At 40.3% G+C, this 144,179-nt stretch overlaps 3 protein-coding genes across 6 annotated transcripts in view; all 3 read right to left on the bottom strand.

The window, feature by feature from the left end:
- TMEM171 (transmembrane protein 171) overlaps nucleotides 1–1,337 on the bottom strand; it is a 3,955-nt gene extending 2,618 nt beyond the window's left edge. Inside the window, exon 1 of one of the 2 annotated variants that reach the window (XM_033164332.1) lies at nucleotides 501–1,337. In XM_033164332.1, the coding sequence (XP_033020223.1) occupies nucleotides 501–1,125 (625 nt within the window). In that variant the 5' untranslated portion in view covers nucleotides 1,126–1,337. The remainder of the gene's footprint in view (nucleotides 1–500) is intronic. The other variant, XM_033164330.1, reaches the window with a different exon arrangement.
- A 21,020-nt stretch (nucleotides 1,338–22,357) lies between these two features.
- On the bottom strand, nucleotides 22,358–92,354 carry FCHO2 (FCH and mu domain containing endocytic adaptor 2). Of its 2 annotated transcripts, XM_033164786.1 has the most exons (26): nucleotides 92,188–92,353; nucleotides 70,759–70,850; nucleotides 66,687–66,761; nucleotides 65,211–65,352; nucleotides 64,970–65,122; nucleotides 60,891–60,995; nucleotides 59,536–59,634; nucleotides 57,474–57,570; nucleotides 49,032–49,076; nucleotides 47,843–47,912; nucleotides 46,977–47,001; nucleotides 42,147–42,201; nucleotides 41,298–41,476; nucleotides 39,550–39,561; nucleotides 38,670–38,694; nucleotides 36,652–36,694; nucleotides 35,005–35,090; nucleotides 33,693–33,796; nucleotides 33,462–33,591; nucleotides 31,796–31,907; nucleotides 30,698–30,853; nucleotides 27,858–27,990; nucleotides 27,154–27,353; nucleotides 26,490–26,554; nucleotides 25,482–25,646; nucleotides 22,358–23,899 (listed from the first exon to the last, which is right to left on the bottom strand). In XM_033164786.1, exons 1-26 carry the CDS (start codon nucleotides 92,218–92,220, stop codon nucleotides 23,877–23,879), a joined length of 2,424 nt encoding a protein of 807 aa, XP_033020677.1. In that variant the 5' UTR covers nucleotides 92,221–92,353; the 3' UTR covers nucleotides 22,358–23,876. The 2 variants fall into 2 exon arrangements, with proteins under 2 accessions (XP_033020677.1, XP_033020678.1); XM_033164787.1 differs by lacking the exons at nucleotides 22,358–23,899; nucleotides 25,482–25,646; nucleotides 26,490–26,554; nucleotides 27,154–27,353 and having other exon boundaries at nucleotides 27,859–27,990; nucleotides 30,754–30,853; nucleotides 92,188–92,354.
- Nucleotides 92,355–100,888: 8,534 nt separating this feature from the next.
- TNPO1 (transportin 1) lies at nucleotides 100,889–141,134 on the bottom strand. 2 transcript variants are annotated; one of them, XM_033164400.1, is made up of 25 exons: nucleotides 141,027–141,133; nucleotides 140,718–140,831; nucleotides 136,476–136,551; nucleotides 134,034–134,183; nucleotides 131,253–131,359; nucleotides 127,848–127,981; nucleotides 126,870–126,951; nucleotides 125,976–126,098; nucleotides 123,978–124,096; nucleotides 123,284–123,344; nucleotides 122,592–122,760; nucleotides 120,589–120,741; nucleotides 120,004–120,229; nucleotides 119,012–119,183; nucleotides 118,012–118,098; nucleotides 116,967–117,074; nucleotides 116,614–116,772; nucleotides 116,438–116,525; nucleotides 115,798–115,896; nucleotides 115,538–115,633; nucleotides 112,805–112,880; nucleotides 111,907–112,006; nucleotides 109,064–109,138; nucleotides 108,384–108,526; nucleotides 100,889–106,094 (listed from the first exon to the last, which is right to left on the bottom strand). In XM_033164400.1, exons 2-24 carry the CDS (start codon nucleotides 140,820–140,822, stop codon nucleotides 108,419–108,421), a joined length of 2,673 nt encoding a protein of 890 aa, XP_033020291.1. In that variant the 5' UTR covers nucleotides 140,823–140,831; nucleotides 141,027–141,133; the 3' UTR covers nucleotides 100,889–106,094; nucleotides 108,384–108,418. The 2 variants fall into 2 exon arrangements, with proteins under 2 accessions (XP_033020291.1, XP_033020292.1); XM_033164401.1 differs by lacking the exons at nucleotides 100,889–106,094; nucleotides 108,384–108,526; nucleotides 109,064–109,138 and adding an exon at nucleotides 111,463–111,517 and having other exon boundaries at nucleotides 111,876–112,006; nucleotides 141,027–141,134.
- Nucleotides 141,135–144,179: the final 3,045 nt, after the last annotated feature.

A 144,179-nucleotide genomic window follows, 5' to 3' on the forward strand; every position in this document is an offset into this window, starting at 1 on the left:
ACACTGCCTTTCATCAAAGGATCACAGGGCAACTTAAAATATTTTGAAAATGCTTGGAGATTAAAGCTTTAAGATCTGCATTCGTCTAGACACACAAATGGTGTAACACCATAAACTGGAAGGTCTAAAATGCTGTTGTAGGGGCTACTGAGACACAATGTAAAGTAGTATCAACACAATGTAAAGTAGTATTGCTATTATACTTTGTAAAATAGAATCCAGTTCTCTCATTAATTTCACCACTGTTTTGAGGAGTGTACTGTACTTCAAAAGCAGTCCTTGCAACTATACTTTCTATGTCAGATTCTGGAGTTTATCTTCTTACCCACCCTGACTGCTTCTTCCACCATTCCCACATTCCAATTCCAAAATTCTTCCCTCCCCTCCTAATCCACCCCTCGAGTGCTGGGGAGAGATGGGGCATCTTTGAAAGTGTCTCCTGTTGCTGACATCTAGGGACTGCCCACTTGGAAGACTTCTTGGCTGTGTCATTCACTTACCCACTGTAACTTGAAATGATTCAGGATCCAGCTGCTCTTCTTCATTGACAGAAGACTCCTGGACGAAATTTATGTTTTGTTTCTTTTTAATGTGAGCTATCACAAAGAAACACAATCCAATGAGCACAATCAAAGGTCCCATGGTCTGAACAGAATGAAATCCACAATCCTGGAGTTCAACATTAGAAGCATTGCTATGGTTAAACTGCTGGTAGCGCCAGCCTGGGCTACATCCTGGAATCCAAATGCCAAGGACGCTGATTAGCATCCCACTAGTTAAAAATAAAAAACCAAAGACAAGGAACTGAGCAAACTGGCAGTTTCCTCGACAAAAAACAAACCCATACACCTGGTCATCTTGCAATTGCACCTCTCTGAGGTAGCCTTTAGCTCTTGATTGCGCCAGAATTATACAAACTAGTCCAGTAACAGCAAGCAGAGGCCCAATGATTTTGAGGGCTCCTTTACAGTCACCAAAGGCACCACTTGGGCACGTCTGCAACACAAACATCGAAAGCAGAAATCCAGCACATAACAACGTAATGCCAAAAACGAAAAGGAAAGAGATAAGTTTCCTAGGATGTCCATTATCTCCTTCATGCATGGAACCAGGAACTGGATACATTATTATTATTATTATTATTAAATCCCTCTTCAAACCAAGGAATAACAAGTTTTCTTCTATGGAGATCAGAATGACAGTACCACCTTCAGCAGGCCTGAGAACGAAAACGAAAAGAGGACTATGATTATTAAGCCACAGGGCAACAACAGATAATTCACGTATTGAGTCTGTCCCTCATTTACACCTGCTGGGTGGGAAAAGGACTGCTCCCGGGCAGAGTTGGGGATATGACATGGGAGAAGAGGAAGTCTGCTTGCTCAGGGGGTGGTCCTGCCTATGAGAATGGCATGTTACATCAGAATAAGAGGCAGCTCAATTTGAAAATACTTTCACTGAAGCCAGGGTAAAGCTCAACATGCAAGCTCCACCTTTCCCCTCTCTGTTACCACCTCCCCACCAGGTACAACGGATGGCAGGAGAGTCTGACCAACTCTGCAACCAGTTGTGGCATTAACCCCAGGAGTACATAAACTGGAATATAGTTCACATACATCAACATGTGTGGCATAGGGCCATAGCCTTCTGCCTCCATGGTCGGAGAGTTTGGAACACAACAAGTGGGAATTCCCTATTAGGAACTGTGGTGAAGGAGCACACTTTGCACAAACAACAAATGATGAATAAGACTAGTCTTCTCAGATCTTTTACAGATGCAAGTACGGTAATTACCAGGAACCTCAAGCAAGGCAAGGCACCTCACACAGATAAGCAAGGGGGCGGTGACTCACCAGAGAAAGAGAGCTCATGTCCAAAGTTTGAACCTCTTCCATTCCTAAGGCCCCGAAGGAAGTAAAAAAATAATGTGTGTGTGTTTAGCAACACAGTGTCTCTCAACCCTCTATGTGTACTTCCTCAGCATCTCTCACTTGGAGGTCCCTGGGTCAGTATGCAATTTGCAGTGAAGGGCTCTCAGTTGTTTACAATAGTACAAGTAAGCTCCTACCATGTCTTCACAGCCTTCCCCAGCCCCAAAGGTAGGTTCTCAGGGGATCAGATTGAAAAAAAGTGTTGGCTGCAAGCAATGGTGGATATGTATCAGTGTTTATCGCTAGTACTGAGGCAGGGCTGCTCACTTTTGCAGGTAACCCTTTCTCAGATATCCACATGGCTCTCTCTGGCTGCATCAGGGACTTGATGTTTGTTGCAATGAAGCTAGTAAATGTTGTAAACTTAATTCAGTAGAATTGAATAAACTCTCAGGGTAGCCGAAATGTAGAGAGATCGACAGGCTGTGGTGCATGGCTAGAGCAGCAGCCTACCTCAAATCTGGTGCCCTCCAGATGTTTTAGACTGCAACTCCCATCAACTGATCATTGGCCATGCTGGAGTTGGAGTCCTAAACATCTGGAAGGCAGCAGCTTGGTGGAAGGTTGGGCTGGAGTGCTGAACTGAGGGAAACCTGAGTTCAGATATCAATAGCTAGCAAGCTCTGGGAGGCTTTACACAACCCTTCGTAGGGGTGCTGTGGGGGGATAAAATGGGCCAACTCCATGTAAGATGCATTGAGCATCTTGGGATATAAATGTGATAGACAAATAAAGACCATGGCAGGCAGGCAGGCAGGCAGGGGCAAGGATTTGAGCACACTTAGAAGGACAGAAGTCCAAAGTCCATTTGCAACTATTAAAACAAAGCAAAAACTCATTTGTATGGCTAGTTACAACACTGGTAAGTTAAACTGCAAACGTTCACATCTGTAAAAATGTAATTATGGTTGCAAGGATTCCTTGTAAGGAAATAAAGGACTGCAGAGAGACCGTGAAGAAAAAAGAAGTTTGCTTCCTGGCCCCAAACCCCCAATGTGCACAAAACAGGCCAGGATTTTGCTCCTCAATGTGATATACATGATTCAGAGGGGATAAAATAGCAGGTCCCCATCTTCCCCAGCACTTTATCCTAGCTGGATTGCATAAGAGGGTTTATTCCATGTGATCAGCTTCAGCTCACTTCAACCCTGCTCTTACCTCTAAGCACCTGCCCTCAATAATGGAGGGAAATGACAGCACTCTGGCATAATGCAAGACATGTTGAATTATAAACCAAATGGTTCTACCTGTCTGAGATGTCTTGGGGAACAGCACAGACTAGCCAAAATATCCCAGTCCTTCCAGGAACACCAACACATGAGGCGGAGCTTAACAAGTCACATGGTGCCTTTTTTAAGGATGCTGGGACACAGGTGGCGCTGTGGGTTAAACCACAGAGCCTAGGGCTTGCCGATCGGAAGGTCGGCAGTTCGAATCCCCGCAACAGGGTAAGCTCCCGTTGCTTGGTCCCTGCTCCTGCCAACCCAGCAGTTTGAAAGCACGCAGTGCAAGTAGATAAATAGGTACAGCTCTGGTGGGAAGGTAAAACGGTGTTTCCATGTGCTGCTCTGGTTTGGCAGAACGGCTTAGTCATGCTGGCCACATGACCCTTGGCCAGTAAAGTGAGATGAGTGCCGCAACCCCAGAGTCGTCGGCGAGTCGGCGACTGGACCTAACCGTCAGTAGTCCCTTTACCTTTACCTTTAAGGGGTAACCTACAGTTCCCAGGATTCCCTGCGGAAACTAATGTTTTTTACATGTATGGTGTGTCTGAAGCCTTTGCTACAGCTCAACAGGTCTGGATCTGTCCAGTGCTCATATGAGAAACTGCCCAATAAGCCCCTTGTTGGCTAATATATGCTTCTTGAAATGATGAATCGGGCAATGAACATTGCTGTAGGGTAAGGTAATTAATGCTGTGTACACATTCCTGTTTACTCTGTATCCAGTTCATCCCCACTGCAGCCTAGGAAGCAATGTACACACAATGTTAACTCACAGCTTTCCTGTATCTATCCTGTAATTTCTTAGGAAATGCTGTGCTTTGATCATGTGTATTTTCTCCAAACCAGCTTAGATCCAAATGGGAAAAAGAACAACTTAGTTGTGTTTTAAACCCATAATGCATAAAATGCCTAAAAGCTATACACTGTGAAGAATTTACATCTTGCCCCTTGCAAGGGGCTCTGTAAGATTTTCATAACGCAACGCAACTCTTTTACTCCATCACAAGGGAAGAGCACCCCTGTTCTCTATTGTGGGGATATTTAAAAGAATGGAACACTTAGAGGTGTATGAGCTTTTATGTATTTAAGAGAATTTGTATGCCACTTAATTGTAAACAGAACCTCTAAGCGGTTTGCAGAGGTTTTACACATGTAGAATAATTGTGCTCAGGATGGGAAACAAGAATGGGAAACAATACCCTTGTGCCTGGACTCTCTCTGATTATCCGTGTGCAGAACAGGGGGTGGGTGGAGAGAGAAAAAGCAACAATACACACCCTGTGCAGTTTAGTTTGGCATTGCAGATCCTCAGGTGTGCCAAAGGGCAGCATGGCCTTTAAGTCCCTAAACACTGCAACAAAAAGTGCCCCACTCACAGATAGGATGCTTGTGCATGGAGGTTTTTCCAGAAGTGAATTCTTTCTACGTTTGGTAAATTTATAGTATCAAACTGGAAGCAGAGCAAAGCCTTCCATAAACAAAGCTTCATACTTTCCTTCTAAAACATGATAGAAAGTCGTAAGACTAGGACAAATGGAAATAATCTGAAATGATATAAAGTCTACATAAAAGAAAAATATGGACGTCTTTATTGCTGTTTTAGAGGAAGTGTCCTTTCCTCACCAATCTTGTAGCAATGTAATTTAGCACACAGAAATATGTAATAAAGGGAAGTTGGGCATATGTTTTTTAATTCTTTCAATACCATGAAAGAATGAACACAAAGAACTCTCTGTTGTGGGTTTCACATTGGGAAATCTAGCACCTATGCTAGAAAATTTATATAGTTTCATTTTCAATGAACTTTAATTTGTAAAATTAAGGAAGTTCTACCATAATACATTAAGAGCGCCTATTTGGTTTTTGATGAAGTCATCAGAGCTTGCCATCCCCACAACTCCCACATTATCTCAATGTAGAATGTGCCAACTGTACAATTTGAAAATCTGGCATTTATGTGCTACCCAAAGTTACCCATAGTGAACTGCAACAAAGGAGAGAGGAAACTAGGAATCGAAATATTAGTGAACCTAGGGTCATATGCCATGGGAATTATGAAGTAAAAGCAGTAGAAAAGATCATGATGTAAACTGTGGCTCCAACCCAATGTGTATTTACTCAAGAATAACTCCGTGAGACTTTGGAGTAAATATGAACAGGATTCAGTAGAAACCTCTGAATTAATCTCTCTGAATTAATTTCCTGACACTTAACAGACACTAACACAGAATCAGCTAAAATGAGTTGTGATTAAATCCTGTTTAAAGCCAACTCAACAGCTGTAATGACTGACCAGAACTCCAAGGGACTTCACCATGATTGGGTTAGAATATGAGATGCCTGCCACCTGCAGACTCCCACTGAAAACTAAGGAAACTAAAACTTTGTTGAATAAGGAACTTTAACTGGATAACTAATAATAATCTTGCAAATAAGTGTGTGTGTGTGCGCGCGCGCTTATAAAGAAGAATTTTTAGTTTGTTAAAACTTGCTGAAGCTTTTGGGTTGCTGCCCCTTTGTAAACCAAAACCAAAACACAAAACCCTTTTGAGAAAGAATCATAGTATCATAGTTTAGTGGAAGAGCAATGTGCATGCAGAAGGTCTCAGGTTCACCCCATGGCATCTCCAAATACAGTGGAGGAAAGACTCCTGCCTAAAACCCTTGAGAGCCTCTTGAGAGTAAACAATACTGAGCTAGAGGGACAGGTAGTCTGGCTCAGTACACAGCAACTTCCTATGTTCCTAACAATACACTGAGATGTGAGGTCCTCATTCCATCAAAAAATAAGGACAAAGAAATGAATAATGGGCTTCCACCTACAACGCAAGCAGGAGATTGCGTATGACATGTACCTGCGTACCTTCCAATATATGCAATTATCTATGCTAAAGACTGATAGCATTAAACGCTAGACATTATTCAAAATCAAGAGTAGCTCTGGATGTTAATAGATTCCTGCCAGACAGATGCACAAGTGACTTTTTAAATTCAGTATAGATGTTTATTGATAATGTCTGAAGAAAAGATAAACACATGAGGAACATGTAGCTCATAGACAAGGGGTGAAGAGTCTTCAGCCTTCCAGGTGTTGTTGGACTTTGACGCCCATCAGCCCCAGCGAGCACAGCGAAGGGCAAAGGATGATGGGAGTTGCTGTCCAATAACATCAGGAGAGTCACTGGTTGCCTGCCAGAGAGGCAGATAAAAGTATGCCTTAGCAAGTAGCCATGCACAAGTGCACCTTTGAAACTTATAAGAAAAGATTAGGGTAGGTACATATGGCTGGAAGCACTTCTGCAGTTAAATCTGAAGCTATTTTTTTGTAATAAAATAGGCACATTTGTTAAAGTATTGAATTGCATTTGGGAGACCTGGTTCAAATATCCGCTCAGCTGTGACCTTGGGGCAGTCACTGAGTCTCAGCCTAACCAACTTGCAAGGTTGTTGTGCAAATAAAATACAGAAGTGGGCGCTCCTTAGAGGAAAGGCAGGAAATAAATGAAATATTATTCTTTTTTTAAATGCTGAGTCCACAGGAACAAAACACCCCTAAAGGATTTCTTGGCATGCCCCTACTGAAGAATGAGTTCAACAATGACTCTGAAACATTTTTTTCTGTAAGTATGCATATTTCCCCATTTAGATTGCTAACTTTTTTTTGCACACAGTTTGCATGCATCCCCTTTCCCCACAACAAAACATTAAGAATGTCAAAATTCATTGTGTGCAGTGTTTGTGAAAGGAGGGAAATCAGTTTGCTAGTAAAACAATAAATATTGTGTCATCCAACTACAGTTAGCAGGTAAGGAAGGGAATATACAAATCCGATCTGGGGCTAGCAACCTGTACACTGTACACACAGTCATGGTAGCTCCTGGGTGTTGTTGGTTCAGCATTAAAGGTAAGGGCACAGAGAGCATGACCTATAAAAAGGAGACAGCGCATAGGAGCATAGGAAGTTGCCTGTTACAGAGGCAGAGCAGTGGTCCATCGGTACTGACTGACCGGCAGCTGCTCTGTACGGTTTGAGACAGGGAATGACTCTCCCAGCCCAGCAGATGCTCTACTACTAAGCTGCGGCCACACTGCATGGGGCAAGAGCGCCCATTCCTCCGCGTGTAGATCGGCAACCCCTTGCACACAACGAGGACACCCAGTCGTGAGAAATTAAACGAGTCAAAAGCGCGGCCTTTTCCAAGGACACACCTGGCGGGCAAGCGCCCAGTCCGAGACACAAACAGGCGCTTTTACGCGCGCCATGTCCACCCCCGTGATGGTCGGCACGTACCAACCCCCCCCCCCCCCCACCAGAGGAGTGCGTTAGCATGACAGGGAGCTGTGAGGGGGGAGAGAGAAAAGCTGCAATATCCAAGCTGTTACCCTGAGGATGGGGAAAGCGTCGGCCCTCGCCTAATGCACCCGGAGGAAGGCGGGTGGATTGTTGTTTTTCTCCCCAGAGGCGGGAAAGCCCCAACCTCTCATTGGCGCTCTGGGGGAAAGGGAGCCTCTGTTTCGCCTCCTCCACCTCGGCCCCAGCCGCCATTCCTGCCATGGCACCCATAGATAGGCTCCCCCACCTTCGCCTCTTCCCCCCACCCCCGCCTCTTGACCCGAGAGAGGTTGCTGGCAGCACAAGAAGCGCGGCGAATACCTCCAAGCGGAGCGGCTCGAGGAGCGCCGCCTTCTCTTCGCTGGGACGCGCGGAGTGAGGCGCTGCGCCGCTGGCCGCCTCCCTTCGGCGTCGGAGGTTGACGTCGGCGGGTTGGGGCCGCCCGGAGTGACCTTGAGCGGGAGCCGCGCGGTGGTTGTTTTCCCTCTTTCCCTTCGGTCTCCGCTTCTGATGGGAAAGAGAGGATTCTTTACCCGGCCAGCGCGCCGTCCTGTGCGAGGCAAGCGCGCCCTCTGGGGTGGAGAAGAAGCCCCCTCAGCACCGGGCGGGGAGGCGCGTCTGCGTCCGCCAAGCGGAGGGCGGCGACTGGGCAGGGAAGTGCCTGAGGGCTGGGAGAGCAGAAATGGGGGGACTCTGTGGCTGCCCGGAGGGGTCCGTCATGCTAGGCGCCCCCTTCCTTGGAGGGCAAGGAAAGAAAGTGGACTTTTAAATTATCAGGACGCTCAAGAAACAGAAACCCCTCTTAGTCCGCAGGTGCAAGCCGACTATTTCATAGCCAGGGAGAATAAAGCTGCCACCTAAATAAATAAAAAATACACCCCAAGTCTTTTAGATAATTTTTGATATATTCAATGCAGTAAGAAAGGGCCATTCAGGAAGAAGCCAGGCTTCAACTTCCCATTTTCCGTCTTGGGCTGTCTGTGGCAAACAGGCACATTTTATACTGTCACATTTTAAATTGCTGCAGGTTCACCAGAAAATGTGCAGTGAAAAAGACAGTGGCACTGGAGCTCTAGAAAATTAATTACCGTATATGAGTTTATTGTGGAATCGGTATTGCTCCCACCTCCTCAAGTCAAGCACATCCTGGTCAAAATTCCAGCTCCTACTTTTTTAACAGCAGGAAGTTTGTTATTTACAACCACTTCTTAGTGCCTTCTCTGTCTTTTGTCATGTGTGATTATGTTTTGGTGGGTGATAGGTATCTTTGCACCCCTTTTCATTTGCTCTGCACCAGAGTACAACTCAGCCATTTGGTTCTACAGACCCCAACACTAACGGAAACCTCCAGTATAACCGTAATGAAACATTAGCTGGGTGTTTAAGGCAGATAGTATTTCCTTTTGCACACTTCTTGGTAATTAATTTTAAAAAGTATGCATACTCTGGTTCAGAACTACATGCATGCCCAGCACGGGAAAAGGTAGCAAAAGTCAAGGAAGGAGTGTGAGAGAGGAAGGACAGAAAAACACAGGGCAGGTACATTCCATCAAGCTCTGCTTGCTGGTATGGATGGCACAACAGCAATGAACTTCGAATGAAAAATGAATGCATGGAAACTAATGTGTCAGATGTATACAGAGAAAAATAAGGTCAGAACCACACATTTGCAATATGAAGTTTTCTGTGGAAGCATCCTAAATAATGATGATGATGATGATGATTTTTAGTCTAATACCACCTCTGAATCTTTTCAGGATTGAGTTTTGGTTTGTTGACCAACATCCAGCTTCTAAACACTGGCCTAGCACCTCAGCTGCCTTTCCTGATTCAGATGGAACAGAGTTAGTTGTCCTTTACATACTGATGACACTTCACTTCAAATGACAGTTCCCATGGGCTTCATATAGTTGTTAAATAGTATGGGAAACAAGATGGAACCCTGCAGGAAACCACAGGAAAAGTGCCATGGCATTGAACAGTGCCCCCCTACTTTCTGGAAATAACTGTGGAGATAGGAGTTGTCGGAATACGTTTCACGGATCCGCCATGGATTCATATTTATTTGGTTATTTTATGGGTTTTTCAAGGTCTACTTTTGGTATAATTGCGCGCAAAAGTGAAAGTGAAAGCATGAATGAATAGTGTGATTCACTTACAAGATTAATCCGCCTTTATTTTGTAGATCCGGTCATGTTCAAAGTTGTTAATGAGCGTTAAACTTGCTTCCCGCCTTTTTGGAGGGCAGCAACAGTGATTTTATTGGTTAAAGTACTAATGATGATGTCACGTTTGTTCCCTAATAAAAGGCAGAGGCACCCCGCTTAGGCACGAGACCGCACGTTCTTTAGAAGAAGTTCGTTTATGTTCTTTTAGTTGGGTTTTAGTTGAAGTCAAGTTTAGTTTAAGGGACTAGGAGCGGGCTGGACGGGTTGGATGGGTTTTTCTTTTAGTTAGAGTTAGATCGCGGAAGATCATTCGGTTTAGCCTTAGTTAGGTTTTCTTTAGGTTTAGCCTAGGGCTAGAATTGCGGAAGATATTTCGGTTTTAGTTTATTTAGTTAGCCTCGCGGAAGATTGGGCGCGCAGGGTCTTTAAGCTTAGGAGAACTTAGCTTAGGGGACGAGCCTACGCGGGTTCTGCCGAAGCCACTAAAGATACAACCGGTGTCTGTCTTCCTTTGGGGTTAAAAGGGGGAGTAAAGTAAAAAAATTTATTTCTTTAAACTGGTCCGTCTATTCAGAGTCAGGGTATATATTTTATTTCACGAGGCAACTGTTCATTAAAGAAGGCAATTAGGAACTCACACTTCATCGGAGTCGTCAATTGGCTTACTCATCATCCTTCAGACTGTGAGGCTTGGCCGGCGACCGTGCTCAAAAGCACGCGGAACGCTGGCCACTTTCCCCGCAACTGGTACCTCGTGCATAACCAACCCAAGGCCGTGCACGAGGAGCTCCAGCACCCAAACCCCGACAAGTGGTGCCCCGTGTGAGGCAAAGCGTAGTCAAAAATCGCTTCCACGAAGACTCCGGTTGAAGGCAACATATCGGAAGTGGCTCGGAAACAGACATTGAGAGGTGAGGTATAACGGCCCGGTTTATCCAGGATTTCGCTGCAGTAGCGCGAATCCACCGCTTGCCCAAAAATAGTGTAAATAGAAATTGCGCGCGTGTATTTTGCCCCAAGGGGTCCCCGGGTAGAGCGGCAAGGAGTTTAGTGTAAGCCTACGGGCAGGATAAGGTCTTCCCTAAAGCCTACAGGTGGGAAGGGTTCTGGCAAAAGCCTACGGGTGCCAGGGTCTGGCAAAAGCCTACGGGTGCCAGGGTTTTCGGTCAAAGCCTACGGGTAGGACCGGTGTCTCCCGAAAAAGCCTACGGGTGGGAGGGAAAGGTTTTCTGGCTAAAGCCTACGGGTGCCAGGTTTTTCGGTCAAAGCCTACGGGTAGGGCCGGTAGCCCCTAGTAGAAGCCCACGGGTGGGGGCGGAGGTTTTCTGGCTAAAGCCTACGGGTGCCAGGTTTTTCGGTTAAAGCCTACGGGTAGAACCGGTGTCCCCTAGTAGAAGCCTACGGGTGGGGGAGGAAAAGTTTTTGAAAAGTGTTTAAAAAAAAAAAAATGGGCTCCTCACTCTCAACTGCTCAAGTAAAATTTTGTGAAGATTTATTGTACCTTTTGAAAAGAAATGGTCACCCTGTCTCTGAATCAGAAGTAGAGCTTTTAGTTAAAACCATTGGGGAAATTTGTCCCTGGGTCCCTAAGGAAGGAACGAAAGATTTAGCCTCATGGGAAAGGATCGGGTTAGAATTTATGGCCAACCCGAAAATCGGAATTCCTGTACAATTAGTATGGAGCAAAGTAAGAAACTGCTTTCAACAAATCGCTCCAAGAAATGTTTTGCTTAATGGAACAGTGAATTTAGGAAATACTGCTTTTAATAGTGCCCCTGTGCTGCCGCTTGCGGTTGTGCCATTTTTGGCCCCCTCGCAGCAGCCAGTTCAGGCCCCGTTGTCGTACACGCACTCGCCCTTGTCCAATTTGTCATTGCCAGATTCATTGCCGCCTGTGCCGGTGCAGCAGACGCCGTCGGCCTTTCAAGCCCCGCCGCGGACTGCCCCACCGCCAGTCGCTCAGCAGTCATCGCAGGCCTTTTACCAGCCAGCGATTTCAAGTCAGCAGCAGCCGCGGACCTCGCTCCAAGCAACGGTCCCGCTTCCTCCACCGCAAGCCGCGCTTTTGCCAGCGATCCAGCAGCAGCAGCAGCAAGCAGCCTTTTTGCCAGCAAACCCTGCTGCCCTGCAGGCCGCGCTCAAGCCAGCAGCTCCAGTTTTGCAGCAAGCTGATTTCCAATCAACAGCAATCCAAGCTTCAATGCAAGCAGCACAACAGCAATTTACCAACCCTTCAGCACCTCCAATGCCAATGCAGATTCCAAGACAAGAGCAAAGCCAAACAATGATGATCCAGATGCCAGGACTTGCAGTACAGAGCCAACAACCTTATGCTCCAACTCCAAGTCAGCCATCTTGTCTTCATCCAACTCCAAGTCAGCCATCTTGTCTTCATCCAACTTCAAGTCAGCCATCTTGTCTTCATAGTCAGCCATCTTCAAGGCATCCAGATGTCAAAGACTCTTTAGCACCATCTAGTGGCTCATCATTTGGAAAGCATCAAGAAGATTTAAACTCACTGATGCCACCTACAGATCCAACAGCAATGCAGCCCATTTGCAGAACCCAAGCTTTGGAAGCAGCTTTGGGACAAATAGACTTTAGTGCTGATCCAATGCACATCTTTCCAGTGATTCGTGCTAATGGAGGACAACCTGCAAGATATCAAGCCATTCCTTTTGAAACACTACGTGAACTGCGAAAAGCCATACGCGAAAATGGACTTCAAGCTCCTTATACTAGAAGTTTACTTGAAGGACTGTCCACTAGTAGACTTCTGCCATCTGATTGGAAGTTGATTCTTCGCACCTTCCTGTCGCCTACAGATGCTCTTCTGTGCCTGCAAGAGTGGAAAGAAGTAGCAGCCAGACGTGCAACGCCACTTGCCACAGAAGATATGCTCACAGGATCAGGACATTACTCCAATCTCAATCAACAGCTAGCCATACCTGATGCTGCACTTGTCACCATAGCAGACATTGTAGTCAAAGCTTGGCGCAGACTACCCAATCGCACAGATGCTAGCTCAGTATCAGGATTCGCTGCAGTTAGGCAAGGTCCAAAAGAACCTTATGGGGACTTCGTGGATCGCCTGATTGTTGCAGTGGAACGCCAGATAGAAGATCGTCATGCCAGAAACATGCTGACAAAACAACTTGCCTTTGAAAATGCCAATGATGACTGCAAGAATGCCCTAACAGCAGTTGCAGCTCGTCCAGATGCCACATTGACTGAGATGCTACGCGTCTGCCAGAATGTCGGTACCCACTCCTACAAAGCACAGCTCTTGGCAGCTGCGGTACAGATGCCACGTCAAGACAGCTCTACGCCAGTCAAGAAGTGCTATGGGTGTGGAGGCGATGGGCATTTCCGGTCGCAGTGCACAACAACGCCAAGGCCTTCTGCCAAGCCGCCAGAGAGATGTCCCATCTGTCAGAAAGGATTTCATTGGGCGAACGATTGTCGTTTGAATCCACAAAATACATCACCTACCTCATCTCCAGTTCAGGGAAACGGTTCTGCGGGCCGCGCCCCGGCCCCGGTAAAACAATAGGGTGCAAGTTCAAGAACATCATGAAGGTCAATCGTCCCAGAAAGGTGAACAACGCTACTCCTTATCCAGGTCATCAGGAAAAAAGAGTGATCCAAAGAGATATCTACTCTCCAGATGTCCAGAGAAAAGATGTGACCTCATCAAGCATTCAGGTTCCAGAGGTTTCATCATCTGCCTTACCTATTCAAAGGGTTCCAGTAGAGAACACAGCATTCAGTTCACCTTCTGCTGACCGCCCTTCAGTTCCTGCTGATGTTGATCCTGCTTCACAGCAAGCAATCACAGTCAAGTCTCTGATCGCAGAATTGCCTTCAACGTTGAGAAGACATCCTACTGAAGTTAACCTTGTAGCACCTGAGCTTTATTCACCTTCGAGTCAAGGTCAGCCTGTCATTGAAGGACATTTGCCCTTGATGAAACAGCAGTGTTCAAGTTGCAACCCAGCTGATGATCACTTTCCATGTGGCCAAAGAATGCAAGTGAGTGAGCCAGCTCCCTCTTGTGGAAGCTTCAACATCACTCCAGTTAACAATGTCCACACCTTTGTGTCACCTTCAGCTTTTAAGCTCAGCCCGCCACAACCAAACAACTATCAGGAACAACAACTTCTACTGCCTCGTGTCAAAGAAGAAGCTCCATCCTGTCAGTTTGATGCACAACTGACTGAATGCCAGCAGGTTCAACAGCATCAGCAACTCTTACCAACGGAAGAACCTCAAGTTTGCCAACTCAACGCCAAGCAGCTTCAGAGTTGCCAACTTCAGCAGTGCAAAAAACCCGAAGCCAAAAAGATATCTTCAAACACTGCCAACGAAGAACAAGAAGAATCTTCTGTCCCAGGTATACCACTCTTCTTAACAGAGGACTGTTACTTTTCAAATCCATGGTTTGCTCAGCAATTGCCAACATCCATTCGTGGTCCATTCCCAGACACCTCAATTTGCCTTATCCTGCCTAGGATGGATCGCCTCCCTGCCACAGTCACATTGACTGCAGGCCTAGTTCGAATCACAGATTCATCGCAGTTGCTGATTCCAGGATTTTCAACTGTTCCTTGTGTCCTAACAAAAGGTTTGGAAATTGCCAGACTCTATTTGCTTACTTCCACACCTACAGCTCCTGTAGACTCTTTGCCTCCTCAGACAGCAATGGCGCTAATCAAGATTACAGAAGAACGCCCTCATCTCGTCTTAGAAATGGGTGGACGAAAGATCAAGGGTCTTCTTGATACAGGCGCAGATGTCACAGTGATCGCCAGAAAAGATTGGCCTGACCAGTGGGCAACGACTGTCACCCAGGAAGTCTTCGGAGTCGGAGGTTTCGAACCCGCCCACCAGAGCGTGCATCCGATTACCTTCCAGTCAGACTCAGGCTCCATGGTGCAGCTCCGTCCACTTGTTATGGATGTGCCTATCACCCTTTGGGGTAGAGACTTATTGTCTAAAGCAAGAACTGTTGTCCATACACATTTTTGATGTGGGCCTTTGCATCAGCGCCAGTACATGCTCTTCCACTCACATGGAAGGAAGGACCCCCTGTATGGGTCGACCAATGGGCGCTGACGTCAGAAAAGCTCGCTGCAGCAGAGGCCTTAATCAAAGAGCTGCTACACCAGGATCGCATGCAACCCTTTACTCTCCGTCAGTACCTCATGGATAAAGCTCCACAGTCATTGATCTTGGAGCGTTCCCTTGATAGTCTTAAAACTGTCCTTTGCAGAAAGCCTATTGCAAAGTCCCCCTGGAAAGTTTCACTGCTTGGTAAGGTGAATTCTCCTGTCTACAAGTTCTGTTCAGCAGCATCTTCAAGCGCTCTCACGCCGTTGAAACTTTCCTTTGTCTCAGTGATCCAATCGTCAACCGTGGGACGCTCCTTGCTATGTTCCGTGCTGTCTTTTGCATGGGCATTCTGTTGGCTGGTTTTGAATGGTACTCACCGTGCCTACAGATTGCTGCCATCACTTCTTGCAGCATACCTGTTTCCAACCAAAACCGCAAACCCTTTTCACCTGCTTTCTGTTGCTCTCTACCTGATTGCAAATATGCTCCGCATCTCCCCAGGTATTCTTCTGGAGTATCTTTTTCTGCATCAACCAAGAACTCTACTACAGGCTCTTCAGGCGGTTCCTCCTTGTGCTCAGAAGTACTGTCTTCTGCAGGGAACTCTTCACCTGAAGGTCAAGTCATGTAACCCTGCGTGGTACTTGCCAGCCTGCATCTTCAACGACAACCCCTTGTTGCTTAATCCTCTCAGCGAAGGACTGTCCCTACTTCTGCGGAAAGAACCCCTATTTCCCACACCTGTTTGTGTGCTCAACTCCATTCTTCACTCAAGAAACACGCTGGACAAACTTTGCGTGAAATTCGATACTCCCTTTTCATCACAAGCCGTGATGTCTAACTCTGGTTGTTAGCTATTCGCTAACTTCTCAACTTCCTGTCAAATGCAGCAACTCTTCAACTATCCTCAACCTATGCCTTTTGTTTGCCTCTGGGCAGCCCCTTGGTTCCTGGCTGCCTAGATTTGTTCCAGTTACTCTCATACCTGCATTCACTAGCAGATCACCTTGATTTGCTTGCTTAACCTCCTTTCTTCTACAGGTATCGTTGTTTCTTCAGAACTCGATGTTTCAGTACTTTCCTGAGCTCCATGAACTTTTCCTGAGTTCCAGGACTATTTCTTCTACATGGTCGTGTGTAATCGGAGAAGAGGACGACCGGCAACTCATTCATCGTCTTCATCCTCCTCTCCAACTCCATTTTGCAGTTCTAAACCTGTCTTGTACTTTATATTGTACTTGTAAAAATTGCATATTTACCTTTGTATGCTTCTTGAAATATCCGCCTCGCATATTACATGTGTTTTCCATATAGCTTGGTAATTAATGATATGGATGTTTATATATGCAAAGCTTTTCTGAAATGGTTTCCATTTAGAGCGTCACAATTTTGATGATATGGAAATGTTTATGTAAGGTCAAAGCATCGCCTTTGTGCAGTTCTAGTCATAGACATATTCATGCATATATGTTTTATAATCCTAAATCTCCACGTTGTGCTTGCAAAAGTTGTAGTTCAAAATGTGGTAACTCTTATATGCCTTATTTGAGATATTTCCTTTGGTCAAAGAATTGGTCATTCTCGGATTTGTTCAAGATATATATGTCAAGTCTGGTGGCGTCCTACCCTTTTGGTACCCCTATTTTCTTTGAAGAATACCCCTCTATATGCTACCTTTTGGCAGTAAACCAGGTTCCCAGCTTTTCCCTTCACTCTGTTTCCTGCTGTTGATGGGAGACCCTTATGTAGCTGGTTTAAATCCCATCTCGTTTCGCTGGAAACCCTTGCGTAGATGGTTTAAATCCTCATCCTGGCTGGGACACCTTTATGTAGGTAGCTTAAATCCCCTCTTGTGGCGAAAAACCACTTGTACATAGGTGGCTTAAATCCCCTCTCTGGAATCGGACCCTAGTTCCCCGTTACCTGTGGTCGCTGTGGTAAGTCCAGAATCTAAAGTTCCCTCGATTCTGTAGCCTCAGAGCCACACACCTTTTATGTTTCCTTATCCATTTTCCTTGGTTTTACAAATAAAAATTAAAAAAAATGGGGGAGGGGTCTGGGTAGGCCATGTAGCCCCAGCTCTAGTTATACCTTGATTTTGGGTCCCGGATCGGGACCTCTCTTATGTTTGGGCAGTCGTTATCCGTTATTTTTAATTTTGGACCTGTATCAGGTCCTCTCTTGTGTTTGGGGAGTAATTTGTTGTTTTACGCTGCACGCGAAAGTATACATGCTTATAAGGTAATTTGTTGTGTTACACTACATATTGAAGTATTTATATATGCCTTAAAGGTTTACAGTGTATCGGATCGATCATTTTTTATGTTCGGCTAGTGGTTTGTTATTTTCATGACTTTATTGCTACATTATTGTACAAGTATTTCCTCTTATGAAGGGGGTAGATGTTGATAGTGTTGCTGGTGTTTATATCACAGTTTTGATGTGGACACTGTTGGCACTGTTGATGCTCTGCCCTTTCATGTCGAGTTCTATATCAAAACAAATGGTAATGTTTATGTCAGATAAATGCTTATGATATCTCTATTTTTTTTTATATAACTAAAACAAAATTAATTTAATTTAAAACAAAAAAAGAAAGATGATATGTCGGAATACGTTTCACGGATCCGCCATGGATTCATATTTATTTGGTTATTTTATGGGTTTTTCAAGGTCTACTTTTGGTATAATTGCGCGCAAAAGTGAAAGTGAAAGCATGAATGAATAGTGTGATTCACTTACAAGATTAATCCGCCTTTATTTTGTAGATCCGGTCATGTTCAAAGTTGTTAATGAGCGTTAAACTTGCTTCCCGCCTTTTTGGAGGGCAGCAACAGTGATTTTATTGGTTAAAGTACTAATGATGATGTCACGTTTGTTCCCTAATAAAAGGCAGAGGCACCCCGCTTAGGCACGAGACCGCACGTTCTTTAGAAGAAGTTCGTTTATGTTCTTTTAGTTGGGTTTTAGTTGAAGTCAAGTTTAGTTTAAGGGACTAGGAGCGGGCTGGACGGGTTGGATGGGTTTTTCTTTTAGTTAGAGTTAGATCGCGGAAGATCATTCGGTTTAGCCTTAGTTAGGTTTTCTTTAGGTTTAGCCTAGGGCTAGAATTGCGGAAGATATTTCGGTTTTAGTTTATTTAGTTAGCCTCGCGGAAGATTGGGCGCGCAGGGTCTTTAAGCTTAGGAGAACTTAGCTTAGGGGACGAGCCTACGCGGGTTCTGCCGAAGCCACTAAAGATACAACCGGTGTCTGTCTTCCTTTGGGGTTAAAAGGGGGAGTAAAGTAAAAAATTTTATTTCTTTAAACTGGTCCGTCTATTCAGAGTCAGGGTATATATTTTATTTCACGAGGCAACTGTTCATTAAAGAAGGCAATTAGGAACTCACACTTCATCGGAGTCGTCAATTGGCTTACTCATCATCCTTCAGACTGTGAGGCTTGGCCGGCGACCGTGCTCAAAAGCACGCGGAACGCTGGCCACTTTCCCCGCAACTGGTACCTCGTGCATAACCAACCCAAGGCCGTGCACGAGGAGCTCCAGCACCCAAACCCCGACAAGGAGTAGAACAATTTAAGTACAGTACCCCTAGTTCTCATGTTGAGCCCCTCCAGAAGGATATCATAGTATTTAATGATATCAAAAGCCTCTGCAATATCAAGAATGAGCAATGCTACATGCCCTCCTTCCATCTCTATCCCGACAAATTTAATTAACCAGGGTGACAGAGATAGCTGTGACCTGTCCTGAAGCCCGACAGAGATAGATCCAGACATTACAACTCCTCCATGCATCCCTGAAGCTGGACTGCCATCACCCTTCTTAACACCGTTCACTTAATGGGTATATTTGTCATTGGGTGGTAATTCTTTAACAGTTTGTGGTCCAAGAATGTCCTAAGAACGCAGTCCACTCTCCAGTAATTGTACATTTAGATGGTCTACATTTGCCAGCTTGCAACTAAGGGTTCGTTTTTACATTGTAGTGATAGTATAGCTGCCACTGAGATCACAAAGGGCTCCTAACCAAATGGGCAACTATTTTAAGAAGCGGTACATCAACCCAGTCTGCTGTGGTAGGATCGAGCCAAGTGTAGGATTTTTACTACAGTAATCTGTGATGGGTTCAATGAAATGGTTATCCTGTTTTTCAGGCGATTTTAACCAAGCCAGGAAGATCTGAATTCAGCACACTTTGCTGGTATGGTTGAACTCATTCTAGCAAATAAAAAAAATGTTTCACACAAAAAGTGTTTTAGATTAGAAACTTGCACACTCATGTGCACTTGCACACCAGAATAGTTGGCATAGCTAACCTGTGGCACTCCAAATGCTGCTAGACTACAACTCCCGTAATTTCTGGCCTTTTGCTATGCTGCCTGGAGTTGATGGGAGCTAGAGTCCAACAGGTTTGGAGGACCTTAGGTTAGCAACTGCTGTCATGTAAAACTGGCTCCTCATTGTATAAAAAACAAATATACAGGCGATGTAGACAACAAAGTTTATAAGCTCCCAGTTTAACCAGCTCAGGTCTTCTACTTCTAAGCCGCTTTGGAAACTCTGTTTTATACATTGTTTAAACAGGCTCTGCCACATATTCTTTTGATGAAAGTTTAGCTAGAGACACAAAAGAAAGGACTTGATACTTTAACATAGCAGGAATACAAACTGCAGAAACAGTGTATTTGGCACTGGAATAGATGTAGACAAGAAAATATAGACTTTGAAATTATTGAGTGAAGCCTGTTGGCTCTTGCTCTCAAATAATGTATACTGTATACACTATCACAGCTAAAAGACAAGGTGGAACACTTAACAGAGTACTTCAACTCTAGTGTCACAAACTTTGAACCAAAATAATTTATAATAAAGCTAGTAATGCAGAAAAGCAAAACAAAGTCAATTTGTGACGGCAGTTGTTACGGTGCCTATATGGTAGTTGTTGCAGCTGATATTGATGTTTAAGAGGATATATTATCTAATAGTTATTTGTGTTGCCCTAAAATGTGGATTTTTTTAACTGTATTTTTGCATTAGATTTTTATTGGTGATATTCTTAGGTTGTTGTAAAAGGTTCAGATATTTTCTTTGAAATGTGAAGTGGTATATAAACTACATAGCCCAAGGATTCTGAAGGGGGGGAAAACTTGCTTTCTAGATCCAGTCAATCATAAGTCTTGCTGGTTCAATGGGACTTCCTCCTAAAGAAAACTGCAGAATGCCAGTCTTACTTCCACTTTGGGAATTACTCTGTATGATGGCTTGTCATAGCAGTGGAGCAGATAAATCATCCTTCTTCCTTAGCAGCCTCACTTGTCCAAGTGGTAAGCACCAGTAATGGAGCTGGCCTGTGAAAGCATACAAAGTTTCCCTCTAATTCCTCCCCTAACAGGAAGGGGGAGGAAACAACAGGCTCCCATTTAGGAGAAGGAAGAGGAATGCTTTCTTTAAAATCAGGGCACATTTAAAACTGATGATGGGATCTTTGATTAATTACTGTAGCTCCACTTGTTATCTTTCCAAACACCCCCTCTTTTTTTGGTTCTAGCAAAGCACCTGGCTTCCTGAAAATTGCGGCATCAGTGCAAGAGTGTGTGTGGTGCATGTTTGTGTGTCTAAGAATGCACACCCATATCCTCCTATTGTGCCTGAATTTTCCGATACAGGATAAACTGTGCAATGTTATGTCATAAACCTCACCCTCCACTCCCACAACTTTCTTGTATGGGAGGGAAGGAAGTAGAAAACCAAACCATTTTCTGTTAAGTGGAAAGACAGACTGCTTTTGGCATAGGATCTACTCTAAACCCATTGCTTCCGTCTGTCAAATCCCTTGAGTTTTTAAAAACAAAAATGGTACCAAATCCCATGAAGTTTTTCTGTCCAATGAGCCCCTACAGAAATATAGAACCATCTGCCCATAGGAGGCTGCTAGGTAGCATTTAGGTAAGGTAACATTTAAAAGAAAAGGGGGAAAAACCTACTGTACCACATGCTTTAATAAAATACAAACATGTTAAATTAAAAGTATTTCCTTTGTTTGAAAAACCAACACATTTTATGTGAGAAGACTGTCCTTGATCCTTTTTTATGCTTGAAAATACCCGAGATAGCATATAAACAGCAGAGTCAATTTATAAGTTATATATTATATGTTTATTATGGGGTGCAATATTTTTACATTTTGTGAAAGATCAGATGTATTTACAATTTTTCTATGAGATTTATATTGCTCTAATTTACAGTTCATACAAACCTAAAACCCTTTAGAGTTGTGTTTACAAATTCTTTCAAGAGGCAGCTATAAAACGGATCACTTTTATAAAGATGCAAGATCCAGCTTGCTACATGCAGTTTTTCAGATATCTGTGGTTTTATACAATTTCTAGAGTTCTTTACAAATATTCTAATAAACTTGTATGGCTTCAAAATTGTAACCTGCACTCTTTGCGAACGTATGTTTGAGAACACTTGGTATTAAGGCTAGATTAAAAGTGCTGAAACTTAGCTTTTGCACTAATTTAGAAATAATACATGATTAATAATGAAAAACAAAATAAACTGAATTTCAATAGTAAGGATTAAACTGTTCAAGCAGTTTTGATTGCATTAGCAGATTACAATTAAGATTCTGGTAAAAGACTGTACCTTTTGAAATGCCAATTTATGCCAATTTTAGTTTTAAAATTCTAGTAATAATTCAGTAAAGACTAACATTTTTAAATATGAAAATCCATGCAATGAAATCCCAGTTAAGATGTGATAATCAAAACATTTAAAAAGCAAACTAATTCACTATAAATCTTTTGACTGCAACCCTACCCTTAGTTATGAATGTATAAAATATGACTAGGCCAAAATATTCAGCCCAGAGTTTTTTTTTTTAGCATTTTGGAGGCAGGGGCGGCGGAGGGACGACTCCCATCTAAGATTAATCTGGTCTTCAGAGAATGGGTGAAATCAAAGAATCTTGGGCATGTGGTGTGGGATTACCTCTAAAGGGAAGGTGGCATTTTTATTTTTATTTTAAAGGGGGGAAGCTTTGCTGTCAGTTCAAGAGGCAACTTGGCTGCCTTCAGCATCTTGGCAGCCTTCAGCATCTTGGCAGCCTTCCCTTTGAAATTAGGGATAGAACACCCCATGGAAACTCTACTATATCATTGACCAATGGTGACAGACACCTCTTTTCCTTCCAAGAGTGCTGCAGGGAACAACACTATGTCACGACAGTGTGTCATTCTTACAGGACATTCTGTTTCTAATTTCAAAAGGAACACTGCTCAGGGCAACACCACTTGAAATGGTAGTAAAGAGTTTGCTTTTCTGTTTGTTAAAAATGAAAAAAACCTTCAGCCACTTTGTAACACAAGCCCATCCTCCAGCCAGAAATTCCTAATTTTGTTCCTGTCTCCCCCAAATCTCTGATATTCTGTCTCCTTTTGCAGGAGACTAAAGTGGGGGAGAGGGAAGGACAGGATACTTGGCTCAGCTTGAATATAAATTCCTTTGAAATCTATGTAACATGTGCATTAACATATGCTCTTGCCACTAGTTGCAGCCCCTATATTGTATTTCCATTCTCCAAAATTTGTGGCTAAGAGCATTATATATTTACATTTTATATATAAAGCTGACTGGTCAATCCAATACTGATTCCATAAGCATTTTTATATTTAATTATTTCCCCCCTAGACACTGCAATTCAGAAGTGCACAGAATTTCACACCCCCTTAAATTTTTATTTCAGGATTTAACAAGTTCTTAACAACACAATACATAACAAGCTTTAAAAGTATTAATTTGTGCTAAAAATGATCCCACTAGATCACTTCTGTTGATGTTTAGAGCCACTGTGTTTAAAAAGTGATAAATCCAAACATTCAAATGCTAAGTGTATCAATTTTGTTGAAATTAGCATGAATGACAATTTTTGTTCTGCTCAAAATAAACATTGACAAATATTACTTCTCTAAAGCTACTACATTTACATTCATGTCACCTTTGAAAGCACTTGAAACTTCAAAACTTTATAGTTCGCAAAAGGGAATGCTATAATTATTCTTGTATAAATTGTTTTAAACTTATTTAACACACCTTCAGGATTTTACACATCTTTGGTGATACTGAAGTTGAATTTTGATATCAAGTTGTTTTTCTGTGAATATATAAAAGTCAAGCAGTTCCCTTTACAGTGGCTGCATTTATTGCATTCAACCCACAAGGAAGCAATGTAATATTTTAGTGGCTGTTTTAGAGTTATTTGAAGTTTCCCTTCCAAATCCCTGCTTTAGGGAATTATGTAGTTGTACATATTACACAGAAAAACATCAGCTTTTCTGTATGGAAGATCTAGAAATTGAAAAAAAGAAATAAGAGGCACATAGACATTTTGATAGGCACAGTTTTAAAAAGGCACAAATGTTACACATTCCATATAAAAATAAATTAATCTACAGCATTAATTAAAAATTACAACTCCCATAAAGTTAACTAATGGCAGAAGTAAATATCTGTTGTCTGTTGCAATTTTTTAAAAAAACCATTGCACTTTACATTTTTAAAACCATCTTTTATAAAATAATATACACTTAATTATATATGGTATATGAAAATCAAGTTACTTTGTATACATATCTCTAACCAGATATGGCACATGAATATACAAGAATGAAACAAAAATTACTTTGCCACTTTTTAAATGAAATGGCAATATTGAAACTGAAAAAGTATACTTCAGTAATATTTATAGAAAGCTAAAATAATGTGGTTGCTTTTGGTATCACAAAGCACCACACCTTTTAAATACCAGAAATGACTGCTATTTTGGCTTTGAGGCTACATAAGTATTAAGCATTTGCGTAATCTTGTTTCCCAGTATTTCAGCTGACCACCTACAGATAGTGTTGGGAGTTCACTTCAGTGCTAATAAAATAGAGTTTGTTTTAAATGACTTATTTTGGAAAGTGCATTTTTGTTGGATATAAGACTCAAAAACTAAGCAAAACATTTTTTAAAAAATAAATGCATGTTAAAATAGTGTTGGAAAGGTAGTAAAATAGTGAATTTCTGTTCATTGAGAGAACTCATTTCCCCCCACACTGGCTCATCAGCAATCTGCCATATATCGACCTGAAAGACAGAAAAAGCTTCTGTAGTTAATACCTTTTCAATAAAGTGAAAAACAGTTATACTAATTACTTACAATTTTCTTCTATTTAAAGATAACAACTAAGATCCACTTGCCACATACAAAACAGCCCTATTTGCTAAAGCTGCTAAAAGTATTCATGCTAAAAGACAATGCTGTAGACTGTGCAGGTGATTCATTAATTTGACTTATTGTAAATTGATGTATAACTCTGTATTTCTTTTAACAGATTTTAATTGACTTGCGGATCTATAATTGAATTTGTAATGGCTTTCAGTCAAACACAATAAATGATTTATTGATTCTTGAACTAAGGGTATATTTTTAAATTACCGTATTTTGCTGCGTAATTGACACATTTTTTGTGCCATTTTTTCCCTTCCAAAAAAGGGGAGGCATCTATTATGAGGTGAATTATGGTAAGAAGCAACAACATGCTATGGACTCCAGTTCTCTTAACAGGGCACTGTTGCAATACAAAGCAAAAGGCACAGACGTCACCCATTTCGCTGGATTTTGCCTTCTCCCAGCACGAAGCTCTGTTGGGAGAGGCGGCATCTTCAGTCATTGTTAAGAGTTCTTTCTTCCTAGGTCTCTCAAGGCTATTCGCTTGTGCAGAGGCGGAGAAAAGTGGTGGATGAGCGGTGGAGACGTTTGCCCACCCGCTGCTTCCTCTTCTTGGCAAGCCCAAGATGGCAGCAGTAGTAGCCCGGCCCTGGCTTCACCTTGCCTTTTCTCCTCCAGCTGGCAAGCCAATGAGGGCCTGGACTCCAGCCCTCACTGCCTCAGGGGCCCCCTGTGCCTACCCCCAGCTTGCCTCAGAATTACCTCTGTGACTATTATGCAGGGAATGCTCTGGGACCAATTTGGGGGTCCGAAAAAGGTGTGTGTGACTATTACACAGTGGCGACTAGTATGCCGTGAAATACGGTATGCTTTCACATTTCCACTGGCCATAGCAAATAGGTTCCTGTGCTCTGGTGACATAAGCTCCACTCTTCTCCCCAAACCTGGAACTTCAACCAAAGCAGCAAGTCTTTTACCAGCCTTACTTACAGGAAAGGCAGGGAGGGAGCAAGCCAACAAGGGGAGAGACAGGGACAGGCAATCATAATTTTTGGTTGGCTAACGCAGCCAGCCAAAAATTGTGGCACTGTTTTCAATGTTTGAATTGTATATGTTAGAGCACTCAGTTGCTTATATTCCAAGATGTCAAGTCAGTACAGAACTTAGAAGGTTTTTCCCCACACACTTTTCTCAACAGATATGTTTGTAGAACATACACTGGTATTTGCCATTGTAAATGTTGTAAAATGTGAAGGGGAGATTCGTGTCAAAGCACTGTGATTGGCAGGGGAAACTCTCCTGAGTCTACTACATTATAGAAAAACATATTCCCTTTGCACTCATGGTTCTGAGTGTAGCAGAACCCCAGTGAGTCACAGTGTACTTTCAGGGGGTATGTTTGACTTCCATGCAAGGGCAAAGTGGTACTGCATTAACCACATCCCACTGATTTAAAAAAGTAAGAAATGTATGCCATATTATGATTATGCTTCTTACCAGTGGCAAATCTCTTCTTAAGTAGGGAAAGCCGATAGCCAGTGCCTACTAGTTCAACATCTACTCCTGAAAGTGTGCTTCCTTCACTGATAAATTGCACTGCAAGTGTTGCTGGCTTACTGGGTCCTTCTGAAAGGTCAAATTTGGCTCTGAGGGAGCCAGAGCCTGTTAAGGGAGAAAAACACACAAAGTGAATAATAATTAAGGATTTGATTTGTAATGCAACATCTAGCTGGATGGAAAATAATTTGGAGGATACCTTGATAAGTCAATAATACAGGCATGTACATTTCAGTTCATAAAAAGTCAACATCTGCAGTGGGGAACCTCCAGTCCACGGATCTATTTAGGCCCAGTAAGACTTCTAATGTGGCTTGCAATGCCATTTCCCTCAAACCACATCCACTTGCTCTACACCTGATGTAATGTGATGTCAAATGTGGGGTGGTTAAGACACAGCTGCAAAGGAACAACTGGGAATTTAAGCTTCCAATTAAGCTCACTGACTGCACTGATCAGCTGACTTGGGTCCAGGTAGTGTGTTACAAGGACTAGAGGAGGAAGTGACCACATTTTCACAACCTGCGCTTGCACACTCACTCATTCAAACTTATCCATGGTTTCCTTTTATTGAGTTTAGGATAAATAGGCAAAACCGCTATTTCTCATTGCTATTTTGATGACCAAAGCGACAGCCTATAATATCCATGGCCAACTTTGAAACTGCAAATATATAGTTTATTTTTGAAGGTAAGGTAAATCATAAAAGTGCCTTTTGAACAAAAGAGACCTTCCACCTGAAAGGCCCCCCAAGACATGTAAATACACTGATATAAATATATAATACATACAAAAATGTGGAAAATGTATAAAATTATCTATATACTAGACACACCATTAAGTGTGCATCAGTTTTCCACTGCTTTCTTGTTAAATTTGAAATAGAAGATAAACAAGAAATAATTATACACTGGTTAACTTTAATTTTTTTAAAAAATACTTTCTTACCTCCATTTTCTGATTTTTCTGAAATACTAGACAATTTCCATAAGGCTTTCATCTGCTCTGAATTCCTGTTAAGAAGTAAAGTCTGGTTATTGGACTTCAGCCTAATGGCAAATTTTTATAAAACTCCCTTCCAAGTAAAGGTCATACAGGCGGCATCCTTTTGAAAGTTCAGTGCCTATTGACGACTTCTCTTTTTAATTCCAGCAGACACTTTAATTGAAGTTTGATTTTATAGTTTAAATTGATTTGTACTTTTTTTGGTATTGTATACCTATAAGCTGATAAGAGACAATCGTAGTAGGATATATATATTGCTTAAATAAATAAATAAATATTTTAATATTTTCAATAACTTTAATTTTTTCTTTTTACTTAACAGGAATATGCTAGATGCCGGGCACTACAAGGAAATTAACTTTGTTGTCTAAAATATATTGAAAAAGTCATTCTTTTGTTGAAGGTTTGTACTAAAGCATAAAACATAGTTTTCTATGTATTATCTTTCAGGAGATATACAGCATCCCTAATATCAGTACCATAGAGTGAAAAAATTAAAAATAAAAAGATTTCTTTTCACAATGTTTCAGATGTAAAACAGCAGCAGCACAGCAGAATGAATTCTATGTAGTATCAGCAGTAAAATAATAATTTTTTTTTAAATTACCATTTTGCTGGAGGAAGTGATTGCATATTCATTACGCCTCCATCAACTGGAACCATGACCTGTATATTAGAAAGCATAGTTGGCACTGCCATAGAGGCCGGGTTGTATTTGTAATCGACTCTTACATCAGTAGTGTTACTATTGCACTTCCAGTACGTAGCAAGATTCAGAGGTGTAGATTGGATGCCATATGAAGATACCTTTGAAAATAATCAAATAATGACTTTTAGGTCCAATACTGAAAACTATAAAGTTTCAATTTTGTGCTGTGCTCTGCAAAATATACTTAATCAGAAACTTTACACTTAATACTGAATGTATAAATTAACCACATTACTATAAAAGTCCTGAAATGGCTACGTTGCCAGGAAATACTTTTATATGATAAAGGCACAGGCTGAAGTTATGAACACTTGGCTCCAAGTTGTGTCTTTCAGTACTGCAAAATATTCATCTTTGAACCCATCTGGGCAAAAAAGGCAACAAACAGCATGTTGCAGCTAGGACTACAGCCAAGATCAGAAGTATTAGGTTATCATATATGAGCCTTAAAAAGAAAATACCAGAATGTTTCAATAAACATTGTGAGGAAAAACAGTCTGAACAAATTAATCAAGGGAAGAGTCAATTGCTTTTTTGCAGTTAGATGCAAGGCCAAGCTAGTGTGGTGTAAGTAAAGTAAAAAAATAAAAATAAAAAGTTACCTGATATTTTAGAACATCTACATTATAGTAAGAAGCCGAAGGATTTTGTTCCGATAGCTTCTTGAGGTAGACTGTAACAGCTTGCATGTCCATCCAAAAATCACTCACATTGGAATCGCTTTGTGATGGATCACTGTGCGAAAAAAGTTGGTGAAAACACAGGTTTTAGATTTCTTACATATTGGAAATGTTTTGCAAAACAAGGAATACAAAGTTTTTAACCATCTTTTTAAACTACTTCTATGGATGGGGGTTGGATCCAAAGGGTTTGCAGCACACACAGAAGAACTGTTTTATACCTTTGCAGAAGATCACACAGACAAATGGGAGCTGCTATGGAACCCATCGATTAAAACTAAATGAACTCTTGCATATTTGCAGAACAGTGACTTTGTCTCTGCTCATGATGTTTTGCTGTAGCAGAGAGGCTAATACTAGAAGGACTTGGCATTTCACACATTCTCTGCCTCAGCACCCTATATGTAAATTCTTTGGCTTCTGTAGTTGCTGAAATAATATGACTATCTGGAAAGTTCAACTGTTATTTATTTATTTTAATGGTTTTATGCATATTGTGAACTGCTTTATGATGTATAAATAAAAAGCAGTATGTAAGTAAATGAATAAAGTATGATGGTAAAAATGTTGCAATACACTACCTCTACAATTTTATACTCAATTTTGCATTTTTACACAGTGGGTACTATATGAAGTAGCTGGAAGTCTGCTTCCACTGTAACACACAGACTGGAGCAGCCCAGGATGAATTTAATTTACTTCATAATATATGTTGCACAAATTATACTTATGTAAAACCCTGTAGAATAAATCATGCTCGTTTTAAACACACGAACAGCATATCCTGGGAGAAATTCATGTTGTCCAGTAAGAGAGACAGCTGGTCTACGACAGTAGCCTTAATCACTCTCATATGTGTCTATTACACAGCAGTTTCTGTCGAGCTTGAGCAGCTGCCCACAATGAACATGTTCTGTACTGAGTGAAGAAATCAACTTTTTATTCAGTGGCTCAGAACATAATTAGGTGACTGTGATTAAGAGACCAGTGCAATCCATAAGTAAACCCAAAATGAAGACTGTAGTTTCTCAGAAATGAGGTACTCTGTGTGTTGTGAACGGTCAATTGTTTAAAAAACAATCCTGAAGATATATGGCACATCCTGAGCCTGCAGAAAGCTAGTAAATTGCAGAGCAACCCTCAAATTTCCATAATGCCTAGGAATCATAGAATCATAGAGTTGGAAGAGACCACAAGGGCCATCCAGTCCAACCCCCTGCCAAGCAGGAAACACCATCAAAGCATTCCTGACAGATGGCTGTCAAGCCTCCACTTAAAGACCTCCAAAGAAGGAGACTCCACCACACTCCTTGGCAGCAAATTCCACTGTCGGACAGCTCTTACTGTCAGGAAGTTCTTCCTAATGTTTAGGTGGAATCTTCTTTCTTGTAGTTTGAATCCATTGCCCCGTGTCCGCTTCTCTGGAGCAGCAGAAAACAACCTTTCACCCTCCTCTATATGACATCCTTTGATATATTTGAACATGGCTATCATATCCCCCCTTAACCTTCTCTTCTCCAGGCTAAACATACCCAGCTCCCTAAGCCGTTCCTCATAAGGCATCGTTTCCAGGCCTTTGACCATTTTGGTTGCCCTCCTCTGGACACGTTCCAGCTTGTCAGTATCCTTCTTGAACTGTGGTGCCCAGAACTGGACACAGTATTCCAGGTGAGGTCTGACCAGAGCGGAATACAGTGGTACTATTACTTCCCTTGATCTAGATGCTATACTCCTATTGATGCAGCCCAGAATTGCATTGGCTTTTTTAGCTGCTGCATCACACTGTTGACTCATGTCAAGTTTATGGTCTAATTCAGATAGAATGTATTGCCATACTTTCAACCTGCAAGCCAAACACCTCTGGGGACTCATGACACATATCCTTATGATGGCACACAGGCACAAATCAACAACAAGTTAAGATTGTACCTACGCGTTTACAAGTGATACAATTTTAGTTTTCCAGTTTGATGTGATGAGTGATGTCTGAACTATTCTCTAACATGTTTCAAACCTGGATTAAATCCCTCCTCAAATGAAGGGGTTTAATATGTTTTGAAAAATAATGTGAATAAAATAAAACAAATCACAAAAAGCATTAGATGTTTGCCTTGAGGAAATGAAGCTATGTAATCTGTTTGTAATATCAAACCATATGAGGAAATGCAACTAGCTTCACGGGGTAATGAATACCAGCATAGTTAGGAGGTGAAATAGCACCCTACTATCCATGAAATAGCGCACTACTACTGTGGTCATTATGGTCAATTGACACTGCAGCTATGCATTTATTTAGCACTACCATTTATTTAGCATTCATCTAGTTCTCAGACACCATGGACCCACTATTGCTTTATGAATTACCACTCTGGGAATTGTTTCTACATCATATGTGTGCATGCAATGTGCACTCTGCGTGGTGAACCTGGCAGGGGGTGGGGGAGCTTTTTAAGGAGCTGTGAATTTTGGTACTATGAAAAATGTTTATGGTTTAAAATTAGGTTTTTTCAGTAATTTGTTCTAGGTGAGCTCTAATGCAAACTTGCAAGTTTATTAAATCTCTAAAAGTAACACTAGAATTGGAATGAAGATGTTGAAAAAGACGACAAGCATAAAATATACAATGCAATTTACCAAAGCATATTTGCAGGGTGAACAGGGCTTCAGCATCAGAGAATGTATAAATAAAAAGGTAATACAGTAATGCAACAAAGCACATTTATAGATTAGATAGTTTGCTATTAGATAAAAAAATACAAAACCTGTATACAAGTTGTGCATTTGGAAGAACCTGCTCTAGTTTGCTTGTGTTTTTTACCCTGAAGCAGAGCACAGCTGGAGATGGATTGCTGGTGAAAACTTTAATAATTCCACTTGGGAATGAGACTGTCATATCACCAGTGATTTTCACAATACATCTAAAAAAAAGATGTAAAATAACAAGCATTACTTTTACAACAAACTATAGGATGCATGCTACATTTAGTAAAAAAATATGTCTGTTGTTTTAACAATCTAACTGCAAAAAAGTATTAGTGAACATACAAATTTACTAAGGTTGCTCATTTATAATGCAATTTTAAAACTAGGAGAGATTGCAACAGAAAGTTCTAAACATTCAGCACAAGTTCTGAGTACCTTTGGAATGCCTCATGACTCCCATTATGGTCAAACAGTGAAATATTGCTTGAGGTCTTTTTTGGATGCTAGATCATCTCCAGTTGGGAGCTGGGCTTTTTCTGTGATAGCTTCCGAACTGTAAAATTCCCTCCCTCAAGAGGACAACTTGCCCAACTTGTTTCCTTTCAGAAACAGGTAATAAATGCTATATATACCGTAGGCTCTGAAATGGCTTCTTATGTGCTCTTATACATTTACAGGTGGGTAGCCGTGTTGGTCTGCCATAGTCGAAACAAAATAGAAAATTCTTTTCAGTAGCACCTTAGAGACCAACTGTGTTTGTTCTTGGTATGAACTTTCGTGTGCATGCACACGAAAGCTCTTATACATTGTTAGCTTTTATGCCTTTTAATGTAGAAAAGTGGTATATAAATATAAATACAGAAGTCTGCTGTACAAGTTGGAAGTCACAACTTAATATTACCCTAAGAATCATTCACAAATAAAGCTGAAAAGCTTAGAGGTAAGTGTAGCAAGTCTGATGCAGGTATAGGCACAATGACATTCAATAGTTATCTAACAACACAATCCATACTTTCATCAGCAATGTATTTATCCAAATAGACATTAGACAATATACATTAGAATTTCACTTCTGAAGTTCCATTATTTTTTCCAAAGTAAAAAACAAAACAAAAACCCTAATCCGTTTTAAAATTCAAAACAAATGTTTCACTAACTTTGTGGGATCTGCTCCTTTGAAGTAGGCATTAACAGACTCGGTAAGGGCCACTGCAACAGGCAAAGTGTCCTGGTTTCCAAGGCTGACAGGGCTAGGGCCACGTGAAATACCTAGAATGCATAGTTTATTGATGTCATTTCCTATCATGTTAGCAACTTCAAAGATGGATTACTTCAGCTATGAATTTCAAAAGACATTAATTATTAATGTAAGACTTAATACTAAAGTACAAATATTAGATTATGCAGATTTTAAATCCTAGTGCAATACCTGTGCATGTATGGATGGATGGATGTATAACATCGTATCAACCATTTAATATAGATAACAAGTCTATATTTAACAAAGGACTCCACCAGTTAATGTCAATTATTTCCATTTCGTCTATAATGACTGCAGAAAAATAACTTTTCCTTGCCCACTTGAAAGTAAGATAATCACATCATTTTTTCCATTTTGAAAAGAACAAGAAACCATGTAGTTCTACAGCCACAAAATGTTTCAGAGTAATGCAGGTGACATAATACCTATGTGTGGTGGAAGACTGAAACAACACCTACTGGCCCTCTTTGCTCCTTGGAAATAAGGCTTTGTAGACCCAATCTGCAGAACACCCTTCTCTCACACAGACAGCTTTGAGGGGTTGAGATCATGTATACAGGGACCATATGCTGACAGGCCTGGCACAAGCACAGTAGGGGGCAAAGCCAGCTGGGCATTGTAATCCCCACACTGAATACGGCTTTACTTTTAGACGTTTTTCACAATAACGTATAAAACAGAATAAATGCCAAGTAATTCTGGATGTTCTGTAACTTTAAAAAAGATTACTTAGGAAGATGGTGATGAAAAGGAAGAAGTGATTTCTTTAAATATGTTACTTAAAATTACGTATTACAAAAATAAATTGGTTAAATATTATTATTATTTACTAAATCTTGTCCAAGGCAACCCAAAGCAACTTATAACCAACCAACGGAAGGAAGGAAGGAAGCAAGCTGCATAAGTTTATTTCTCTTGGCCTGAAGCAAGAGGCAGAACTGGAAGTTATGAGACAGCTAACATGAACCCCAGACAACAGCTTAACATTCTACATACTGCTGGTGAACACATTAAAAATGTTTGACCATTCAGCTGATACAATGATTTTTAGGAGAGCAAGGCCAGATTTGTCAAATGCTGCATCTTAATACCTTTGAAAATCAATCCAGAAAAAGTTGTTTGGATAATTGCTTGTTATCATGAACAGCACCAGACAACCAATTTAATAATTAGCTATTTAAAAAAAGCTTTTTCGCAGAGGGAGAAGAACTTCACCTATGAAAACAAGTATTCTCTCCAAAAAGAAACTTATCAGTACCTTATAGGCTTTATCATGCAGATATCCCACTTGTAGAAAAATATAGATCACCTAAAAAATCTAAAATCCTGCTAAAATGAATCCTGGCATAGAATGCTTGCAATGTGTGTGTGTGGTGTGTGCATGCATGCATGCATGCATCCCTGGTGAAGAGACCCTTTTTGAAGTAGCTCCTTTATTCCTAAACAAATTCTTTCACATCTCATATAAATGATTTATAAACAGCTTTTATATCCATTTTTCAAAGGCTAGAAAAGTTTTAGAATTAGATACTACACAGGGAACCATTGATGGACTTCCTTACCAACTGTAGGTGTATTTGCTGCACTTAATGAAGCAGAAGATGATATTGAGGAGGAGCTCTCTGCACGTGCCAAAGGAGCTGAAGGAGGTGGGCTGGAGTTGGAGGTCAAAGGAGGGCTGAATGGCCTTGGCTTGAAAACAAAATGCAAAAGCATAAATACATACAAAAGTTAAGTGGGAAAAGCTACACTGAGAGATAACTATAACTTTAGGCAAGTTGCAGTGCTCTTACAATTTCATTAATTCCACTGAGTTTCCCAGCAGTCAACTTTGGTCTAGAAGGTGGTCTTGGAGGAGGCACTAAGGTACCTATAGAAAGAGGGGTAGTGGGTCTTGCTGGAAGGCAATAGTAAACATTAATATATTTCTATAACATTTACGAACAGTAATAAAATATTCTAGTACACTAATTATTGGAATAGAAAACTAATTTAAACATAGAAACTACTGGACTAAACAGTTCAATAGTACTGACCATAACATTGGTGGTCAAGTAGTAACAATAGTATGAATACTACTCTAAAAAGCAGCACTGGAAAGTATATTGTTCCAAGATTATGAATTAACAGCAATTGTAAGGAGTAACATTACTTAGCTATACTCATAACATAAAAAATAGACTGCATGGAACCAAATTACTTGATTCAGATAAACTTGTAATAATGGTCAGATCTAAGTTGTTCATTGTGCAACTCAGGGGCAAAGCACACATGAAATGGAAAGTCTTACTTTGAACTTTCAATGTGATTATCTTTTCCTAGAAGCAGGAAATGCTATTTGTTACTGGAAGAAAGATAATAAACAACTCCTGTCTATAAATATATGGAAGTGCCTTCCACAAGTACACATGAAACAGGGTGCTGGATCTAGGACAGGATATTAGCAAACTTGCTAAAGTAGTTTCTTCTTTTATTTGCAAATATGGTAGTTTTTCTTCAGATTCCTTGGATTGTTCATTGTATTTGAGAACCCTTATAAGAGTGCCAAGTATATAATAAAAAGCAAAGCTTCATTCAATCAAGAAGCAGCATCTTCATTACTGTCTGTAATAAAACCAGGCTGATCCATGATCTGATCATGAATGAATGGGGTGACCTGGTGTGTATCACTGATACTTGTGGGGTGGGGAGCTGGAGCCATTTTCAGGCAGAAACCATGCAGAGAGGGAGATTGGACAAATCAAAGGAGGAAAGATTGGACAAATCAATTTTTCTCTTTGTCTGTTTGGCTACAGTCATTTCAAAAAGAAACCATTGAAAAAGTGATGAGAGAAATCAGAAAAAATCCCAGATTAGAAATATACCCATAGGAATCAATGGAAATCATGGACTCGTTATGCAAATACTTTCTAGGGAACACATTGTGTTCAGTAAGTGGGACCTGAATGTTCTTTATCAGCATGTTCTTTTTTAGAAATCATATGTAAGTTGACATTACTGTGACTACGTTTGAAAACCCTATTTACATTGCACACTTGTCATTAAAGTTTTCCAATGGAAAAAGAGGCATTTCCACAGGCTTTTCTCTGTTAATAATAAACCTACCTGATGAAGATGAAGACATTGCTGAGGATGAATCACCAGAATTCCTAAAGAGTGGATCCCATGCCAGGAGGTCATTGTTCCCCTTCCTATAAGTCATCATAAAATGAATATAAATTGTACCAGGTATGTTTTTGGAACTGAACTAACAGTTGAAGCTGCATATGCATATTAAAATAATAATAATGCATACTTAAATGTTTTATACCAGAAACTTTTCCCTTACAAATGTTGAAAGGGAGAATACTAGTGGTTTTTTAAATCAATATAAAGTATTATCATTCTTATAGCTTTTAATTCACTGTTACCATTTTTGAGGCTAATTAATAACGCAATCCTAACTATTTCTACTCATAAATAAGCCCTACTGAATTCAATGGGGTTTACTGCCAGCTTAGTTGGGTGAATACTGTAGCCTTAATCTAATTTTACATCTGTGCACTGCTTTGAACTGCTGGGCTACTGTTTAATGGTCTATTGAATTATCATAGACATAGTCCCTGAAATTGTCAATTGTTTGACATGCCAATGTTACTATTGATGTTTCTATTTTATGTGCCCTAAACCACTTTGGGAACTTGTGTGTTTGTAAAATAAGATTAAACAACTGTTGACCAAACAATGATTAAATTATTTTTTAAAAGTAAAGCATGTTGCGTGATAAGGACATATGGAAATTTGCTATACTATTTTTTTTTTCATTTGGAAAAAGTGGATGGAATGAAACCCCTTCTGTAAGCATCTGAATCAAATTCTGTCATAAATCTGTTTTATTTGACTTTTAAAAAACCTTCTGATTCAAGGTAGAAAATACATTTCACACACAAGAAGTATGGGCCAGATTCAACTAACTGCCCCCCCCCCCCGTTCCATTAGTACAATTGGGCTTTCCCCTGGTTCCACTACGTGTCCCCTGCACTCCCAAATTTACTCAGGAAGAGCAGGAGAACTCCCAAAACAATGCATGAGGGGAGGAGTGGGCAGTTCATTCCCTCAGACAAGCATAAATGCTTGCACTGACAAAGCAATCTGTTTAGCACTCCACTGAAGAACTTCCTATATAATGGCAGCTTCTTAAGGTTTCTGATTCAGCTTTAAGACTGCATAAGAGCAGGACTTCAGGTTGGGGATGGAATCATGTATGGCTAGCAAGTTAATTGATTCTTTTTGGCCTTGGTCTGCAACCATGCTATTATTTTTCCCAATATGGTCTTGTAGAATTTAGGTTGACTTTAAGGCAATTTTTAAAAAACTTATGGATAATAAAAATATTTTGGCTTATGACAGCAAGAAAGTGATTTATATTCTTCTGGCAGATCATATATAAAATTTCAGATGAAAAGCTATGTACATCGTATTTATGCTACAGGTAATTATCAAATTTTCATCTTGATTGTTTTATTCTGGAAATATTATGTATCATATGATATGAGCACAAATTAAAAGGGGAGTCAGGTAAGCAGCCAAAGTGAAGGATGAAAAAATAAATAAATGCAGAAATTCATCTTTTGGAGTCCCAAGCAGCCTACACCTAAACCATCACATCATAACTGAACACTGGACACAGGAATCTGGGGAAGGGGGGGAGCCCTTCAAACATAATAGTCAGTGACTCTTCAAATAAAAATAAATGCCTAATGTGAAACTTACTCATTAGATGAAGCAGAAAGCTTTGATTTTGTTAATTCTTCACCTAAAAGATATTATGACAATTGAAAGCCATGACATTTAATTAACAAAATCAGCCAGCTTTATAAAGTAATGCTTTAAATGGTAAAGATGAAATACAAAACAACTCAAACACTGACATGAAGTGGAAATGCATCACAGTATCAATCATCTGCTTTTGCCAAAAGTGTTTATAACAAAAATTGCTGTGTGAGAAGAAATCCAGGAAGGACATGGGTGTGGAAGGACATCAAATGTTTGCTTAAACGGAATCAGTTTGTTGGTTTTTAAGATGTATAGTTTTTAATGTTTCCAATGCATTTTATAAATGTTGAGAGCCTCTTTGAAGACTCCAAATTTTAAAAAACAGGATATGAATAGAAAAATAAATAGGAAGCGAGTTTTGCAAGATGCTGATCTCAAAATAGTTTTACGGTAGGACACAGGCATTACAATATTCTTCTCAAACTATGGCTTGGATTCTATTTTGCTCTTCTGCTCATGTAAGAAGACGGCTGATTTTTGCAACAACTTCTCTCCTTCTATAGCCCCCTGCACCATTCTCAAGAGACTTCCAGCTCTCAAAAACAGATTTTCAGAGGTGCATTGAGAACAGGCCTGTGGGAAAATCCTGATTTGTGAACATGCTCAGAAGGAAAATTGAGGTACAAGCCTGTCTTTACAGTTAAAGGTTAATAACTTGTATTAAATCAGTAAGTATTTAATAGGTAACTAATACCTGACAAATTTCCATATGGAAGTCACTTCTATATGGGAACATGTAAATCACTCTGTCATGTGGCAACCTGCCAATTGCAAAGGTTCCCTAGCTCCTACTTACCCCATTAAGGAACTAGTGTACTTGTATGATTGCCCTAATGGGGAAATAGCAGCTGAAAATAGCATGGGGGATTAACCTGTAGTTCCTTAGGCCTCAGTCCTGATTCTGAATGCCCAGCTCCAAAATTAAAAAGCTGGGAGATCACAACTCTCTAATGTTTTTCCTTTTAGGGCCAAGCTAGATACTGCTAAGTCTTCTTTGAGCACCACCAGCACACAGGAGAGGAGCTTTGCCACATATTTTATACACATTGCTCTAATGAAGGCTAGTTCTTTTAACAGCAAGTACAAACTGTCACCATATCCTATAAGGTTTTAGAAAAGTTTAACAGGACAAATATATTATTCCTTTTTTAAAGTTGAAAGTGCTATTAGAAATAGCTTACAGGACAATCCGAATCCTGGTTGAGCAGCAGCAGGGCATGGTGGAGTAACAGAGCCATCACCACAGCTCCATCACTTGGTGCTGCCTGGGAGAGAAGGCAGAGGAACAGCAATTGGGCCCATATTGGGCCAGATGTGATCAAGTGACATCAATGAAGCTAAGGATCAAATAGATCCCAGCATGGGCTAGCCCCACCCTAGAACACCCTTGTTTTGGAGCTGTGAGCTACTGCCCCAGGGGATCCCATAGTACTTCTGCCCGTCCAGCAAATGGAATGAAGAGCTCCATGCTAGCAGGGGTGCCTGAAGGGATATCTCCACCAAATCCATCCTCTCCGCAAGCCTGGCACCAAAGGAAGTTGGACTGCAACCTAAAGCCTGACCCTAAAGTCAGGATGCAAACACTAAGCTTTAATGTGTAGTACAGTTTCTACTGTCAGATTCTTTAAGAGTTCCATTAAAACCATCTAATATCACACAGTCATTTTATTAATCAATTTTATTATGGACATATATATCTATGTTTCGGACAATTACCAAAAGTAGGCAGACTTTTGCACTCTGTGGGTGAGGGCAGGGAAGTGAATTGTCATTAAAGTCATTAATATGGTAGCGGGGGGGGGGGGGGACAACTTGATTTAGGACTCCCTGATATCCCACCATATACAACTTTCCATTTGCAAGAAACAATTTATAAAGGAATGATTTCATGAACAAGAAGTTAAAGTCCAATATAAGACAGACCAGATGATGGTCAGCAGTTCACACACACTTACTGGATGAATTCCGGTTCATTTGTGCCTAGATGGAAAATAACAAAAATGAACAACGCTTAGTGAACAAATATTTTCTTCCTAAAGAGTTGGCAGATAAATTCCAAAGCCACCACTAGCTATTAGGCTTAGTACCTCTAACAGGCAAAGTAACTGGTAGAGACAGGTAGTGAAATATTGGGTAGATCTTCTGGAGATTAAGTTTGCAATCTGTGGTAAAATTAACCAATGGTGGCTTTTCACGATATGGACATCCCATTCCATGCAGACTGCCTAAAACTGCTGCAACGTGATGACTGCTCTCTATTGCAAGCCAATACTTTATGGCACTTAAGTTGGTCCTCTTCCTTTTTCCCCTTCATGACCAAGGCTGAATACTGTTGACAGATGTTTTTAAAGCCAAGCAGCTGCCACTCTGTATTTACTTGAAATAACCTGCGGGCACATTAGTAGCCATGTGGGAGCAGCTTCTGCTTAGGCGTCAAATTGTGAAGCCACCCTGAGAAATCTGTGCTGGGCTGATATGAAAGTAAATTACTGATCAAGAGCAGCTAGGGAAACAAAATGCAGTTTTTTGTTTTTGTTTTTTAAAAAAGCTGCTCATATGAAATTCACATAGTGCCCCAATTCAGATGATTGTCATGGGGACCACACTGCTCCACAAGAGGCAGCCACCTGTCCCCTTGTCCCTGACCTCACACAATATAAGGTCAGGGGCCAATTGCCTCTAACGCTTCAAAGTGTCTTGGAAGTGTAGCAAAAAAGCAAGCTTGAAGTTCACCACCATGAAACACATGTATGCACACACTCAAAACAATCACCACCCCACACGGCTAAGACTTTAATTAGAAGTAAACTATGGTAAATATAATTTAATACTTACAGGACTATGTCTCTGATGTCAGCATACAAAATAAAATAGGGAAAACATAATTACATATGATTTAGTGCAAGTTAAATGTACTACTGTATTCCCCTCCCTACAACTTTGAATCCTGAAGCATCAAGCCATAACGTTAATGTAATAAAAAAAGCCTAAGTGTAAAAGATAATTTTAACATTTTAAAGAAAAAGGCAAGAATCCCAATGGTGTAGTCTGAATGGTACCAACTGTTTATTGGAGATCTCAAATACCAAAATACTGAGTCACTAGTTGTATATTTGTATCCATCTTTATCTAGAGCTCGGTGTGTGTGCTAACTTATGGCCCTCTAGATTAAGGTCACCAGATTTTTCCCCCCAATGAATTTGAGGAAACTTTTCAACTTCAGTAGGAATGATAGGATTTTGTCAGGGGATGATTTGTAAATCCGGGGACTGTCCCCAGGAAACGGGGACGTCTGGTAACCTTACTGTAGATGATGTTGGACTACAAGTCCCATCACCCAACTAGTAGCCATGCTGATGGGTATTAAGAGCCAACAGGGGGAGTCAACCTTTTTATACCTACCGCCCACTAATGCATCTTTCTTGATGGTAAAATTTCCTTACTGCCCACCATTGCTCGATGGAAGGAGGATTCAGCTTATGCCGTAGAACCCCCTACCGCCCACCTAGAATCCTGAAACGCCCACTAGTGGGCAGTAGGGACCAGGTTGACAACCCCTGATCTAGAATGACCTTTTCACAAAGGAAACAACACAAAAAAGTAGAAAAAGCTCAGATTTGACAAACAAATACCGGGTAGTTATAATAGATGTGTACTGGATTATACAAAAATGTTCTTAAATGAGATATTTTAAATCAGTGTTTCTCAAATTTGGTTCCCTACTGTTGTGGGACTACAACTTCTATCATCCCTGATCATTGGTCCCGCTAGCTAGGGATGATGGGAATTGCAGGCCAACAACAGTTGGGGAACCAAGTTAGAGAAACACTATTTTAAACCCTTCTCCCTAGTCTTTTGAGAAACAGACTCCATCTCATAATAGCAGCAGACACTCCAAGACAGAAAAAGCCAAAGCAAAGATAGAATAGTTTGTTGGATTCATACACCTGAGGCAGATATAGTCTGGGGAAGATAAATTTGTAGAGTTAGCCAGGGACATATTTATCCATGTAAAATGCAAACTGTGGTTATGAATAATGTTATGTGACAGGTTGCACCTGATCAGGATGGAACCTGATCTTTTCTCACTTTTCTAAAGACAGTTAAGATGGAATATAGGAATCCAACAAAATGTATTTGTCTGCATTGACTGGCATGGGGGTAGGACCATGCCAAAAATATTGTAATTCTAACATACACAAAGAACTCTCTCTAAACTAAAAATCTGACTTCAGCGTATATGATTACAATCAGAATATAACACAATCTGTTCAGAATATAGCTTCAAAAACTGGACTGGGGTGTTTGTTTCTGAATAATGAGGCTCATGCTAATAAAAAAGTGGCTCTATGTTAACCTCATATGTACTCCCTTAACTCCATATATACACAGGCAGCATCTCTGCTCTTGCTCCAAAGCCCTGGTATACCACATTCCAAAATTCATCCTTTTATCATTTGAAATATGTAACTTATTAAAAATAGGCAATTGAGATATTCTACATTTGTGCTACAATGGTTAGTTTTAAAGTACTATTTACCGATTGTGCCTGATATACTAAATATTGTGCTCAGGTTACTTACAGATATAGCTGGTGAAAGTGTGATGTTCCCTATTGATTCTTTTAATTCATCCAGTGAAGGCATTGTATAATGAGAACTACTATTTGCCTGTACAGGCTTAATTTCCACATGGAACTTCCTTGGTTCATCATCTTCAGAGTCAGAATCACTTGAAGAATAGAAGTGGTTCTCTTTGGTATGTTATTTGCAGTTAAGGTGAACGTCATGAAGTTAATCACGTAATGACTAATAGCACTGCTCTATGCATACACACAAACACAGAACAACTGCAAATTAATAAGTTGCTAAATAAGATTTTTAAGACCCACAAAAATCACTGATATTAGTCCTTTACATATTTATAAAGCTTTGTGAAGAGATTGTACACAACCAGGGCAACCAAAATTATACAGAGGCTGGAGCAACTTCCCTATGAGGAAAGGTCACAACATTTGTGGCTTTCTAGTTTAGAAAATAATATAACATGCAGATTGTGGAAAAAGCAAATAGTTTTCTCTTCCTCTGTCATATTAGAATCCAGGGTTATCCAATGAACCATAATGGTGGGATATACAAAAAACTGGGATGGATTTAACAGGAGATTAGATAAATTTATGGAAGATAAGGTTATCAGTGGCCACTAGTCACAATGGCTCCAGTATCAAGTGGCAGGATGCCTTTGGGTAGCAGCTGCTGCAAATCACAAGCATGAGAATGCTATTAAGCATGCGTGCATATTGCTTGTCAGAATCTCTTAGGCATCTGGTTAGCTACTACATGAACAAAATGCTGGACTAGATTGGCCTTTGACATGGATCCAGCAGGGCTCATGCTCTATGTTCATAATTAAGCATTACAATAAAAGGATATTCTGACTAGCTTCTGGTTTAATGCTATAACCTTCATCATCAACATCCGGAATGTTCTGGAAAGAAAACAGGTAACTTATTAGATGACCATCACTATCAAAATATTTTCCAATAGATGTCAAAGCAAGCATAATGTATTGTTGGTTATCTTTAAACCTGTTTACGAAAGCAGCAGAGCTTATGTCATCAGAACTTCAAGCCACGAGTTCAGAGGAATCAGGTTACTCATAATTTGGTACGGTACTTTACAAGTCTTATAACATTCACAGTTCATTTTGTACAATTGGGGAATCAAAACTGGGGGATGATCCTAGCTAGAGAGTCTGGAGAAAAAAGAAACTCTTGCAAATCTATGTCCAAAACACTGTCCACTGAACTAGGCACAATATACCACATTAGTGAAGCTATTTCCCCAAGCTATCACTTAAAACAAGAGATAGCTGACCAATCAAGCATAGGAATTACATACACCAGAAATAATTTATGACCTATTATTCCTGCTTTCATAACCTTGACAGACTACACTGCAGCCTTTGATTCTTGTTCCAATATTGCACCTGGTATAGACTACTGCCAGCTGCCAGAAACCTACAATACTGTTGCTTTATCAGCACTAGTTTGTTACAAACTACCAGGAACCGTTACGGCATTTTCATATGTTGCTCTTAACAGCAATGCTAAATCAAGGTGTGCACCAGGAACAGATGGCTTCTCTATGGGATTCATTCCCAATTAAGTGCACACAATAGCATCACAAATGGCATTTTCAATTACTTTTATTTCATCTTGACATTCAGGAAGCCCTGAACCCCCTTTTGCTATTTTACACTGCTTTACTATTTTTATGCATGCCATTCAACTTTCTGAAGGAAATTTTACATACATTTTTAAAACCTCATTTAGGGTTTAGAATGGGTGGAATTAAGCTAATATAGAGTAAGATAACTTGTAACCCCCAAAGCCTCTCAATTTAGGTTTGAGTATGTACAGGTATGAGCAGGGGTCAGCAAGGTTTACCTTGTCTGGGTCGGTTCACTCCCATGGAGATCACTCCCGCGGAGATTTCCGACATCTGCGTCTGCGCAGATGCAATTTTCGGTGTCTGCATATGCGCAGACGCAATTTCCAGTGCCACAGAAGTGAGGTCCCACACCGCTGGTTTAGCACAACGTGGGAGTGGGTCTCGCCAAGCGGGTGGCTCGTGGGCCATTTAAACGACCCCCATGGGCCGCAGGTTGCCAACCCCCTGGATGTGAGGCTCTCATAATGAAAATGCCAATGCACCATCACAATGCCCTGAAATTTTACAGATGTAATAAACTCTGGGTGCATTGGCAGGTTCAGAGAAGCAATCAGATTCTGATTCCGATTCAGAGAAGCAACAAATTGTGAATGCAAGTTATACCTATATCACATTATCCCAGCAAAGCAGAAGCAAGAATCACTCTTGCACCTGCTGCTTGTAGTACCGTATTTTTTGCTCCATAACATGCACATTTCCCCTCCTAAACAGTAAGGGGAAATGTCTGTGCATCTTATGGAGCGAATGCGTGGTCCCTGGAGCTGAACTGCCCAGGGGCCAAAAGCAGATTGTGCTTTTTTTTTTTTACACAAAGAGAGAAGGGGGTGTTGAAAGGAAGCCACTGAACAGCTGATCAGCAAGCGAGAGAGATAAGGCTCCCTTTCCACCCCGCCCCCTTGCCCAGGCCTGCATTGGTGAATGTTCTGCAGACAGAGGCTGTTTGTTTCCCCAGCGACATGTGACTGGCTGATTAGATTATCTGTCTGAAAACTGTAGAAACGGCCCCCTTTCCATTCCTAAAGACGCTGCAGAACTGTGAGTTGAACCCCCCCCAAACAAGGCTTTTCCCCCTTTGCAAAAGAATCTGCAAACTATGAGCTGATCCTCAAAAAAATCAGGGCTTTCCCCTTTGGAAAAGAAGCTGCACAACTGTGAGTTGATCCCCCCAAACAAGGCTTTCCCCTCTTTGCAAAAGAAGCCGCAAACTGTGAGCTGATCCTCAAAAAACAACAACAACAGGGCTTTCCCCCTTTCCTCCTCTAAAAACTAGGTGCGTCTTATGTTCAGGTGCATCTTATGGAGCGAAAAATACGGTACCTCAATGTGAAAAGTAGTTCCTTCTACTGCATCGTAATAGTACTTTTTGGTCAAGAACAGACAGAGCTATGCCAAATGACATTAGTTTACACATAATGTTTAATGGGTAAGGCAGGAATAGGCAAACTCAGCCCTCCAGATGTTTTCGGACTACAATTCCCATCATCCATGACCACTGGTCCTGTTAGCTAGGGATCATGGGAGGTGTAGTCCCAAAACATCTGGAGGGCCGAGTTTGCCTATGCCTGGGCTAAGGCAATCACATGACAGCTTTATTATAGACCCATTAGTTATGTTTCTTATGTCCTTTTCCTGAAGATTAGCAATTTTACACTTTTTATACATTGTAAAACAAGTTCTCTCTTAGGATTACAAATTTCTCAACAAATACCAACTTCATAATCGAAACCAGAAAAATGCATCAGAAAATATTCATCCAGATTATTTAGACAGTTTCTCTTTCAAGAATGTGCACAATTTGCTTTTATAAAGCAACATGATTTAAAAACAGAAAGAGTGGCATCACACGGTTCAATACCTTAGCACTAGTTGTTTAGAATCATGAAGCTTTTGTTACGCTTGACCTCAAGCTAACCATGTTAAATGTCCTAACGAGACTTGACAACAAAGTAAACGGAACAAATACAAATAGCTAGAGGCCATGTGTACATTCTCATACAACCAAAGGACTTCTGAAGTTATATTGTTAAAGTTGGAAAACTATTATGTTACCTATAATAGCTAAATGCTACAAAGACCATTAAACAAAGACTCTAGATAGCTTGTGACATAAACTGAAGAACAAGGAAGCAATACCAAAGCAGCAGCAGGTAAGCTGGCTTTTTATGTGAGCGTAAAATGTGGGAAACGTGGTGATCCAAAAGCACAGATATGGAGCAGCTGGTTTACAGTGCTGGCTTGCCAATCAGATGGTTGGCAGTTCGAATCCCCGCGACAGGGTGAGCTCCCGTTGTTTGGCCCCAGCTCCTGCCAACCTAGCAGTTCGAAAGCACGTCAAAGTGCAAGTAGATAAATAGGTACCACTCAGGCGGACAAACACCGGCTCCCTCAGCCTATAGAGTGAGATAAGCACCACAACCCCAGAGTCGTCCGCAACTGTACCTAACGGTCAGGGGTACCTTGACTTTTATCTTTCTACTATTGCTATATTCATACTTATGAAACATCACTATTTAGGTAAAGAATAATAACTACAAAATAATAATTTTTAAATTATATTTCAACTTACAAATATCTGCCTTGGTAAGTCCCCTTCAATGTGACCTAAAACCTTGACTTGCTTATCCAGTGGTAGCCCAGAGGATTCATAACATATTCCCCAGCCTCCTAGGAGCAATACACCCTGCCCACCTGTCAAATTTGGCCTGTAAGACTGATCCTGATAAGGATCTGGTTCCCAGAGTCAAGGAGGTCCTGCACCCCTGATCTATTGCATTGTATCTTGGGACCTATGTTTCAAAGGACCAGGAGAATACCACAGATCACAAATAAAGTAACACAAAAGGCTACACTGGTAGCAACACAATCACTATTATACTATCTCTACTAAGGCATTTAAATTGCCTTGGATAAAGGCATTGGATTCAAGTGCATTAGACCAGCTCTTTGTTTCCTTCTGCTTCTACACAAGAAAGTCACTATAAACTACAAGTTCAATGCTACATTTTTAAAAACACATGGATACATTTTGAAGATATTTAAAATGAGTCATGCCAGCCAGTTCAAACAATACCAAAAACATTTTCAATTTGAGGACATCTATTTGATGACAGAAAATTGATTGTGGGAAATACTCTACTTAGTACTTTTCATGTATTTGTTATATTTGCATAACTTTTGTTATAAAGTGAAATTTGAAGAATGTTGCCACTTCGTAAAACTGGCATTAAAGAGACGGAGTATATGTGTAACACTTTGAAAATGCTACAGAAAGGAAATAAAATTTATGTTTTGAAAACGATGAAGCCGAGTTATTCTTTTGGGGAAGGGGAGAGTGAGTGATCATGCTTGGTGTAGCTTTAAAGGAATATGCCAGACACATTAACATTTGGATTTGTTTCATTAATTATTAAACAATGAGCAACAAAACAAACAAGTCAAAGAGTAAACATTGTAAGTCAACCCCACTTATGCTTCACTCTGTGAATGACCTAATTCCCGGAATAAACATATCAGTTTGAGCAACATAAAATCACACAAAAACCTGCTTGGGCTTCTTGCAACAGTTCAGAAAAAAGCAACTTCAGAATGGGTTTACAAGTGAAAAAGTTTATTTGACAGATATACATATTATATCTGTTTATTTTGTGCTTTTTATTATGAGACATTCTCATTTCACAAAATTGTTTAAACAAAAGAAACCAAACCCATGAATTTTCTAGAACATTGGAGGTCTAATACATGGGTTGATAGCTGCCCTTTCTACAGGAAAATTTTCAGATTATTCTGGAAATCCATTCTTTCATTTCAGCTACAGGGCGTTCCACCTTTCTGTCATCTCAAATTAAACACTGATATGGCCAAGAGGAACTAGAAATACAAATGATGAAAGGAACACACTATACATAACTTGTTTGAAACTAAAGAGACTGTGAACTGCCTTGAGACCCTTGGGTATAGGGCGGTATATAAATTCAATTAACAACAACAACAAATTTCTAGAATAACTTTAATCAATATAATAATACTTACAACTGAATCAGCATCTGGACATTCCCTGTTTAAAAAAATAGTGAATTGTTATAATAGCTATGGCTTTTATTTACTAAAATCTCTTTTGGTTTTCTAGTTAACATCTCAGTAGATACATAGCTGCTTTAGAACACCTTTAAAATCAGCCTATAGACAGTTATTTAATTTTTCAGGATTCATATATCACTTTTCCATTTCCATATATCACTTTTCAGGTAAAAAAAAATAGCAGCAGCAGCAGCAGCAGCAAACATTAATAAAAGCATGCATATATCACTACACATAAAAAGAAGATAAATTCAGATACTGGGATGCTAGAATAACAATGTATTTAGCTGCCTATGGAAAATTAGTGAAGTGGCCAGGAGCATTTCCTGGGGGAAATAGACACAAGGGCAAAGGTCCTGACAGGAGCTGCCATTGATCACACCTCAGAAAATGGTGGGATGCACAGCCTGTGAAACTACCATAACAAAGGAGTCACATCCTCAAAATCCTGGCTCTACTCAGAAGTTTTGCTGATGATGATTCAGGGTGCTGCAGTAATGGATGAGAGTAATCCAACCCAAAGAAATAGCCATGATCCTCCAAAAATTTGATGAAGCTTGTGCCCTAACCTGACCTAGGGAAATGCACTCCTAGCCACAGTTGCTACCTAGAATCCACAAAGATTCCCAAACTGTGACCTCCATACTTAAAAATTGGGAAAGTTTTTTTGGGGGGGGGGGGGCTACACAGGAATTTATTGGTGCATTATCTCTTACAGCATTAATAAAAAAATTAAAAAAGATAGAAATGTTTATGCTTATATTTTTTAAAAAAACCAAACATTAAACTATTTACTAACAAGTTTGAAACATACTTACACAGATTCTGCATCTTTTCCCTTTTTAATAATCGGTAACCCAAAATGCTTTCTTTTTCTAGGCTTTATCCCTGCAAAGCAGACAATGTGTTGTTAGATGGAAATTAAGATTAAATATTAGTTAACAGAACGGGCATATGAATCTCCAGCAAATAGCTTGAGTTTGTAAATATGGAAATGATCTGTATGCAGAGCAGTCCTTGCACCCTTATGTACAGAAAATGATACTTGATTTATGTTGCGCATAAGAGAACTACCACTACCTACATCTTGCCTTGCCTGGATTGAATTTTAGTCTGGTCATCCTCAAGTAGTTTATCACTCAAAGTATCTATCTGTTCAGTGCTTCCAGAACTTAGTACTATCCCTTTACATCAGAACCAGCTTAAATGTTATTGGTACATAATTCCAATATGTCATACGTTTTCTCCCCTTTGTTTTATAGAGGTTTCCAAAGTATGGAGGACAAGAATGAAACCCAGTGCATCCTAGAGGATAAATTCCATTGTGTGAAGCCATCTTTTCAGACTTTTCTCACTAAAAAGAATGAAACTACTTCAAAACATCAACCCCAATCTTTAGCTCTGCCATTAGATCAACAGAAAGCATCCAAGACACCCTGGTCTATCAACAAGGGCTAACTCCTGGTGAAAGTCATCTACCAGGGCTGCAAAATCTCATAAGTGGGTGTGAAACAGGACTGGCAAGTATCTAGACAATGTTTCATTCAGAAACGAGCTGGAGAGACAATAGTAGGGCTTAGTTTCCACTAAGGTGCTAATAATTGGCTTGGAGACCAAGAAGCAACACCGAAGTATTGAACAGAAAATCTATGGAATACTTGGAAATGGCATGCTTTAGATACAGGGACATTCATATATGAGGACATGTTTATGTATGCATGTGAGTGATATTTGCCACTCGCTCACTAATAAGATACTGAAAGTTAGCCAACTTCTCTCTAGCATCTGTGATGGGACCATACTGAGCAAGTTCTGACTCTTGAGACAAAACATAAGGCTGCTGATCATTTCCTGTTATATCAGAAATATATTAACTTCATTTCATCTTAATTAGAGCAAACAACTTCACTTCTTAATTTTAAGTCTTATATTTTTTAACTCTTTCCCCAATGTTCACTAGAAATGATGTAAGAAGTACATTTTGAATGATAAACAAGAAAAACTCACCTTCAACTGCACTGGCTGTATTACACTCTTCAAATTCAATAAGTCCTTTAAACGATGGAAAATCAATGTTATTCTAATGCTGTTTCTTGTTTTAATTTATGGAGAAACATTATGCATCAAGACTAGGGCAGCAGTATTTAATCAATCAATATGTTTGATCAGTGGCTCCCAAACATACATACCCCCAAAAACCTTTAAAATTGCCAAGAAATTGAAATGAACTGTGCTAGATGCTGCATATTTTTAAATTGTATTTCAATTGCCTCTTTTATTTCTCATACATTATTATTTTATTCCATGGAGTTCAGACTGTAATATAATAAAATACATACATTAGAAGAAAACCCCCCAATAAAAATACAATTCTAAAAATCATACAGCACTAATGCGATATCTGCAAAAATACCACCAGTCAGGAAGGGCCTTCAGCCTAAGGTTGGAAAGAACCCCCACCCTTCTCCCAAGGCTGGAGAAGAGCAGAGTCTTGTCCCTAAGACTGCACTAAGCTTTGGCAACAGTGAGAAAACAGTGACATTGATCACTACTTTTCACATGACAGAGGCTTTTTCACCATGATGAATGAAAATCTATTTTCTCCTAAGAATAGGATTAATGAGAAGCACAAATTTTGGCTGCCTACTGAGACCAGTCAAACCCCTAATGTGATTTCATCTTCTTGAATCTGTAGCTGCTGGACTTTAACTCCCCTCAGACCCACCCATCAGACCAAATGGTCAAGGTTTATTATGAAGTGCATTCCAAAAATTGTTTTCTGATAATTTGATTTTAAGTGGCACTCTTTTTTTCATACTAAGAACTAGGACAGTGTTTTAACTACAAAAAGAGGCTACTTGTTACTGCACAAGTAGAGACTATATAGATTTTTTTTTGTAAGACTAACAGAAACGTTTTAGACTATTCTGAAAATTAAAGTGCAGTTGAGCAATTTTACAAACTGTAAATAAGAAAGTTTTGTATCTAAACTCAGGAAGTAACATTCAAAAGATGACAAAATCTACTTCTATGCAATAGGTATCTCAATGAGATTTAAGGGGGGGAAATGCTTTCAGGATATAAAATGCTTGTGCTACACATCATGCCTGGACTGTGCATGCATGTTAGTTTTAACTGCTTCTCTTTCAAATAAATGTGTTGAACAGTGATTATGAAAGAACTGAAATGATGCCTCTTTGTAACATAAAGATGTTAAGATGCATGTAAATATTATTGAATACAATGTGCAGTATATGTATTTTTACTCTGGAATAAAACCCAGTTGTATACACCATTCTCTTGATTTTAGTCTTAACTGCTTTAACCAATGAGCAGCACCTGGACTTCACTAGATTTTGAATTCAGAAAGATCATATAACCTATCAATGTGTATTATGAGACAAAATGTCTCACCATACACATACTGCATTTGGCAGAATTATATAGATATACCACACATGAACCTGTTTGTTTGTTTGTTTGTTTGTTTATGAGACAGGATTGCAGATCGTTTTTAGGTAGAGTTATTGTAGACCACTGTATCCAGTCCTTAATGGGACAGCTTTTAAAGCACAAGTAAAAACGGGTGGCGCTGTGGGTTAAACCACAGAGCCTAGGGCTTGCTGATCAGAAGGTCAGCGGTTCGAATCCCCGCGACGGGGTGAGCTCCCGTTGCTCGGTCCCAGCTCCTGCCCACCTAGCAGTTCGAAAGCATGTCAAAGTGCAAGTAGATAAATAGGTACTGCTCCAGCGGGAAGGTAAATGGCATTTCCGTGCGCTGCTCTAGTTCACCAGAAGCGGCTTAGTCATGCTGGCCACATGACCCAGAAGCTGTACACCAGCTACCTTGGCCAGTAACGCGAGATGAGCTCTGCAACCCCAGAGTCGGACACAACTGGACCTAATGATCCCTTTACCTTTACCTACATACTTACACCCCCACCAAAATGATTTCTAAGTTGAGATCCACACACAAAGTAAACTTAATCAATAAATTATGTATTTATTTACAAATCACCACCCTCGCAAACAACCCACAGTGATGTACAAACATATGAACAGAATAAAACAAAAAAGCACTAATAACAAAAATACACTAAAAAATGTAGGAGATCAATTAAAGTACAAATATATTACAACTAAGGAGACATCATTCCAGAATTACAACCCAACCACAGAGGCAGCCCTTCTATGTGTGCTGCCTCACCCTGAATCCTGGCAGAGACTGGGAAAATAGTATACACACAGACACAGAGCGCACCAGTCTCAAGAAATTAATTAGCTGGTATTAGATGAAGCGCTCCTCCAGATAATTGGGCCCCAAGACACACAGGGCTTTTAAACCATCACTAACACCCTGAATTGATCCTGGTAGCATTCAGGCAGCCAGTGCAGAGCTTTTAGGATAGGTGTTACGTGACCCCATCTGGATATTCCAGTTAACAACCTGGCAGCTGCATTCTGCACTAATTGCAATTTCTGGACCATTTTCCAGGGCAGTTTCATGTACAGCTCATAGCAATAATCCAACTGCAAGGTCACTACAACATAGGTTACTGATAGCAGGCTATCTTGGTCCAGGAAAGGTTGTAGCTGTTGTATGAACTAGAGCTGGATATACTATACTGTATGCAGTCCTTTGCTACAGAGGTAACCGGTGCCTCTAATGATAGCTATGGCTCAAATATACCCAAGCTATGTACCTGCTACACTGGGGGTGGGTGGGTGCTACCCTATCCTAAATACTCTACCTCCTCAATTCCTAGACTTCTTAACTGTTGATCCATAGTACCTCCATCTTATTGGGATTAAATAATAGTTTATTAACCCTCATCAAATTCATCACTGCCTCCAAGCATTAGTCTACCATAACTACAGATGGAATGGACAGTTGGAGCTGGGTGTCTTCCTGCTCACTAAACCCTGTTACCTCTTCAGCTTCTGACACCTCCTCCTCACAGTCTGCTCCCTCTTCTCCTTCTGACCACTCACTGTCATCCCACCACCAATCCCCTGGCTCTAAGCCTTACTTCCTTAGGGGTTCCCCAACTGGTGCCCTCTCACTCCTCTGAATCCAGCCAGTCCATAACAGTGGCCTAAAAGAGGCTTCCTGCCACTGATCTAGTTATACTGATCCACAGGAGGCCAGAAGAAGTTACATGATCTTAAACATATAGTATTATGTTATAAAAAATATACATATAAATGCAAATCATATCTTTCATTACCCTAGAAAGCATATAGTATCAGGAGTCTGATGATTGTGCTGTTAACACATTTAAGAAGGATAAACAAACATAGCTGACACCACTTTGACAAATTCAGCTGAACTGGAAACTACATTGATGAAGTAATAGTAGTAAATATAGTATTACATCCAATTCTATTTTAATCTTTTGCATGCTAGACAAATAGTTACCAGTGATGCACTTCATCTCTCCAGAGAGATTAATGAGACAGTAAAAAACAAAAAACAAAAAAACCAGTCATGTCACAGTGTCACCTGCCACCTAATTAATCTGTGAAGTGGCACTAATGGCCTTGAAAACAGTTAAGTGCTTTGTCAACCAATTAGAGAAAAGTGTCATGATCAGTCAACTAGTGTGTATTCTGCAGAAATGGATAAGCCAAGCTTGATGAAGACAGCAGCTATATACTCATGGGTCTGAAGGAATTTTTTAAAAAGGGGAAAAGGAATGAAGTGGAAAATACTGTATGTTGGCTATTTAAATAGGAAAGGAGAAAAAAAGGATGTGTGTTGAAAATTCTTGCTTTGTAAGAGATAAACAGTACACATGCATTCTCAAAATATTTTAGTAGCTTTACAATGGAAATTAAAATGAAAAAGAGAGTATTTTAGGAACATATTTTGTGGAGCATAAAGGAATGCTAACCAACTTATATTACAACAAATTGCTTTTTACATATTGCTAAAATGTTACATTGAGTAATAAAAAGTAGCCTCTATTTAAAAGAGACATTAGCTTTAAAAGCTACTTGTAGTTACAAATATAACTGCAAACAATATGCTTGGTTTTAGATGAAAACAAAAGGGTTTTCCCCCTCTGGCATTAAATCATGCATGAAAGGAGGACAATTTTTTTTTTTTTAAAAAAAACTGCATATGCCTCACATGCTGCTTCAAAATGGCAAAGCTTTGCGTGTCTGGCTCAGTGCCAGTTGACAGCTCAGCTGGATATCAATGCACATTCTGACCCCCCTTGCAGCGTGTCACTTCTGAATTGTTCCCGCAGTAGAAAGTTTATTCAACCTCTTTCTCAAATGCAGTGGACCGACCATCATTCTGCTATTTAATCATAGCAGAACAGGTTATTTTTCTGACAGCACTAAAGCCAGAGAGCAATTCCTAATGAACAGCTTGATACAAGTGGAATTTCGACTGTTTTAGCCTCAATTAATTCTGCTGTCAAAACAAATGATTGCTCTTAGTACTTAGATGTTAAGCTGGATCACAAAGGTCAATTTTGTATGTACAAACACACAAGCAATCTTTTCCTTGCTAACATTTGATGCCATTTCATATTTAGCACCAACAAATTTTCAAATTGAAAATGAGAGATATATAAACTGTCAGTCAATAATATTCTCTAACAGTAGCTTTTTCTGACTGATAAATAAAAACAAAACCACTTTCTAGATAACTCTGTGGCGACATTTAGACTTGGAAAGACAAGATGCATTTTTATCTCTTCCACATCATTACAACAAAACAAAGTCACTAAACATGTTAATCTAAAAATCTAGCATGTGAAAAGAAATGCAATACATATTGTTTACAAATATTTACTATGATTGGCAACTGGCCTTAACTGCAGAGATAACAATCAAAACAGTCCAATTACTTAGGGGGTTTCCCTTTAGAACAACAATAGGCCAGTAGTACCTGTGTCACTGAAGGTAAATACATGTCAAATTGACAAAATTCCATTTCATATTCTTTACGCCTGAAAGGTTCTATCAAGAAAAGTCCAGTGACAATGAATTTTAATAATTTAACACAATGCCAAGTTATATTCCCTGGGATACAGAGAGTCAGTGATCACAATACAATCAGCACACTCAAACAATATCCATGACATTAATTCATGGTACTAAAATTAAAATTAAGAAACCAAAGACAAAAAAGGAAACACAATAAAGATAAATCTTGAAACATTTTTGTGAGCTACAAAGTATGACAGGTCAGACCTAGACATTGTAGGATTCTAACCTGCTGTGAAAGGTTAGTTTTATGCTTATTAATGTCCTAACAAAAATTCACGAAGATGCTATATTAAATGGGAAGACTATGTATCAGATTATTTGACCATACGCCACTATGATCATACCTAGATTACAATTCAGCTAGTCATGACCCAATCACATTGCAACAGAATAGTTCAATCATGACTAATGTAAATCCAATTACTGACTTTCATCACACAACTAACTTTAACCAGAGTGGATCCAGATCAATTTCCCCAAGAAATAAAGAACTAGTGCTGGAGCTCTCTCTTGTCTGTGATCAGTGAAGAAAACAAGATGCATTAGATCTTGTTATTCTAACAATATATTAACAAGAAAATGAAACAATGAATATTATGGGTTGTATCCAAAGCTGTCCATACGCATATGTAATGTGCATATTACAATGGGAATTCACATTACTCTTTGCAGTCCCTTGCACACCCTCAAAATCTGCTTTAGGTTAGAGGACCCTCTGGAGCAGGTTTTTTAAAATGCAGGGAGGGCAAGAGGAAGTTAAACGCCAGTGGCATGAGTAGAAGTCCACTCACACAATGCAGAATGAAAATAATGGTTCTGTACAACTTGGGCCTTAACAAAAAATAATAATGTTAGGCTGTACTGCATGTCTTTTAAAACCCACAAATGTAATTGATGTTTTAGTATATGGCAATCAATCTAAGGGTTCATCCTGTTAAAGTCCAAGCTGTATTTTAGTAGTCTTGTATACCCATTTTTTATCTCTTCCACACTTCTGATAATTTCCATAGAAGTGTTAACCAGTTGAACTACCAAAACAGTCTAACCTTCCCATAATGTGTTTTACATACATGCATAAGAGCATGTATGCAGACGAGTTCAGAGTTCTTGTACCTTTAAGAGTTGTGTACAGGTGAGGAACCATAACAGGTTTCACCTCCTTGAATATTAGCTTGGGCAGGCCATGGGTTTGTAAATCATTTATGTATACTACTAGATCACAACTTTTAACTACTGTGTCATGCACACTGCCAGTGAATTTAAAAAGATTCATTTTTTCAAATCCCTTCATTTTGGGCAAGTTTCTTGTTTTGAAATCAAATGTGACCGTATTGAATTTTCTTAGCAATTAGTCATTTACATGTATATTTAATAGCACTGTGGTCACTGCTCCCAACTGACTTAACACATATCTGATGCCAGGTCATGGATACTATTAAAGATTAAGTCCAAGGTCACTGCCCCTCTGGTCAGTTCCATGACCAACCACTTTAAGTCACATAACTTGGGGTATCTAAAAAATTTACCTCTTTGGAACATATATGTAGTCAGTCAACATCAGGGAAGTTGAAATCAGCCATTTCTACAACATTTCCTCTTTTGGATTTTATGTGCATTTATGATCCCAGAGAAAATAAAAATAAAAAAGGTTTCTATTTTTAGAATGAGGACAGCTGGAAGCTGATTTACAATCCTATACATGTTTATTCAGAAGTTAGCCTCACTGAGTGCATCATCACTCCCAAGGTACATGGGTACAAAACTGCAGCCCGTGAAGTCTTGTCTCTACCGGGATTTTCCAATACTATATCAAATAAGATGATGCTAAGTAATATATGCATATTAGTCACGAAAATTAATGCCTTGGAAACATGTAACCGATCTGCAGAACATCAGAATGCTAGCCTAGAAACAAATGTGACAAGGTTTAAAAATATTGTGCAACAAGTGCAGAACAATTATGGTAAACTTGGCAGCTGTTTGTAGAGCAAAGCTATTTTTATGGACTATTTTAAGCATAACACAATAAAAAAATAAAAAAATGCAGCTGAAGACAGGAAAGAATATGATTGGAGAATCAATAATTTAATCTGTTTGAATGTCACATGCAGTGGCGTAGCGAGGTCGGGGTGATGGGGGCGGGGCGTACCGGGTTCCACCCTGGAGGGGGTGACACTTGGCGCACCCCCACCCCACCCCACCCCACCCCGCAACGCCTAAGCCCCACCACAAGCCTTGCTCGGTGCGGCGGCGGCTGTGGAGGTGAGGGGCGGGCCCGTGAGTGCACCCGGTATGGAGTGCACATGTGCACTCCGTACGGGGCTGCGAGCAGCAGCCTTACATGGCCTCCGTGCAAACCACAGCCCGTAGGCCGCTGTGCGCGAGCAGCAGCCCATACGGACTTGCATGGCGGCCTACGGGATGCTGCTTACACGGCAGCCCAGTATGGAGTGCGCATGTGTGGCACCCAGTGCATGCGCACTCTGACCCCGTACGGAGTGCACATGTGCAGGATTCTGCACATACGCACTCTGTACCGGGTGCTGTACAGGCGCCGCCCCGGGTCACAGGGGTTGACAAAAAAATTGTCGCCCCCGGTACCCTCAGGGCTTGCTACGCCTCTGGTCACATGGAAGGAATTTAACCTTTGTTTGACTAGAAACAAAAGATTTCAAAACTAATTTTATATTGTAAGAACGTAAGAAGAGCCTGCTGAATGAGACCAATGGCCAACCAGATGCCTAGAGGAAGCCTGCAAGCAGGACTTGAGCAAAACAGAATTCTTTCCTTCTTCCATTTTCAGCGACTGGTATTCAGTGTTATATTAGCCACCATGACTTGTAGCAATTGATAACCTCATCCTGAATGAATTTGTCTAATCCTCTTAGACATCCTTAAAGCCATCCAAGTTGATGACCATTACTACTTATTGTGGGAGCAGGTGCCAGAGTTTAGCTATGTACCAAGTGAAGAAGTACTTTCCTTTGTCAGTCCTGAATGTTCTAACATTCAGTTACTGGATGTCCACAAGTTCTAGGTTTGGGGGGGGGGAATCCCTGAGCACTTTCCCTACACCATATATACATTTATGATGTCTCCTCTTACTCACTTTATCTCTAAACCAAAAAGCACCCAAAATTGTAACCTTGGTCTATCCCCTTGATAATTTTGGTTAACCTTTTCACAGTTGCCCCCCCCCCAGCAGTTGTTTTTTTCTTTGCACTGGCATTATCCAAAGAAAAAAGAATCATGATAGTGAACTAAATATCTGCATTCATTACTGCCGTAAATTACAGTTATATATGCATAGTATCAATTATTCAAGAGGAGCATAGATGGAGATGTGTGTGTGTGCATTCACGCATGCGCATTAAACACTGGGAGATAATATCAAGCAATCTTTTATTTAAAAAAATACCAAATCAATTATTTTGTATCTCTTACCAGGTCGCTCTTTGCCTGTGCCTTTCGACTCAGCAAATTTTTGTATCAAACTTTCAACTGTTGTGTTTGCCATGTTATTTATAAATTCTTCATGTACCTTTGAGAAAAAGAACACTAGTAAATATAACTTTGTGGGCTTCAGCAATTTGCACACTAACGGGTTACTCAATTATTACACTTCCCATCTTGCTCTTCTAAGTAAAAAGTATCAGGCTGGGACTCAAAAAAACTATGAAACTAGTTCTGTAAACCTTAGAGTTGTTTTCCTCAAACATTCCCTGTGGTGTCTGGCAAACTACTTTTAGTTTCAAAAGCAATTTGTAATATGATTGGGGGGGGGGGTCAGTTGTTTGAAGTAAATATTATCACAGAGCTAGCACAGTATTTTTGACTATATCTTGGCCATTCTTTGGATTTTAGACACTGTACTGTTAATATAATAAGCTAGGACTATGCCCCTCTGAGATCCTGAAATGCGTGTCTTATATGAACAATTTAGTTTCTTTAAAAAAAGTTGTTGGGGTCCAAATCTGTCTGGAAATGACATACTGAGGGTCTCTTTCAATACCAAACATACGAGGATTATTCAGAATATCTGTCCTACCAAGTAATGATAGAAATACATTCTGTCTCCCTCAAGGGCACTTTCACTTTTAGTATAAGCATGATATAGCTGTTTATAATTGATATAAACATGCAATGATATAAATAAAACCATACCCATGTCTCCATCTAAGTTAAATCCTAATAAGAATTTGGCCAAAACAAAAAAGTGTAAAGAAACAATTTCAAAATCATAAACACTATCCCTTTGATCTCAAATATCTGTATTTTTAGCTCAAACTAATGATTTGGGGAATAAAAATAAGTTTTGCTTAGCGTTACTTTTTAACCTTATGCAAAAATGCTACATCAACATTGTAATAGTATAATGAATACTGCACAACTACAAAAATACTAGAACACAAGGTACAATAGATATAAACTGTTATGGTAGGTTGTTTTTAGATCTTAGATGGGCAAACTGATCTTTTGAATTACATGAAGAAAAAAAAATCAAGTTTTAGTATTCAAATAGCCAAGATGAGGATAAAAGCATTCAGTATGGAAATTCAGCAGTCAAATTTTACTCCTGGAAATGAGCTATGAGACATGATTCATTTATGCTAAATGCCAACGGAGATATATTTTCCACTTTGTGCCTAGCGAAGAGTTTTCTTCATTTAGATTCAGAGGCATCCTTTTTATAGTAAATAAAAGTCAAGGGGACCAACTTCCAAGTAAATTTGTTTGGTAACAGCCAAATAAGTATGCCCCATGCCAGATACACCAGAATGGAGCTAGCCAATGTGGTGCCCTTCAGATGTTGAACTGTAACTCCCATCGGTGCCAATCAACATCACCAATGCTGAAGAAAGACAGGAGTTGTCCTCCAACAACATGTGGAGGGCACTACATTGACTGAAGTGTCCCTGTCCCATGCAACAAAGGTCAACAAGCGTAGTTACATATATTTGTTTTGTCAGTTATTACCAAACTTACTACTTCTCTTAATACTGTTCTTAGCTCACAGCTTATTATTGGATTAGGTGCAGTTTGTGAATAATCTTGCATTTCAGATCTCTTCCAAAATTTATGACATATTATTAAGCTAAACTATGTGATACACGCAAAGAATATGTGCAGCCTGTGTACAGCAAAGAGATCCAAAGAGCTTTTTAAATCCAATACAAAAAGAAAAAAAAAACCTATCCCAACCAACAAAAGAACCAGGTTTCTGTGGATCTTACTGGTTTATACTCAAAGCACAAGATGCTTTTTATTTCTTCTTATTCTAGAAATACATAATCACCAAAATTATTTTTACATCTAGATACAGGTACTGGAGGAACACTCTATAAAACTTGATTCAAAGTTTATCACACACCCATCTCTTCCTCCACACCTACAGCAGCAGATTAAATACAAGTCCTGCTAAAATTGGATACCTACAAACTTCAGTGAAGATGAAATACATCTTAATTCATAGCCTGAATAATAAGAGCCACTATCAAAAACTCACCTCGCCAATTTGTAAGTGAACTTCTTTTACCGTATTTGAAAAACATTCTATAATCTCTTTCATATGGAAGAGATGCATTTCTTCAATGTCTTGAAATTTCTGCAGAACAAGTAAGTGTTATGTTTAGGGCTTATTTAGAGTTAAAACAGCTTAAGTCAAAACTGGATTTCAAATACTGATATACTGAACTGTCCACTGAGCTCCCATAATTAGCTTGCTTTCACATTTGGGATTATGGAAGACATTAATCAGTTAAGCTGTATCTAGTCTTGGTTCTAACTCATCCTTCAGCTGCTTAATATTGCAGAGTCTACCAATGATGTGACAAAGTAAGGCCCTATCCACAGTAACTGAAATTCACGTCTACATAGTACAGCTTGTTCTGTTTTTCAAAATTCTGCTGGATGCTTATTTCGCTGTTTGAATCCCTGACATGTCCAGGAAATTCCAGACGTATGGCAACCCTACTTAAAGTCTATACATCTCAGCCACATGTAACATTTCAGTAAATGAACATTACTACTGCAGAAAGTTAAAGTCTTAATATGATGAGTGAAAAAAGTCTTTCCCATTTTGTGGGTTTTAAGAGTTTAGACAGCATACTTAAAAACTGAAAAATAAACATGAGACTAAAAAAAGGCCCGTTAAGGTTTAGCCTTCATTAACTACAGCTGCCACTTCTGCTTTATTAACTTATCAAATCCTGGCATATATATTTTATATTCAAAATTTTGATCTTAATTTGATCAAGAAAATAAAGAGATGTGCATTAAGTATCATCCAACAAGTATGCAATGTGAAGCTTCTGTTCTAGTGCAACACAAAGGACTAACTTAAAATACACAAACTCAAACACAGTACAGTTTGTTTGCTTTGCAAATACGACATTCTTTGCCAAGGAAGCTCTCAGCTTGCCTTAAATGGCAGACATACTTCACATATTTTTCATGTTTATGTTATTTCTCTGTTTATTAACAACAGTTTTAGGACCAAAAGTTAAGTGTTTAATATAAAAACTAAAATGGCAATATTCAAACAACACAACAAATTCCACAAGAAATTTGATCCAGGTGAAAGAAGCAAATCATTATGTAAGAAAAAAAAATTAGCCAGGGCAGTATAATGTTGTTTCTCTATTCCATGCACTTAAAACTTATTCAAAAGTATTTCCTGACACAAAAGTTCAAATTGTGAACCCAGAACTTAAAGGCAACTGTACAGATTAGGAACACTTTTATGTAATTTGCTGACTGTATTCTCTTTTTCCAGACTCCTTGGAAAATTGTAAGTGAGAAGAGCAGATGTACTGTGCAAATGATAGTGTTTGCCTTGCAGATACTGAAAAGAAGGTTTACCTGTGCAGTTTCGGTCATTTTTTGTTCAAAATCAGATTTTGCTGCAGCATATTTTTCAACATAGAGTTTATATGTATCGGTAGCCTTCTTGGATTTTACTGCTGCCTAAAATAATAATAATAATAATAATAATAATAATAATAATAATAATAATAATTGTAGGGAAGGAAGAAATAACAAGGCATACTTTTTACAATCAATTTAGCTGACTTACTATTTCATGTTTTGCTCCCTCACAGTAATTTCCAGTTCTTACCACATGAGGGCTCATGCAAACAACATACCACATGAAATTAAGTTGCTATATCACCTTGCAATGTTAAAACACAGTTGTTAGTAATTTCTAACACATTTTAAACTTTATTGAAACTCGAAGGGGAAAACATAGAACAAGATGGCAGGAAGAACGTTCTGACAGTAAGAGCTGTTCAACCATGGAACAGACTCCCACGAGAGGTGGTGGGCTCTCCTACCTTGGGTGTTTTTAAGCAGAGGTTGGATAGCCATCTGTCATATGTGATCTAGCTGACATTATTGCATTGCAGGGGTTGGACTAGATGACCCTTGGGATCCGTTTCCAATTCTACAATTCTATGATCCTATGATTCTATTTTACTATCTTTTCTCTACTAATCCTTTCAAAGAAGAAGAAGAAGAAGAAGAGTTTGGATTTGATATCCCGCTTTTTACTACCCGAAGGAGTCTCAAAGCGGCTAACATTCTCCTTTCCCTTCCTCCCCCACAACAAACACTCTGTGAGGTGAGTGGGGCTGAGAGACTTCAGAGAAGTGTGACTAGCCCAAGGTCACCCAGCAGCTGCATGTGGAGGAGTGCAGACACGAACCCGGTTCCCCAGATTACGAGTCTGCCGCTCCTAACCACTACACCAAACTGGCTCTCTTTAATGATATATAAATAAGTAGTGAAAACTATGGTGTTAATCTTTTCTGAATATCACTTCATATATTAGATTTTTCCATTAAAATCAAGTTTATTGTCTCAGTTACACTGCACAGTATCAGTGTAGCACTATGCCTGTTTTAAAGAAAAATTCCAAATAGACCCAAGGTTGAATTTACCATAATCATTCTCTCCTTTGTACTTCAACAGTGGAAAACTAAATTGTTCAGAGGAGTCAAATACATAATAATAATAATAATAATAATAGTAATAGTAGTAGTAGTAGTAATAATAATAATAATAATAATAATAAATTATTTATACCTCACCCATTTGGCTGGGTTTCCCCAGCCACTCTGGGTGGCTTCCAACAGAACATTAAAATGCAATAATCTATTAAACATTAAAAGCCTCCCTAAACAGGACTGCCTTCAGATGTCTTCTAAAAGTCTGGTGGTTGTTTTTCTCTTTGACATCTGGTGGGAGGGCATTCCACAGGGTGAGTGCCACTACCAAGAAGGCCCTCTGCCTGGTTTCCTGTATCTTGACTTCTCATAATGAGGGCACCGCCAGAAGGCCCTCGGCACTGGACCTCAGTGTCCGGGCAGAACAATGGGGGTGGAGACGCTCCTTCAGGTATACTGGACCGAGGCCGTTTAGGGCTTTAAAGGTCAGCACCAACACTTTGAATTGTGCACAGAAACATACTGGGAGCCAATGTAGGTCTTTCAAGACTGGTGTTATGTGGTCTCGGCGGCGGCTCCCAGTCACCAGTCTAGCTGCCACATTCTGGATTAGTTGTAGTTTCCGGGTCACCTTCAAAGGTAGCCCCACATAGAGCGCCGGTCAGATTCAGAATGAGTTATCTGCCATCGGCGCTCTAGCCGTCTCAGCAATTGTTTTATTGCCCTCAGATCTGGGGAAAACCACGGGACTGTCCAGGCTCCATGCAATCAGAGAGGGCGCTTGGGAGCCAAACAGTCAATTGCCCTGTTACAGGTAGGTAGTCATGTTGGTCTGCCATAGTCAAAACAAACAAACAAACAAAAATCCTTCCAGTAGCACCTTAGAAACCAACTAAGTTTGTTCTTGGTATGAGCTTTCGTGTGCATCCTGTACTGCCCCTATTGCCCAACTTCCAGAACATGCACTCAGAGAACTGGGTCTTCCCAATAGGACGCCTGGTGGAAACTAATGACTTCATAAAAATCATTGCAACCCCCCCTCCCCACCCACAAGGCCTGGGTTGCTGTGCATAAGAGAAACCTGGTGGACAAGCAGCGGCAAGGACAGGCTCATCTGCTTCATCCAACCAAGTCTCTGTTACACATGCCAGGTCAAGTCCTCCATCCACAATCAAGTCGTGGATCGCAGTGGTCTTATTCATCATTGACCTGGCATTGCACAGCAGCACCTTCAGGTCATGTGGGGTATCCCTTGCTGATTCCAGTATCCGTCCAGTCAGGACCAGACCCGGAGGCAGGGATAGTCCTCAAACAACGACTAAACCTGCCTCCTCAGCAATGACATGGTCTGGTCTTAGCGTAACTCCTCCTCCTACCCGTGATCACTGAGATCGGTTGTCCCAGTGCACCCCCCCTGTGGAACCTGCCCCTGCCATTTTGTTGGCTGGGACCCCCTCCCAGGCAGCCCTGACCCCTCCCCTTAAGAACAAAATAAAACTTATATAAAAACAAAAAACAATACACAATAAAACAATACAAACCAAAAACTGTAAAAATAACCAACCAACCAAAATTAAACAAATTCCCAAACCCAACTAAACATCCATCCCACCCACCACAGCAAAAAGAATTTAAAAAGGTAAAAAGAAATTAAAAAAACACATTTAAAAACATTTTAAAGAGAACTCTGCACTGTTCTGGGCAGCACCACCACCAGCAGCAGTGGCAACAGTCCTTATGAGGCCTGGGCCAGGTGGTGAGTGGCAGGAACGGGGCCCTCAGGCACTCACGCAGGGGATTCAAATGCTGTGACACTTTTCAAGCTGAAAGTAATCATGCTTGCTTGTGGCATCAGAGTCTACTGCATGCTGACCATGTTAACGTCTTTAGACTTGCGGTAGGCAACCTAAGGCCTGTGGGCTGGATGCGGCCCAATCACCTTCTAAATCTGGCCCATAGACGGTCTGGGAATCGGTGTGTTTTTACATGAGTAGAATGTGTCCTTTTATTTAAAATGCATCTCCGGGTTATTTGTTGGGCCTGCCTGGTGTTTTTACATGAGTAGAATGTGTACTTTTATTTAAAATGCATCTCTGGGTTATTTGTGGGACATAGGAATTCATTCATTCCCCCCCCCCCCCAAATATAGTCCGGCTCACCACATGGTCTGAGGAATTGTGGACCGGCCCATGGCTGAAAAAGGTTGCTGACCCCTGCTTTAGACATCTAAATGGATGGTAACTTTATTTTAGTATTCTGAGACATATTACATAGCCTAATAGAAGGTGCTTTGGGGAAAATGTGTTTTCCTCACAGTATATTCAGCAGGGGTTACACATAACTGAACAAGTGAACAAAACTGAGCATGGCAATCCTAACAGGGGTCAAAGACTGGGTGCTGTGGTGGTTCCACTGCTCCAAAATGTTGCTGCTCCTGCCAGTCAGGGTGGAAGATGCAGCTTTTTGTATTTTTGCTGGGCCAGTTGCAGGGCTGGCAAGTTAAGGAGCCATAGGATCAAGCTCCTCAGGGATCTACAGTGGCATGGATCCCAGTGGAACCCACCAGAACACCCTGTTTCCCCAGGGCTTGCTTTTGGCTACCACTGGTGGGAGACTTTGCTCACTCAGGCAGTGTTTGGGCATTTGTCACAGCAAAGTTAACTCAGTGACACTACTCTCTGCTGGCAGAGAGGAGCCCATGCTGCATCCTAGCCCACCCTCATCATCTACATCAGGTGGTTAGGATTACAGCCTCAGTGAATCTCATAATTTTGCACCTGTGCAGACACAAGCTAATTCAATAAGCAAACAGAACCTTACTTTATACTATTTTATAACATACTATTGTTTGTTTTATGCAGAAGACATCCTTTGATTATCCTTATTTTTTATGTTGAAAAACACTAAAAGCAGCAATGTCATATGGATGTTTTCTATCTGTGCAGTTAGACTATTAAACTATAAAGAAAGGCAGTTAAACTTTTAAAACATTACCTTGTCTATTTCTCTCTGTGTTGCACCTTCCTTTTTCAAACGTTCCTGTTCCACACACTTTGAATTGTAGTTTTCTTTTGCTTTTTGAAGGGCCTGAGTAATATTCTGAATATTTTGCATTGCTTCCAAAGTTCCTGAAACTTCTTCTTTAGTCTGTTAAATATGACATGTGTGTTAAACACTACCAATTTAATATTTTCATCTGAAGCTATTAAAATGCATTAAAATGACTATACACAACCTTTTTATGAGCTTTTAGTTGTTCATCTCCATACTTCTGCACTTCTTTTATTAGTTCTTGCAACTTCCGAACAAGTTCTAAGTGACAGCTTGCTAATTTTTCTGATGATGATTTAAAAACATCCCAGACTGGTGCAAATGTCCTACAAATAAGAGAGAGAAAATGGGTGTTTTGGTGCTGAAATAGCTTGAAGCAAAAAATAAATTTAAAAACCCCACCATTTTCTTTTAATTGCAACTCCTAAGAATATTTGATTGCGTCTTACTTTTGTTTACTTTTATACTGTTATCATGTTGACCCAACAAAAACATATTCCCTGTGACCCAATGAGAATTTCTAAGTCCTGCATTAACTACATGTTAATTTCAAGGTTTGACAAATGTCATCATGCTCAATGCATATTCATGACTCACTTAAAATTACTTGGTTTAGAAGCAAAAAAAAAGTAATTAGTAGGAGTAAACCATATACTTAATATAACAAGAACAGGGTTAGGAATGCTCTCCTATTCAGAAATTTACTCTAGATGTGGGAGCTCTGACTGAACAGGAATGTTTTAAGTTTTCATCCCTGTTCAAAGGCTTACAAGCACAGCTGAGGCAAGCAGTGCCTCGGTCCCAATTGTGTCATATTCCTGCAGATAATTTTAGGCCTGGTAGTCCTAAATCTCATTCTTGGCAAAATAAGATGCTCCACCAGGGCTTTGGGCACTCTTGCTCTAGTTAGGTAGCTGGGGCCTTGGGCATAGCAGAATGGAATGGCAGGGACATTACAGGGAGGCACTCTGTGAATAACTCAATTGTTTTTACAAATGTTTAGATGAAGAACTCATCAATGTTTTAGGTTTTTTAACATTCAAATAGAGCACTTATGAAAGTATTACTCCTCTAGGAAGTTGAATGTCAAATTTCCACTAAAGAGAGAGTCACATACGGGTTAAATGTGTAAGCTACTAAGGGCTGCCCAAATTCAATTCAGTAAAGGAAGTAGGTTTGCATCCACATATTTCCTTCTACTGAATGTATGTGGCAGCTACCTGGCTAATAGTTAGCAGCCACTTTACATACCTTATCTTATAATAATTGCTATTGCCTTGTAAGGTAGGACAGATTCTTTTCATTCCCATATTCAACACGTAACTACCCAAGTTCTACCAAACATAGAGTATATCATGCTTCAGCAAATTCATGCAAAATACACAAACATTTTCATTTTCTTTAAATGCACATGTTTTTGTTTTCATTCAGAATTCAGAAAACACACACAAGAGAAAGAAAAAATGAGTAAGCTCTCAAAGCCATATACACACATACAGAGCTCAGTTTTAAGTGTTGTATACATCCACACACATTCCAGATAATTCTGTAATATAAGTAAGTATCAGTATTATACTATACAGAGAAAGGCAGAAAAGCTCCCCCAACAGCCTCCAAGAACCTGCACAAAATTATTTTGTTTTTAATCATCCTAACTTACCCAAGCTGTGAATAATTGCTTGCTGATTTGGCTAGCTTTGTCATTGATCTTGAATATGCCTCTTCTATTGTAGCTCTATCAACGGCAGAAGACAATCAGCAACCAGCAGTCCAAAACCAAAATACAAATCTTAGAGCACATGAACAAATGCACTGTTTGTTAACAAACCACTACCTAAGTTAGCCTAAAGCTAGCCTAAAATCACTTGTTTTAACTCAATCTGCTATGGTGTGCTCCCCCCCCCCAGCCACATAAACCAATAGGTAGAAGAATAGCTGAGTGTGGATCATTAGGGGGACAAAGATGGGTGGTGACTCATCAAAAGCTGAGCCATCAGGACATTTTCAATGCCTGCTATCAAGGGGGATGGAGCCCCTCCAGTGTGTGTTAGTGGACAGAGATAAAAGGGGTTTAGGATTTCAGTTTAGATAATGTAGGCTGGGGAAAATCCTTTTCAGTCTGTTAGAGGCAACAAGGAAAAAGAAGGGGATCCAGGGACAGCATGTAGGCTGTTTGTGTGTGTGTGTGTGTGTGTGTGTGTGTGAGAGAGAGAGAGAGAGAGAGAGAGAGAGAGAGAGAGAGAGAGAGACAGACAGACAGACAGACAAGAGAAATAATATGGCTGATTTCTGTGTTTTGGACCCAAATGCTGCTGTACCAATGAGAAAAGCAAGAGATCCTCTTTGAGTATAATGGTTTGAACCTCTCTGTATTGACCAGGGTAGTCCAACACGTGGCCACCAGCAGCATTTGATGCCCCTACCCCTCACAAACCTCATGCTGCCTTCCCAAAGCCAGGTAAGTGAAGTGCTGGGCTTTGGGAAAGAAGTGTGAGGGCTCTGACAGGGTGCTAGAGTCTTCCTACCCCCTTTCCAAAGCCTAGTTAGGGCTTTCCCAGCTTTGGGAAGGAGGTGGGAGGGCATTAGGTCCCTGTCAGAACTTTAAATTTCCTTCACAGAGCCTGGTGCCTTGCTTAGCCAGCTTTGGGAAGGCAGCATGAGGGCTGGGGGTGACAAGGTGGTGTGCAGCCCATGGGTTCCATGTCACAGTACTCTTGAGGCCCACTTGGTATGAAAAGTTGGATGGCCTGATCTAAATTCAGGTGGTATATACAGTTATACCTTGGTTTATGAACATAATCCCTTCCAAAAATCCATTCTTAAACCGAAACCATTCTTAAACCGAGGCGCACTTTCCCTAATGAGGCTTCCTGCCGCCGGTGCCCTTCCAGCATTCAGCTTCCATTCTTAGTCCGAGGTAAAGTTCGCAAACTGGGACACTTTTTTGCAGAGTTTGTAAACTGAATCATTCATAAACAGGGCTGTTCTTAAACCGAGGTACCACTGTACGTGTAAATAAACCGTGTATCATAAAGACACCATAGCCTCCCCTGTGCCGCATTGTCCAAAAGGAAACAGAGACCTTGGGTAAAGTGTGCCTGCAACCCCTGGAATTTCACACTACTCATGAAGATTGGGATGGTGTGTAACAATATTATGTGCTTTCTTCTTAAGCCTTTGTGAACTCCTTTGCAAAATGATATTGACTGCTGCACAAAATTGCCTCTCTATACAATTTAATCCCAGATATACCTAGCAGGTACATTCCTTGAGAAGGTAACTAATTTGGATTTGTTGCATGATTAATTCCTCTAACGTTACATCCCTAGGTCAAGGCAGTTACACTGACGTTTCAATGCAACTTTATTCCAAATATTGGAGAAGTTTGTTTGAAAGATTACTTTTAAAGCACTGGAATCTACTTAATGTATTTGAAGGTCTAAAAAGTGTCCTACAGTGGCAATAAAAGGTTTTTTGTTTTTTTTGGGACAATTTCAGAGCACAGCAGAAAGTGTTTTACATGAGCGGTAAAGGTGAAGGACCACTGGACAGTTAAGTCCACCTGAATTCGACTATGGGGTACAGCGCTCATCTCCGTTTCAGGCTGAGGGAACCGGCATATGTCTGCAGACAGCTTTTCCAGGTCATGTGGCCAGCGTGACTAAACCGCTTCTGATGCAACAGGAAACGGTGATGGAAGCCAGAGTGCACGAAAACGCCACTTACCTTCCTGCTGCAGCAGTACCTATTTATCTACTTGTGCTGGTATGCTTTTGAACTGGTAGGTTGGCAGGAGCCGGGACAGAGCAATGGGAGCTCACCCCATTGCGCAGATTTGAACTGCCAACCTTGTGATCAGCAAGCCCAAGAGGCTTAGTGGTTTTTAGCCCACAGCACCACCACATCTCTTCCACATGAGGGGTAAAGTGATATGGCTGTAATATATCTTTGACTGTACTAATGAGAGCAAAGCTTGTGACTCAAATTACAGTTTACATCAAGTTTTTGTTAGCAGCCGAAGGGCAAACACACAACAAAGATAATATTCTCTGCCTGAGATTTCTTTTTAAATCTAAGTAAGTTTATAAATGATTTTAAATAATAAATAAATAAAAGCATTCTAACACAAGAACAAAGGGCTTGCAAACGTGCAGGTCTTTAAGTAACCATGGAAAGAGATTTCGTACTCTTAAGAGTTACAAATTAGAATATTAAAAAAAGATGACAATGAACTAAATTATGGGACAGAGGATCAAGGGTATGAACGATGCACAGCGAATCCTATTTGAAACTTTGCAGCTTTATTTATTAAAAGTACCCCCCCCCCCCGTTCCATTAAAATACTCAAGTCCCTTAGTACACTTCAAGCTTCTGCTTTTTTAATTCCTCTGTCTGCTTACTGGAAACTGGTTCATACTTCTATAGATATCTTTCTACAACATTTAACTATGACCACAGAAATACATTGTTTCCCTTTTTTATAATATTGCTCTATACCAAATTCTGTTAAATTTTCGAATTGATTGTATCAAATTCACATTTTAAACTACACACAGATTTTTTCCAAATAGCTCATTTTCCCACTTTGCACACTACTCTATAATTACACTTGCTGTAAACCCAACTAGCATGTGAAATATAAGCTATGTAAGGACAATGTATTGCTGCAAAATCAACTTAGGTGGGATCCAAGGTTCTTCCTCTGTTGAAGGGAGGGAACATTTGTATTAACTCACTGATATGAACACTAATTTTCATGACTAGAATGCAGAATTTGCATTTCCTAGTAAATGCCTAATTTCTTGGATCAAAAAATAGACACGCATAATTCTAGAAGAGAAAGTTTTGATTATGTAGTGTTCTCAGAAAGACAAAACTTTCAGTGTTCTTTTTTCTTTAATATTAATAAATTAAATCTGATACAAATATCAAAACATAAACAAATTAAAGCATACACTTTATAATAAAAACATTTCTATAAGATCTTTACAACAGGTAGACTATTATCCACTACATATATGGAGTTTCACCATTCTAAATGGTCATAACCCAGTGACAAAATTATTTATAAAAACTACAGCTCTGTATTTCATTAACAAGTTTGAATGCATTTTAAGATTTACAGAATTCTGTCAATCAGACTAAATAAAGAGTACCAAACCATCTCCCATTCTTTCTTGTTTTGAAGGGCCTCCTTGCATTTCCAACAGCAAGCATAAACCAGTTTAGCAACCAGTAGTGCATGTTTTGGAAACAAGTGACTAGGAGATTGAGTTCTGATGTTCTCAGTATGCTACTACCACCCAGGTCTATTTCTTTGCTAAATCTGAATCAGGAGAGACCATGACTGTTCTGAACCAATGTAGGCTGGATGAGTGTCAGTACACTGAGAATGAATCCTGGCAGAATTAAGACATTGCATGCGAGTAATTCTCAGGCTCAGGAGCTCTCTGGGTGGTGGAGGCAATAACGTGCACACAGATGGGAGGCTCCCAAAGCTACTGGTATATTGATTTATTAGGACCACAGTCCAATGCAACGGACCTGGAAATTAAGCCTCACTAAATTCAGCAGAGCTTATGTCTAAGTAGACATGCACAGAACTATGACGTAAAACCACCAAACTGTAATAAAGTAGTTGCCAAGTAACTAAATGGAGTCATGTATTTAGAAAGATGTCTACAGTGGTTTATATAAGTATGCCAGAATACTGAGCTAATAAACACACATACCTTTCTCTTATGAAATCTGCTAGTTCTTTTGTAGATACATGTCCATGTTTCATATTATGATAGAGGACATCAAAGCCATTGTTCCTTTCCCCCTATGATTAAAAAAAATAAAATGGTTTAGTTGAAGTTATGAATAATAGAATTAACAACAGAAGAAGTTCACTCATTAAGCGCTGCTCCACAACCAGTTGCACAAGCACTAGAAGCAAACTCTGTGAAACAAAGTATCTGGAACTAAATCACAGTACTGTATGACTATTAATATAATGTGGTTTATTTAGAAAGGTAGAGCAACAATAGTAGGTACAGTGGTACCTCTACTTACGGATGCGATCCATTCTAGGGTGCCGTTCGCACCCCGAAAAGTCCATAAGTAGAGCGCTGCTTCTGCGCATGCACATGATGCAATAGATCACTCCTGCACATGTGCGAAGTGTGCAGATCGCTCCTGCACATGTGCTAAGCGGCGAACCCGGAAGTAAACACTTCCGGGGTTGCTGCGTTCGTAACCTGAAATAACACAATGTGAAGCAAAAGCAACTCGAGGTATGACTGTACCACAAACAGCACCCTCATACGGGGATTACATCACCCTTGTGTAGTCCACACCTTCTACTAGCCTTTTCTTACACTAAAAGATGAAGCAGCAAAAATAATTGCTCCAGTTCTAATATTTTGCATACTTATTACTTCCAACAGAGGATTGGCCCATTCTAAAATGCTTCAAGAAGGGCTGTTTTCTTTTTAGCTATATTGAGAAGTATGCAATTACCAAGAGTAAAAAGGGGGCCATGGTGTTGTTCTTCCCTGTTCCAAGTTAGATAAACATTCCTTCTGACAATAGTGACTGATGGCATTAAACTACCACATCAAACCATTGTTAAAAACTAACAATGATATAATGCGAACGTGCAATATGCCTATGTGTGCTGCTGAAAAACTGCTGCTCTGCTCCTCCCTCCCTCCTTCTGTTGATACACAACCAGGAAACAAGCCTGCGTGTGGCTTGTTGTGACATCTGAACTAAGGCTTGTGGTTTGCTTTCCCCCAAATCAACGATGAACAGTAAACAAAACAAACTTTGGTTATCACTTGCAATTTGGAGAGAAACAAATGCTCAGGTTTAGACATCATGACAAGGTTGACTCCAGTTTACTTGCTGGTGCTGCATAAGCATGAGTGGCGGAAGAGCACAGCGAGAACTTTGAGCTGTGTACAGAAACATGCTGCTCATTCATATTAAACCACAGTTTGTTCCCGACTATGGATTTTAACTAACATTTAAAAATGAAAACCTGTTAAGAAAGCTTTTGTAACATATCTAGATTACAATGAATCAGTTAGGATTGCCACATAGTAATTTCATAATGAAAACAGAGAAAAGAATTCATCTTGATATTTTTGTTTGTACTTTCCATTGTAAGCGATCCCCAAATTACTCTGTTAAGGTTCTAAGTGATATGTCACCCAATAATACTTTCTTGTGTTCCTGATTCAACACTTTATCACACAACAAATTCAGAAAATACAATGCAAGGCAGGATGCTGCAAACATAGAGCTATTTGCCTTCTGTGAAGGTGTACAGCCCAATGTTCCCCATATGACCTTTGGGAAGCATGTGTAGTAAGTATATGACCTTATGCTCATAAGGAACCCTGTACAAACTGTTAGTTTTAATGAACAAGAATCCATTAGCAATTCTTTAAGTCCAAGGTAATAAAGTAAAACAAATAAATGTTTGTATTATATTTGACTATCCTCTTTATCAATTAAGTACCGGTAAACAAATTCTAATGCTAACATGGAAATGAAAGTAGCTGTGCAAGCACTATCAAATGACTAGGGCATTTCCAAAAAAACCAGTTCATAACAGGAAACACATTACAGGAACTCCTTGTTTTGTTAACTATCCTAATGCTATATGAAAATTCTGCAGAAAAGATAGAAGGCATCACCCTTGTCTATCCAAGCAGCATATCTGAACTTCAAAACTCCTGTTTAGCAGTGCAGCAACTTTTCAACAGCATTCTTGTTTCTACAATATGTAACTAAGCAAGGAATAGCTTACTTCCATTATTCTATTGATAAATACAGCAACTTAAGCTGCTGTAGTTTCTATATTAACATTAGCAAATCTGATACCACAGTATTTTTACACCTGAAGTATAAACTACAAGAAGGCAGTACTGATTACTTACTTATTTATCTATAAATTACCCTATCTATAAATCCTACTTCCTTGAAAACGTAAAACCATATATACACAAAGAAATTGATAGCAAACCATTAAAATACAAGTACATAAGTTGTTAATGAAGAGTACACATCCTATCTGTCAAACTGCAAATGCATGAGGGAATAAACATGTTTTCAACTGGAGCCTCAAACCCAACAATGTAAGAGACAGCAGCACCTTTAAGGGGTGATCATTCCAGGGTCTGGAGCCTACCACAGAGAACACCCTTCTAGAAACCCCCTCTTACGCCTTTTTAAAAATTGGTGTTTAATAGGCTGCTTTTCAGTTCTCAGGGGTGGAAACATGGGGAAAGTTACCAGTTTTTGATAGCTGCTCAGCAATTTCACATTTGATTTCTTTCAGAACACGTGGGTGGATGCCATTCAGACCTGACAATTTGTCAGTTTTTATTTTGTCTATTAGGCCAAGAACTTAATCTCTTGTTCCTTCCTTCCTGCAAAAGTTCAGGCACTGGGATCTGCCCTACAGATGCAAATAATTCAGCTTCTCTGCAAACTTATCCTCCTTTTAACACATCTTTGACTCTACTGACATCCAAGGGTGCAACTGCTTCCCTAATAGTCTCCAATAGTTATTAATGGATTTAAAGAACTTCTTAGTCTTAAGGCTTTTAGCAAAGTGTTTTCCAATTCTTTTTTTCCCCCGTATCCTTTACTATATGCTTGCACGCTTTTTGGCCGGTTAGTGTTGCATTTTATCCTCTTTATCTGGACAAGACTTCCATTTTTTGAAGAAAGCCTTCTTGCCAGTAATACTTGCTTTTCTTTGATTCTGCTTGTTAAGAGTGCCAGCATTTTCTTAGCCCTCATGCTTCCTTTCCTGATCTGCAGTATACACTCCAGCTGAGTGTCTAACATCGTGTTTTTAAAGAACTCCCAAGCATTTTTGAATGATTTTGCCCACTTGACTTTGCCTTTCAACTTCCTTTTTACAAATGTCCTCATTTTGGGGAAATACCGGTATCCTCTTTTGAAATAAATTGTGACTGTTCTGGGCTTTCTTTAAAATTGGCCATCTACATGTATGTTTAATTTAACTAGAACTATGACCAGTGCTCCCAACTGACTTGACAACACTTACATAGCATACTGGGTCCTGGAAACAACTTAAGATTAAGTTCAGGGTTGCTGCCCCTCTAGTCAGTTCCATGACCAACTGTTGTAGGACACAGCCATTTAGGGTATCCAGAAATTTTACATTTCTGTCATGGAACATACATGATAGTTGTGGGGGAAGTTACCCATTACTACATTTTCTCTTTTTGATGCTTCATTTGGATTTGAATTTCATTCTTCTTCGACTTCCGGCGAGGACGCCATTGCGGGCGGCTGAGGGTCGTTTCGCTGCCGAAACGACCCTGGCCAGCCTTGGGGGTAGGAGCCCCGCTACCGCACAGCGGGCTCCACAAAACCGCGGGTTGAGCGTCCCGCGGCATGGGCTCTCCAGCGAGCCCACTATGGCGCTGAACCCTTCTCCCGTTCCCTTTGTAAAAGGGGCGCGGGAGTGAAGGGACAACGGCGCCGGGCTGTGGAGGTATGCCCCAACCAGGCTGGTGAAGCGGCGGCCGCCGCCTGCACTGAACGAGTTCGTTCTACCTGATTTGGAAGAAAAAAGAAGAAACCCGCAGGCCGTGAGTACGGAAATAATTGGATCTAAATTTTTTGACATTTGGTGCTCCGGGAGGTACGTTAAAAAGGAAGCCCGTTCCTCCCTTTGTTTAAAGAAGAAAATAACTGTTTCTGACTGTGACTGCTGATGCAGTAGTGGATACAAAGTTTCGATGGAGTGTTTCTTTTGACAAGTGAGACTGGCTGAATCCCTTTTAGGGGAATTAAGCTGGTGGAAATATTTCTTCTTGAAGTTGTTGGAATGCAATCTTTTCATCCTGACTCTGGGGAAAATGGTGGCTGAAACTTATGGTTAAAGATGGAAAAATACTGAAACCTGATACCCTATGCCTACTTCTACCATGCTTGGTTTCGTTTTTAAATTGGCTTTAGACTCAGGACTGACCCATGAACAAAGGATTATTCTTTTGAAGTTAGAACTACTAAATCAGAAATTAAATCTGTTGAATCAGGATGTCGAGGAAAAGTTATATCCCACAGGAAAGACTCTTGAGAACTTTGTTAAACTGGAAGAAAACCTTGGTAGGGAACTTGAGGAAATTTTTGAAAAGCAAAGTACAGTGTCTATGCAACTCCGAGAAGATGGAAAATCCTGTTGGGGTGAGAGACCCAGGGTTAGAAGACAATTTATATCCAATTTCTGGGGTGAGAGCCCAGAAATGATGGGAAGAAGATTTGTGAATCTACAATCGGAAGATGATTGGAACTTTGAAACGGAGATGCTGGAAGGAGATGATTCGTGTATCCTGAAGCTCCCTGCAAGGACATTTATGGACTGCGTCTGGACCTGTGGATTTATAGAAAAAGAGGACATTCTGGACAATGGTGTTGGAGGGAGATGGAGAAATGTCTGGGGGGAGACCCCGAGATGGCGAAGGAAAATGGTCAGAAAAGGGATAGGGTGAGAATATTTAAAATATAAATAGGATGGCTTATTATGGTACCCTGAGGTCAGTGTGTTAAGAATTTAAGATTTTGAACTAGTGAAGAGATATGTTAATTTTCTTTATTAGCAGCAGTTTAAGTGAAATAAGATGTATGATTTGAGTTAAGAAGTAATAGGTATTTTGAAGTAAAAATAAATATTAAGAAGTATGTTTAGATTTTTTGGATGATTTAAACTTTAGAGATGAGAAGTTATTAACGTAAATTAGAATTGGAACCAAAGGAGAGAAAACGGGGGAAGTCACCCAGTACAGATTCAAACAAGAATTTTTTGTTGTTGTTGTTCTAAACAAGAAAAATAATTATTGGTGTTTTAGTGGTGGTTTGTATTTGTTTTTCATTATGTTTTGATTGTTGTGTTTGTGTTGTTGTATGTGTTTTGTTGTTCTTTGTTTTGTAAAAAACCAATAAAATTCTTATAAAAAATAATAATGAATTTCATTCTTCATCTCAAGGACCACTCTGAGCATTTGGATCATGGGGACATTAGCATTTCCACCAGACTAAATTACTCTTAGGACCCACAAAATGTCCCAGAATATTCCCTAGTGGCTAACAATAGCTACTTGCCACAATAGCAAATACCTCTGCTGTTGAAGGCAGTATGCCTCTGAATACCAATTACAGTGGTACCTCGGGTTAAGAACTTAATTCGTTCTGGAGGTCCGTTCTTAACATGAAACTGTTCTTAACCTGAAGCACCACTTTAGCTAATGGGACCTCCCGCTGCCGCTGCACCAACAGAGCATGATTTCTGTTCTTATCCTAAAGCAAATTTTTTAACCTGAAGCATTATTTCTGGGTTAGCGGAGTCTGTAACCTGAAGCGTCTGTAACCTGAAGTGTCTGTAACCTGAGGTACCACTGTAGTGGGAATCTTAGGAGAGAAGAATGCTGTTGCACTAAAGTCCTGCTTTCAGGCTTCTCATAGGCATATACCTGGCCAGTGAATGAACAGGATGAAATTGTCAGCAAGGCAAGTGAGGAATGTGTTGGACCTTATATTCTTGGCATATTTTGAGTTCCAACATATATCAGGGAAGTTGAAGTCTCCCATAACTATTATCTCTCTCCTTTTTGAATGATTGGTAATCTGCTCTAGTAAGTCATCATCCAAGTCTTCAGTCTGGCTTGGAAGTCCATATATTTTTACCCATAGACTCTCAATCTGCCTTCCATGTTCCAAGTCACGGATCTTTTCACAAGTATACAAATTATTTACAAATAATGGTACTCCACCTCCCTTCCGGTTTGATATATTCTTTTAGAGCAGGTTGGACATCTCAATTTCGACATTCCAGTCAACAGTTTCATCCCACCAGGTTTCTGTAATGCCTATTAGATCAGTGTTTTTCAACCACTGTTCCGCGGCACACTAGTGTGCCGCGAGATGTTGCCTAGTGTGCCGTGGAGACGGTTGGGATTTCCCCCCCTACTCGGGTGAAGATGTCGCGGTATGGCCATTACGGTGGAGGTGAGTGGCGCGGGTGGAGAAGAGACCGCAGCGACGCCTCTCTTTGGCTCTTTTCGAGGCCCCGCTTAGCTAAATTCGCGGCGCCTAGGAGGGGACTCCCCTCGGGGTAACGGCAGACGGGGCTTGTGGCCGGACCTGGCGGGGTTTGTTTTCCCGCCCTTCGGCGCTACTGACGCTGCGCGGGCAAAATGGAGGCGGCGCCAAAGATGGCGGCGCCCAGGGCTGCTTCGCTCGCCTTCGGCAGCGATGAGATGGGCGGGCTGGTCGAGGGAAGAAGCCGCGAGGGCGGCACCGCGGCGGTGCGTTTGGCGGAGCCGTCGGCGGAGGGAGGGCGGTGCGAGGGTGGAGAAGCGGCGCCGGAGGGCGTGAAGGGCAGTTACCGCTGCTTGCTCTTCCTCTGCCGGCTGCCTGCTCGTTGGCGCGCTTTCCAGGAGCCTCTAATAAAGGGAGCGGCGGCCTCCCCCTTTCTCCTTCTACACGCGCCTGCTTAAACTTTTGTGCCCCGAAGTATGTGAAGTGCGCTTCCTATGCGGGTTTTTTTTAATTAATTGCTTTGAGTATCTCGGCTATAACATCCAATTAGATTGACAGAAAAACTAGGCGAAATCTTTTGCGTTGATACAGGGTGTCGGTATAATAGTATTATTTTCCTCCTTGCCGTCGCTTTGACGTGGGCCCTTCCCCGCCCCCTCCATAAGCTGCCAGCATGGATGCTGGAAACTTGCGTTTATAATGGTTGCAGCCCTCCTTTTGCGGTTCAGTGGGAGTGCAGTTTGGCAAGTGAAGTGAACATAGCCTGAAATTGGCTTAAGACTATTAAGGACGTGTATTTTCTTGGAATTTTCCATAAAAAAATCTTTTTTCTTTTGCGGGCACCGGACTGTGTCCTGGGTATGGGGGGTATGGGGTTTTTTTGACATCATCTTCCGACTTCCTTCCCGCCAAAGCACAGTGTGCGCAGCAGCGGAGAGAAGAATTTCTGTTTACTTACTATTTCATAATAGAGTAATTATAAAATACTTTCTTTGTGTTTATTTGATTCCTATTCAAGAGAATTACTTTATATATAGTCAATATAGGCACAGAGTTAATTTTTTTAACATTTTCTAATGGTGGTGTGCCTCGTGATTTTTTTCATGAAACAAGTGTGCCTTTGCCCAAAAAAGGTTGAAAAACACTGTATTAGATCATATTTGCCATTCTGTATTAAGAGCTCAAATTGGGCTTGCTTGTTTGCCATACTCTGTTCATTGGTATAAAATATTTACAAGCATTTACAAGCTTGAACATATTTAGTATTTAAACCACACTAAGTGCACTTTAATTATTTGCTTGCTTAATCAAATATTATAATTACAGTATACAAATTATAGCCAGGTTTAGAAGCCATGCATCTAGTAACCAGCTGTGAAGTCCAGTCCTGCCATGATACACAATATATGCATTTATCGATACACATATTGTATAATGATGTAACTTGAGTTTTATGTATACGGTACTTAATTCCTCCACCACAACCACTTTCAACATGAAATTTGCTCTACAGGTTTTTTCTTCTCCTTTCATATTTTTAACTGCCCCAGATTTACATATGTGGTATTCAACTAGGTTTTACTCAGAACAGATCCAATGAAATTAATGGACACAACTTAGTTATGTATAATAATTTAAGTGGATCTTCTCCAAGTAAATCTCAGTTGAATACTACCCTATGTTTTATATCAGTTTAGTTACAAAATAGTTACATTGCTGTTTCCTGGTACAATCACAAAATACAGGGAATGAGCAGAATTTGGCTAATAAAATTATTTGAATTTTCTAAGACTATATATTCACAAAAATGAATATATAGCTTTTCATGAAAGTGTTCATGTGGAATCTTAAAAGGCTAAACTCATTTGCAACCTACTCAAAACAAGCCAGGATATGAACCCAGAGAATGCCTTATATCCTAGCTTGCTTTGAAGCTATTAACCAGTGTTTCTGAATTTGCACACAATTGAACGTTATGGATAAGAGTTAAATGCTAGGTGTTTGCATAAAGGAAGGAGAGAAATGGCTGCAAAGAGGCTGCGTGGTAGGCAAGTCATGGCTTAAAAGGTAAAGGGACCCCTGATGGTTAAGTCCAGTTGAGAAATGACTCTGGGGTTGCAGCGCTCATCTCGCTTTACTGGCCGAGGGAGCTGGCATTTGTCCGCAGACAGTTCTGGGTCATGTAGCCAGCATGACTAAGCCGCTTCTGGCGAACCAGAGCAATGCACGGAAACACTGTTTACCTTCCCGCCGGAGCAGTACCTATTTTTCTACTTGCACTTTGACGTGCTTTCGAACTGATAGGTTGGCAGGAGCAGGAACCGAGCAACGGGAGCTCACCCCGTCGCAGGGATTCAAACCGCCGACCTTCTGATCGGCAAGTCATGGCTTAGTAAATTCAAATTATTGGCTTTCTGTTATATGCAAATGCAACAATTTATGTAATGCATTCCAAGACAGCAATGTTATTCATAACTATCTGGGAGTAAGCGCCACTGAACCCCATGATACTTCCTTTGAGTAAAACAGCATTGATTCAAACACACTGAACATTTGTTTAACAAAGTTTGAGTCAGCCAAATACAACCTTTTGATTTTAATCAGAAATGAAAATATTGTGAAAAGGTTTTACTATTTAAAGTGCTAGGCCAAAACAGGAAGCACATAAAAAAGTATCCAGGTTCTACTTGATTATTTTCTTCACTTTCCCCTACCCTATTACCATTTCTTTATTTTTGGTATGTACTAATTTGAATTGCAAGTGACTACTGTGAATGTGACAACTGAGTTACCATTATTTAGCATGACATGCACAAGCAGAAAGAAGCTGCAGCAAGACTTGGGCTCAGGTACTCTCTCTCTTCTTCTCTGGCATAGCCAAGAGGCATCTGAATATTCCACTTTTCATTACCTACAGCTTGCCATGTGGTCCAGACCTAGATTTGTATTTAACCTTAAATTATGGTGAAACTGAACAATGCAATTTCAGAAATAATGATTTGAAGTTGGCTTGTTTTAAACCAGGGTGCAGGGATCTGCTGGATGCAGAACATATGTAGTGTTCAGCAGGAAGCACCCAGAGGGAAAGGGCTTTCATATTGTCTGATGTTGCTGTGCAACTGCAGCACCTTCCTCTGCAAAAAGATTTGGAGCAAGAAAATCAGAGCAGAGAAGAAAGTGTCTTCTCTCTGTGTGTGATAAAGGTGTATGGTTGTATGTGACACATGAACTTTTGAGACTGACCCTGTCCCTTAATAGAATGTAGCCTACTACTTTGCACCAGGATGTTTCCCCCATTTCAAAAACATTCCTCATTCCTGTTTTAAACTAACCACAATGACAAAGCAAACTCTTATTACCAAAAAGCAATCTTCTGTACTCCCAGCTGTGTGGGAAAAGGGAGGCAGCACATGAACCCGAGTCTCTGTTGGACTGGATCCACCACAAAGCAGTGCCGCCCACCCCTAACTCAAGACAGCCACTGCAGGAGGATACCATGGCTGATGTTATCAAAAGCCACCAAGAGGTCAAGGAGAATTAACAAGGACAGATTTTCCCATCTCTCTCCTGACAAAGGTCATCGTACAGGGCAACCAAAGTAGTTTCTGTGCCAAAACAGGGCCTAAACAATGATTGAAATAGATCTAGAAAATCTGTTTCCTTCAAGGGCACCTGGATGTGGTCCACAACCACCTGTTCAAGAACCTTGCCCAATAAGGGTAGATTAGCAACCGGCTGATGGTTACTTTCTGAATCCAAGGAGGGTTTCCTGAGGAGTGGTTTTGGCACTGCGTCCTTCAAGCAAGCGGGGACTACCCCCTCTCCCGTTAATCTCCTTCCTGGCACAGCTGTCCCTTCCCTGCTAGTTATTATCAGCTAAGAGGAGAAAGGGTCCAGAGTGCAATAGGTTGCCGTGACTGATCCAAGCCTTACTAACTGAATCTCATCGAAACAGTGCTCTGGACACCCCTTGAGATTCATCTGCTGTAACAGTAGAGTTAAGATCCAGGTGGATGGAAGAGATTTTATTCTCAAAATGCTTTGCAAGCAAATCACAGCGAGCTACCATTGGTTCTACCACCTCCTTCAAGGCAGACTGCAAGAGGCCCACACACCCCAGAAAAGCTCTGCTGGATGGCAAAAAGAGAATGCAATGGAGGCAGCTAAGTATGCCTGCTTTGCTGCCTTCACTGCCACTAGGTAGACTAGATGATGAACCCTCACAAGTGTTCGAATGCATTCCACTGGAGTTTTCCTCCACTTGCTTGTTTCCCGGCCTGGGAGGGGGCTTGACTGTGACATGGCCAGTGATAGCAAAAAGATTACTAACCTAATGAGAGAATCAAGCTTCACCCTCCATTCCCTCTACTTTGTTTTTAAACTGTAATTCCTGTTTACTGCAATGGATGATTAGCATAAGCAAGTAAACCTCTCCTCCTACAGAGAGATTTGCTCAGTTTCCTGTATTTCCATACCTTTTTGAATTTGATCTAATCATCACAAACAGAAGCAAAACTTAAAAGCCTCCCTGAGCCTAGTCATTATCACCTCAATCACTTTCCAGAGCAAGGAAGACTAGTCACCATAATTACCCTGGAGAGTAGATTTGCTGGCACCTGTTATGTTCAACTACCTTTGAACATATGATACGATACGATATGATAATCTTTATTGTCATCGTCCAATACAGAACAAAATTGAAAAAAATCTACATCAGACATGCAAAAACCGACAAGCCTACTATCCTGAAAATGCCTATCGACTGATTCCCCATCCTGCCTAGGCATAATTAACCTCCTAAACTTTAATACCCTACCTGATTAGCCCCCTAAAAACTCTGGTGCCCCACAACTAAATACAGATACCGGTACTCCCTTAGAGACTGCCTTACACTGCGTTTAAAACCAAAATCGCTTTTGGATAGAAACTGTTTCTCAGGCGGCTAGTCCTGGTCTTTATAACCCTGTACATTCTTCCTTAATTACATACTTTCAGTTTTGTTTTCTTGCAATAATCATATAAACACACAAAATCAGATACAACTAATTTAGGGTAGTGGAAAAGTTTCTGAAAACCCTCATTACAACATATAGGACAGAAGGCATAGAAATGAGAAAATACCAGAGTAACTCATTTTATTGCCTGAATATGGAACTTTCAAGTTCATGCTAGGTGCTGAGACAGTGTGTGGCTCAAACAAGGAGCACTGTAAGATAGGCACCAATTCCCTGCTTTCTGTACCACCAGAACATGTATTCTGTATCTACAGCACTGTACCTATCTTCTCTGGCTACTACAGGAACTATTGTCTTTTCTGATACTTTTCCTTGGAAGGAGCAATTATGCTGAATTCCTCAATTTCTGCATTTTCTGTTAGTAGTTCTCAACACTCACCTGGGGAACTTTGTTAGCTGTGGGAATCTATTGGTTTAATGGTTGAGAGTTTCAATTGCAAAAGAGAAAAGGAAAATGGAAGGCAGAAAGAGGGAGTATTGGCTCATTCAAGTGACTACCAGTTTATATTGAGCATTCTGTAGCAAGAGGGTATTAGGATTATGGAGTGATTGTTACAGGTTTGACAACAGTAATGTACCATGGAAAGTTTTGCAAAGTGGGAAAATTGCAGGAAGTTTTCCAATGCTTAATTTTTCTGTAGAAAATGTCCCATTAATTTCCCCCCCCCCCCCATAAAAGTAGTAATAATTAGTGGATACCAATACGATTACAAGCTGCAAGCTTGGCAGTTTCAGAGTTGTAATTAATGTTTCTCAGGAAGTGTTAAAGAATGTACTTCTATATATTTTCCTGATTTGTCACTGGGGGTAAAATAGAACTGCAAATGTTACCTGATTGCCTGTGCAGGTCAAGTAAAAAAAAATGAAGCTAAGCTTCTTATTTCATCTCAGATGGCATAATGTAAAAGAAGTTCATGCCACAATCTTTACATTTTTGCAGGTACTGTACTTACAAATAATTTACACATAAAGCTTTGAATGTATTTGAATAGAACATTTAACAGTGCAATCCTAAAAATTTCTATTCAGAAGTAAGTCACAAATTCACAGGCAATATTTCATTGCTTAGATTAGCCTTCTCCAACACAATGCCCTTCATGTGTTTGGGACTACAACTCCAATCAGCCCCAACAAGCACCTTAAGCATTCTAGTCCAAAACATCTGGAAGTTGAAGGCTGGTTTCATACTCCATGGCATGAGCCATATTATACTGACTACTAGCACCCAAGGGCTAAACAAGTCAATAATTTCTCTTCAGTAAATGCATATATAGATAAACTTCTCAGAATCTGAATAGGCCTTGAAAACACCAACTTAAGTTATCAAATATTGCAAACACTGAATAACCATAAGGTTTCACATGATAGTCAGTCATACTAAGCCACACCCTCCATTCCATTTTCATAAAATTTGCAATAAGTGCCCTCTAATGTCACCTGGATGAAATCACCCACTTCAGCACCAAAATCCCCAAAATTGCAAACTGGAAACTGGGAGGTAAGTACACTATTTGTTGGGTCCAAATACAGCTTCTTTACCAGAGTGGCTGGGGAAACCCAGCCAGATGGGTGGGGTAGAAATAATAAATTTATTATTATTATTATTATTATTATTATTATTATTATTATTATTATTATTATTATTATTATACCACTGCCCCCTTAAGAACTGTGGGAACTAATCCTTCTGAGTTGTCCATATGACCAATCCAATTCTAGCTGATTTGAACTGTCAAGATAGGAAAGACCCTATAGAACACATATGTCTCAGCCTTCCAAGCAACTTGTCCACATACTCATGCAATACATGCTTAAATGGATCCATAACAACCTGACTAAACAATGTCCAAGCCCCATTCCTCTCAGAAGCCAGTGCGGATACAAGTGATTTTATCTAGAAAATGTCTAGTCATTTTGTCACAGCAAGCTTTTTGAGTGTTCCACTATCTGATCTCTTGATCCTATATGAAGATGGTTATTCCACTTCTACATCTCTTGTACTTAAAAATGCAGTGTACTAATAGGCTGTTACAGGAAAACAGCAGCAACTGTCAAAAGGTCTTAAAGCACCAAACCAGATGTGAGTTTACAGTACCACAAATGATCAATTATAAATAAGTTATCCTGTAATGCAGCAGGGAGCTTAAACAAAAAAGCAAAGTACCTCTCTATATAAACATGAACCCACTTTTAGGAGTCTCAGTGCTTAACAGTGCCTTACTACTTTCAGCCTATAAAACTAGAAGAACTATGAATTAAAATACCTCTTCCAATGGAACAATAATTGCATGTTCATTGTATATGTTCATTATATCTGCATTGAAAATAAGCCCACAAAAGTTATTAGCCTACAAAAATATTTACTAGTCTGCTGGAGCTGGCAGAGTAAGGCTAGAGAGCTTTATCCCTTATCCAGTATGTCCAGAAGAAAGCAACCTAAATAGTGAAGAATCTGGAAACCAAGAGCTATCAGCAATGGTGGAAAGAGAGGGGTGTATTCAGCACTGATAAGAGAAGATTAAAGAGTAACATTATAGCTGCCTTCAATTATATGAAGGGTTGCAATGTGGAAGATGGAGCAGACTTGTTCACTGTTACTCCAGAAGGCAGGAGTAGACACAGTGAGCGGAAATTGCAAGGAAGCAGATTTTGATTAAACATACAGAGAAACCTCCTAACGACAAGAGATGCTCAACATTAGAATAGCCTGTCTTAGCAAACTCTTTTTTGTTCGATGGCTGGATGGTTCTCTCTCTCAGGGATGCTTTTGTGCAGTGGGCTGGACTTAGCAATGAACAAATCAGCCTATTTTCTTTTTGTGCCAGTGCTCAGTTCAGGGCTCTTTGCAGTTTTTTTTAAAGATCCCTTCCAATTTATGAATTTTATTATAAAATTTGGTATTTGGATTTTGCCTTAACTAGTTTATATACACATGCCAGCTATACAGTACAATGTAAGCAAACAGCAAAAAGCAATAAAGTCACACAATCTACATGCATTGGGATTGGCTGCCCATTAAATCCACATCACAGTCTGGCATAATTACTTCATTGTATTAGGAATGATGTATTGGTTGGGCTGATACTAGGTTATCCTGCTTGCACCACATTATTATTTTTTACCGGTAAATACAGTATGCCACATAATGGTTTATCCCATGACAGTGCCAACATAATCTTATTTATATAATTCAAACCCAGTACATCACATTATACTTCACCATAAATGAGGAAATAAATCCTGAATGGAAAGCTATTACACATGCATAAAAGAATCATGGTTGCACAGAAGACTGTATAGCTAGCATAGTATAAGAAGTACATGTTGTCAAAGGATACATTGTTTTTCCATTCGCATACATGCAACAACAGTTCAAGTACAGTGGTACCTCGGTTTTTGAACAGCTTAGTTCACGAACAACTTGGAACCTGAACGCTGCAAAACCAGAATTAGATGTTCTGGTTTGCGAACTTCTTTTTAGAAGCTGAACGTGCTCCATTTTGAGTCCTGAGCTTCTGTTTTTACTGTTGCACTGCTAATTTGTAATTCAAGTCTTCTTTTTCTGATTGCAGCTTTCTGAGGTGATATTTGGAGCTTATATTTAGTGCTTTCGTTTTTGCTATTTATTTTGCATTGTTTTTGAGGCTTTTTTTTTTGGTTAATTTGTTTTAGTGACTGTGTGGAACCCAGTTCAGCTACTGATTGATTGATTGATTGATTGATTGTGTGACTGTGGAAATGGATAAAAGCACCCCATCCAAATAATGTCTATCATCTACAATACTGTTTTATTCATTTTATAGTACAATACATTGATTACTGCTTTCATTTTACAGATCAATGATCTCATTAGATAGTAAAATTCATGTTAAATTGCTGTTTTAGGGATTGTTTTTAAAAGTCTGGAACGGATTAATCCATTTTGCATTACTTTCTATGGTAAAGCACGCCTTGGTTTTGGAACACTTTGATTTTGGAATGGACTTCCAGAATGGATTAAGTTTGAGAACCAAGGTACCACTGTACTCTGTAAATAAATTTGTATGCTTATTTGGAAATCCTTGAACTGAAAAATGTACTGATGCCCTAAAGTGATCTCGATTTGTTTATATTTGGTAAACAAAACTAAAAATATGCTGCACACATAATATCTTCTAGTTACAGGTAGGTAGCCATGTTGGTCTGCCGTAGTCGAAACAAAATTAAAAAATTCCTTCCAGTAGCACCTTAGAGACCAACTAAGTAATATGTTGTTATTATTATAATATATATAGTATACCACATCTTTTTCAGTGAAGGGAGTCAATGAGGCTTACACACAAAATCAAGAATCACTAAAAACAAAACAAAAAAATTAAAAAACAATTAAACATTAATAGAAGTAAAACTATATACACATATAAAGTCTGTTTAAAACATACAAATAATTACAATAAAAACAGCACAGCACCAGCCCTTTCATCAAAAGCAGTCAGTTCCCAAAAACCTGTTGGAACAAGAATGTCTTTACCTGCCAGCAGAAGGACAAGGAGGAAGCCAGTCTAGTTTCTCCAGGGAGGAAGTTCCAGAGTGATGCATAAATATCTCAAAGACATATAATAGCCAAAAGTATCAGACCTGACATTTTTTATTATGAAAAGTAATTAACAGAATAGTTGCAGTCAATTCTGCAAATTTTGTGATTATTGATATTAGCCCTGTTACCTTCTACCCTCATTGACAAATCAAGTGTCAGAATGAGTGAAATACCATATACATTGTATGTGTGTCCCTATATACATATTCAGGCAAAGTCACTGGGATAACAGTTAATTATAACATTGAAACCATTTTTTAGAATAATAGAACTGTAGAGTTGGAAGGGGCCCCAAGGGTCATCTAGTCCAACTCCCTGCAATGCAGGAATGTTCTATCATTGTTCCATCATTAATGAGTTTCAAAAACAAGAGGGACCTGCAGCACAATGTTGCAGTATATTCAGAGAACCCAAATAGGAGCCTTTAAATGCTTTTCAAGCCTTGGGGCAAAGTGAATTTCAGGAGTTTCTTTCCCTGTTGGCCTTCTACAGCTGTGTTACAATAGCACTAGAGAGTTGCCAGTGTCAAACTCAATACTTTCATACCGTAGCTATGAAGAGGGCACTCAGCTGAAGAGCTGGGATGCTGAATAGGTCAATTCCCTCTCTTCCTCTGCCCTCCATTTGCCCTCCTTTCTTTTACAACTGACAGAAATATTGTACTCTAGTGATTAGATCAGCTTTTCTCAATCTTAGCCCCTCATGTTGTTGGACTACAACTCCCATCATCTCTAGCTAGCAGGGTCAGTAGTCAGGGATGCTGGGAGTTGTAGTCCAACAACATCTGCAGACCCAAGGTGGAGAAAGGCTGTGTTGGAGTGTTGGACTAGGACTTGGAAAAGCAGAGCTGAAAACCACACTCAGCCATGAAGCTCACTGAGTGACCTTAGGCCAGCCAATCTCTCTAAGCCTAACTGACTTTACAGTGTTGTTGTGAGGATAAATGGACTGGGGGAGAGCCATGTATTGCAGCTTGAGCTCCTTGGAGGAAAGGTGATCTCTAAATATTATAATAGATTAAGTAAACTGTTCTCAGACATAGACTTAACGGATAGATTCCTTTATTTCCTCAGACTTTTAAAGAAGAACAATCTGAGTGAGAGACTGCTGGTGTCCTTCTATCGAGGCAGCATAGAGAGCATTCTTACATACTGTATCTGTGCCTGGTTTGCCAGTTGCACAGTCACCGATAGGAAAATGCTCCAGAAGGTCATAACCACACCCCAAAATATTATCAGTCATCCTCTCCCATCTTTGGATGAACTATATAGTCCTGTTGTCTCAAAAAAGCAAACAATATTTTACAGGATTCATCTTATCCTGGATATAGTCTGTTTGCACGGTTGCCTTCGGGCAAGAGATATAGAACAATTAAATCAAGAACGAATAGACTAAAAAACAGTTTTTATCCAAGAGCTATAACTATTTTAAATGCTATAACCAAATGATATGATCTTGGGGAGTCTTGATGGATGGTATGTGTATGTGTGGCTGTAAATGTATAAATGCGTATATGTGGCTGTAAATGTGGGATGGCATTCAATATGTGGCTGTAAATGTGGGATGGCAATAAAGTATCTATCTATTTAGATTCACAGTCTACCAATTTATTTATTTAGATCCTCCCCCACCCCTCTCTTTGTAGGCTAAACTCTTACCAATGTTCTGTAAATTCCCAGGTTCTTGTTAGCAGTTTTACTTTTCTTTTCATTAATAGATTTATAAAATTCTGTATATCTAGGGCACTCCTCAAGGAAGCAGAAAAAACTAGCTTATTTTGGGGTGGCTCCATTTTGTTTCGAAACTAATAAGCACTCAAAACACTTGGTGTACAGTAGACTTTAAAGCAGAGTTTGTTTTTAGAAATGTTTCTAGGGCAGTGGTGGCGAACCTTTTAGAGACCGAGTGCCCAAACTGCAACCCAAAACCCAATGATTTATCACAAAGTGCCAATCCGGGGGATAATGGGGGAGAGTTGTTGAGCTTTTTTTGGGAGGAGTACCCCAGAGTTGTTGAACTTATATCTTCACTTTATGTATAATATTTTCAAAATAAATAGTTGCCTTTCTTAAATTACTGATTTACTAAAATTCAAGAAAACACAAATTGCCTCCAGAAAATGTATACATGTTACTTAAGAGGCAATTCAAAGGCTTGAATAACTTTTGCTATGCTCTGACATCAACAGAGGCCACAAAACCATTCCCCAAAGCACAAAACATACATATGAAAAGTACAAAACGCAACATTTATTGGCACAGCTCCTTCCCACTGACCCCTTGACCAGCATTCAGCTGACTAGGACCAAGATCACCTGAAGGGGGAGAATAGCTCTAATTTTATTTTTAGGAAGCCTTATGGGCCATGAATGGACGTTCTTCCACTGAATTGATTTTAGCCTGCTAGAAACTATTTAAGTTATTGCAGTTTTTATGCCGACTTTAAAAAAAAGCGATTTGTGAAATATATTATTATTACCCCACTATGAGGGCAATAATACACTCAGGTCAGGAAAAACCCCTATCCATGTGTATTCAGAAGTAATGTTCTATTGAATTCAATGGGACTTGCCCCCGTGTAATGGTATCTCCCGCCCTCCCCCCTGGGGGGCTCAACCATAGCAAGTAAGAGAAAGGAATATATGAGGGGACATACCAACGGGGACAAAAAGGGGGGGACTCCACAACCACCACCGACCTGAGCTAAGCACCCCATTAATTCCAAATTACCCACCAGTCACACTTCTGGTGTGCCTCGCAGCAGCAGCTGCCCTAGGATGGGGCCCCAGAGACTCGCTTCATCACAGCCCACCACTCGAGGCCTCGGGCAAACAAGCGAGAAAAGAGAAGCCAACGTCTAAGCTGCTCCGACAGCCCTAGAGCCGACCGGACGACACGCTCATTGGTTGCAGAAGGTGCCTGTCCTGTCCTTGCTCCAAGCCCATTGGGTTGTCCGCATCAAATCCCACCTCCTACACCGAGAATCGCCCGGCCCCTCGCAGGCAGCACGCCTTCGCTAAGTGCCCATTGGACAGGCCTGAGGAGGTTTCCCCCCCTCTCCTTATCCATTTCTGTTGAAGCGTGACTTACTATAGGGAGCGTTTCCCGCCCGCTGCGGCATTTGGGGAGGGGAGAGGCTGTCACCTTTGCAAACCACAAAAAACCGAACCTGATGGGGTGATGACGCGCGTGCCCACAGAGAGGGCTCTGCGTGCCCACTTGGGCACGCGTGCCATAGGTTCGCCACCACTGTTCTAGGGAAAATATAGTGAAGGTTGACTTCATCTATAAGAAACAAATATTTTCACTCCACATCATGGCCACAATACCTCATACAGAATGCTTTTCTATGGAGTCAGTTCACACGTTTGGTTACAAAGTAGCATTCATGATCTACTTTTAAACAGGCCTTAGTCTCATCAAAATTAGAAACATTCATTTGCCAGTGTTCTTTCCTTGAAATTGACACCAGTTAAACCTGGATTCGGTTAAACCTTTATTAGTTAAACCTAATAATTAAGTTATTAGCATTATCTGTTCCTGACACCAAGAAGGTACATGTTTTCAGTAATGGCGGTATATTCTTCTCCAGCAGTGACCAACAATTGCCACATATTTCACACTCTTAAAAAAACCAAAACCAGTCACCAACACCATCCAACTGTAAAATACAGGAACAGAAAATACAGGCAATAAGTATGCGGAAACAATAGGGTTATATATTCTGACTTTTATATAATAAAAAGAACTAGATCCTGGACATAATGAATGTACAAATATTTGCAGAACTGCCACCCCAAATATACTACCAATATCTGTAACAGATACTTCCTTCAAAATATGTCATTTGAAATACATTCAGCCATAAATAAACATTTATAAAGTCACAATCAATATTTCTGTTGATTCTGAAACAGTTAACCCTTTTTTGTCTCAAAATGCCCCAAGTTATCTAAGGTTGAAATCCTGTGCACACTTGAATTCAGTTGGACTTTCTCTTGAGTAAGCATGTAAGAATTCTGTCACTTCTGCTGCAAATGCATACATGTCTACTCAGTAGTACGTCCCATAAAGGTAAATGGCAGATAGCAACCTCAATTGGGTACTAATTCACAAAATTCCTAAGCAGCAATTCACTGGGACTCTGAGCTTTCAGAGAAAAGCCAATCCAATTGAAGGAAATCAAAGTTGAATGAGCATTTTTAGAAACTTTATATGGACAAAAATTCTGTGACACTTTTAAGATAGCAGATATTCCAAGGCAACATCTAAATTATTTCATTAGTAACCTATCCATGCTATTTAAATCATTACATGAAACTACTAGCTTGCTGTTCTTCTGAGTCATGAAGTGCAGAAGAGGCAGAGAAAAAGAGGACAAGCTGTATGTCCTTGTATACAGTTTCATTCGTGGAAAGCACAAATACACTAACACAGTGTCTCTGAAAGAAAGCATGTACCTGTATAGAGGATATTTTTAAAAACCCAAACCAGGTTTGCTCTGTAGTTAGGTGATTGCGTTGATTCTACTGTAAACTGTTAAAAACCTCTAACTGTTTAACTCAAAAGTCATGTAAAAATTCAATGTCCAGACAGTGACTTGAGATTCCTATTATTACTTCATCTCTTTGGTTCCTTTGCTAAGAAGTTTTATATATAATGGATTGGTAACATCTCCTTGTTAAAACAAACAAACAAACATAAACAAGACCTAAAAATAAATAAATAAATAAGCAGTACTACAATGGAATAGTTTCGGATTCCACAAGACACTGAAGATTCACCAGCGGCTTTTAGCAGAAGAGTCAAGGGAAAGGGGGGGGGGATCCCGAGTAAACTTCCACTGAGCGAAGAAGCCTCAGTTTCTAGGGTTTTGTCAGCGAGAGTGAAGAGGAAAAGTAAACAACCTCACCCAGCAGCCTGGCCCCGTCCCGCCGCCGCCGCATCGAGAGACGCCCCTCGGGGACAGGAGGGCACATTTTAAGCCGCAACCACCCCCCAGTCACCCTCCTCTCGGGGCAAAGCAACAGGTGCCCTGGACTTCCTTCCCACCCAGGGAAAGAGAGAGCCGGGGAAGGCAGGCACAGGAGCCACACAAGGGCAATGGCCTGGGATAAGCCCCCGCCACACAAGCCCGTCCCCTCATGCCGGCCTCGCTGCCCCCCCCCCAGCAGCAGGCGCTGGCACTGGTCCCGGAGCGGCCCGTGAGGTAAAAGCCGAGGCCGCCGCACTTCGCAGCGAAGGGAAGCGGCTCCCCCCCCCCCCGTATCCCAACCCGTCGCCACGGCAGGCCCGAACCCTGCCCCAAAGGTGGCGCAAGAGCCGGGAAGGAGAAGAGGCAGAGGCGGCGGCGGCGCCGAGCTCCGGGTCGCTGTCCGGGTCGCCTCTTCTCCCTCCCCGCGCTTCTTTTCCATTGTGCGTGACACGGTCCGGCCCCTGAAGAAGGGAGAGCGGGGTGGGGGGGGGGAGAGGGGAGCAAAAAAACCCAAAACAGTTCCTCACCCAGAAACTCTCCACAAAGTACGCCATGACCATCTCGCTGACTCGGCCCGGCCCCGTCCGCCAGAGCCACCGGGATTTGGGGGTGGGGAGAGCGGCTCGGAGAAAGAGGGAACCGCCGCCGCCGCTCGCCGCCCTTCCCTTCGCGGCACAACAAATCCTCCTCCTCCTCGTCCTGCTCTAACTCCTTCGCCCTCTCTTCACAGACGCGAGCCAGCCTGCGAGCTCAAAGGGGCGCATGCGCCAGGTTGCCGGCCAAGGCGCGCGCACCGCGGCTCGGCACAACACGGGCGGCGTAGGAACGGCCGACTTCCCTGGCGAAGGGAGTGAGCAGGCGCGGAGAGGCGGATGTGCAGGATTCGAGGAGAGGCGGCGGCGGGGAGGGGCGGGCCGGAGGAGCGAGCGAGGCCCAGCTTATGGGGCAGCGGCCGGCGCCGAGGCTCGGAGAGTGGGCGGGCGAATGGAGGAACGCCGTGCGTCGGGGTGGGGGTGGGATAGAAGCGGGGTATCCCCTCCCTCCCACTGCACCCAGGGATATCTTAATGTAAGGCGCCCTGGGGAGCCTTCCGGATGGAAAGGCATCAAAAGGAAGGAGATGCAGGTTGTATGTAAGGAGGAGACTTTTTCCAACAGGTGTGGAGGGAAGCCGGGGCGGCGGGAGGGGGATAAAACAACAGAGGAGGCTGAGCCACTGGTCAGAGTTCAAGCAATTCTCGTCCACGCTGAGGCTTTTTGGTTGGCTTCGGCAGTGGTGTGGTGGTAGAACCCTAAGACGACCCCCTGTTGTTGCTCCAGCATCATGTTCTTACAGCGGCCCATCATCAGTGGCCCATGGGAAGGACACAAGCAGGGCATGACATGTTCCCTGCCCACTTGCCATTCCCACCAAGGCTGGGGACATACCATACATTTAAAGCACATCCGCTGCCGGCTGCAAAGAGTTGTGGGAACTGCAGTCTACCCTTTTCAGAGCTACTATTCCCAGCACCCTTAAACAACGGCACCCTCCCAGGATCTGTGTTGTGGGTGGATGTGCTTTAAATGGAATGTGCACCAGCCAAATCTATATAACAACAAATAAAAAATGCTTACTGTGAGGAGGAGGAGGAGGAGGAGTTTGGATTTGATATCCCGCTTTATCACTACCCTAGGGAGTCTCAAAGCGGCTAACATTCTCCTGTCCCTTCCTCCCCCACAACAAACACTCTGTGAGGTGAGTGGGGCTGAGAGACTTCAAAGAAGTGTGACTAGCCCAAGGTCACCCAGCAGCTGCATGTGGAGGAGTGGAGACACGAACCCGGTTCACCAGATTACGAGTCTACCACTCTTAACCACTACACCACACTGGTGTATTATATAGTGTATATATATATATATATATATATATATATATATATATATATATATATATATATATATATATATATATTGGTGTATATAGTGTTAACTAACGGTGGCAGTGCCAAACCAGATTTTTTCTCAGCCCTGCTCCCACTTTGCATACACTGAAGAGGAGTGGAGGACTGAGATGGTTGCTTGCTATTTTTTGTCGTTTTAGTGGGTCATAATAAATAATTGCTTTTGATGGCAGTTGAACCTTTAGCCAAGTATGTTGATCTAATCTACCACTTATGGGCTGTTCCATAAAAACTAGTAGAAAGCATTGTTAAAGACAAAGTTACCATGCATATAGAAGAACAAGTCTTGCTGAAGCATGGCTTCCAAAAGGGTAAATCCTATTACACCATTTGAGTGTCAACAAGCTCCTTGGGGAGTAAAGGCAGGATATTAATAGAATAAATAAAATAGATGTGGGTGATTCAACCAACAATGCTGAGAGTAAGAGAAAACATGATAGAGGTGTATAAGATTATGTGGGGGGGGGAAAGAGAAGGAAAAGTTTTTCTACTGGTCTCATACAATTAGAACCAAGGGCCATCCAATGAAGTGGAATGTTTGAAAATTCAGACAGACAAAAGAAATAACTTATTTGCATAGTCCATAAAGGTACCTCTGACCGTTAGGTTTAGTTGTGGACAACTCTGGGGTTGCACGCTCATCTCGCTCTATAGGCTGAGGGTGCCGGCATTTGTCCGCAGACAGCTTCCGGGTCATGTGGCCAGCATGACTAAGCTGCTTCTGGTAAACCAGAGCAGCGCATGGAAACACCTTTTACCTTCCTGCCGGAACGGTCCCTATTTATCTACTTGCACTTGACGTGCTTTCAAACTGCTAGGTTGGCACAGTACATACCTAACTATAAAATTTGCCTACATAAGATTTAGTGACGACCACCAACTTGGATGGCTTTAAATGAGGTTTAGACAAATTTGAGGACAGGGCTATCAACTGTTACCAACCATAGTGGCAGTGTTTGACCTATGTTGTTGGCGATAATATGCCTCTGAGTTGCTGGGAATCATCACAAGTGTGCAGAGTGCTGTTGCATTCTTGTTCTATTTACAGGCTTCCCATAGGCATCAGGCTGGCCACTGTTGGAATGAAATGTTGAACTGTTTTGGTTTAGGCAAGCCTAGCCAGATGCATAGGTCTTGACGTGTTTTAATATTTTTTGCTGTTAATTTTTATTCTTTGTAAATGTTTGGATTGGCAAATATAGCAACCGTGGAGATGACATAATTGCTCCTGCCATGAAATAAGCACCAGTGCCTTGTTGGCACCACTGTTTTTGTAGGAGCAGACAAATCATGGCAAACCCTCTGATAGTCAAAACAAAACAAAAAATAAAAAAAATCCTTTCAGTAGCACCTTAGAGACCAACTAAGTTTGTTCTTGGTATGAGCTTTCGTGTGCATGCACACTTCTTCAGATAGTGAGTAGGCTAGATCTAGGTCCAACCTAGTGAAGTCAGCATGTGCATTGTCTCAGTACAGTATATCTTGTTCTAACAGAACTGAGTTGTGATACTTGGATTTTATGTTGGTGCTCTGAGGATAAGGACACCAAATGTGTCTGGAAAGCTCTTGATGTCTGGAAGTTGTTATCCAGACTGAACATGAACTGAACAGAGGAGTGAAATAGCCAGTTATGCTAAGCAGGTGAATTTCTATAATGAAAGCTGGAAGTTCCTTATTTTCAATTTTTGCTGCTGGGATAGGCTTCTTGCGGTTTGATCATCAAGGGCTTGCAGCTTAATGATCTTCTACCCATCTTTAACAGTAATGCTTTTTAAACCTTGAAGTTCTTATGTACAGCTATTAAATGTACAGGAAGACTGGTCCTGCATTTCCCTATTTTTCTGTGTCTTTTATACAGTTCCACACAATTCCTCATATATGTGCCTTTGCAGAGCAATTTTGGGTGCAGTTTCTAGAGCTCTCTGGTCACAGAACTGTTCTTTCCATTTTTCTTGACACTTTTGAATTATTATTTTATTATTTTATTTGTATACTGCCCATAAATCTAAGGGCAGTTCACAACAAAAAAACCTGTGTGCATCTCTCATTTTTCTTCTGCCATGGCAGCAGGGAATGTCATCTGAAATTTTCTGTAGAATTTGGAATTTTGTGGCATTTCTATTTCACTATGTATTTCATTCAATTCATACCCTACCCTTCCTCCACAAGGAGCCCAGTGATAGTAGCACTCAAATAATGTTAGTGAGAATGTACTTACCCTTTCAGAAACTGTGAATTTTCTCTAGAGCTTTATCCTATTTTTTCCCCTTAAGAGAGAGCTCTTCCCTTTTCCTCATTTAGTTTAAGCAGGCATTGTCTTCATTTTTAGTTTGTGCAAGTTTTTCTCAGTCTTCAAATTCTGGAGTCCTTTAAAATAGGCTTTTCCAATAGCAAATTCACCACCACTGCTCATAATCAATGCCCACGTTATTAAAACCCGCTAAGTATGTACACCACAATTGTTCCTTGAGGCTTTGGGTGTCATTATGGGAAAGGGTTTGGCTGCCCTGATTTCAGACTGACCTGTGAAACCCCAGGCACTGCCTCCATGGCTGCTTGAGAACAAACTCAACTTCTGCCCTTCTAATATCTGCTGTCAAACGTTCAGTTTTAAGCTTGTCCCCAAGAATGACAGATAACACTGGACTGTTTAACTAACATTATGTTTTACACTGATTTATAATAATTATTAACTGGTACTCACCTTGAAGTTGTTACAGTAAATAATAATAATACTTTTTTCATACCCCACCCATCTGGCTGGGTTTCCCCAGCCACTCTGGGCAGCTTCCAACAAAATACTAAAATACAATAGTCTGTTAAACATTAAAAGCTTCCCTAAACAGGGCTGCCTTCAGATGTCTTCTAAAAGTCTGGTAGTTGGTTTTTTGTTTGTTTGTTAAAAGTGACACACTTTTAACATTTTTGGGACCCTTTAGTATCCCCAGAAAAAGCACTGTTTTAGCTTCAAGATCACCTCAAATGCGTTCTTTATTGACTTCTTGATATGCCCAATATATGTATCATTTTTCAGACATGCATTCTGATTTTAATCAGCCTCTGCCAGAAATTCCTTTTTAATCAGAACTGGGGAGCCTGTGGCCTCCCACAGGTTTAATTCCAACTTCCATAAACCCTGGCCAGCATGGTGAGTAGCCAGGACTTATGGAACTCTAGCATTCTTAGGAGGGCCCCAGCCTCCCCATTCAGGTTCTAAATACTAAAACATGGTTGTTAGCTGTACAAACTGCTCATCTAATGGCATCTCCAGCACTGCGGCTTCAGTGATACAAACATCCTGTAGCCCCAATATCTCATATCTTAGGCCACAACGGTACCTGCAGTCACTCAAATGGCTTTATGATGCGTTCTCTAGCACTAGTCCCTTAACTACTAAACCACCTCACACTGGTTAGCATGTCACTTTAGTAATGTCCTACATATCAACCCTGTGTATGAAGAGGATACATCTTCCAATACATCTGATGATGTGGACTCCAGTTCACTAAAACTTTTGTCATAATACATCTTTAAAGTGCCACAAGCAAGTTTTCGCTTTCAGCTATTACCCAAAAGCCTAAAACTGGGCTCAAGCTTTATAAAAACAAATGAGTTAATGCAATTTCTGCTCCTTCCTATAATGTATAAAAATCCAACAAAATCACCAACTGAAATTGGTGAAAAAACAAACCACACCAAAGAGAAAAAATCAATTGGGTGAGAAGTGCAAGAGTCTCGGGGGGGGGGGGACCTGGTTGCAAAGAGGGGGAGATTCTTTGGCCAGTTTTGCTAATTGAGTTTTTAAAAGAAAGAATACTGGTCTTTTTTACATTCCTGAGATTAAAATCCAATATAAAAGGCATGCTTATTTTGAAAAGTGATTATATGGTTGAGTGGTTTATTCTAGATTTAATAAATTGTTCTCAGCCAGGCTGAAAATCTTGTTCGTTAAGCTGCATTCCTTACATACCATATTAAAAGTGAAATGCATAATGAACTGTACACCTTGAGAACGTTCTCCTCTTTTTGAATCCTTGTTCAAATGACTTATGTTCAGAGATGTGGAAGTGTTTGTCTCGTGTGCTCTCATTTTTACTGCTCGTTTTACAAAATGAACAAGGTCTCCCCTCACAAGATTCTGGATTCATTCACCAGCCCCTTTGCTCACAATGCTAATGCTACAGCAGAATACTGTAACTCTGCCCAGGATCTCATTTGTACAAATTTTCACCTTCCTTCGTCCACTCGACTCCCTTCGTTGTTGTCTTGGTCATCCATGCAATTTTTTTGCCTTTAATCTTACCAGATGGGCACCGGGCTGCAGGTATCTCCAATTTCTATCCATGTTATCTGCTATCATCACCTTCCTGCTCTCATTTCTCTTGTGCCAGATCTCCTGCTCCTTCGCTGAAAAAGCAATTGCTTTTCTTCCTCGTTCCCTTCCTCCTTTAGCATCTTGCTCTCATTGAAATCTGGCATTCGCCTCAGACGACACTGCTATTTGCCAGTCTTTTTCTCCCACACATCCCAGGCCAACACCCGGAGTAGTATACTTGGTCTTCTTGTCAAATCCTGCCAGATCTGAAGGTTCATTCTCAGAATATGTTCCCTTCTATCTCTCCATTTGCTTTGGTGTTTCTCATCCCCACCCCACTCCTTTAAATGCAAAGTCAGATCTTGATATTTTTCTTGCTTTTGGCATTTCCAGTCCTGCTGACTTACTCAAAATTCTCATCTCCAGTTCTGGACCATCTCCTCCCTCTGCCACCCTTTCCTCTTACCCTCTACCAGCTTACCACATTCTGTAGAATTCCTTCTTTCACCACAATGTAATTTCTTTCAACATTTCAGTTATGGATTAATTTTATACCCACTTCTTCAGTGTTGCTACAGCCATGGCAGTGCACACTGACTCGGTCCTTCTTGTAACTTGAGATCTATTTTGCTTCTCAAAAGCATTGTTCCACCCCACCTCATCTTACTTGCCATTACCACCCGAACTCCACTACATTATACCCATTAACAAATAAAAACTTTGAACAACTCAATGCTTCTATCAGCATTAATCCTGCTACCCCAGCTCAGGATTCAGTGTGCATTAGTGAACTGTGGAAACCATTCTCGTATTCTCAATCTACTCATTTTTTTTTTGCCACAGAATGGTTTTAATACCACTCTATCGGCCTATAGCTATCAGGCTGCAATATATGCAGATGCAGTCTCCTCAAAAAACCTTGCACATAATAATTACACACACACACACACAATTTCACTTCCCCAATAACATGTTCATATTACATGGCCTAAGTTCTCTTCAAATTCCATTGCAATCCACCTAGACCCTGAACACCTACTAGTCAATTGCTAGTAAAACACACACTTTTTAAATTGTAACATCTAATATAGTTTAGCTTCCATAAAATATTATCTATGATTGGCTAATACAAAAATTAAAAATTCAGGTCTTAAAATAGGAGTTTATGCTTTTCTGTGTCCATTTTAGACTTGTTTTGGTGGGTTTTACTGACGAAAGCCTGGCAAGTCTACCAGTACTTCATTCTTTCCCAGTGCGCATCCATTTAGTACCTTTCCTTCTGCAGCGATAGCACTGTCATTCCACCCTTCTTCTGCTTCCATCATTTTTCAGCTATCTTCCAATGTTTTATTACATTTTTGTAATAAACATATTTTATTAAAGTATTACATTATAGGTGAAAACCAGTATGCATGTTTTATAAATATAAATGACATTCACCAATTATTTGGTCAGGCTAACCTGCACTGCTTCACTTTAGGATGGAACACGACATAAAGGTATTTCCCCCAGTGCTCTAAGTTCCAAGACTTTGTTGCTATGAAGTTACAATGCTCCCTTGCTTCATGTTACTGCATCCACTTTTCCAAGTGCCACGCTGAATGCAGCTGCTCAAGTATCTCAAGCACAAAGTGACTGGTGTCCTTGATGTTACTTCTGATATGTGAGTCCCCACTTGTATGCAGTTCAAGCCCTGGTGGTTGGAATAGAAGGGCTACTAGCATTTCAGTCTTTTGTGCTGGCACCTTTATTTTACTGTTCTTAGAAAGCTACCAGTTTAAACTTAGGATAGAGAGGCTTGTGGATTTCTTTAAGATGCCCACTATCATTTCTCCATAATAGTTCAAGCATTAATATGCCAGTTTTGTGCCCTTTTAAAAACCATGGGAGCAAATAAACCTTTAAGGAAGAAAAATACTGCAGCAAACACTAAAAAGACAATGGAACACCATTTTGCAAGCTTTTCTAACCCCCGGACACAGATTCCTTCCCCTTTTTTTGTTTGAAAGAAAAAAGGCAAACTGTTCCCAAACATCATGCAATCTTCTCCACAATTCATTTTACATTAGGACAGTTCATGCTGACAGTGCATTTGCCTTCAAGTTCTCTGATGATCTTAGACACTCACTCTACTGAAAACATGTTAAGAAAGTTTAAATACCAGCTTAACGTTCAACTGGCTAAATATGTTCCTGTTCTGAATGCAAAGTCTGATTTCAAATAAATGATAATGTAACATCTTCAAATCTCACTGCTTTCGTCTGTTTGCTGCTGCTACAAAGAAAAAAAACCCACCAAAGCAAATTGAAATAAGAAACAATACTACTAAGTCTACACATTGGCTGTGTTCACAAATCATGCTTTAGTGAAATAAGCAAGGAGCAGGAAGATGCCACAGCAAGCCTTGGGCTCACACACTCCCACATCTCTTTCTTCCTCCTGCATGGCTAGGTCCACAACTTTGGCAAAGCTTACTTTCAGTTTCCTTGAACCCCAGCATGTCATGCCACCTAGACCACAAATGATGGTTTATCCCTATCTATGGTTAGTTTGAACAAGCTACCTTAATAACCCACAGTTCTAAGTTGGCTTGTACAGAAACTGACCATATGCAGCAGTAATAAATAACAATGCATGATCAGCACAACACAATAAGCAGAAGTTTAGGGAAACTGAAAGAAAACACCCCCTTCTCCACATTTGTGGAGCGAGGAGGCAATGATGAAAAGGAGAGCATGCGAGCACAAGGCTCAATGTGACTCTGTCCTGTCCCTTCGCATCTCACAAAAATGTGATGTAGCATTATGTGTGAATGCAAATGTCTTTAGCTATCACACTAAACTTCAAACCCAACTACTTCCTAATTTAGAAACAAACTGAAAGCTACACAAGCATGTAATTCTGTTTAGAGCAAACCAATGATCTTGAATGAAGTCCTCCTCTTTCCATTAAGAATCAAGAGTGCAGCATCTATATTTAAACAAATTTTATTAACATCGTCAAGCAGTGATTAACATTCACATCTATTGTCACATCATACAAATGTAAATACAAAATTACTACATTACAATATATATTCTCTGCATGATCCAAAATATTTGGTGGCCCCAAAAAACTCTTTAGAATTCAGCAGCTTATCAAAAATCAAAACCATATTCTATTTAGAATGAAGTTGTGTTAGCAGAGGCAGACAGGAAAAATCAACTCAATACAGCTTTAGAGGTTGTGGAAGGATATGTTTGAAGGGAATATTCTAACATACAGAAAACACATTCAATTTAAAGCTTTCAAGCATAACTCATACAACCTAAGTTGTCAGCAGAAAGATCTGGCTACTTCAACTATTGTTAGTACATCCAACTCTTAACAATTAATTTTAGGACAGGTAGGAGTTAATTGAGAGAACTTTTGATTGTGTTTTTTTCCAGAGGGGGGCATGGAGAAGAAAGAGTGCTTTTAAGTTTTGGAGAGAGTGCCCTCAAAAATTAGCCAAGGATTTGTAGCTTTGCAGCACATCCAAAAGAGACCTCCATTCTTAAATGAACTGACATGTAAAGGTGTGCCATGCATGGAAGGTAACATACCATGAGTCCTGAAACTGATTTGCAAAGTACCGGGTAACTGTTTTGCATAAGAAGTGCAACTGTCCAGCAAAACTAAACTAAACTAACCATTAGTTTCCCTGTCATGCACACACATATCTAAGTATCTTTTAGTTTATTCTCTTAGGGAATAAAAGTTGCAATGTATGCCCTTATTAAAGTTTTATTCCAGACAGTCCAACCCTCATTTGCTCTGACAAGTAGAAAGAGCAAAACTGGGCTATGGACATAGTTCTGAAATGAAGAGTTATCTGAAAATGAGTGCAGTGTTGAGTAGAACTGTATTAATATGTAAAGATTATTTATATTTTCATTTCAACATTAAAGTATCTCAGACAGCCAAATGCTTACACAGTACATAATAAATTCATATGCAAACAGCAACATTATCTTACAAGATTACTGCTTGGTATTCAGTAGCTCACAACAGCAGTCTGATCTCTGCTGAAGTTAACTGCTTAGTACTGTATTAAGTGTTATTCTTTTTGACTCTACATACTACGCTAAAAAGGTCAATGCATCTATACAAGAAAAATATATCAGAAGGATTTATGCCAAGTTATAATTAATTTTAAAAATCAGGAACTTAACCTTTGCACTGCACAATATGAAGCACTCTTTATGCTGATTTTTAGGTGCTATTCTGCGCAGGTGCATTCTTCTCTTAAGAAGAATGTTACAAATCTCTGTTAATACATTCAATATGAATAAAATAGGTGACTTATATTGAAGCACAGTCATTGCTGTTCCACAGTAAGTTAATTTAGATACGAGAGTTTAAGACATTAGGCAGTTCCTATATGAAAGACAAACTGGAACACTTAAGACACATTAGAAGCCTCTAGTTGAACAAAATGGGTAGAAGAGTATTTTACCTGAGATAAAACTAGTATGAATATTTCTCATCCAAACAGCAACATAAGTTTCAGCTTTGGAAATCCTCTTACAAGTAGTATAAATCTAAATTACACAATATTTATGTAGCTTAAGTAATTCATGCTAATGCTAAATAAAAATTCAGAATTATCACAGTGTGTATCAATAGTGTTTGTTACAAAACTAAAATTACTTTATGTTTCTTTTTAAAAAATCTTATTGGCTATGTATTTGAAAACATTATTCTATGCATGTTGCCATGACTGCACCCTTTTATGGCTGCCATCCTCAGCATACTTACTTGGAAGCAAGTCCCATTTAAAGGAACAGAATTTGCTTCATCGTAAAGATGCCGAAGCATCAGGGTGCAACAGATAGGATCTACATCTTATAACTGATGTCTACACACCAATTTAGAAAACAAATCAAGCTTAAAAAAACTTACAAAATGTATCCATTCCCCTTAGATTTAAAGAAATGAAATGAACATTAAGATACTTCTTTCCCTTAATAGTTAAAGTGTACCACTAGAAAACCCTATAATAGACAAGTTTAACTGCAAAAGAGATGCATTTAAAATGTTTTAAAATACACTTTCTGTTACCAACTTAGGTTGATCAGCAGCTTTATTCACTGTTAGAATCCTTCAAAGCAAGGGGGCCTTAGACATGAAAACAAAGGCATATATAAAAACAGTAAACACCGACCTCCTGAGGTTCCTACAACAAAAATATTCAAGTAGAAAATCTACATCACTTAGCAGCGGCTATTTCTGTAGTTTTGCACACTAAGCACTTTATTCACTGTGTCAGGAGCAGATTTAGTAAGCCGTGCTTGTAGCATGCCAAGAGGCAGAGAACACTGGAATGTAACAAAGACAAACTCACAAGTCTACCAGTATCAACATTCAGTCAACATTCAAATAACTGTCAAGACTACATGAAAAGATGCTTTATATATCCCATGATGCAATATAGTTGAATTACAATTGTTAGTGTTGTATCAGAGCTCTCTTCGTCTCAAATTCTAACCCAAGTGGTTTCTGCAAATATGCTATACTTTACTCAGAATGAATATGTTTTGGTTTGCTATGAACTTAATAACAATAATTATCATTTTAACCACAATATTGCTTTCTTGTTTGTTACTTTTCTGCCTGATCAGCTAAGTCACAGTAGAACAGTCACTTCCTTCTACATTAACCCATGTAATAAAATTATTTATATATATATGTATATATATTTATGTAAGTGGCTACTTAACAGTTCAACTTCACAAGGGTAAAACAAATAAGTTTGTTTTTAGAGAATTCCATATAGAAATTTTGGGCTAATGCTCTGTCTTCAGAAAGATTAATGTAAACCCCTGTCTAAGGCAAGTTTCACCCTAAATTAATTTTCAGATTTCTTTCTCAAGAATTGATGATTGAAAAAGCTACAACTACAGTTTTCAGCCAAAAGAAAAGTTGTAGCTATTGACACAGCAAGTTAATTTTAAAGTAGATCACCACATGCAGTTTTATTCCAGTAGATTTCAAGACCTAGTAGCATTAATTCCATTCTTCATAGGCTTTCATATAGAACATGTATTAAAAAGGTCATTTTCAAGCATGTTTAATCCACTCAAATTTGTAAAGCAAAAAAAGAGGGGAATGTGTAAGATTTATGCATGCTACCATGCATCAAACAAAAATTTGAAGCCAGATTTCTTAAATTAAACTCACACAAGATTGAACGTCAGTGCAATGACTAAATGATCCAACAACCTTTATAAGAACCAAATCATGCAAAGTCAGACCCTGCAAAAACAGTTTTCCAGTAGTTGTTTTTGCAATGCAAAGATGAGAAGCAAAAATGTAAGGCGGCTGTTATGGCTTTTTTTTCTTTTTCTTTTTTGCACAGATTAATTTTTGCAGCACTTAAGGGAAAATGGAAAAGTGTGGCTTTTGCCTCTGACCAGCAGAGTTATTGTCTCTCCATTTTCCTTTATCATCATGGGATATTCTTTATGCAATCTAAATTAATCACAACTTCTATTTTTTTTAATAGTAACACAAGATCAAGTGTACCAGTTAGGTTTTCACATTCACAGTACGTAAGAAAATACACATGGAAAGAAAAGTAAAGGGTTAACTTAACAAGGATTTATTCACAGGAATACAAGTGAGTAGAGGGGGTGGGGAAACAGAAAAGCTAAAAACAAATGAAATGAAAAGGATCCAAACCAACTTTCACTCTGTAGCTTTTAACTTGCACCATTGTGTCCTCTCTAGGATACAAAGGGCCACCAACATGCGCCAATACAGTGTAGATACCCTGCTTTACATCCACCAAATTATGCATCTCTTAAGATCATACTTTGCGGAGGAGAAAATTATAGAAAGGTAATACGTTGGGTGGGAATAAACACTGGAACGTAGCAATCATGTCATCAGTTTTCTACCATTGCCTTTACGTGCCAACTAACATTTATGTAGCCTTTAATCGGGTCTTACCATGTTAAGTCATTTTTAGGTTTGATAAAAATCACTAGTATAACCATGCAGAAAGCACATCACACTGACAGCACAGAGGCAATACTTTGCACAGCTATATCAGCTTTCCACATTGTGCAGGTTACACAATACAATATCAATCTTAATCCTAACAGATCCTAAAAAAGATATTTTGAGGCCTAATTGTCACTACAGTATTTTATACCTATATTCCTAAGAAAAAATAAAATCCACAGAATCATAAAGGAATTTTAAACGCAGGGCTATACTGAATTGGTAAACTGCAACACAAAACTGGCGCAACATAAGTAAATGTATACCACTCTCACCCTTTGATGCAAGCATGCTACTTTCCCACTAAAAATACGCTTGATCACTATGATCCAAAATGCATGCCTGAACCTTAAACGGCACATTAAGAATGATGCCTTACTCTAGAAATTAAATCTAATGAAGTACAACCATCAAATCATATCCACTACCTTTGAAGTTTCAATGTTTTTTTAAAAAGAAGATTCACCTTTCTTCTCTAATGCCCCTCCCCCCACCCCAAAAAATGAAAAGGAGTGACTCATTTGGCATCTTGCAGGTTGCTTCATTTTGTTCAAGTTAACCTTTATTACTTTATTATGGGGTTATTTAAATTTGTACACTGCAAGTGCCTGCTCCTAATACAGGCAGCAAGCTTTATTTTAACTGTACTAACTTCATTTGTTTAGTTCTTCATTAACATGCAACACCTAGGAATCCCATCAAGATGAAACAATGCAGAAACCTCTTATTATGACACACCTTTTACTATCTGCAATCGCTACCCTTCGATTTCCTTTTTGTGTTCACACAGTGTATTTCCTCTTTACATATCTCTATGGTTCAATTTTATAGTTTTCATTTTGGTACAGTTCCCCATAATATTGCAGAATGTGCTGTTGTAAATATATATAGATATATATATATATATTGAGCTTCTTCACATCCAGTGCAGAGTTGTAACAGGAGACAGACTTCCACCCACAAAAGCTCCAGATGTTAAAACATTTCCCAACATCAGCTTAATACAGTGACGGCAACACCTCCCTCCCGCCCCTCCCAGTAGACTTGGGATTGTACTGTATTCCCTACTGGTTTACCCTTCCCCCCAGTAAAGGGTAACATTTTTTTCCCTGGGTGTCGAGGCTCCCTCCCAGTCTTCCAGACTGAAGGACCTGAAAGAAGCAAGCAAGTCACAGATTTAGTGTTTGGAAAGCAAGTGTTTTAAAATAATGTTATTACTAAATACACCACTATGTGAATACATAGTCAAAAATGCAAAGTGATTATGTTACAAACATAAGAAGCTGCCTTATGCAGAGACAAACATTCAGGGTCCATCCAACTCAGTACTGCCTACACCAACTGACAGCAATTCACAAACGTTTCAACCAAGGGCCATTCCCAAACTTATCTGGAGAGGCCGAGGATTGAACTTGGGACCTTCTGCATACACTAAGCCAGGCTTCCTCAACCTTGGCCCTCCAGATGTTTTGAGACTACAATTCCTATCATCCCTGACCATTGGTCCTGCTAGCTAGGGATCATGGGAGTTGTAGGCCAAAAACATCTGGAGGGCCGAGGTTGAGGAAGCCTGCATTAAGCTATGGCCCTTCCCCAATGTGAACCTCCAAGAGAAAGTCACAGCAGTACTAATATATTTAGAGTGATGTTCTATTTCCTTGCCTTTAACTTTCCTTTTATTAGCAAATGACAAGCAGTTTTCGCAGGTGGTACTCTCATCTTTCTACTCTAAAGCCAGCTGAATTAACTTCTGAAGCGAAAGAAATCTCAGCAGAGAAACCATGCCAAGGCTGGATGGACATCCACCATGGATCCTGTAGTTGAGATTCCTGCATGAAGGAGGCTGGACTAGATGGCCCTCAGGGGGGTACCTTCCAAATCTATGATTCTATGCTCCTGAAGTAGATTCTTCTACATACTTTAAATCATTCTGGGTTTAAAACATCACCTATGATATTTTACTGGAAGCTCATACCATTGTGATGTTTGTCCCAGACAAGCAACTGACAAAACTTCCAGCAGGATAGTTATAAAGCTATATGCAGAACTGCTAGAATAAAGGTATCAGATATATTTCCCTCTATTTCAGCCCCTGCCAACAGACGGGGCAAATTCCATGCGATATGGAAAAACGGTCACCCTGCTGTCAATGATTGTATGTGCAGATGCCATAAATTCATTTCCTTGCTTGTGGCAAACAACCCTTCCTCACTTGACAACTGTCCCTGTCCTTCCTGCAAAAGCTTTGATCTTTACCCCAAGTTCTCCAAGGAGTAAATGGGGTGTGGCTTCTCTTCCATGAGGTGGGATTTTGCAGGAAGAACCAGTAACCCTTCAGAAGAGACCATGGAAGAGGACAAGTAATGACCATTAATGGTCGGCAGTTTCACCTCCGCAACTCTTGCACTTCATATATGAAGACTGCTTTGTACCCATGCAAGGGTACGGAAGGTTCCATAAGGTAATTTTTTTAAAAAAAGCTTGCATAAGAGAAGCTAGCTATAGGCTTAGCTCAGCTGAATAAAGAGAATGCTACTGCAGCAGTTTATGGCCTTTGGCATGTTTCCATGAGAAGGAATAAATCCGGGGAACCTCCAACCCACAGGCCAGATTTGGCCTATCAGTCTTCCCCATTTGACTCATGAGGCTATTTTGGTCAAGCCATGCTCACCTACCCGGCACCTGACATCAATGTGGAGCAGGCAAGGGTGGTGCTTGGCCAAAAGGGGCTTTGCAGGCATGGTGATCGGCAGTGCCTGCAAAGCCCCTTGCACACCTTCCAAAGTGCTCACCAACCAGCTGGTTCTTGGGAGCTTCTGAAACTTTGTATAAAAGAAGACTGTACACCTGTGCATCAGCTGATAACTTGGGGTGGCCAATCTTGTTTGCTATAGGGACCTGCACCTGCTCCATTTGGCTGCACTTTGAAATGCTGACATCAGGACTTCAAAGCTCCAAATCATTTGCCATACTAGGTGATGTGTCCAATTTGGCCTGCAAGTAGTAGTGATTGGTGGGGCAGTACAGCGATGCTCACTTGCTTTTACCAGCCATCGCTGCTGATTACAGAGAGAGGCAAGGTGCAGGTGACAGTGCGACAGTAGGGTTGTCAGATTAGCAGCACTGTTGTGCCCACACTATACTGAGCTCCCCACCTCTCCCTCTCAGAAACTGACAACAACACTTGGGTGTTTGGAAGGCAGATGAGCAATGCTATCCTGATCTTGGTAAGTGGGGCCAAAAAGGTTCCCAGCCCTGGAATAAATGAACAAACAAAATCTACTAAATGAGCCTCCCCCATTAGCTGTTGCTAAACAGGTGAAGAGATGTGGTTATTTGAGGGAGGTTAAAACGTCAGCTTATCTACCAGTCAACATAAACAATACAGAACAATTCATGCACTGGAAAAAGGGAGGAGTTTGAAAGTCAACCCAGCTTACCCCTCATTATGGTACTGCAGCTTGAATACTTTAGGTTAAACTCCATAGTAAGCTGCAAGGCGTTCTTTTAAGGGAACAGGAAACTGGTCAGAGAAACGCCTCCAATTTTCATCTCCAACTTGATTTTTAAACCCATGAAGGATCTAAAGGGGAGCAGAAAGTTAAATGTTTTCTTCAAAGACCAACTGAATTAAAAGCCTTAGAAGAGTGACCACCTGACAACAGAAAAACTAGATGCACATTGATAATGGTTACAGTGTTTGCAAAAAGTCACATACTAGATCCAAAACTTGTTTTTTTAAAAAATGAGTTCTATTTGAGCTACAAGTTTATCTGATTTACTATCTCCCTTCCCTAAAAAAAGCCCTAGATTCTAGGCATATATTCATCTCTTCTTGCACACACATTCAATTTTCCAGCTGTTTTACTTAGAAAAAGATCAAGGGGGGTAGTGATGGAACTGTGTGTGTTAACAATTCTTAGTTTCTTGGAGGAGCTATCAGGCTGTTGGAAATCATAATGAATTCACCACTAATTATGAATGCTCAGATAGAAATACTGCAGAGCAATTTTTCAGAACACCAGAATAGGCTACATTCTTTTTATGCCACTTCACATGTTCTTCACATGTTCTAATAATACAGCCCCATGAAGCAAAAAAATGTGAAATAACTCATTACCTTACAGAACATGTCTCGAAGATCATCTTTTGGGCTAATCCATGATGCAACAGCATCACAAAAAAATATAAAGTCCTGCAAAGGTTTTCAAAATGTGCAAATTAGAGATGAGTACTTACAAAGGGACAGATTCTGCACAGAAACATCAATGTAATCAAATTCTAGGGACCTATCAGCACTATACATTTAAAGTGCTATAATAGCACTTAAATCACCATGGCTTCCCTCCCAAATGATTCCTGGGAACTGCAGTTTGTGAAAAGTGCTGATAGCTACAATTCCCAGTTTCCTCAGAAATACCCTGTTCAACCACTCAGAGAATTTTAACTCTGTGAGGGGAACAGGAGCCTCCTTACAACTCTCAGCACCCATAACAAACTACACTTCTGATTATTTCGGGGAAGCCAAGACTTTAAAGTGGTATGATACTGCTTTAAAAGTATAGCACAGATTAGGCCTAGATCTACATTTTATAGTTTCTCCATCAAACATTTTATTATCTACAATAAAAATTCTGAAGTCTTTTGCACCTATGTCAAATTCCTTCTCCTGTATCCTTTTTATAGGGAACTGTAGCAATGATTTCAATAACAAATCTGTGATCTGCATAAGCAGTCAAATGGGTGGCTGGGCTCCAGACAGTAACTCAAGGAGCTTCATGTGAATTTTGAAACACATGCAGGGGCTTGGGTCAGGAGAATGGAGTTAGTTAAGAAGGTTAAAATGATCAACTGTGAGAAATGTGCAGGGTTCCTCTTTGTAACACTTGATCGGGAAGCAAGTCCCATTGATGGTAAAAGAATAGCTAAGCAATCTAGTTTGACCCCAGTGGAGGAGGAATCTCCTCAAGTTCTACCTTCTGCAGCTAAACAGCTGCAGGGGATTTAAATAAGAGAATTAGTGGTGGGTTACTCTCCCCACCCCCCATGGCCCTAATCCAAATATCCCTTGCCAATCGTTGCTTTTTTAAAAAGGATAAAAAGTAGGGAGTACCAAATCACAGACCTCCCATGTAAGATGTAGTTAAAGGTAAAGGGACCCCTGACCATTAGGTCCAGTCGTGTCCGACTCTGGGGTTGCGGCGCTCATCTCACGTTACTGGCCGAGGGAGCCGGCGTACAGCTTCCGGGTCATGTGGCCAGCATGACAAAGCCACTTCTGGCGAACCAGAGCAACGCATGGAAATGCCGTTTACCTCCCCACTGTTTATCTACTTGCACTTTGATGTGCTTTCAAACTGCTAGGTGGGCTGGAGCTGGGACCGAGCAACGGGAGCTCACCCCATTGCAGGGATTCGAACCGCCAACCTTCTGATCGGCAAGCCCTAGGCTCCGTGGTTTAACCCACAGCACCACCTGCGTCCCACAGTTGACAGTAGTTACACCCTGTCTAATTTATTTCAAATTTATTCCTATTAGAAGCTGGTCTGAAGAATGCAAAACGTAAGATTTTAAATACTACAACCCCAGCTTTCTTGAGTTTTACTCATCATTCTAAAGAGAGATCAACACATTATCATATCAATAAATTAACTCACACTAACATTTAGAAAGCATGAAGTGCAAGTAGATAAATAGGACGCCGGCTCCCTCGGCCAGTAAAGCGATATGAGCTCCGGAATCCCAGAGTCGTCCGCTACTGGACCTAATGGTCAGGGGTCCCTTTACCTTTTTTTAACATTTTGAAGTGTCCACTTTCAATTCTGGTATTTGAAATAATATAACAGACCAACACTTGATGTTATTTGAAGCCAACTGGGACAAACACCTTAAGTGTGTGTGTGTGTGTCTCAAATGTGGCAAAAAGTGATAGAAATAAAGGTGCTGACAGTCACACTATCTAGTTCTTGCTTACAGGTATTCAACTGAGTGGAGATCTTATCCACTCTATAAAGGTACTTTGGGCAGTTTCTTATTTTTCCAAAATACAGCAATCTCAAAAGAGGCTATCATGAGTAACAGAATTAAGAGGGGGCAGCTTCCTGAGGCATTTTGGAGAATCATTATTGGTTTGATCCAACACTGTGTGAGTGCAGTTCTGCTCATGTGATAGGACCACCACTTTGCCTCCTTCAAAATTTGTTCTGGATAGTCTCCCAGTCCTTAGAACAGATTTTGGGTGTGTGCAAGTTACTGCAGTGAGGAGGAAAGGAAGGTGAAGTCCAACTGTGCAAGGAGAAGCCCCTTCAGCTTGTGTGTGAACACCATTGGTTTCAACCCATATGCATAGTTTAAATCTGGTATCTAAATAAGATGATGTAACATGGGGCAGAGGATCAAATTTTAGACCATACGTCTGGCTTAAAGGGCCCTACCAATCTCTGACACTCACTTTTTAATGTCTCCCAGCATTGTTGCTACAGTACTTTAGGCAGCATGTGTCTTGATTGTTTCCTTAAAAAAAACACACCACCACCTCAATTCTTATCTGCAGCCAATGGGGCAATGTGTTCATCTAAGCCAGGGGTCCCCAAACCGCAGCCCGCACGAGCCAATTGTGCAGCCCCCACCGACCCCCCGCTCTTACCGGCGTGGCGCGGTGCGGTTGCCCATCTCCAGGTTGGCACGGCGCCAGGAAATAGCTTGTGCTGTGTAGGCCCGCGCACAAGCTATTTCTGGTGCCGTGCCGACCAGGAAGTGCACTGGAAATGACGCTTGCGCATGCACACAAGCTATTTCCGGCACCACACTGTGCCAGAAGTGCACCAGAAAAAGTGAGTGCGTGTGCATGTGAGTGCATGTGTGCCCGCTCCCCCGCCCGATCGGCGCTGGAGGAACCGGCCCAAGGCTGGGTAAGTTTGGGGACCCCTGATCTAAGCCAATCAAGACCAACACAAGACTTACTTGGACTACTCCACTTGGATTGACAGTGATCATGGTACAAATTCCACGGAATGCTGAATCTTTTTCTTCATTATCCCTTATGTTTCTGAGAGAGGTGCACCTATTAAAACAAAGAACAAAGGGTTAGATTAATCTCTGTGTCCAACTTTAGCTGGTATTGTATTTGATGGAATAAGTGTCCCAGTGAAGCTTAAGGACTATGTCAGTTTCCTTACTTTGTACCCCTACTTTGTACACTTTCAACCTGATTTGAAACCCATAGAACTTTATAGATGCCAGATCAGCCAATTTCAAATTCTTTCTTGTAGTGCACAAGTGACCTATATTCCATTAAATACCTGTATCTATTTTCTGCATTTTATCATTATTAGCTTCCATTGCTAAAAGCAGCATATACTGCCACAGTATGAAGTCTATCAAATACCAGGAACAGAACATCTCTCACTTGTTTACAGCAGCAAGCAAGCTATTTTGGTACAAGTTTATAAACATATATTTCAGACAGCAAGTCAAATCGCAAATGAGTTTGAAGTAATGTAATGCGATGTTTTAACGTTTTATGCTATTTGCATGCACATCATCATACTGGTGGATTTTTAAAAATGCTTTTTAATAATCAAGCTTTAACACATCAAGCATGTGACAATCTTATCCCATGCATTAATTAGTTGTTAGCCACAACATGAAATATATACATGACGGTACTGCTAAAAAAACTCACAAACCTGATAGGACAAGATTAGTCACATGGTTGGCAATGATTAAGAATAGTGATTTTTGTAACCAACTGAAAAGTATATCTAGAAGTGAGATAGAGAGAAGAAAGGAAGGAAGGAAGGAAGAAAGAAAGAAGAAAGTGAAGAAAAAATGAATAAAAAAAAGATTGAATAATACACACCAGGGTCTTATAAACTGCTGTAGCATGGGGGCCACCTCTTGAGGACAAACGTAACCAAGACGACCAATTGTTATTGCTAAGGTAACGCAATCACGGTTATACACCACCAAACGCCAACCAAGACATGAGCAAATGAGGGGGGAAGGAGAAAAATAAAGAAAAAACAACAAATAACTCAGAAACAGAAACCAACAGAACCTGTGTATGATAATAACATAAGATTTCACCAGTGCTGTTCATTACCACCCCTAAAAATAAGGGGTAGCAAATGTGGCATACTATTTGGAGGAGGGAAGAAGGAATTAAGCGAATGAGAGAACACCAAAAGCACAAATTAAAATCCAAATGCTCAGTTTAAATAATATGGTTCAAACTGTGACAACGCTATTTAGTCAAAAGGTATTTTGAGTCACCTTTAGTAACAAGTCACTGTTATTCATTACACTGAGTTACTAGCCCATTTCTCAGGGTTAAAAACCCACAGCTACTTAGCTTCCTTGAATGAATACTATTTGCAATTAAATTTTAAATGGCAAGTCTTAATTTTAAAATCAAAGTAACATAACTTTTAAAATTTAAGATTTTCCAGGGGAAAAACAGAATTCTATTCACAACGCTCAAAGAATTCTTTTAAAGATAAAAGCTAAATTCAGCAGGAGTCAGGGGTTGTATCTGTATTAGCTTTTCATTACAACATAAGGCAGCTTTTAATTTTATTATCTAATGATTCAACAATTGCCAGAACTAATCTATGAAGTCAAAGATCTTGCATAAATATGAAGGGATCTGTTCAGTGTGAACTGAACTGTCAGGCACCTGGCTGTTCATACGAAGAGGCTGCTTGGACAGTGACCCTGTGTGGCTTTAATGGTGTTCTCTCAACTTGCAGAGTAATTCTTCAGAAAAGGAAGAGTGTGGGTATGTTTAAGGATTATTTGAAGCAAACTACATGAATACTAAAATCCAGCAGATTCATATGAAGCAGAGAAGCCTATGCTTAAAAGACATTGTGCAACACTCCAGAACAGGCATTTGTGAACAATCTCATGAACACATGCAATAAAGCAGATGATGCTCTTTTCACTATGAGATTTGGTGTAGGATATACCAACACTATAAAATGGAATTACAATTAATACGGCTGAAAGAAAATATTCGGCTTTGTTTTCCAATTATTTATTGTGCTATCCATGAATCAGCCTCTAATATTAACCATTCATATCCTACCATTAACTAGGGATCCATTAAGTAGTGGATTTCCTGCGTCAGCAAGGGACTGACCTAGATGACCTTTGAGATCGCTTCCAATGCTATGGGCTACAAGGTTTTCTGTCTGATTTTGCCGCAACGCTCATTTAATTCCCATTAGAATTCAATTCCCATTACTTAAAGAATAATGGAAATGATGTACTGGTTGAGAATACAGAGTGGAATTTAGACCACAAAGCCTATTATTTTTGGAAAGTACTCTTACGGAGTTCATTTCTTAAGCAGCCATTCAACATAAGAAGCCAATTAGGAAAAGCACTATAATGTTAAAAGGTGCTAGTTTTGGTAGATCGATGCAAGCTGCATTGAGATTTCAAGTATGACAGCATCCTACAGTATACATCAGAATATCCCACAACAAACCTAAAGTACAGCACATTCAACATTTATCTGTAGTATCAGCCTTTTGGGTATTTACAACTAATATTTAGAAGTTATGGTGAGGGATCAAATGTCTCCTAACTTCTGCACTGTGTAAAAAGCAAGCACTACAGGTAATGTACCAATGACCATAAAGAAAATGTATAGGTGTCACTCCCAGTTATTGCCAGGAGGCTTCTTTGATTTAAAAGAATTGTTCCACAAGACACATCATGTGTTTGCAAACGTACTGTGAATAGTGCAATACATAATGTGCCAAATTACCATGTAGCTTATCTTCCAGTTTAACATAAAATATACAGTTACGGTCTTTGCACTCATTGCTAGTTATTTAACAAACATGCACAGAATATAACCTGACTCCCACCCACAGCCGTGAAGGCAATAGCCAAATTATCAATGTCTAGACTGAAATTCTGGTAACCATTCATTTTCACTTCAGACTGTAACTATAAATCTGCATTCATAGGCTTAGTATCACTGGTATCAGATTACAGTGCAGACAGAGATAGTCAGAGATGACAATTAGCATTTTTCAGAAAATAAAAAGCTTTTTTAAAAAAAGAAAAAAGAAACACACACGGAACATGCTTTCTACTAGCACAGAACAAGCCTCAAACTCAATTTTAAAGGGTCTTTTAAACTTCAACCAATCTGCAATTTCTAAGGCCTCCATTTAAGAGCATGCTATATTTAATAAACTATGTCACAAGTTAACAAGACATATATATGATAGTCAGCTACTCTTTTATTTTTAAATAGCATTTTGCTTGCATCCTCTTGCCAGCTATAGTTAGAAGGCTTCTGTAAATTAGCTGTGTGCACAGAACATACAATTTGTACAAAAAAGGATGTCAAATTCTATGCTACGTTTAAGTCCTTAATCAATAGCACCTGCTAACTGAAAATTAAATCTGTTTAATCTGACTCTTAATTGCAAGGCTGAGCTTTGCAACACCATCCAAACTGAGATGCTTTTGCTTTAAAACTAATGCAGTTTACCTACGACTCTCTGAATAGTCTGGTTTACAAACAGACATCTGCATAACTTCATTCACTGCAAAGAGTTCAGTTGTAGGGTACCTGTGTTTTCTAACAAAGTCTTTGGTGTGTTGGGTCTGTTAATGATTTCTACAAGCTGGTGCAAGACCATAGGAATATAAGGCTGCATCTCTATACCTAGAAAGAAAGAAAAAACACATAAAACAGTTCATTAAAAATCTGAATATATGCTTTCATAACAGGTACATAAGCGCAATTTAACACCAGAATTTACAACTGGTAAAAGAATTAATCTATAACATGCAAAATCCAAACTATAACTTTAAGGAAGCAAATCTTACCCATCTGAATAGAAATTTCTCCAATTGCCCACGTGGCATTGTTACAGACAGAAATGAACTCTGGGTTAAGGTTGGTTCCTAAAATTGGCATGAAGTCAGCTGAAAAGAACACAAGCCACACTGTTAAAACTCTGCCACAACTAGAACTTCACACAAATGTTCTGTTTCGTATAACTTCAGCAGAAAACCCATGTGAAGGACAATCACTTTTTCCTAGCCAGAAATTCTTCCTAGGCATAAACTCCTGGTACAGCCCAATAAAGTTAAATTCAATTCCACTGCAAGCAAGGGACTTCAGCTACCAATGAGTGGGATGCAGATATAACCACAAGTGTTCAATGAAACAAAAAAAAAAGCAGCTTCAGACATTTCCAACATTTTGAACAGGATCTTCTGCTATAAAGTGAGCATGTGTTTACTAGGCGCTGCCTAGCCAGAAACAAGGTCCTGGAGGAAAGGTTCTACATCAAACTTAGATGGCAATACTATATTCTCTTTTGTACCATAAACCTGTTAGGGGGGGGGGAAACAAAACTCTCAAAATTTCCCTTTACACATAGAAGGAGCATTTCTATTCACAATGATGCCATGCATGGACAAGACTCCAAATTTGAAGAATTTGCCTTGCTAAGTCACATACCAATGCATGGCTTCACATGTTGAAAACATGCCTTTGTCAGATCGCCCAGCAAGGCAAAAGAACTCTGTCGTACCTCGGGCATTTTATCCTAAAAAAGAGAAACAGAAGTAAGTTTGTATTTTTAAGCATTTTATTTCAAAAGCGAGGCAGAGGAGAAGGGGGATTATTTGCCTCACCTGCATGCACTGGTACATGAGTGTCAGGATATTGCTCCGAGCCACTAGCTGTTCAATGTTGCCTCCGAGTCCTTCAGCTAAACCACTAAGTAAATCAAGAGCCACAATCATGAAGTCTTTATCTGGAGCTTCGTACTGGTCTGGCTGAGCATTGTGCAGCTGTAATAAAAACACACAGTTGGACACTGCTTAAAAGGCTTAATTACGCAACATACAATGGACCATTTTTGCTATTAACATTATTTTAAGTTGGTGAAATAATATTACAAATCTCTCCAGAAAAACCACCTTTACTTAAAATCCAACTGAAGATAAATTTCCCCATCCTCTAAAGGCCAACAACAGAAAAATACCATGGCTTGTGCAAGAGTCTTCTGTACCAGATTTACACAGCGCTGGTACACAGGTTCACAGTATGGAAGGAAGCCAGATTGCAAGGCAGTGGCAACCGAAGATAGGCACTGAAATACAGAAGAAAAAGTAGTGAGTATCAGGGATATTCAACTGATATGAGCTTTCAATTGCAGGCATGCATGTTTGCTACAAACAATTTCTTTTAGAAAGGCCAACTTTTTGAAGTACATGAACTGCAGAATTCATAACAATGTGGCCAGAGTTCTTGCTTTGGCCACGCCAAGACCTATACAATTACCAACATCATTAATTCCTACACCACAACCCTATGTGTCCTTCCCTCAAAATATATCCTAATGAGCTCAATGCATTCTGATACACATATAGTCAATAATCCCACCAAGTTGGAATGGGGTTTATTCCTAAATAAGGGGGTGTAGAATTGTAAATGGGCATAGAATTAATCTCCCAGGAGAAGCTTCCCTCGTGTGTGTATATCAAATCAAGGAAAACTGCAAAACGATTAGTGAGCAGCTGAAGGAGGAGGAGGAGAGGACAGAAGGTGAAGAAAGAGCTGTGAGTGGAGTGGGGCCCTTTCTCCCTCCTCTGGACTCCCTGCAAAACTCAACAAACCTGCTCTATCTGGAACTGGGTGTAGAGAGTGCAGCTGAATAGGACACAGCTGTGGGGGAACTTGTGGGAGTAGCACCTGCCTTGGGCCTGCCCATAAAAAGCAAGTCAAGAGTGAGAGACTAGAGAGATGTCTGCTGTTTCCAGGAACTCTTCCCATTGTGAGACTTTTGTGGGTGAGCTTAAGAGTTTGCCTGGACTCTTGGCAGGAAGTGTCAGAAGGAAAACGTGTGTGTGTGTGTGTGTGTGTGTGTGTGTGTGTGTAACTTTGTATTAATGAAACATTTTTATGTGTAACTGTGTATTTTTGTAATATTTTGTTTAAGTTGTCTGTTGTTGCTTCATTTTGTATGCTGCTTAGAGATAATTTTTAATATATTAAGCGTCAAAGAAATTAAGTAATCAATCAATTACCTCTAATAAGGGGAAAAGATCTTTATCTTCATCCTTCAACATGTTCCATTTTTGGATTAATGGAGGCATAAGCATCTGAATATATTCCTAAAGACAATGAAATAAAATTACACATTTAAATAAGCCATTGTAAATTCCATTAAATCCAACACTGTTTCCACTTCAAACATCTGACAGCATTTTTCAAAAAATCCAGTATTATCAAAATTACGGAGGAATAATCTCCAAAAGTTTACCTTACCAACTGACAATCACAGACTCCCAAAAAGGAGTGTCATACTTGGTCTGGAGGCTCCCATGTTCATATCTCACTCCATAATAAAGATCACTGAGTAATCACTAGCTCTCAGTCTAACCTACGTGACAGGAATGTTGCAAGGAGAAAGTGCACAAGTTCCAGCTTGTCAATATTCTCCATAATTCGTTGTGCCCAAAAATGGACACAGTACTCCAGGTATTGTCTGAGCAAGGCAGAATAGAATGGTACTATTGCTTCCCTTGATCTGGAAACTAAGCTTGGTGCAGCCTATAATAGCATTAGCCTTTTTTTGCTGCGCTGCTGCATTACACTGTTGACTCATGTTAGTTTGTGGCCTACTACAACCCCCAGATCCTTTTCACCTGGCAATCCAGGTGTCCCCCATCTTATATTAGTGAAGCTGGTTCTTCCTACCAAAGTGTTGAACCTTACATTTGTTCCTACTGAAATTAATTTTGTTAGTTTTAGCACAGTTCTCCAATCTGATGAAGATAGCACCATAGATTTCATAATATTTCATAATGAACAGAAAGGAAGCAATATTCAGGCCAGTGAAAGATACGTTGAAATTTTGTTAAAGGATGATGAGGCAAATTGCTTGGTAGTTAAACAATGGAGTGTGTTGAAATATACCCTCTTGCAACACACCAAAGTAAGGAAATAAGCCTCTAGAATGTAGGACTAATGGAGAAGTGAACAAAATTATCAGTTTAATCTGAATGAAAGGATAACAATACTTACTGGTTTGTTTAGATGGTGGCCTACAGAATCTGCTAAAGTTCCTATGGCATCGTAAAGAATGAGCAGATTCTTATGCTGGTATTTACTAAATGCGAAGACCAGAGTATCAAGTATATAAGCGAGATAAGGAACAAGTTCTGTACAAGCCTCCTCTTCTAGAGTAGCAAAGGCACTAAGAAGCAAAACAAAAATTTAGTTTGCAGAATTAGAGAATGCACCCCTCTCTTTGAGACAAACTTTCACAGCTTTTTTAAAAAGATCACATGGGGGGGGGGAACCCATTCTGGTAAGATGCACTGGAAGTTGGCTTTACATTTATTTTCACAGGTCATAACACCTCTGTGGATGGAGAAACCCTACTTTATACTGAAGTAAAGATTTTGCTCTTCACTCAAGTATCTGATTAAAGTGCTTGGCCAAGGTAGTTATATTTTGTCTGGTTTCACATTAAATTGTATTTAAGTGAAATACTGTTCTATTGTATTTCAAAGTTGTTTCTTGCTTTGGGATTGTGTGAACAATGAAGAGAGGGTAGTAAATTATTTTAATAAATAAAACAAAGCCATAAACCCGAAGAGTTTTCAAAAGTCCCAGAGTTTCCAAGTAAAAGCTAGGCTGCAGCTCCAAAGGTACGGAAATCCAAAAGTGCTAGTGGGTGTGATGGGTTACTTGAATGTGCCTCTGGATCAAATAATAGCTAGAACAGAACTTGCTGACTTGACAATACACTGCATTCGTGTTCTGTGCAAAGTGAGAATCAGTGACAAATGTTATCATTCCCACAAAAAAAATTAAATAAAAGCAGCTACAACAAACAAGGGCATTTAGAACAGAAGAGAAACTCCTAAGACAACTTCAAAAATAGTTTGTCTAGACTAATGAAGAGCTGTTCAAGATCAAACAGGAATATTACAGCACAATGAAAAAAGGTTTCACATCTTCACCTTGTTCTTTCAAGGACAACTGGCAATACTTTTATGACTCTGACCTACCTGCAGGCAGCTTCTTGTACTCTCTTGTTGCTATCCAGGATGCGCTTTAGCAACTCAGTCATTAATGGCTTCAAGTACGTGTCTGGGGGTTGACTGACTACCCAGTGTGCATAGCGGCTAAGTGTCCAGCAAGTAATGGAGCGCACAAGAGCCTTTTTATCAGAGAGGCACTGAATAAGGTGAGGGATTAGCTCGGGAAGATATGGAATCATACCCTGCATACAACCTGTAAAAATAGGTTACAAATTAGAAATGCCTAGCAGAATCTGCCCTCCATACACACACAAAGGAGTGAAGCCAGCATGGAAAAACAATCCATAATACTAACAAACTTCCAGAAGGCAACATATTTTAGCAAACACAAGTGGTGGCTGTTGCCCACTGGGGATCTTGGAGAGAACAAGAAGGAAAGAAAACTACAGGGCAGAGGCAACTAAAAGCAGGTGGAGTTTGGGGTAGGAAGAGCCAGGGGTCACAACAAGCAGACAGCCTGCTTGAGGGGGGCGAGGAGGAGGAGAAAAAGCATGGCTAGGGGCTGGCGTGGAATATAGGGTGCTAAGCCTGTCCTTGAAAGTACTGACTAACCTTCAGCAATTGCTCCTAGTACTAGGATGCCTGATTCTTTCACAACCCACTCTGGATGAAAAAGCAGTTCTTTTAGAAGGGGCAAAATGTGTGGCAGCAATTCATCGCGAAATACATTGGCAAGGACATCAAGAGCAGCAGCTGAACACTTCCCTAAAATAGATACACAAACACACATTTAATACATCTGAGACACATTTTAGTCATAAAATTTCAACTCAATGCTGCATTTGTATTAATTGTAGGCCACAAAAGCTTTATGGAATAATCAAAACAAAATCATTCCATGCATATTATCAGAAGGTTTAACTGCTCAATTAGTTTTCATTACAGCATTCATTAAGGCAATTCACAAGATGTGCAACATGTTTTGAATGCTTTTATTGAATCACATCTGAGTAACACTCAAGGCATGTATTAGGTAACAGAACTTTTTGAAAAGCTTGAAAAGTTTTATTTAATTTCAATAGGATTTGTAATTCATAATGTTTTTCACCCATTTTATAGAAAAGCTGCAACAGCTGCAAAAATACAGAAAAAATATTCTACTTGTGCTCAGTGACTGATAAATTACAAGTACAGAACATAATCCAGAGGACTTTGAAAAAATTACCTAAGAGATTACAGCAAACCTTTTTAGAACTAAAATATCCGCCTGATGAAGTTAAAACAACAGATCAACAGAGCCAGACTGATACCCAGAGAGAACTTGCTGCAAGACAGACCCAAAAAAGAAAACAACAGAACACCACTAGTAATCACATACAGCTCACAAGTTATAACAGTACAACACATCATCAGAGATCTACAACCTCTTCTAGACAATGACAGTTCTCTTTCTCAAGCTCTAGAAGACCTTTCATCGCCTACAGACAGCCACCCAATTTTAAACAACTCATCACCCACAATAATACAACAACAGGAGGACTCAACATAGACACTGGTACCAGAGCCTGCAATAAACCCAGATGCCAACTTTGCTGACACATAAACCAGGACAACACCATTACTGGCCCCTACAACATCAAACATACCATCTCAGGACTACGGTATTTAATTGCTCATCTTCTAACATTGTGTATGCAATCAAATGCCAACAGTGCCCTTCAGCTCTCTATATTGGACAAACAGGCCAAACCCTACGCCAAAGGATAAATGGACATAAATCTGATATCAGGAATCACAAGACAGAGAAACCAGTAGGAGAACACTTCAATCTCCCAGGACATTCTATACAAGATCTCAAAGTAGCTTCCTTTATACAAAGGAATTTCAGAAATAGACTGGAAAGAGAAGTTGCTGAATTGCAACTCATTACCAAACTTAAAACCATGGAGAGACCTGGTCTGAACAAAGACATTGGATTCTTATCTCATTATACATGACAAAGGTATCTTTAGCCATCTCACCCCTTGCTTTTTCCTTTAAGACTAATTGCAGTCATTAACAGTCGTCAACAGGTTTTCCACACCCATCACCCATTCCCTCCACCCTTCTGAGTAATACCCCTCCTCACTCTCTCACTATATATAAGGGTCTGGTGACTTCTGTTTCAGTGTATCTGAAGAAGTGTGCATGCACACGAAAGCTCATACCAAGAACAAACTTAGTTGGTCTCTAAGGTGCTACTGGAAGGATATTTTTATTTTTTATTTTGTTTTGACTATGGCAGACCAACACGGCTACCTACCTGCAACTTTAAAAAACCAAGTTAAGGGAATTTTTACAAAGCTGGCCTTATAACTTCAGAACAATTACTGATCAATAAAATAAGGTGAACAATTACTGATCAATAAAATAGGTGAACAATTACTGATCAATAAAATAAGGACAGTCGGTAGACTCATAATCACAGGGTCATGGGTTTGAGTCCCACTTTGGGCAAAAGACTCCTGCACTGCAGGGGGTTGGACTCGATGACTCGCAGAGTCCATTTCAAATCTACAATTCTATGAATTCACCACATAAATATTTTGACTGCACAGTATTTTATATGGCCTTACTTAAATTCCAGTCAGAAATAGTATCATCGTCATCCAGCTCATCCTCTTCCTCCTCCTCCTCTTCAATGCCATCTTCTTCATGCTGCTGTGCTACTGTCCGTGAACGGTGAAAACGGGGCCTTATGTCCTGCTCACTATCTGGGATAGCTTCATCTTCTTCAACATCTCCCTGTAATCAGAATCCAAAATGGCAAGAGCCTATACATGCTGAAGTAATGTCAGTGTATTCATTTTTGTACTTTCTGTGCAGAGTTGAGACTTCAACATTATGTTACATACCCTAAGCCTCTGGGGTAGAGTAAAAGTGTGATTTAAATCTATTTGCAAGATGAAGGTGGACTTCTGAGTTTACAACATATAAGCACAAACTGGCGTATCTCCAAAAACTGATCTTATTCTGGAAAATCCAGCTTGCCTTAAATTTTAGCTTCATAGCCACCCTGCACCCAATCCCATTGTTTAATTCAGTGCACTGAGTCTTCCCTTCATAGCTCGTGAACCAACAAGTGGGAAGGCTGCGAAAACCAGCAATGTTGCAACAAAGAGGTCAGAGTCCACAAATAACCAAGAGTTGTTGAATGTTGCTTATGTTGCTGCGTATATTGTGCATGTTAAAGGCAAACGTTGTAAGAGTATCTAATATAAGGGACAGTGGCATATCTTCAACAAATGAGGGGGGAAATCATGCTTACCTTCAGGAGAATTATATCTATCTCTGAGTATTTCATGCCATTTACCAACACAGGTATCAACCTAAAGAGAAAGGACATTTCTTGAGTATCAGCTGGTTTGCAGCTATACAATTTCCTTTGCCTCCAATAAAATATGGGGGTATCCAGGAAGCATTCATTAAGGCATCTATGGCTTCTGAGCCTCTAGCACTTGCACTTACAAGGACACCCCCCTTAACCTAAAAGCATAAGATTTCAGCAGCCTTGCATACTTTCCCGGGATTAAAAAGGTGTGCCAGTTATCTTCCTTGCACACACTGAAACACCACCAAGGTATACCAATGATCACTCTCAACCAGTGTTTTTCAACCACTGTTCCGCGGTACACTAGTGTGCCGCGAGATGTTGCCTGGTGTGCCGTGGGAAAATTACTTTATATATAGTCAATATAGGCACAGAGTTAATTTTTTTAACATTTTCTAATGGTGGTGTGCCTCGTGATTTTTTCATGAAACAAGTGTGCCTTTGCCCAAAAAAGGTTGAAAAACACTGCTCTCAACTACGCTACCATCAATGCAAAAGAATGTGTAAGTTTTATACGTGAATTCTTGCCTCTGCTCCCAAAATCCATTAAAAAAAGACATTGAAAGCATGATGCAAATAAATTCTGAAACTATGACTAAAATTATGGAAGGTGGGCGTAGGATCAACTTACTTGGTAAGATGCCGACACAGAACATCTTTACAAATTGGCTGTTCAGCCAAAGTCAGCCAAAACTCACAAGCCTCCAAAGCCACATTTTCATCTTGGTCCTGAGTCCTTTGTAGCATATACTACACACAATGCCAAGGAAATAAAATGGTACAGGTGTCAGTTTCTTTGTAAATGTGATCTAATTATAAAGAGTTTAACGTAGTAAAACACCACCAATGGAGTTGCTTACAAAAGTGTTTTTTGTTTCTTTTACTGAAAGTGCCAGCTAAGCATGAACACCACAGTTAATGCATTTCTTTCCCACTTCACTGGCTGACCCTTTATGATAATATTTTTGTGCTCAAGCTCAGATTTCACAAACAGCTAACCATTTTGGTAGTGTGTGTGTGTGCGTGCGTGACAGAGAGTGCTCCCCTAAATTATTCCACTTCCCATAGATTTGCATGTTTCCTGCATTATCATTTAAACCAGTAAACACTGTAGATGTAGATTAGTGTTAATTTGAAAATATGTAGTACCACAGGATTGTTTTACAAACTGTTTTGCTTGGCAGTCACCAAGTGTGACATTTCCAAGTCTGAGAAAGTGCATTCTTGACTTGGGACTGGACACATGTATGAGAAAGACATAAGTAAACCCTTAAGGGGCATTAAAATGAATAACGAAATAACTTTCTTCATGCCACTCCCAGGTCCAAAAAAAGGTATTCCTATGATTTTAGGAATGTTTGCTAATCACTGCAAACTTATGGATATAGAGAGCAGTTCATAATGAGATTTCTACATGTGATCCTATACACTGCAAAGATCACACTGAGAAAATATCCAGGCATCTGCATGTAAGAACCAGCACTAGCTCTAATGCCCTGCTAAGGATATGGATGGAAGATTAAGGGTGGCTAACTCATGGCCCTCCAGATGTTGCTAGATTCCAGCTTGCATCAACTCCAGCTGATGTCCAATGTCCAACAGTCAGAGATGATGCTGTGCTGGCAAGGGAATTTTGTAACACCTTGCAGATCACAGTTGAGTCATTCTGAATCAGGAAATTCACAAAATGTGTTTAGGTATCCACACTTCACACAGAATTTGACAAATGGAGAAACAGCTCACAAACAAAAAACAGAACATTTAGAACAATCCTCAACTGTGTATTTGATTTGCAATGGGCAGCCAATACATATTTAATCTAGTGCAAAAACCCTCAAGGCTAGATTACTGCAATGCACTATACATAGGACTGCCTCTGAAGGTGGTTCAGAAACGTCAGCTAGTGCAGAATTCAGAGGCCAGGTTGCTCACCAGAGCAAGACGGTTTGAGCATATTACACCGATCCTGGTCCGACTGCACTGGCTACCAATTAGTTTCCAGGCCCAATTCAAAGTGCTGGTTTTGACCTATAACGCCTTAAATGGCTCAGGACTGCAATACATCAAGGACTGCCTATTTCCATATGAACCTACCCAGACCCTGAGATCATCTTCTTAGGCCCTTCTTCATGTGTCTCCTCAAGAGGTTTGGAGGGTGGCAACACGAGAACGAGCCTTCTCTGCAGTGGCTCCCCGTTTGTGGAATGCTCTCCCCAGGGAAGTTCACCTGGCACCTTCGTTATACACCTTTAGGCACCAGGCAAACCAGACTTTTGGTTGATTTGATTGACATCCTATGCCCTTTTAAAATGTGGGGTTTTTTTTGGAGGGGGGTTGTTGGGTTGTTTTTATTTTATGTATTTTATGGTTTTATATTTTAATTATTTCTGTGAACCACCCTGAGACCTCTGGGTGTAGGGTGGTATACAAATTAAATTAAAAAAACCCACATATGCAGAAAAATCACTCAGTGAATTTAAGTAGTATGGCTTTCTTTTTACATTTGACACACACATATGTCTGAACATATGTGAATCTTACCCATTTACTTCTCCTCTCTCTCCTCCTACACACAAAAAAACTTCTATCGTGTATTCATTTGTGTTTAATCAAAATACAAAAAAGTTACCTCAACAATACTAATCATGTGAGGAAGTAAGCGGTCCATTCGAACTTCCAGTAGCATCACTAGAGCCCGACACACATTTTTACGTACTTCAGGCTCCTCATCGCCCGCCAACGCAAACAGATTCTGTTGAAGGGGGAAAGGTATTGTGAATAGGAGCAAACTAAATGGTTTACAGCATCTATGAGGTTTAAAATATGTCGATTCATTTTTAGTAATCCCCTTATTTGGAAGGAAAGAAGTAGACCTAAATATTAACTTTTTAGAATTATTATTTTGCCTTACTATGAGATTTACTTCAGAGCTCCAGCAGTTTTTTTTACTGTGTAAAAAAGCATCTGTCAACTGAAATAGACATTTTTACCAGATTAGCTCATATCGGCTGGTCGGGGGAAAACACTTATGAAACAATTGTTATAGTGGGAATTCTACCAGCTTTGATATCTGCAGGGACCATTTTAAAGTTTCCATTTAATTACTACTTTAGCTCTTCACAAGGAAGGATCTACAGTTTGTGGCTACCCCAAAATTGTAGCCATCAGCCCTCCTCCTCACCAGGTAAGCCCACTGACCTTTCCCAAGGGAAGGCAATGTGGGAAGCATACCAGGTTGTGCGCAGCTACCTGACAGTGTGGCCTGCCAGGCTAAAATGGTTCCCCACCCCTGCTGTATATATATCTGTAATACAGAACTTGAAAGCAGCTATTGTTCAGAGTTCTAGGCTCTGCAATGGTTTCACACATAATAAACTTTACGACTTCACACATTTCATTCTTACCCTGCTTTCATGGTGTGGGAGACCTGCATGTTTGTGTTCAATTTCCATAGTTTAATTAAAATTTTATCAACAATTTTAAAGGATCACTCAGAAAAGATAAGAAACTTTGTGTCACCTACCTCAATAAATCCATCAATGTGCAACATAAGGGCCTGAGTCCTACTGATGATAAACTGATTGACACATGCAACTGCATGGGACCTACAAAATGTAATTTTTTTCTTTTAAAAATAAAATAAAAAAGTACATTCACCACTTCTAAGACTCAAAACAGATTTGAAACTAATGTGTGAAAGAAACAACCAGCTTTTAAAAAATAGTACAATGGCTATAGCATGTGTGTATAGCAACTATTAGCAACCAGAAAGCACTCAGGAACGGCAAAAACATTCTACACCAGTTACAACCAACTGTAATCTCCAAAGCATGCCCAAATTTTAAGTGAGCCCAAGGATTTACAAGTTACAAAACATGAACACTGCAGCTGGGATCCAAAGAGGTCTGCATGCAAGTCAAGACATTTTTGGACTGCCTCCGCAAAGTCAAGGCTCTTTCCAAATTTCATACAAACATTAAGATTCAAGTGTGGTTAATTGAGTAGTTTGGGAACACTAAGATGTGGGGCAGGGGAGAGAGTGAGTTTACATCCAGGAGACAACTGGAGGTGTTTCCGTTAGTATCCAGTAAAAATACACCTAATTTGCCTTAATGACAAAAGTTTGTTGACTGGTTTCCCACCTGTACTTGCTAATCGCCTGCGTCACAGCAACTGCCTTGGGCAAAAAGAACTGACTCTTCTGGCTGACAATAGTTTCCCTTCCTAGAGGCCAGGTAAATAGCTGTTTACAATGGTGCTAAGCTCCAGTGAAGTGAACCATGCTTTCATGAAACGATGTTGAGGAACTTCGGCAAATGCAAAGCATTTGTTCAAGGTCTCAGAAACTGGAAGAGTATCAGTCAGACTAGATAAACAATTTTTTTTGGCCTGAAATGGCATTCAAGTTAGCCATGTTTAAAATACCTTCCCATAAAATCTTGCTAACTGAAGTATTTGAAAAATGTGCGTGTGTATACAAACATGCAAGGCCATCTCTTACCTTATCTTTGGACTGCTATGCTTGAAGAACTGTAAAAACTTAGGGATCATGATATTGAGAGGGCGATCTAATGCATCACTATCTAAGATTTCAGCAGAATCTTCACAAATCTTTTGAAGAGCTCCAAATGCACCCTGCCAAATAAACACATGTTTTGGTGATTGTTTGAAAATTCTATATGGACACCTTATTATTTTAGAAATCCTTACTCCCTTATCTTAGTACACTCCTATTTAAAAAATAACACCTGGTAACAATTTCTAGATTAAAAATGCAAGCAAAAGAAAATCCTGCTGGAACCAGTTAGGCCTGACTGGGATCCTGTAACCATTTGCTGTGGAAGCAAAAGATAGATTTGACTCCAAGGATGAAGTGGGAAGGTCTCCGCATGTTAGCCTCCGAAGTAGATGAAGTGGAAAGCACCCAGCATCTGGGCATCAAAAAGCAGAGGAAGTTCCTGTTTTTCCTAATTGAAGGAGAGCAATCAGATTACTGTGATCACTCCAAATAGCAGACCGTGACCTTGAAAGACTGTTGTCATCCAGAAGGCAGACCGATAGAGCACTGCAAGACTACAATTCCTCCTTCTCACCTGTGGCTAAAGGCATTAGAGCTTAAACTAGATTGAAATAACTAAACCAACATCAACAGTTCAAACACTAAAAATCTAGGGCAGGAAAGAGCAGCCCCATAATCTCAGAGTCTTCAAGGGTAGGTCAGACTGCCCTAGTTTCATTTGGAACAATTTGTTGGTAACAAAATTCCTTCTCTCCTCCTAAGGAAAGTAGGACAATCTGAAACTGAGGTATACAGTAGCAATGGGTGTGAGACAACCACCAAGAAGGAGATACACAAACCATTCTTGCGAAGATATAGACCCAAGTCCAGATGATAGTTCTGCAAGTGTCTTTAGCTTGGCCCAGAAGATTCTGTCACTGGTCACTGGTTTAGCATCAGAGCTAAACAGGATTGGCTTAGAAGCAACTATGACAAGCAAGTAAGAGCAGATACAATCCATTTTATCTCAAGTGCTAACTCAACTGTCCCCATCCTGGTGCCCTCATGTCCTGCTTGTGGGCTTCCCATTCTCTGGCTGGTCACTGTTTGAAACTAGATAGGCCTTTTATCTCACCCGGCATGGCTCTTCTTGCATAAATCCAGACAAGTATTCATCAAATCTGCATTGTCTGGAGTTCCAATTCCTTTTTAGGCAAATCCTTAAGGATGCACTTATAATCACAGTGCTGTTATGAATATCTGCTTTGCATATTGCTGAAGGCTGTTTAGCCTGGTCATTCCATCTTGAATGGAAATGTTCTTCGTGCGTATCATCACAATATCTTGGTCCTTGATTCTGTCCTAGAACTGAGATATGATGTGTTTGATGATTTCCAGCATCTTCTGGCAGTAGGCTCCAGCTGAATAAGCTGCATTAGTCAGGATAAGGGCCCTGAAGGAAGCTGTCCGAGGATAGCCACCAACCAAGACTACCCTCAACAGCATAAGGAAAAGTAAAGAGCCAATGCCTCCTCTTCACTATGAAACACAGAATGTTACACAGGAATCGCAGAAGAACCTCTGACAGAGGTCTGATATGGAAGCATGCCTAGCTGACTACCTTCTGGTAAGATGTGAACATAAAATCAGCATCCAGGTGCTCCTGCTTGGTAAATAGTAAATTAAGTGCCCAATCTTCTGTCTGGGGAGATAAAGACCCAGTCCCAGGTAGGGTCCATGGTGCAAGCAGTATAGCCTCCAAGGAAATTGCAAACCAATCTTGTCACTGTTTATCATAATGTTGTGCTTCTCAAGGCAAAGGATCTCAGTAAGATTTCACTGAAATACGGAGTGATTCTTGGGTGCAAATTATTCCTGGGTGCAGAGATCCTGAAAAAGCTTGCAGAGCAGACATCAGTTTAATACTGTATGTCAAACCCAATATTGCCAAAGCCAGTTTTTATATGAAATCCTCAGGAAGTGGCAACTGCTCAGCCAGACAGGCAGACGCAGAAAGGTTGTCGAAGGTAGACTGAGATGACAAATTTGCTTTTTAAAATTGCTGCCACGTTGGAGCAGATTATCCATTGAAAATTTTAATGATGCTTCTAAGATGACTACAGCATAATAAAATCACACCTACAGACCTCTATGCCACCTTTTTCAACTGAGGAAATCAACAGTCTATTCCCCATTGTAGAAACTGAGGGAAGATTAGGTGCTGCTTAAAGCATTGTAACCCCATGGGGGGAGGGGTGACTACAATATTTAGTTCACAGTGCTTCTGGCCCACCCACGCAGATGGAACAGCACACTCCTTCCTTGCAGAAAACTGTAGAACTACTGAAAACAAAGTGGGGGAAGGGAATCAGTAAGACAAGCGGAATCGAAGGAAGTCCTTCCTTCAGCTCCTGAATAAAGTAATTGTATTTAAAAGAGAAACAACTAACTAGGAATTCTTTCAATGAGATCTCTAAATAATCTATCTTCTGCCATTAAGACAGTTGGCTTGCAAAAACAGGAGCTCCTCCTTCTGGAGGATGACACCAGTGAAAGAAAATTCTTTGCTGCCAAAGCAGAAGTGATCTCAGTTTACAGAATGTCCTACTACCACTAGAGAAATGAATCCGTATTATTCACCATTATGATGTGTTATAATGGAAGAGATCTAAGTAAAAAGACCACTTTTTAAATCAAAGTCCAATTAATTCATGTTTTAGCTCTATTCAATATTTTATTTTGCAGCACCACATAATTTTTTGCTTTCTTATTACTGTCTATTCATCCTGATAATTTAAACACTGCAACTAGCAGTTTCACTAATCCAATAAAAATACTTATTTAAAAACATTTACTATGTTAAAATATTAAGGTACCACCAATTTAACAGAATTTTTATTTTAAATATCAAGAAATGTAGCCCTGAGTTTTGGCACCCAAGCATCCTGCCTAAAGTCTTCCCAGATCTCCTAATACGCAAGATTGAATAAATGCAAAAATCTGCATGAACAAGTCTTTCTTAGCCTGTTCTCTTGGATGTCTCCAATACCAAACAGGAATTCTTTTTTTGTAGGATTACATTGACATGTGAAAGAACATTTGCACACTAGAGTATCAGGCAGCAAAAAAATTGGACCTTATTGAGTGTCTATTATACAATAATTACCCCAATATTTCACTCTACTTTCACTGAGAATTATGCTATTTTCTTATGAGTAACAGATCAACACTAATGTGCTTGGGTGAGCAGGATCATTTAAATCGCTTTTTGGAAGATTAAAGGTAAAAATAGATTCCTACACAGTTCAGCAGTAATTATGGTTAGATTACAATGCAGTCTGAATGCAATTTAAAATTTGGTTATCTTCTACCAAATGCAAATGTAGTACTAGATGGAAAAAGTCATACCTCACAGGTATTGTAGTCTTCAGAATCCAGCAGGCTACAAAGCTTTGGTAAGAGGTCAGGCCAATTCTGTAATTCTCCTTTTGAGGCAATGGTTGTAATCAGGATACCTTGTATTTGTTGGAAAAAGAATAAAGTTAACCAACCCATTTAATATTCTGTTGTTAAGCATACAAGTGTTAACAAATAAATTATATCAGAAACAGGAGCAGTCTTCCTCTTTAGAATATTAAACAGAAAGATGGCTTGATCTTTCAGTCTGTGAACAGAATTAATTTGATAAGTGAAGAAAATCCTTTGCAATCAAATCCATAGTTTTTCTAAAGCTACAGAAATGTTAAGTGATGAAATCAACATTCCAAGCAACACTGTTTAACACTAGGCAGATAGATGACCACTGCTGGTCATTACTACAGGGGATGAGGGACTCTAGCAGGCAGTCGTATAGCTACATATGCAGCTTTACAATTGCGTATTTACAGGGCAGTAATGCTTATACTACTCTAGCTGCAGGCAGCCATTTATGGCAGCATTGGGAACACTTGGGGACCACACTTGTTCACCTAAAGTAAACATGTGAGTACCAAGTCATAATAGTGCAGAAAGATCAGTAATTTTGCTTTACAAAACTAACACCAATCTTAACACTGACCACACTCAAACTGATTGCTGGATTTGCCTTGTAACAAACCATTTATTAGGTTTAGATTATGGAACTACTATCCCCCTTAGGCAGAGTTGCTAAGTCATTGCTCTTTGGAACAATTACCAGTCAGCTCTGAAATATCTCTGAAATACCTTCAAAGCACAGAAACAAGCCAATCATTTCTGACTGAAGACATTTAGCTACACCGTAAAGCTATAAAAATATTCAATTCTAATGAGTGGCAGAGGGAAATAAGAGAACTATCAGTAAATAACCAGTACAAGCAAAACAGATTACACTAAACTTTTCTAGCGGTAAAGACTTAAAACAGGCTGGGAACCTTAGTTCTTAATAAATGCCAGAACTCAGGATCAACCTCCAATGTTGTGGCTCAAACCTAATGTTGAAACCCTGCGCACATTTACAAGGGAGCAGGGAACTTAAAATCCTTGTGATCCAGCTCCAAGATATTCAATGTACTGAATGGCTACATCACAAGTAGTGGTCAAGAGGATAGACCTACTAATATAAATAGCTTCTCTTAAACCATTTGCGGAACACTGATTCATATAATCCTTCTTTAAATATTGTAGCTTATAGAATCAGCTAAGAAAACACTTCCACTTGCAAAATGTGGTTGTGCCAAAGGAAACGTGCTCCTCTCCGACTTCACAGAAGAAAATATGACCTGTATTTGCATTCTGTAAGTAAAAATCCCACCTTGATAATCATACTCTACACATTTTCCTTAAAATGTTACAGTTCAAAAGCATGGAAATGGTTATTTATCAACATGGATTGGAGGTGTGGAGGAGACTGAACTATGGAGAATTCAGCTGTGTCCAGCAAAAAGCCATTTAAATGTTTCAGAAGTTAGCCAACCATATATTCACAGAATGTAATCGATTTTAAAGTAATTGCTTCCTTGAAGTGCAAGGAGAAAGCTTTAATCCATCCTCCTTTCCACATGTCAAAACAATGTCACCATACTCCACACTCCGATGACTATTTTCTGGGTAGCAGTGAGTTTGTGTGTTTCCAGAAATGGGGAATCAGCCACTGTTTCTCCTCTTCCCAGTAGGCCTTTGTGCAACCTGATAACTGCACAGCACCTAAGAGTTTCATTTGGATCCCTGCTACCTCCTCCCACATTCTGTCTGAAGACTCTTACCAGGTGTGGACTCATTCATTTTTCACCCCCTTCCTCCTGCTAATCTGATGAGGAGTTCTTCAGAACCTTGCCCACCATTTTGTGATTATTTTGGTTAGCCCAACAGAAGGTATTGCCCTAAAAAAAATTTTAATGAGCCAACACAGCTACCTTTACTTTGTGTGTGACTTTTCATTGTAAAGACTTGTAGACAGCAACTACTTTCTTCTTCCCTACACTAACATATAACACACTGCTGATTGTCACTAATGTATATATAGTAATGTATATATAGTAAAGTCTTATTTATTTAATTTGTATACTGTCCTTCATCCGAAGATGTCAGGGCAGTTCACAGTCAGCTGAAGTTTAAAACCCATTTCAATTTTTAGTCACAAAGATGAAACATTACTTTAACACACATCTTGACCAGAAGCATAGTAACTGGTCAAAACAAAACAAAATAAAAAAAATCCTTCCAGTAGCACCTTAGAGACCAACTAAGTTTGTTCTTGGTATGAGCTTCACGAAAGCTCATACAAAGAACAAACTTAGTTGGTCTCTAAGGTGCCACTGGCAGGATTTTTTTATTTTTTTATTTTGTTTTGACTATGGCAGACCATCACGGCTACCTACCTGTAACTGGTCAAAACAAAAACATCTAAAGGAAAAAACTTGGAAACCAATGATATATTAAACTGATTTATGTCAAAATGTCTCACTACAGGTAATATAGACTACAATATTCCAATATTGATAAAAATATTGAAGCACAGTACACTATCCAATCCAATCCCATCAGATTAGATTGGTACACTAGCATATTTGGACCTCTCAATTATTGGGGGGGGGGGGGAACCCAAACAAACACATGTTAAGAAACCCTCTAAAACAGGTCGCCCAGAAGCTTTCAAGTCATTTAGCATAGCATGCAAATAGCTGCCACCAAGAACTGGCCTACAAATACTTTTAAATACCTGCAACTCACCTACAGTGGCTCTGATTAATGGGGAGGAGTCTCCAATATTGTTTAAGCACTCGCTTTTAATGAAATCAGTTACTCCATTAGGAAAATTGTGAAAGTGAGCTTTCACATTATTCTTCAAGATGAGACCACTCAACGACCGTGTAGGTTCATCTAAAATGAAGTGTTTTAAAGAGGAATTTAAATATTTTAGTAAAATAATACATACTCTACAGAAGCTTTAAACACTGCTAATATTTCATATGGCAAAAAAATGCATCAGGGACACATTAAAATTAGCTGTTAAAAAAACCCAAGAACTTGATTGTACTGTATGAGTCAAGCACTCCTTTACCTAGAAACAGGACATACCAGTCATTTTGCAGCAGGGCTCACAATATCAAGTATAAAATTTAAATTGTTTTATACTTCATGGCTGTCACTAAGGAATAAGGCCTATGATAGTAGAGTAATATCTTGAGAAAAACCTCACTTTGTCCAGAATTTATTTATCCTTTGCTTTGTAGTGGGAAGCCACCTGCCCAGAATAATGTACATGGGGACGTTCCCATGGCCTGCATCAAAATTTAAGGAAAAAGAAATCCTAGAAAGTCTTATCATGTGAATAAGTCTCTTTCTTAACTATTGTATGGCAATGCCATACTTTTACCTCCAATAAATAAAAAACGTACAAGGCAGATGAGGGTTTTATATACACTAAAACCCATCTGAAAAGAAAACAAATCTTTCCATAAGAATAGTTTCACATTAAGGTACAATCAAGGAATAGAAAGCATAATACCTGAAGGAGCGTCTCCACCCCCATCGTTCTGCCCGGACATTGAGGTCCAGTGCTGAGGGCCTTCTGGCGGTTCCCTCACTACGAGAAGCCAAGTTACAGGGAACCAGGCAGAGGGCCTTCTCGGTAGTGGGACCCGCCCTGTGGAACACCCTCCCACCAGATGTCAAAGAGGAAACCAACTACCAGACTTTTAGGAGACATCTGAAAACAGCCCTGTTTAGGGAAGCTTTTAATGTTTAATAGAGTATTGTATTTTGACATTCTGTTGGAAGCCGCCCAGAGTGGCTGGGGAAACCCAGCCAGCTGGGCGGGGTATAAATAAATTATTATTACTGTATTAATAATAATACAATTTAGACCCTATTGATGTATTTTTACTAAAAACCTTTTCATATACAAATTTCATTTTTATCTTTTAGTCAAATACTCAAACAAATGTCAAAGAAGAATCTGTCTTAACTGCATTTTGGAAAGTTTTGACACAGGATGTCTTAATTGCTTCTTTGTCCCCTCCTGCATGATTTGGTGAGCCAGGCTAGATACCGACATTCTAAGAATGAACCCTGTTGCTTTTTTAGTTAAACAGAATTTCAAGTGTGTTAATAATATAGACTTCTGTTGGAAAACATTCCATGATTTGAACACCCAAACTAAGGCTGCAGTCCTGCATACACTTACCCAATAATAAATTTAATAGAACTTAATGTGTCTTTAGTTCTAAGCAGGCCATGAGTAGGATTCCACTGTTACAGGAAATAAAATAGCCAAGCACAAAACCCGAACTACAGGTACACTCCCTGCATAAAGACCAAATCCTACTGTCACACAAACCAGTGCTTTTTTATTATCCAAATGCCACATTTAGTAAGAATCCGGGGCTTGAATAATTTAGCAGGAAATACATGGTTATGGATCCAAACACTGGTCTTTAGAAGACTTTAGCAGGGAGCCATGCATCAAAAGCAGGATTAGAAAAGAATGTTTTATTTTTAAAATATGGATGCATTGTTATGGAGCCACTGTTAATGTATAGGGAGCTAGATTACTAAAGGGGGCATAAAATATCTAAACAATTGGCAGAACTGACTTGCACACAGGAACAACAACAGTAGCTCAAAATAAATGAAGACAAGTAAAAGTGCATAATTTTGTACACTTCTTTAAGCAGAGGTTCTCTGCTTCTCCTCTCCAGAGTCAAAATCTCCGTACTATTTAGCATCACCATAATTTTATAAAGGGGGGGGGGGCTTGACCTAGGACAACTTTTGCTTTTCTGTAAGATATTGTAGCCATGTAACACTATTACTGGTTTCATTGACATGAACACATCTGGGTTTTTTTAATGAGAATCTTGGAAAGCTCCACCATTACCTGTTATTCACAAACCTAACTTAAACAGATGTGCTTGAAAGCAAATTCCATTTTTTTCAAAACAACTGATGTTGGGACCACAGCGTAAGGAACATTTGATTATAATCAAGTCTACAGACTATATTTATGTATGCACTGAATTCCTACGGTGCCTTTCATCACACACAGCAAACACAGGATGATTGTAATCTACAAAATTGCAAGTAAAAAGCCCCCAAACATGAAAAGCGCCTGCGTATTTTTTCTAAGTTTTGTGAGTGCTTATTAAAAATGGTATAGAGCTAGTGACTCACCTTCAGATTTTAGCTTCGTAAGAACAAATATCAGGTAGTTGTTGAAGTCTGGATACTGATTGAGCTGTTCCAGTTTCTACAGTAGGGCATTCTGTTAAGGACCATTTCTTGTGCATTGTTTGCAAGTTCTCAATACATTTAAACAAACAGCTGAAGCTACTGACAAAGTGTAATCTAACTACTGACAAAGTGTAATCAGGACTGCAAACACAGCAAGGTACTTCAGTACAAATCTGGAGGTCTTGTTATTTGCGATTTAACTGGCTGTCAATAACGAGGAACATTTGCCACCAACAACCACAATAGAAAAAACTAGAAATGTAACGCAGTACCATGTGGAAGGCATGCATAGCTATGTCTCCCTTCTGCTGTTAAGAGCCTCCCATACAACGCTGTTTCCTAGCTCTCTGTTGGATGCAAATGCAATGCAGATCATTCCTCTTCCCTGCTTAGTAGGGGTTAGCATATACCATGGGTAGGCAAACTAAGGCTTGGGGGCCGGATCCGGCCCAATCACCTTCTAAATCCGGCTCACGGATGGTCCGGGAATCAGCGTGTTTTTACATAAGTAGAATGTATGCTTTTATTTAAAATTCATCTCTGGGTTATTTCTGGGGCGTGGGAATTCGTTCATTTATTATTATTTTTCAAAATATAGTCCGGCCGCCCACAAGGTCTGAGGGACAGTGGACTGGCCCCCTGCTGAAAAAGTTTGCTGACCCCTGGCATATACAGAAACCATTCCTCCCCATCACTTTCCTTAGGCCTTGTCAAATCCAAAGCAAATGGCAGCAAATTTGTGTCTCTGCTGGGCTCAACCCATGAGACTAAAGCAATGAAACACAACTGTCATCAGTTCCAAGCCATGGCAATGGTCAGGGGTGATGTGAATTATAGTCCGTAACATCTGGTGGGTACCACACTGGCAGAAACCCAGTGCTAACTTTCACAATTCACCTAGATTTTTGCTGTCATTTAAAGTTAAGTTACTCGCAGACTGACTACTGCGAGAATCAACTGATGCAAAGGGACTCATTTCAAGATTAACTGAGCATACCTGTTTACACTATGCATGCTTATACATCCTATAGCTTAATCCCATGCACACCTATTCAAAAACAAGTCCCACTGGGTCCAATGGAATCTTCTTGAGAGTGATAGGATTGCAGCCTTAGGCTGCAATGAAAGCTACTCACACTATCAGTCACACTAGCTTTGAAAGATTTCAACCAATGTCTAGGATTGCAATCTAAATCTGAAACAATGTGAAGAATTCAGACATTTTAGAAATAAATAAAACTTTGATAGGTATTCTAGTAAAATGCTGTTGCAGACAGTAAAGATACAATTTGTAAGCCCATCCATGGAGCAGACCCCATTGAATTAAATTTAATTGAAGGCATGTATACAATAGCATTGTAAGTATTTTAAATAAATATTCATATGTACACATGTAGACATATGGTTGTTATAGTTCCTCTTACTAACAATGTCAGAAAGATGTGCAAGCCATAAAAAACAGTGTGGTGTCGCTACAGGAGTGTTTTCTGTTCTCTTCTATTGAGTTTGATTGCTCCCAAGTTATTTTCCAGTGTTCTTGTCACTTTCAGAGATGTTGAAGAAAGCCAATGAATCTATTTTAGCAAAATTAGTCTAGCATTCTAGGCAATGCAATGTACCCAATTACTTTTCCCTATTACAAAACATCAACTGAGCATACTGCATGTTGATGTATCAAAATCAAGATGGTAGAAAGTGGTCAAACACATACCTATTTCAAGAATGTATGTTTTAAAAAGGTGCAGCTTCACCATCTATCAGCAGCTGTGATATCATACTTCTAACCAGAAACGAACCAACCCAGCAATCCGAGTGGGCACAAAACAATAGTAGGAAGACTGTGAACCGCCTTGAGACCTGCGGGTATAGGGTAGTATGCAAATTTAATGAATATCAAGATTAAGAGTGTACAGTTGTACCTCGTGTTGCATTTGCTGCAGGTTGCAAACGGCGCAGGTTACCAACGCGGCAAACCTGAAAGTGTTTACTTCTGGGTTTCGCCCCTCGCACATGCGCAGAAGCACTCCGCACGGTCTGTGCATGCACATAAGCGTTCTACGCAGGTCGCACATGCGCAGAAGCACGATATCGCCACTCAGGTTGCGCATTTTTCGGGGTGCGAACGGCGCCCTGGAACAGATCATGTCCGCAACCCGAGGTACCACTGTACATTACTTCTGAATATGGGCTGTTAGCTAAGCCCTCCCTACACCCAATTAACAATCAAAGAGGTAGGAGGGACATATCAAATATTCCAGCCACTGAGCAATGCTTTGAAAACAATATCTGCTTCTCCCTACTATCTATATAAAAGCATTATTATTTTTGTAATTTGTAATTAAGGTTCCTTACAAATAATGGTTAAGGTGCTGCAAGGACTCCAAAATTCCTTATGTTCCCACTGCTATGTAAGCATAAGAACTTCAGCAGAAAAGCCTAGGCAGTTGTCAAGTAAGGATCAAGTTTCTCACTGATCCTTTTGCAAGTTGCAGGCCATGACATTCATGTCAGAAAAGTAGTAATTCCGTCCCATCTAGTCAGCCAAAAAGCAGGCCAGTGGCATAATGGGCCAGTGCGTCTGGCAGTTAACCAGAAGGCTGGTGGTTTGAGCCCACCCAGGGATGGTTGTGGACAGGATTCCTGCGCTGCAAGGGTGGACTAGATGACCCTCAGGTGCCTTCCAACTCTACAATTCTATGATTTTCTACTCATAGGGAAATCTACCACCTTTGTTGCACCCATGAAATGTTGTGACACTTTTCTGCAATTAGGTTCCGAATTAGTTTGTTATCCCTGACAAAAGCCTATCCAGAGGGAGTGCAGATGGGAAAACGAAATAAGGCAATCTACTGTGACCCAGCATAGGCTCATAAAATTGTAGAGTTGTGAGCTAAAGTCACCCATCATGACTACTTTTTGTAAAAAATGATGTATTTTTTACATTTCTCACATCCATTTACTACACCATGCTCAGTGATATTTCATTGTAAAGTACTCTGGAAATCTGAATTTAATGGGGATAAAATACACATTTGTAAACTGAAAATCTGAACAAACCATACCTATCAACCACCAGTTGTTCAACCATTTCATTTTAGTAGCACTGTGCCTTGCCGTACATTTTATGTTTGATTAGCTTCATGGTTTTTACTTAGATTCAGCCCAGATCTCTAGTCCAAGGGGAAACAAACACAGTAACTTTGGACCCTAATGCTATAAACATACATCCACAAGCTCTGTCTTAACCATACCAATGCACATGTAAGAACTACATGCTTTAGGGGGCGGGGGAGAACCAACCGAGAAACCTTTGATTTCATTCAGCCTTTAGCAGAAGTATGAGTGGCTCCTATACACCGACATTCAACAGCAAGCCCATCCATCAGCTCTCTACCGAGTCCACAACGGACAATGGGTCTTCACAATGCAACAAAAGGAAAACTGGGAACTAACGGTTTGCAGCCTATTTCCCCACTTCTGAAGGTGACCCTTACCCTCTTCGTCTGCAACAGCGACCTGCCGTTCTTTCTATCTGTTAAACGAAATGCCAACAAAGCCAGTTGCCTCACCGGGCGCTATCATTCACATCTGCGCCGGGGTGGCCCGACACGACTCCGTGCCCTGGGGGTACAAAGGACCGCTTCCACACGTGTCTCGTTCAGAGCCAGCCAGGTTATCCAGAGGAACCACCGGCGGAGGGCTGAGCTGAGCCCCCTGGGGGGGGGGGGGAGGAAGAGAATTCATGGCCGAAAAGGTCCTCATGCCCAGGCCCGGAGATGAGGGGAGGGGAGATCCCGGGCAAGTGACCGACACCGGAGCTCCCAAGCCTTTAAAAAGCAAAACGGGGCTCGGCGCCAAGCTCGCAACAGGTGCGAGGCCGCCAAGCCTCGCGGGGCCAGAGCAGGGTCGCCGCCTCCGCCCACAGGTTCAAAGCCCGCGCCACGGCCGGGCCTACAACGCCCCCGGCCTCCGCCAGCCGGCGACCCCGAAGGGAAGCGGCCTTCTCCGCCCGGCGGAATCTCTCCCCTCCTGCGCGGCTCCTCTGGGGCCGCCTCTGCCCTTCCCGCGGGGGGACCAGACGTTGGGCCCGGCCGGGCTCCCGCCGCTGGCGTCGGACCGGCTTCCCGGCCTTGCGGTCCCTCCTTCCCTCCCGGCGCCGCCAACCCCTCGGGAGGAGGATACTTGTTGCACGGCTCTCTGCGTGGTGGTGTCCGGGGACTGCGACTCCTTGAGCAGCTGCAGGATCTGCTGGAGCCCCTGCTCGTCGGGTTTCCACTCGTACTCCATCTTGGCGCTCTGCAAAGACAACAGGCGGCGGCCGCCGTTAGCGGCAGCGGCGGAGGAGGAGGCGACGCTAGGCCCGAGCGGGGAGGGTAGCGCGGCGGAGGAAGCGGCGGCGCTCCGGTCGGGTGGGCCCGGCCCAGTTCCCTCCCCCTCTCCCTCCCTCCCCCCCCACCACCACCCGAGCCCCGAGCCCCGAGCCCCACGGACCTGCTGCTTGCTCGCGCTCAGCCCCGGCCGCCGCTGCCGCCGCCGCCTACTGTGCGCTGCGCAGAGCCGACTGAGTCACGGAGAATTTGCAATCTGGCTCGGAGAACCCGGCCGCGCCGCATCCCCCTGGGTCCTAGAGCCGCCTCTCCCGCGCCGGGCTGCTGGCTTCTTCCCCCCGCCCTCGCGGAGAGAGAGAGGAAAGCTTCCCCCTCGGACCGCCCAGCCGAGCGCTGAGGGAGAGGAGAGGAGGCCCCGGGATGCAGCAGGCGCTCGAAGAGGCCGCCCCTGAACCCGCGTTTGTCGCTGGGAGGCCTGCAGGACATGTAGACTGACTCACCCCCTCCGACGAGGCTCTAGGGGGTGGCAGAGAGCATGGGGGGGGGTGTCTCATGTAAGCAGTCCGGGATGCAGGCGATACAGCCAAGCGAAGTCCTTTCCTGCCCAATGGAAGCAATGCCTGTTACTTTACATTTGAGAAATTCCCTACCAATTTCCCTCGTTGAGTCTCCCAACCAAAAACGTTATTGCACCGTTTTCCTAACAGCAATTCTGGTGCAGACTTAGAATCACAGAATCGTAGAGGTGGAAGGGACCCCAGAGTCATCTAGTCCAACCCCTTGCAATGCAGGAATCTCAGCTTAAAGCATCTATGACAGATGGCCGACCAACCGCTGCTTAATAACGTCAAAGGAAGGAGAGTCCACCAACTCTGTTCTACTGTCAAACTGTTTAGGCTTGTCATACTAAAAAAAAAAAAAAGCTCAACAATTTAGTCTTGAATCTCCTTCCTTGTAACTTGAAGCCATTGGTTCATGTCCTACCCTCCAGAGCAAGAGAAAACAAGTTTGCTCTATCTTCCATGTGACAGCCCTTAAGATATTTGAAGATGGCTATCATAGCTCCTGTCAATCTTATCCAGGCTAAACATACTCAGCTTCCTCAAACATTCCTCATAATGCTTGGTTTCAAGACCCTATCGATCTATGCATTTTATATACTCAGAATAAAGTCCAATTTAAGTCAGTGAACTTTACTCCCTAGTAAAGGGTTAAAGCGTGCCTGGCGTGCTCTGGTCCATGGGGTCACGAAGAGTCGGACACGACTGAACGACTGAACAACAAACAAAAGGGTTAAAGGATTGAAGCTCATGGGTAGGCAAACTAAGACCCGGGGGCCGGATCCGGCCCAATCGCCTTCTAAATCTGGCCCGTGGACAGTCCGGGATTCGGCGTGTTTTTACATGAGTAGAATGTGTCCTTTTATTTAAAATGCATCTCTGAGTTATTTGTGAGTCCTGCCTGGTGTTTTTACATGAGTAGAATGTGTGCTTTTATTTAAAATTAATCTCTGGGTTATTTGTGGGGCATAGGAATTGGTTCATTTCCCCCCCTTCAAAATATAGTCCGGCCCCCCACAAGTACAATGAAGAGCTTTCTTTTCACCAGACTATCTTCATCACCATCTTGAATGGAATACCATATTTGAACATCACTGAAGAGGATGGGGCAGGGGTAGATTCTTATGTGTAATATTGAGGAAACAGGCAGGGTTGTCTATTGCCTCAACTCTTCTTTATGTTGTCACTGGAATCCTTAATATGCAATAGACCCACATAATATCAATATTTTGTTTCAAGACAAGTGCTCTACCACCGAGCCACAACCCAATAATCACAAGCAACTGGGCAGAGATAGCAGCTCTTTACTGTTTGTTTACATGCAGGCTGTGTGTAGAGCAAAACAGTGGAAGCAATTTAGGTCCAATAATTTCAGTGGGTCTGCTTTGACCATAACTTAGTTAGATGAAACCCAAAGAGTGAAAAATATTAAATCTTTAATAAAATAAATATTATGATAAAGTAAATAAAGATAGTGATCAGTAAAAAGTATTTTCTTCAGAACCAATCTTTGGTACAGTTTAGGTTATTGTGCTATATTATGAAAACGCAAATCCTAGACTGATACACAAGGCTGGTGATAAAGTACTGCCTATAGTCTCAGTGTGGAATGTGTTACTAGAGTTGTGAAATATTCTGATGTGCTACTGATGTCTATGGAAATGTAATTTAGAAGTTACAGAAGGCGTCCTAAAGAGCGTGCAGTAAGGCAACTTACCACACAATCCTAACTAGTTATTTACTATTGATTTCCAATACTATGGTGCAACAAAGGACATTCCAAAAAAAAAAAAAAGCAGCTCAACTATGGCAACCCTATCTAAGACTAAGATGTTATCTTTAATAATGAATGACTTAACAACTAATGAGGAGATTCTGTACAAATTATTTCTGGTGATATATGCAGACTATGTACAGTACATGCATGCATTTATTTATTCTTCCAACAGGCAGCAGCCATTCCACCAGATTGCAGCAGAGGGAGAAATAGGAAGCATGGCCACTTCATTGGGCCTGCTGAACAGCCAGCTCCTTTTGCTTCCTCTTCTCCCTGAAGTATTTCCACCCCAGCTGTTTCTAAAAGAACTCTCTAATGTTAAGAACTGGTGTCTGGGTTTGCTCCCGCCACCCTGCCTTCCACTTAATGTGGTGTCTTTTAGATTGCAAGCCTGCTAGCTGGCCTCCTGGTTTGTTTGTTTTTTAATTATCTTTAACTCCTCTGGAAGCCTTTTTTTGGCTGAAATGCTTTAAATAAACATGCACATAAATTAATTCTCTAAAATTTCTATTCTACTTATTAGCCAAATGTGGGGCTTTCAAATCAGCTTACCCTCCCCCCCAATCATGTACACTCTGCAAACACAGCATCACTTGTGAATAAGGCCGCCTGTTTGTCTGAATTGTTCAGTTACATATAAGGCACAGTACCCCAACCATTCCTAGTTATTTATCTTTCTAAATATAGTACAAATTAAGATACACATAATAAACTAATCTGGCCTGTTATTTTATATATGGCATGATAAGAATAATAGAATTAGAAGGGGCCTTGAGAATTATCTCATCCAACCCCTGCAGCTGTCCCTTACATGGATCGAACCTGCAACCTTGGTGCTATCAGCACCATGAAAGAATGATAATACAAATTCTTTTTTAAAAGCTACAGGCAATACTTGATAAACTGTTAACCTCTTCATCATGTCAGCCTGAGCTGTCATAACCTACCCAGGTTCCTCAGCTTACAAGGGAAATTATGT

This window comes from Lacerta agilis, chromosome 11, assembly GCF_009819535.1.
Source record: "Lacerta agilis isolate rLacAgi1 chromosome 11, rLacAgi1.pri, whole genome shotgun sequence".
Lineage (NCBI taxonomy): Eukaryota > Metazoa > Chordata > Lepidosauria > Squamata > Lacertidae > Lacerta > Lacerta agilis.

Coding starts and splice junctions, on each gene's coding strand:
- FCHO2 (XM_033164786.1), bottom strand. CDS start 92,220: ATGGTCATGGCGTACTTTGTGGAGAGTTTCTGG. Junction 47,002..47,842: donor GGAAAAGATGCAGAATCTGT/GTAAGTATGTTT, acceptor TTTTTTAAACAG/GGAATGTCCAGATGCTGATT. Junction 30,854..31,795: donor AAAGGAGCAGATCCCACAAA/GTTAGTGAAACA, acceptor TCTTTTTTTTAG/ATGTATTGTGAAAATCACTG.
- TNPO1 (XM_033164400.1), bottom strand. CDS start 140,822: ATGGAGTACGAGTGGAAACCCGACGAGCAGGGGCTCCAGCAGATCCTG. Junction 126,952..127,847: donor CATAGCAGTCCAAAGATAAG/GTAAGAGATGGC, acceptor TACATTTTGTAG/GTCCCATGCAGTTGCATGTG. Junction 122,761..123,283: donor TAGATATAATTCTCCTGAAG/GTAAGCATGATT, acceptor TTCTGATTACAG/GGAGATGTTGAAGAAGATGA.